Source organism: Pelobates fuscus, chromosome 13 (assembly GCF_036172605.1).
Source record: "Pelobates fuscus isolate aPelFus1 chromosome 13, aPelFus1.pri, whole genome shotgun sequence".
NCBI classification, from domain to species: domain Eukaryota; kingdom Metazoa; phylum Chordata; class Amphibia; order Anura; family Pelobatidae; genus Pelobates; species Pelobates fuscus.
The window spans coordinates 22704044-22813988 of record NC_086329.1 but is presented as its reverse complement, the minus strand read 5'-3'; the positions used below and the strand labels follow the sequence as shown (position 1 = coordinate 22813988).

The 109945-nt window shown below is 43.3% G+C and overlaps 1 protein-coding gene across 3 annotated transcripts; it reads left to right on the top strand.

Moving 5' to 3' along the window:
• The first annotated feature begins 12077 nt into the window (after positions 1-12077).
• On the top strand, positions 12078-97895 carry STON2 (stonin 2). Of its 3 annotated transcripts, XM_063440474.1 has the most exons (8): positions 12078-12441; positions 25382-25534; positions 61821-61952; positions 63425-63655; positions 65152-65349; positions 87189-89015; positions 92110-92312; positions 94867-97895. In XM_063440474.1, exons 3-8 carry the CDS (start codon positions 61877-61879, stop codon positions 94948-94950), a joined length of 2619 nt encoding a protein of 872 aa, XP_063296544.1. In that variant the 5' UTR covers positions 12078-12441; positions 25382-25534; positions 61821-61876; the 3' UTR covers positions 94951-97895. The 3 variants fall into 3 exon arrangements, with proteins under 3 accessions (XP_063296544.1, XP_063296543.1, XP_063296545.1); XM_063440473.1 differs by lacking the exon at positions 25382-25534; XM_063440475.1 differs by lacking the exons at positions 12078-12441; positions 25382-25534; positions 61821-61952; positions 63425-63655; positions 65152-65349 and adding an exon at positions 67609-67676.
• The last annotated feature ends 12050 nt before the right edge of the window (positions 97896-109945 follow it).

The window sequence follows — 109945 nt, the reverse complement described above, 5'->3', positions numbered from 1 at the left end:
AGTGCATGTGTGTGTCTGTGAGTGTATGTGTGTGCACGCGTTTATATATGCATACAAGTGGTTTTTTTTTGGGGGGGGGGGAGGGGGAGTTCCCACACTTTTTCCCCCAGGACTTGACCCCTGCCACCACCTACTCCCTTAATCCTATTCCATCGCATTTAATCCGTACTCTTCTCTTTCTCCACCTCTCACTAAAATTCTCAATCTCTCCCTCTCCTCTGGCATATTTCCATTACCCTTCAAACATGCAATGGTAAACCCAACTCTAAAAAAGCCCAAACTTGACCCCAACTCCAACCACTGCCTTTTGTGTCCAAGATCCTTGAAAGATTGTGTATGTGAGATTGACAGACTTCCTCGAATCAAACTCTCTGGTAGACCCGCTTCAGTCTGGTTTCCGCGCTCAGCACTCTGTGGAAATGGCTCTGACCAAAGTATCAAATTATTTACTCGCTGCAAAATCTCATAGTCACTACTCTATTCTAATTCTCCTTGACCTTTCCGCTGCTTTTGATACTGTTGATAATAAACAGCTTCTTCTCATCCTCCGTAATCTCGGCCTATGAGATGTTGCTCTCTCCTGGTGCTCCTCCTACTTCACCCAGTGCTATTTTAGTGTCTCTTTCTCTGGCTCTGCCTCTTCCTCCCAACCTCTCTCAGTTCAGTCCTTGGTCCCCTACTGTTCTCCATCTATACTGCCTCCCTTGGTAAACTCATCAGCTCTTTTGGCTTCCAATATCATTTCTATGCGGATGACACGCAAATCTATATGTCCTCCCCTGATCTCTGCCAGCCCCTCTTGACTAGTGTCTCTGACTGCCTCTCTGCTATTTCTAACTGGATGGCTGCCCACTTCCTAAAGCTCAACTTGTCCAAAACAGAACTTCTGGTCTTTCCTTCCTCAAGTGTTTCTACCCCCGTTTCTGTCTTCCTCCACGTTAATAGTGCTACCATTAACTCCACCACTCAGGCTCGCTGCCTAGGTCTACTCTTTGACTCCGACCTCTCCTTCACCCCTCATGTCCAGGTGATCACCAAATCCTGCTGCTTCCATCTTAAAAACTTACATGCATCTGCCCCTACTTAACGCCAGATGCTGCTAATGCCCCTACACTCTGCCGTAGACCTGCGTCTATCCTCTGTTCGTACTCCCTCCCCTGATGCTCGCCTTCAAGACTTCTCTAGGGCTGCACCGTTCCTGTGGAACTCCCTTCCCTTTGATGTTAGATGCTCCCTAGTCTCCACTCCTTCAAACAAATCATTAAAAAAAAAAATTCACAAAAGCATTTCAATTAAATTGTTAATGGCTCCAAAACTCCACACAAAGTCTTCATTGAATACTATTCTACCAATCTACTTCCCTAATACTTCCCTTACCTTTTGTGTCAGTTTACCCTACTCCCTCTAGCATGCAAGTTCATTGAGCAGGGCCCTCAACCCCTCTGTTTCTGTGCGTCAAACTTGTCTGGTTACAATTACATGCTTGTTAGTCCATTCATTGTAAAGCGCTAAAGAATTTGTTAGCGCTATATAAATATAATAAAAATACTAATAATATAACCATCTATGACCTCAATGGTCAAGGGTGTCTCCTTTTCTCCTAATGGCATTGTATGGTTTTAAACAAAATCCTTGTCAATATAGTTATTGGCTGCTCCTGAATCAATTAAAGCTTGTATGACAATTTATGTATTTTAGTTGATAGGAAGAAACAATTGGTTGTGAGGCAAGAAATACTAGCATCGGACGCTTTCCTCCAACAATGGCCAAACACACGACTCTATACGTTTCCTCCTTTCTCCCTCCTGGTTCGGACGTCTTTGATTCTCATATCTCTGTTCTTGGTACGCACAATCATGGTACCCATCTTTAATGAAAATGTCCATAGATCTTCCGAGATTGCTTCAAGGGTCCGCGGACCTGTCACTGGACCCTGATGGGAACCCGCACCCCCTTTTGGTTCAAGGGCTCCTCACACTTATAGCGTGACTCCTCTTTAAGGACCCTGGTTCTTCCCAAATGTTCCACAATCAACTCTTGATTTATTAACAGGAGCTTAGGCTCCAGGAACAAGACTTCCATGCCTGGATGGATACGTGGATGCCATATGTGCTTCTGTAAATTATCTTGTACATTTCGTTAGCTTCCTTTATGACCAAGGTTTGGCCTATCGCACGGTTAATGTATAACGATTGGCTATTTCCACAGGGCATCATGGTCTGGATGAATTCCCAGTGGGTAAACATCTGTGGGTTTGCTGTCTTCAACGAAGCATTGGGTTTTGTGGCCATTGCAACCTTGATACACTTCATTGTGGAATGTGAATCTTGTTCTTATTTCTCCCTCAGCCACACCTCCAGTGGTGACCGGGTTGTCGGCGACCAGAGTCCCTTATTTAGTTTTAAAATGCTCAAAAATGGTGTAACACTGAATAGAGGGACAGCATTAGAGGACTCCGGGCATTATAACCATTTCAATGAGATGGAATGGTTATAGCGCTTAAAATGTCCCTTTAACTTTAAGTTGGCTTTTTATCATGATTTGGTTAAATGTTTAATTATTACGCTCGGAATGATGTACATTGTAGTGAACTGAATAATATGTGATCCTCCTTTTTGTGAATAACATCTTTTATCTGAACATGTGTGTCTTGGCCTCTGTATACTCAGTAATTCCTCTGCCTTCCCTCTACTTTGCAGCTGTCTCCAGTTAAGATTTGCATCTCTATTAGAGCTAATCTAATCTATTGAATTGTTGATCGCAGTGAACCAATTTAAGATGTAGAACATACATTTAAGGAAAATAGAATGCAGCTTGAAAGAATTAAATTTTCATCGAAAATTCACGATGCAAATACATCAGAACATTATGGAGTGCATATTGAATAGAAATAAAAAGTATATAAAATTTTATAGTTTGTCTTAGTGCTCAGCTGTTTTGTTCAATTAAATGTGCCAGGGCACTCCTAGCACCATAACCACTACAGCAAAACGTTCCTTTATCTTCTCAACAGTTTTCAGTCCTCATAGTTTTTATTCTATGTATTTGTAACACATTGTTTGTTATTCTGTTAATATAAAATTCAATATATCATTTAATTGCACAAAACAGCTGAGCACCAAGACAAACTATGACCTTTTATATACTTTTTATTTCTATCCTCCAGCTCTGGGTTATTGTAAAATATGTGGTCGGCATGTTTTCATTAAATCTCCATCAGTGTACATCTGCGAGGCAGCAGGGATGCAGAATCCATCCCCTTTCTGGGTGCTACATTCCTGCTGCAAGCAAAACACAAGCATTTCTCAAGGAGAATGCATGGACTTTGTAAGAATAAACTATTTCAGAAATGGTTGAAATTAACTGTTTCCTAACTTGACAAACCCTTCTCTTACCTCTCAAAGTTGGAGGTTATGCCAATTTGAACTGAGTTGATGGGCCCTTGGGGGCATGCTAGTGATTTCACACCCATAATGGGCAGGCTCACCAACTAAAGGGTCGTGACAGCCTGTGATCAATACATGCCAGACTGACTGACAGTCTCCAGGCACACACCACATACGAGCGAGCACGTATAATGATGCTCTCATACTGTACTTGCTGGAGACAGCTCCCTGGTGCCCCTGAATGTGTGACGCCAAGGAACAAAATCAGGAAGGCAAGACAGGACCCTGAAATAGGGACTGTGATGCCAACATTAGGACTTTTGGGAGGCCTGCCTTCTAGACTGGCAGGACTACGATGCCATTGAATAAGATCCTTATTTTCACGACTAGTACCAGTCCTTTTTTTTGGTCCAATTTTTTGGTTCTGAGATGTAGGTCCCTCCACTGGTTAACAATGTCATTCTAAATTCTCGTGAATGTAACCTTTACCTGTACACAGTCGAGAGTGAGTCTTCTCACTGATAGATACACTCTTGACTGCATCTTTCGGTGCTTCTATCTCAGCATCATTAAATTCATATTTTGTTTACCCATTGATAATGGCAAACAGAAAGCCAGCATTACACTGTGTTCACAATGCATTGTGTGTATCTAGCATGGAGGCAAGGTGCTTTAAAACTGTGGTACCCAGTGACATCATTTAAGCCTTAGGTACAAAGAGTTTTGATTTTGCCAGGACAGTACCAAATTTTAGGGTATTTATTGTCCTTGCAAAAATGGATCTTGAAGACCGATCTTGCTGGGAACATCTTTGAAAAGGAAGGTCCATTCCAAACAGTGTACATACTTGTCACATTGCTTCCTGCATCAGCTTGTGCAGGGAGAGTGCATCTAATAAGGAGTTCACAATGTGCTTACAGGAAGCATGTCCAGGACAAATCCATACTGTTACTATGAATCCAAGACTCTTGGGAGGTATGGTGTTTTAATATAAAGTTGGTCATCTGAGACAGTGACAGGCAGTGATGTATGGGTTGTGTATTGCATATGTTTGTAAGATGTTTGGAGTGTTGTGTGCGTTGAATGGCTTACAGTTGTGGTGTGGGAGGCTCTTTATTTTGGCACTTTTGACAAAACTTATTATAAAGCCTTTTATGCCCTATTTCTCTTGCAGACCCCTGATAGGAAGGGGCACTAATCCTTAATGATCCCAGGTCTTCTGATTGGCGAAGCCTGTAGATTGCACCTCTATTGGATTTGAATCACTTGTAACTTACCCTCCACTTTGAGGCTTCTCAGGAAGTCTGAGCATTGTCATATTTACCTGTAGCATTGCCGATCACAAGTGAATTGTACAAGTGGTCTGCACTTCCTGAGGGTGCAGACCACTAACTCCCTCGCACTAGCAGCAGAGCACACTGAGCTTGTCTGATCTACCCAGTAGGCCCATTTAGGTCTGACGGCCTCACATAGCATAGGTTGCTGACCCTCTGATATTTTAATAAAACACTGTTTTCAGATGGAGTAACCCTTGCTGGCATGGTCCCCCTGTTAAAAAAAATAAATAAAACAAATTGTTTAATTTAAGAAGACAACCACTAGAAGTGGATTTAACCCTGCAAAGTCAATACTGCAGTTTCTAAAAAATAAAAAAAACTGCACTCTTTTATAACGCAAGGTTAAAAGGACAAGGCTACTGCACCCAGGCCATTTCAAAGAGCTGAAGTTGTCTATATCACTTTAATTCACTTTGAACACCCCCCCAACAAATCCATAATCGAGCACAGTTATTTACTAAACTGTGAATTGTTGGGAATGCAAGGTAAATTTCGAATGTTCGGACAAAATAGCTAAATGGGAAATATTCTCCAAGTGTCATGTATTTTATATTGATTCGGCTATTTTGGTCTAAAACTTAAATTTTAAATTGCATTTACTTTGAATTCATAACCATCCATAGTTTACTAAATAAAATAATTCTAACGAATTGAAATGGAAACACATGAGAAAATTCTCATAACTGAGTCAAAGTCACAGCTTGGGGCTCTTATAGAATACTATCCTGATTTCCATTATCTACAATTCAGAGTCCTGTGAATAAAAACAAGAATGTTACAGTAGTTACCAAATAATAATAATAATAATTATAATAATAAAAGAACACATGTAATGTAAGCAGTCAATCCAGATATGTGGTTTGCAGAGTAACTCCAAGCATTCCACTTTGGAGGAAACGGGAAATCATTAATTAAACTGTCTGATGATCGTCTAGGGCTAGGCCTTACAAGGTTAGCTGGACATGTTTTATTTATTTTCGTGAAAGAAAAAAATATAAAAAAAAACAAACCGTGGAACATATTTACAAATTATCAATACAAGATCATTTTGCTGTTTGACCTCAGAATATTTTTGACCACAAATCACTTTAATTGTGGTGCAGTGGTTTGTTTGTATAGCTTAGGATAAAATAACCACAATATTACTGTAGATGGTGACCTCCACCAGCTCTGCATTTGAAGGGAAATGTAGGGATTCGGGTACCCTCGAAAGGGAAGAGAAGCTATCAAATCAACTTTTTACACGTGGAATTGTGCTTTCAGAGATGGATTTAATATTTATCATATTCACGAAAACTGACATGTCTTTCATTTCTGTCAGAGTAAAGGTTTGGGTTTGTCTGAAACCCCACAATTGGAGAGGTTTTCTCCTGTACCTTGGGGGGGGGAGGGGGAGGAGGGAGAGGAGGGGAGGGGTTAGAGATGCTAAAAAAAAAAAACAGAACTTGCTAAATATGTGGTTTGCAAACTCAAACTTGCATGGTATATGTGTTTATTGAGCCACCCACTAGATGGCAGTATTTGCGTAAATTATATATCATCAAGCTGACTTCAGTGAATATAGTGCTGTCATTGATCTGAAATGTCCCACAATAATTTTAGTGTGTATATATATATGTGTGCGTGTGTTTGTGTTTTTCACAGACAAACTAATATGATAAAATGCAATAACATTTAGTCTTTCCCTATAAATATCATAACATAGATTTTTATTACATTTTATGGGAGACAGTTTGTGTCTATTAGTTTGTTATTGTCAATTTTCTACCTCGTGGCCACCCCCAACCCCCTTCCCTCTCCCTGCCTGCCCCAGACTCTCTGAAATATAATTAATATAGCCTGGTCCCAATATATTAATTTTTTTTTTTTAACTGTGTTATTTCATATTAAAGTCTTAAACATATTTCCTTTTCTGTTTTATGATAAGGGGAAAGAAAACACTTCCTTTTTATGCCAAGTACTTGCTAAAAAGTTCACATACCAAAGCATTATCTTCTGTGCCACATTTTGAATGATTCTAAGAAGTTTAAAGGGACACTCCAAGTTTACATATTTATGAAAACAGAATGGAGGCCAGTGGGATTGTAACAGTAATGTAATTATCATAACCGATGGGGTAGATGCAGTTTGGGTACTCAAGCTCAAAAACGTTTGCCATCATTGGACTAGGGTGTCCATTTAAAATAGTACTATCAAAATAGTGAGTTCAAAATATCAAGCATCATTATAACAATGATGAGAAATATAAAGCACAACCCAGGATATACACCATTTATAGAAACGCCGCTTTAGGGAAATTATATTTAGAATAAAAAACAGTATTTACGCTTTTGCAGTCCCTGCAAGTCTTTTGGGTGTGTTTTTGCATGGTGGTGTTAGGTGGTGTGAAGGAGGAGTAGGGGATGTATACTGACCTGGTGCTTTTGGCTCGTTCTTCTTCATCATCAATCTCTTTAGGTGTTTTTAAATCTTTCATGAGCCGCATCACTTACATTAACGCATGTGCAAGAATGTAAAACAAGGATCCAAGGAAGACCCAATTAGAGCATGGGATCCCGCATAGGTCTTCAAGAGCTTGCAATGAAGGATGTCAGTTTGCAAGTGATGACTGATAGTAAACATGTGCAATTCGTTTCGGTCCGAATATGAATTCGGACGAATTTCGGGCAATTCGGACATTCGGTACTTCCGAATGTCCGAATTGCTGAAGTTCCGAAGTGCTGAAGTGCCGAAGTTCCGAAGATGCCGAATTTCCGAAGTGTCGAACTGCTGAAGTGCCGAAGTTCCGAAGTGTCAAAGTGCCGAAGTGCCGAAGTTCCGAAGCACAGTATTGCCTAAGTACTAATATACTTACCCAGTGAAAGAAATAAAAAGGTTACATTGTATACAATTTTAAATAAAAAGTATACAAACATAGCCAGGATTCAGCTGTAAGCATTTGCAACACTTACAACAATCAAGTAACATACATTCATATAAAATGGAAGTTACTTGGCCAGTCAATGTAATGACAGGAATGAATAAGAAGATAACTCCCTAATTCCCACAGTATTAGGGAGCTATCTACTAAAAGGCTGAAAGACCTAAATTGGTCTTTCAGCCAAATTTACTAATACTAAGTAAAGATTACTTAGGATTAGTAAATTATGCCCCTACTCGCTATACCGTGAGTAGGGGCATGTCTATTAAAAAAAAAAAAGGTCCCACTTCCAGAGCCCCCACCCCTGAGCGGCGGGTGGGGGCCCTAAATTATAATAAGGAGGGGACCTAATGTCCTCCCTCCTGGCCCCCACCCCTGAGCGGTGGGTGGGGGCCCTAAATTATAATAAGGGGGGGACCTAATGTCCTCCCCACTGGCCCCCACCCCTGAGCAGCGGGTGGGGGCCCTAAATACTAAAAAGGGGGGACCTAATGTCCTCCCCCCTGGCCCCCACCCCTGAGCAGTGGGTGGGGTCCCTATATAGTAATAGGGGGGGACTTAATGTCCTCCCCCCTGGCCCCCACCCCTGAGCAGTGGGTGGAGGCCCTACAGTAAAATATGGGGTGGGGACCTAATGTCCTCCCCCCTGGCCCCCACCCCTGAGTGGCGGGTGGGGGCCCTAAATACTAATAAAGGGGGGACCTAATGTCCTCGCCCCTGGCCCCCACCCCTGAGTGGTGGGTGGGGGCTCTAAATAGTAAAAGGGGGGGACCTAATGTCCTCCCCCCTGGCCCCCACCCCTGAGCAGTGGGTGGGGGCCCTACAGTAAAATATGGGGTGGGGACCTAATGTCCTCCCCCCTGGCCCCCACCCCTGAGTGGCGGGTGGGGGCCCTAAATACTAATAAGGGGGGGACCTAATGTCCTCGCCCCTGGCCCCCACCCCTGAGTGGTGGGTGGGGGCTCTAAATAGTAAAAGGGGGGACCTAATGTCCTCCCCCTGGCCCGCACCCCTGAGCGGCGGGTGGGGGCCCTAAATCCTAAAGGGGGGAACCTAAGGTCCTCCCCCCTGGCCCCCACCCCTGAGCGGCGGGTGGGGGCCCTAAATACTAATAAAGGGGGGGGACCTAATGTCCTCCCCCCTGGCCCCCACCCCTGAGCAGCGGGTGGGGGCCCTAAATACTAAAAAGGGGGGACCTAATGTCCTCCCCCCTGGCCCCCACCCCTGAGCAGTGGGTGGGGTCCCTATATAGTAATAGGGGGGGACTTAATGTCCTCCCCCCTGGCCCCCACCCCTGAGCAGTGGGTGGAGGCCCTACAGTAAAATATGGGGTGGGGACCTAATGTCCTCCCCCCTGGCCCCCACCCCTGAGTGGCGGGTGGGGGCCCTAAATACTAATAAAGGGGGGACCTAATGTCCTCGCCCCTGGCCCCCACCCCTGAGTGGTGGGTGGGGGCTCTAAATAGTAAAAGGGGGGGACCTAATGTCCTCCCCCCTGGCCCCCACCCCTGAGCAGTGGGTGGGGGCCCTACAGTAAAATATGGGGTGGGGACCTAATGTCCTCCCCCCTGGCCCCCACCCCTGAGTGGCGGGTGGGGGCCCTAAATACTAATAAGGGGGGGACCTAATGTCCTCGCCCCTGGCCCCCACCCCTGAGTGGTGGGTGGGGGCTCTAAATAGTAAAAGGGGGGACCTAATGTCCTCCCCCTGGCCCGCACCCCTGAGCGGCGGGTGGGGGCCCTAAATCCTAAAGGGGGGAACCTAAGGTCCTCCCCCCTGGCCCCCACCCCTGAGCGGCGGGTGGGGGCCCTAAATACTAATAAAGGGGGGGGACCTAATGTCCTCCCCCCTGGCCCCCACCCCTGAGCAGTGGGTGGGGGCCCTATATACTAATAAAGGGGGGGGAACCTAATGTCCTCACCCTGGCCCCCACCCCTGAGCGGTGGGTGGGGCCCTAAATATCAATAGGGGGGTGACCTATTGTCCCCCCACCCCCCGCTCCCACCCCTGAGCGGCGGGTGGGGGCCCTAAAAAAAATTCCCGTCCTTCCCCCAGGTGACTTGGGGTCCCCAAACCCTTAGTCACCCCCTCCCCCCCCCCAAAAAAAATGATCCCCCTACCTACTCCCCTCACCCTAAAAATAATGAGGGGGGACCTTTAACCCCTTAAGGACACATGACGTGTGTGACACGTCATGATTCCCTTTTATTCCAGAAGTTTGGTCCTTAAGGGGTTAACTAAGAACCTGTAAAAAAAAAAATAATAACTTACCATTCAATGTTTTCTTTCTTCTAAAATTTTCTTTTTTCAGCCCCAAAAAAGGCCAAATAAAAAAACCATAATAACTGATGCAATAATAATAAAAAAATGAGTGCAAAAAAAAAATCCTTCTTCACCCATGGAGGGCTCTGCGCAGACTGAGGTCTGCAGGGCGGGGGAAGGCTTATAAAGCCTTGCCCCACCTTGCAATTAGGCTCAGAGCACTCTGATTGGTGGTTTTAAGCCATCCAATCAGAGTGCTCTGACAGGTAAATGAAGAGACTGACAGGTAAGTCTTTACATTTACCTGTCACAGCACTCTGATTGGTTGGTTTGAAATCCACCAATCAGAGTGCTCTATGTCATTTTACACAGCGTGGGAAAGTTCTTTGGAATTTTCCCACGCTGTGTAATTTGACTCATAACTCTCTGATTGGTTACTTAATCCACCAAATCCACCAGGCTGAAAGACCTAAATTTACTAATAATAATTAAAAATGACTTAGTATCCACCCATACCATGGGAATTAGGGAGTTATCTACTAAGCGGCTGCAATAGAAGTGCCTAAATTCCGAAGTTCTGAAATGCTGAAGTTCCGAAATGCTGAAGTTCCGAAATGCTGAAGTTCCGAAGTGTCGAAGTTGCCGAAGTTCTGAAGTGCTGAAGTTCGGAAGATGCCGAATTTCCGAAGTGTCGAACTGCCGAAGTGCCGAAGTTACGAAGTTGCCGAAGTTCCGAAGTGTTGAAGTGCCAAATTGCCGAAGTCCCGAATTGTGAAAATGCAGAATTTCGGAATGCCGAACCGAACCGAAAATTTTCCCCATGCACATGCCTAAGTGATGGTAAATAGTAGGATGTGAAGGCGGAAGCTGTTGAAAGCTTTTCGCTTTGCCACATTTTTCACAAATTTTTAAAGGAAAACTCCAGGGCCAGGAAAACAATCTGTTTTCCTGGCACTGGAGGTTCCTTCTCCCTCCCAGCCCCCAATCCCCGGTTAATGAAGGGGTGAAAACCCCTTCAGTCACTTACCTGAGGCAGCGACGATGTCCCTCGTCGCTGTCTCCTCCTCCGCGCCGCTCCTCCTACTGTCTCCGTCGGCCAGTGGGCGGGACTGATCCCAACCACCGGCCGAGGAGACCTAATGTGCATGCGCGGCAATGCCGCACATGCGCATTAGCACTCCCTATAGGAAAGCATTGAAAAAGATTTTCAATGCTTTCCTACGAGGAAATGAGCGACGCTGGAGGTCCTCACACAGCGTGAGGACGTCCAGCAACGCTCTAGCACAGATAATCTGTGCTATGTGTCAGGAAGTAACCGCTAGTGGCTGTCTAGTAGACAGCCACTAGAGGTGGAGTTAACCCTGCAAAGTAATTATTGCAGTTTATAGAAAACTGCAATAATTACACTTGCAGGGTTAGGAGTAGTGGGAGTTGGCACCCAGACCACTCCAATGAGCAGAAGTGGTCTGGGTGCCTGGAGTGTCCCTTTAACATTGCTTTAAATTATACTCCATAGAGTAGACCTGTGAGCTGCAGCGCCAGTCAGATTTCTATGAGACCATCTCAGTCAGGTTTCTGTGAGACCATCTAATAGAAATAGCCGAGTTTTACTTGGCCTCTAATTGCTGACAGAGCGGCAGCCACTGAAGGCATTTAAACCCTGCAGAATGGCAATGCATTACATTGCAGGGTTAAAGGAACACTAGGGGCACCCAAACCACCTAACCTCAATGCCTGATTGGTGCAGTGTGGTGTTTTACTGCACATGCGCACTAGCCCAACATATTAGATTGGCTAAAACCATCGATCTTGATGACCTCAGCCAAAGAGGCGCAGCTTCACTGAGGAGACCCGCGCTGCACAGAAGAAAATATAAGTAAACTGCCCTTTTTAACTCTGACAGCGCTAGCCCTCTCACCTAAACAGTGACTACGGTGTTACTATTTAGTGCTTTTTCTTTCTTTTCTTTTTTGCAACAGTGCAATTTAATAAATTATTAATACCTGGCTGGGCATCATGGGAATTGTAGTTCAGAAATCATCAAGCAGTGCCATACTTAGCAATCTCAGCTGTGTATTCCTTGTAAGAAACATCTGAAACATCTGCAATTATTTATTATTTCAACCTGTGTATCAAACCAAAATATGTCATGTGATTGTAAGCTTCTAGGCAACTCCTGCATCCTCTGTAATGTGTGTCTGCCATGGATGTTTTTGTTTCTGGTTATCAGTTCTGTTTCTGTCCTGTAGATCTGGGAAATACTGTGACATTATGAAGAATATCTGAACATTCTCTCATGGTGGCTGCCTGGTGCATTCAGACACTATCCAACTCAATGCAGCTCTGCTCTGCCTTTCCTCCAGGAGATCAGGGGTTAAAACACCAGCCCTCCTGTCCAGATGTTACCAAACGACCAATCAAGAGGAAGAGGCAGGGCCAGTGTGAATTTCTCCCAGGCTCTCTGCTCACAGCAGCTGTAGTAGGATCCGCAGCTCCATGACCAGTGCAGCCGGCAGAGTAACAGCACAGGAGGCAGGTGAGGTGCTCACTATGGAGGGGCAGCCAGTTATTGTACAGGAGGCAGGTAAGGTGCTCACTATGGAGGGGCAGCCAGTTACTGTACAGGAGGCAGGTAAGGTGCTCACTATGGAGGGGCAGCCAGTTACTGTGCAGGAGGCAGGTAAGGTGCTCACTATGGAGGGGCAGCCAGTTACTGTACAGGAGGCAGGTAAGGTGCTCACTATGGAGGGGCAGCCAGTTACTGTACAGGAGGCAGGTAAGGTGCTCACTATGGAGGGGCAGCCAGTTACTGTACAGGAGGCAGGTAAGGTGCTCACTATGGAGGGGCAGCCAGTTACTGTACAGGAGGCAGGTAAGGTGCTCACTATGGAGGGGCAGACAGTTACTGTGCAGGAGGCAGAGTAACAGCACAGGTGAGGGTGCTGTTACTATGGAGAGGCAGCCAGTTACTGTGCAGGAGGCAGGTAAGGTGCTCACTAGGGAGAGGCAGCCAGTTACTGTGCAGGAGGCAGGTTAAGTGCTCACTGTGGAGGGGCAGCCAGTTACTGTGCAGGAGGCAGGTAAGGTGCTCACTGTGGAGAGGCAGCCAGTTTCTGTGCAGGAGGCAGGTAAGGTGCTCACTGTGGAGGGGCAGCCAGTTACTGTGTAGGAGGCAGTTAAGATGCTAAGATGCTTGCTGTGGAGGGGCAGCCAGTTAATGTGCAGGAGGCAGGTAAGGTGCTCACTATGGAGGGGCAGCCAGTTACTGTGTAGGAGGCAGGTAAGATGCTTACTGTGGAGGGGCAGCCAGTTACTGTGCAGGGGGCAGGTAAGGTGCTCACTATGGAGGGGCAGCCAGTTACTGTGCAGGAGGCAGGTAAGGTGCTCACTAGGGAGAGGCAGCCAGTTACTGTGCAGGAGGCAGGTAAGGTGCTCACTGTGGAGGGGCAGCCAGTTACTGTGCAGGAGGCAGGTAAGGTGCTCACTGTGGAGAGGCAGCCAGTTACTGTACAGGAGGCAGGTAAGGTGCTCACTATGGAGGGGCAGCCAGTTACTGTGCAGGAGGCAGGTAAGGTGCTCACTATGGAGGGGCAGCCAGTTACTGTACAGGAGGCAGGTAAGGTGCTCACTATGGAGGGGCAGCCAGTTACTGTACAGGAGGCAGGTAAGGTGCTCACTATGGAGGGGCAGCCAGTTACTGTACAGGAGGCAGGTAAGGTGCTCACTATGGAGGGGCAGCCAGTTACTGTACAGGAGGCAGGTAAGGTGCTCACTATGGAGGGGCAGACAGTTACTGTGCAGGAGGCAGGTAAGGTGCTCACTATGGAGGGGCAGCCAGTTACTGTACAGGAGGCAGGTAAGGTGCTCACTATGGAGGGGCAGCCAGTTACTGTGCAGGAGGCAGGTAAGGTGCTCACTGTGGAGGGGCAGCCAGTTACTGTGCAGGAGGCAGGTAAGGTGCTCACTGTGGAGGGGCAGCCAGTTACTGTGCAGGAGGCAGGTAAGGTGCTCACTGTGGAGAGGCAGCCAGTTACTGTGCAGGAGGCAGGTAAGGTGCTCACTGTGGAGGGGCAGCCAGTTACTGTGCAGGAGGCAGGTAAGGTGCTCACTGTGGAGGGGCAGCCAGTTACTGTGTAGGAGGCAGTTAAGATGCTAAGATGCTTGCTGTGGAGGGGCAGCCAGTTAATGTGCAGGAGGCAGGTAAGGTGCTCACTATGGAGGGGCAGCCAGTTACTGTGTAGGAGGCAGGTAAGATGCTTACTGTGGAGGGGCAGCCAGTTACTGTGCAGGAGGCAGGTAAGGTGCTCACTGTGGAGGGGCAGCCAGTTACTGTGCAGGAGGCAGGTTAAGTGCTCACTGTGGAGGGGCAGCCAGTTACTGTGCAGGAGGCAGGTAAGGTGCTCACTATGGAGGGGCAGCCAGTTACTGTGCAGGAGGCAGGTAAGGTGCTCACTGTGGAGGGGCAGCCAGTTACTGTGCAGGAGGCAGGTTAAGTGCTCACTGTGGAGGGGCAGCCAGTTACTGTGTAGGAGGCAGGTAAGGTGCTCACTGTGGAGGGGCAGCCAGTTACTGTGCAGGAGGCAGGTAAGGTGCTCACTATGGAGGGGCAGCCAGTTACTGTGCAGGAGGCAGAGTAACAGCACAGGTGAGGATGCTGTTACTATGGAGAGGCAGCCAGTTACTGTGCAGGAGGCAGGTTAGGTGCTCACTATGGAGGGGCAGCCAGTTACTGTGCAGGAGGCAGAGTAACAGCACAGGTGAGGGTGCTGTTACTATGGAGAGGCAGCCAGTTACTGTGCTGGAGGCAGGTAAGGTGCTCACTGTGGAGGGGCAGCCAGTTACTGTGCGGGAGGCAGAGTAACAGCACAGGTGAGGGTGCTGTTACTATGGAGGGGCAGCCAGTTACTGTGGAGGAGGCAGGTAAGGTGCTCACTATGGAGGGGCAACCAGTTACTGTACAGGAGGCAGGTAAGGTGCTCACTATGGAGGGGCAGCCAGTTACTGTGCAGGAGGCAGAGTAACAGCACAGGTGAGGGTGCTGTTACTATGGAGAGGCAGCCAGTTACTGTGCAGGAGGCAGGTTAGGTGCTCACTGTGGAGGGGCAGCCAGTTACTGTGCAGGAGGCAAGTTAGGTGCTCACTATGGAGGGGCAGCCAGTTACTGTGCTGGAGGCAGGTAAGGTGCTCACTGTGGAGGGGCAGCCAGTTACTGTGCAGGAGGCAGAGTAACAGCACAGGTGAGGGTGCTGTTACTATGGAGGGGCAGCCAGTTACTGTGGAGGAGGCAGGTAAGGTGCTCACTATGGAAGGGCAGCCAGTTACTGTACAGGAGGCAGGTAAGGTGCTCACTATGGAGGGGCAGCCAGTTACTGTGCAGGAGGCAGAGTAACAGCACAGGTGAGGGTGCTGTTACTATGGAGAGGCAGCCAGTTACTGTGCAGGAGGCAGGTTAGGTGCTCACTGTGGAGGGGCAGCCAGTTACTGTGCAGGAGGCAGGTAAGGTGCTCACTAGGGAGAGGCAGCCAGTTACTGTGCAGGAGGCAGGTTAAGTGCTCACTGTGGAGGGGCAGCCAGTTACTGTGCAGGAGGCAGGTAAGGTGCTCACTGTGGAGGGGCAGCCAGTTACTGTGCAGGAGGCAGGTAAGGTGCTCACTGTGGAGGGGCAGCCAGTTACTGTGTAGGAGGCAGTTAAGATGCTAAGATGCTTGGGGCGGAGCCTGACTCCTAAGCAGACTAGACGCACATGCCGAGAGCTCCTGAGTCTGGAGCCCAGATTCAGGGTTTATTGCCCGACCACCTGATCTTACCGACAGCTTACCGCAAGATTCGTACCGGGGAGACGACACTGCACCGGGGGATACCCGATTCAAGGTATTCCGGTGCCGGACTGACCCGACCGAATTTAATGGCCTACACGGGTGGGAGCCGAGGAGAGACGGCCGCTCTCCCGGTTCTCTGGTGGACAAAGGAGCACTCCAAACTCCCTCCCCCCCCCCCTATGGACCGGTGGGGGTCATCCCGGTCCCCGAAGACCTGAACTGCCACAGTCTCGGATGCATCTGGGGGCCCCATAAAACTCCCAAGCAGAGAGGGATGGAGACACCAAAGATGGCGGATATCCCCAGCTCAACACGCGGCCTGAACCTGCTGAACCAAGCACTGGACAGACCGTTACACTAAGCGCCATAATAGGCAAAATATGGGCCATGCTGAGCTGCAATACAGGGCAAATAACAGCCACGCAGAAGCCGAACATGAACCCACGTGTGGGCACTAAGAAGAGACCTAGGGGGCTCCCTGAGGAAAGACAGAGATCCCGCACTCACCTGATTGCAGCAAAGCGACGAAAACTCCGGAGGCAATGCTATCAGAGGAGGAGGAGAACTACGGACGGACGTCGTGCACAAAGCCGCCGACGAGTGCCGTGCACCAACACACGAAAGCCAGTCCTATACCGCACGACTGAACCACTGCAGGGCCAACATCCTTGCCGCTTACAGCTGGACATCTCCTCACCAAGCGATGTTACCAGCCCTTGGAAAGCCACCACCATACTGGACAACTTTATATACACGGTGGGCATCGGCTAAACGGGGCTAATCCGAGTGGCGTGAAGTGTTGGGGGCCGGTACCTACAACCTACCCAATGCAGGACATTGCAATCGCTGGCAGACACCCAAGGCTCCGATGATCACCCTCACCCATATTAATATTAATATTAATATTCACATTTCTGTGTGGCCATACGCTCGCCTGGTTTAACCTGATATACATAAGTTAGTATGATGACCCATAGATAACGCATCCCTACCTGCACTATTTAAAATTGTATAAGCTGCCCCAAGTGGGAAACCCCCTGTAGGCAACACGATTTTATTTAAATGCGACTGAGCCAGTTCCTGCTGATAGCAGCCCACTGAAAATTAATGGGGGCATAGACCCACAAATGTACTTGAAGCAACAGGTAGTAGCCTGATACAGGGAAAGGGGAGTTTAACTCAGGGCCATAGGGCAATGACCTAACTTACATAAATCCTTCTTGCAACAACTAAACGAACTTGCTATCACAGTTAACTGTACTTGAATGCAGCCTAGCAGGGCTACCCCAATCTCACTATTGTCACTCTCTTAAAAATGTTTTCCAAGCCTGATGACCTAACCATGCCAAGCATACTCAATGTAATTTAACTGAAGGTTCCTACTGAGCAACTGTTCATTTATAAATATAAAAATGGTGCATGTATCATTGTTAACCCCACTGTTATGTATTCTTTGACAATGCAAGAGGACTGCCGTCGGGGTACCTCGCGCAAGTATGTTACCTTGTTATGCACTACAAAAATAAAGAATTAAAAAAAAAAAAGATGCTAAGATGCTTGCTGTGGAGGGGCAGCCCGTTAATGTGCAGGAGGCAGGTAAGGTGCTCACTATGGAGGGGCAGCCAGTTACTGTGTAGGAGGCAGGTAAGATGCTTACTGTGGAGGGGCAGCCAGTTACTGTGCAGGAGGCAGGTAAGGTGCTCACTATGGAGGGGCAGCCAGTTACTGTGCAGGAGGCAGAGTAACAGCACAGGTGAGGGTGCTGTTACTATGGAGAGGCAGCCAGTTACTGTGCAGGAGGCAGGTAAGGTGCTCACTGTGGAGGGGCAGCCAGTTACTGTGCAGGAGGCAGGTTAAGTGCTCACTGTGGAGGGGCAGCCAGTTACTGTGCAGGAGGCAGGTTAGGTGCTCACTGTGGAGGGGCAGCCAGTTACTGTGCAGGAGGCAGGTAAGGTCCTCACTGTGGAGGGGCAGCCAGTTACTGTGCAGGAGGCAGGTAAGGTGCTCACTGTGGAGAGGCAGCCAGTTACTGTGCAGGAGGCAGGTAAGGTGCTCACTAGGGAGAGGCAGCCAGTTACTGTGCAGGAGGCAGGTTAAGTGCTCACTGTGGAGGGGCAGCCAGTTACTGTGCAGGAGGCAGGTAAGGTGCTCACTGTGGAGAGGCAGCCAGTTACTGTGCAGGAGGCAAGTTAAGTGCTCACTGTGGAGGGGCAGCCAGTTACTGTGCAGGAGGCAGGTAAGGTCCTCACTGTGGAGGGGCAGCCAGTTACTGTGCAGGAGGCAGGTAAGGTGCTCACTGTGGAGAGGCAGCCAGTTACTGTGCAGGAGGCAGGTAAGGTGCTCACTGTGGAGGGGCAGCCAGTTACTGTGCAGGAGGCAGGTTAAGTGCTCACTGTGGAGGGGCAGCCAGTTACTGTGCAGGAGGCAGGTAAGGTGCTCACTGTGGAGGGGCAGCCAGTTACTGTACAGGAGGCAGGTAAGGTGCTCACTATGGAGGGGCAGCCAGTTACTGTGCAGGAGGCAGAGTAACAGCACAGGTGAGGATGCTGTTACTATGGAGAGGCAGCCAGTTACTGTGCAGGAGGCAGGTTAGGTGCTCACTATGGAGGGGCAGCCAGTTACTGTGCTGGAGGCAGGTAAGGTGCTCACTGTGGAGGGGCAGCCAGTTACTGTGCAGGAGGCAGGTAAGGTGCTCACTAGGGAGAGGCAGCCAGTTACTGTGCAGGAGGCAGGTTAAGTGCTCACTGTGGAGGGGCAGCCAGTTACTGTGCAGGAGGCAGGTAAGGTGCTCACTGTGGAGGGGCAGCCAGTTACTGTGCAGGAGGCAGGTTAAGTGCTCACTGTGGAGGGGCAGCCAGTTACTGTGCAGGAGGCAGGTAAGGTGCTCACTGTGGAGGGGCAGCCAGTTACTGTGCAGGAGGCAGGTAAGGTGCTCACTGTGGAGGGGCAGCCAGTTACTGTGTAGGAGGCAGTTAAGATGCTAAGATGCTTGCTGTGGAGGGGCAGCCAGTTAATGTGCAGGAGGCAGGTAAGGTGCTCACTATGGAGGGGCAGCCAGTTACTGTGTAGGAGGCAGGTAAGATGCTTACTGGGGAGGGGCAGCCAGTTACTGTGCAGGAGGCAGGTAAGGTGCTCACTATGGAGGGGCAGCCAGTTACTGTGCAGGAGGCAGAGTAACAGCACAGGTGAGGGTGCTGTTACTATGGAGAGGCAGCCAGTTACTGTGCAGGAGGCAGGTAAGGTGCTCACTGTGGAGGGGCAGCCAGTTACTGTGCAGGAGGCAGGTTTAGTGCTCACTGTGGAGGGGCAGCCAGTTACTGTGCAGGAGGCAGGTTAGGTGCTCACTGTGGAGGGGCAGCCAGTTACTGTGCAGGTGGCAGGTAAGGTCCTCACTGTGGAGGGGCAGCCAGTTACTGTGCAGGAGGCAGGTAAGGTGCTCACTGTGGAGAGGCAGCCAGTTACTGTGCAGGAGGCAGGTAAGGTGCTCACTAGGGAGAGGCAGCCAGTTACTGTGCAGGAGGCAGGTTAAGTGCTCACTGTGGAGGGGCAGCCAGTTACTGTGCAGGAGGCAGGTAAGGTGCTCACTGTGGAGAGGCAGCCAGTTACTGTGCAGGAGGCAGGTTAAGTGCTCACTGTGGAGGGGCAGCCAGTTACTGTGCAGGAGGCAGGTAAGGTCCTCACTGTGGAGGGGCAGCCAGTTACTGTGCAGGAGGCAGGTAAGGTGCTCACTGTGGAGAGGCAGCCAGTTACTGTGCAGGAGGCAGCTAAGGTGCTCACTGTGGTGGGGCAGCCAGTTACTGTGCAGGAGGCAGGTTAAGTGCTCACTGTGGAGGGGCAGCCAGTTACTGTGCAGGAGGCAGGTAAGGTGCTCACTGTGGAGGGGCAGCCAGTTACTGTACAGGAGGCAGGTAAGGTGCTCACTATGGAGGGGCAGCCAGTTACTGTGCAGGAGGCAGTGTAACAGCACAGGTGAGGATGCTGTTACTATGGAGAGGCAGCCAGTTACTGTGCAGGAGGCAGGTTAGGTGCTCACTATGGAGGGGCAGCCAGTTACTGTGCTGGAGGCAGGTAAGGTGCTCACTGTGGAGGGGCAGCCAGTTACTGTGGAGGAGGCAGGTAAGGTGCTCACTATGGAGGGGCAGCCAGTTACTGTACAGGAGGCAGGTAAGGTGCTCACTATGGAGGGGCAGCCAGTTACTGTGCAGGAGGCAGAGTAACAGCACAGGTGAGGGTGCTGTTACTATGGAGAGGCAGCCAGTTACTGTGCAGGAGGCAGGTTAGGTGCTCACTGTGGAGGGGCAGCCAGTTACTGTGCAGGAGGCAGGTAAGGTGCTCACTAGGGAGAGGCAGCCAGTTACTGTGCAGGAGGCAGGTTAAGTGCTCACTGTGGAGGGGCAGCCAGTTACTGTGCAGGAGGCAGGTAAGGTGCTCACTGTGGAGGGGCAGCCAGTTACTGTGCAGGAGGCAGGTTAAGTGCTCACTGTGGAGAGGTAGCCAGTTACTGTGCAGGAGGCAGGTAAGGTGCTCACTGTGGAGGGGCAGCCAGTTACTGTGCAGGAGGCAGGTAAGGTGCTCACTGTGGAGGGGCAGCCAGTTACTGTGTAGGAGGCAGTTAAGATGCTAAGATGCTTGCTGTGGAGGGGCAGCCAGTTAATGTGCAGGAGGCAGGTAAGGTGCTCACTATGGAGGGGCAGCCAGTTACTGTGCAGGAGGCAGAGTAACAGCACAGGTGAGGGTGCTGTTACTATGGAGAGGCAGCCAGTTACTGTGCAGGAGGCAGGTTAAGTGCTCACTGTGGAGGGGCAGCCAGTTACTGTGTAGGAGGCAGGTAAGGTGCTCACTGTGGAGGGGCAGCCAGTTACTGTGCAGGAGGCAGGTAAGGTGCTCACTATGGAGGGGCAGCCAGTTACTGTGCAGGAGGCAGGTTAGGTGCTCACTATGGAGGGGCAGCCAGTTACTGTGCTGGAGGCAGGTAAGGTGCTCACTGTGGAGGGGCAGCCAGTTACTGTGCAGGAGGCAGAGTAACAGCACAGGTGAGGGTGCTGTTACTATGGAGGGGCAGCCAGTTACTGTGGAGGAGGCAGGTAAGGTGCTCACTATGGAGGGGCAGCCAGTTACTGTACAGGAGGCAGGTAAGGTGCTCACTATGGAGGGGCAGCCAGTTACTGTGCAGGAGGCAGAGAAACAGCACAGGTGAGGGTGCTGTTACTATGGAGAGGCAGCCAGTTACTGTGCAGGAGGCAGGTTAGGTGCTCACTGTGGAGGGGCAGCCAGTTACTGTGCAGGAGGCAGGTTAGGTGCTCACTATGGAGGGGCAGCCAGTTACTGTGCTGGAGGCAGGTAAGGTGCTCACTGTGGAGGGGCAGCCAGTTACTGTGCAGGAGGCAGAGTAACAGCACAGGTGAGGGTGCTGTTACTATGGAGGGGAAGCCAGTTACTGTGGAGGAGGCAGGTAAGGTGCTCACTATGGAGGGGCAGCCAGTTACTGTACAGGAGGCAGGTAAGGTGCTCACTATGGAGGGGCAGCCAGTTACTGTGCAGGAGGCAGGTTAGGTGCTCACTGTGGAGGGGCAGCCAGTTACTGTGCAGGAGGCAGGTAAGGTGCTCACTAGGGAGAGGCAGCCAGTTACTGTGCAGGAGGCAGGTTAAATGCTCACTGTGGAGGGGCAGCCAGTTACTGTGCAGGAGGCAGGTAAGGTGCTCACTGTGGAGGGGCAGCCAGTTACTGTGCAGGAGGCAGGTAAGGTGCTCACTGTGGAGGGGCAGCCAGTTACTGTGTAGGAGGCAGTTAAGATGCTAAGATGCTTGCTGTGGAGGGGCAGCCAGTTAATGTGCAGGAGGCAGGTAAGGTGCTCACTATGGAGGGGCAGCCAGTTACTGTGTAGGAGGCAGGTAAGATGCTTACTGTGGAGGGGCAGCCAGTTACTGTGCAGGAGGCAGGTAAGGTGCTCACTATGGAGGGGCAGCCAGTTACTGTGCAGGAGGCAGAGTAACAGCACAGGTGAGGGTGCTGTTACTATGGAGAGGCAGCCAGTTACTGTGCAGGAGGCAGTTAAGGTGCTCACTGTGGAGGGGCAGCCAGTTACTGTGCAGGAGGCAGGTTAAGTGCTCACTGTGGAGGGGCAGCCAGTTACTGTGCAGGAGGCAGGTTAAGTGCTCACTGTGGAGGGGCAGCCAGTTACTGTGCAGGAGGCAGGTAAGGTCCTCACTGTGGAGGGGCAGCCAGTTACTGTGCAGGAGGCAGGTAAGGTGCTCACTGTGGAGAGGCAGCCAGTTACTGTGCAGGAGGCAGGTAAGGTGCTCACTAGGGAGAGGCAGCCAGTTACTGTGCAGGAGGCAGGTTAAGTGCTCACTGTGGAGGGGCAGCCAGTTACTGTGCAGGAGGCAGGTAAGGTGCTCACTGTGGAGGGGCAGCCAGTTACTATACAGGAGGCAGGTAAGGTGCTCACTATGGAGGGGCAGCCAGTTACTGTGCAGGAGGCAGAGTAACAGCACAGGTGAGGATGCTGTTACTCTGGAGAGGCAGCCAGTTACTGTGCAGGAGGCAGGTTAGGTGCTCACTATGGAGGGGCAGCCAGTTACTGTGCTGGAGGCAGGTAAGGTGCTTGCTGTGGAGGGGCAGCCAGTTACTGTGCAGGAGGCAGGTAAGGTGCTCACTGTGGAGGGGCAGCCAGTTACTGTGGAGGAGGCAGGTAAGGTGCTCACTATGGAGGGGCAGCCAGTTACTGTACAGGAGGCAGGTAAGGTGCTCACTATGGAGGGGCAGCCAGTTACTGTGCAGGAGGCAGGTTAAGTGCTAACTGTGGAGGGGCAGCCAGTTACTGTGCAGGAGGCAGGTAAGGTGCTCACTGTGGAGGGGCAGCCAGTTACTGTGTAGGAGGCAGTTAAGATGCTAAGATGCTTGCTGTGGAGGGGCAGCCAGTTAATGTGCTGGAGGCAGGTAAGGTGCTCACTGTGGAGGGGCAGCCAGTTACTGTGCAGGAGGCAGAGTAACAGCACAGGTGAGGGTGCTGTTACTATGGAGGGGCAGCCAGTTACTGTACAGGAGGCAGGTAAGGTGCTCACTATGGAGGGGCAGCCAGTTACTGTGCAGGAGGCAGGTTAGGTGCTCACTGTGGAGGGGCAGCCAGTTACTGTGCAGGAGGCAGGTAAGGTGCTCACTAGGGAGAGGCAGCCAGTTACTGTGCAGGAGGCAGGTTAAGTGCTCACTGTGGAGGGGCAGCCAGTTACTGTGCAGGAGGCAGGTAAGGTGCTCACTGTGGAGGGGCAGCCAGTTACTGTGCAGGAGGCAGGTAAGGTGCTCACTGTGGAGGGGCAGCCAGTTACTGTGTAGGAGGCAGTTAAGATGCTAAGATGCTTGCTGTGGAGGGGCAGCCAGTTAATGTGCAGGAGGCAGGTAAGGTGCTCACTATGGAGGGGCAGCCAGTTACTGTGTAGGAGGCAGGTAAGATGCTTACTGTGGAGGGGCAGCCAGTTACTGTGCAGGAGGCAGGTAAGGTGCTCACTATGGAGGGGCAGCCAGTTACTGTGCAGGAGGCAGAGTAACAGCACAGGTGAGGGTGCTGTTACTATGGAGAGGCAGCCAGTTACTGTGCAGGAGGCAGTTAAGGTGCTCACTGTGGAGGGGCAGCCAGTTACTGTGCAGGAGGCAGGTTAAGTGCTCACTGTGGAGGGGCAGCCAGTTACTGTGCAGGAGGCAGGTTAAGTGCTCACTGTGGAGGGGCAGCCAGTTACTGTGCAGGAGGCAGGTAAGGTCCTCACTGTGGAGGGGCAGCCAGTTACTGTGCAGGAGGCAGGTAAGGTGCTCACTGTGGAGAGGCAGCCAGTTACTGTGCAGGAGGCAGGTAAGGTGCTCACTAGGGAGAGGCAGCCAGTTACTGTGCAGGAGGCAGGTTAAGTGCTCACTGTGGAGGGGCAGCCAGTTACTGTGCAGGAGGCAGGTAAGGTGCTCACTGTGGAGGGGCAGCCAGTTACTATACAGGAGGCAGGTAAGGTGCTCACTATGGAGGGGCAGCCAGTTACTGTGCAGGAGGCAGAGTAACAGCACAGGTGAGGATGCTGTTACTCTGGAGAGGCAGCCAGTTACTGTGCAGGAGGCAGGTTAGGTGCTCACTATGGAGGGGCAGCCAGTTACTGTGCTGGAGGCAGGTAAGGTGCTTGCTGTGGAGGGGCAGCCAGTTACTGTGCAGGAGGCAGGTAAGGTGCTCACTGTGGAGGGGCAGCCAGTTACTGTGGAGGAGGCAGGTAAGGTGCTCACTATGGAGGGGCAGCCAGTTACTGTACAGGAGGCAGGTAAGGTGCTCACTATGGAGGGGCAGCCAGTTACTGTGCAGGAGGCAGGTTAAGTGCTCACTGTGGAGGGGCAGCCAGTTACTGTGCAGGAGGCAGGTAAGGTGCTCACTGTGGAGGGGCAGCCAGTTACTGTGTAGGAGGCAGTTAAGATGCTAAGATGCTTGCTGTGGAGGGGCAGCCAGTTAATGTGCAGGAGGCAGGTAAGGTGCTCACTATGGAGGGGCAGCCAGTTACTGTGCAGGAGGCAGAGTAACAGCACAGGTGAGGGTGCTGTTACTATGGAGAGGCAGCCAGTTACTGTGCAGGAGGCAGGTAAGGTGCTCACTGTGGAGAGGCAGCCAGTTACTGTGCAGGAGGCAGGTTAGGTGCTCACTAGGGAGAGGCAGCCAGTTACTGTGCAGGAGGCAGGTAAGGTGCTCACTGTGGAGGGGCAGCCAGTTACTGTGCAGGAGGCAGGTTAGGTGCTCACTGTGGAGGGGCAGCCAGTTACTGTGCAGGAGGCAGGTTAAGTGCTCACTGTGGAGGGGCAGCCAGTTACTGTGCAGGAGGCAGGTAAGGTGCTCACTGTGGAGGGGCAGCCAGTTACTGTGTAGGAGGCAGTTAAGATGCTAAGATGCTTGCTGTGGAGGGGCAGACAGTTAATGTGCAGGAGGCAGGTAAGGTGCTCACTGTGGAGGGGCAGCCAGTTACTGTACAGGAGGCAGGATAGGTGCTCACTATGGAGGGGCAGCCAGTTACTGTGCAGGAGGCAGGTTAGGTGCTCACTGTGGAGGGGCAGCCAGTTACTGTGCAGGAGGCAGAGTAACAGCACAGGTGAGGGTGCTGTTACTATGGAGAGGCAGCCAGTTACTGTGCAGGAGGCAGGTAAGGTGCTCACTGTGGAGGGGCAGCCAGTTACTGTGCAGGAGGCAGGTAAGGTGCTCACTATGGAGGGGCAGCCAGTTACTGTGCTGGAGGCAGGTAAGATGCTCACCCTGTGGATGGGGAACGACGGGATTAGAATTTTGTGTCCTTTTGATCTTTCTCAACAGTCCTCTTAGCTCCAGGCTGTAAATGCAGACACTTTCTGGTGTATACACATATATGACGGATTTTTAAACTTTGTTCCTGTCCATTTTATTGATTCTCATAAACGTTTTGTTTTTTTGAAACATATATTTATCTGCTGTCAGTCAAGTTGTGATATATTCCAGATATTTAAAAATGTATATTGTGTCACATTATCTCACATAATCTATTAGATACTAGATTATATTCTTGACATATACCACTCTCTTCCTGCTGATATATGTTTGTGTGAGTGTATATGCATGTGTTAATTTGTTATGTTATTATTAAACTTTCATATATTATTATTACTTTTAGAGCACAAACAAATTCTGCAGAGCTGTGCAATGAGTGGACTAACAGACAAGTATTTTTAACCAGACGAATTGGACGCACAGAAACAGAGGGTGTTGAGGGCCCTGCTCAAACAAGCTTTCATTTTAGAAGGAGAGGGGTAAAGTGACACAAGAGGTAAGGGTAGGATATATTTTATGCACAGGAAAATTTGGTTGCCAGATTAATTTTAAATAAAGGCTCTTTTAAAAAGAAAATATATATATATATATATATATATTGTATATAATGACGCAGTTGCAGGAGAGGAAACACGGTGGGTTACCAAGGTGCGGGGAGGGAAAGCTATTAGCAGTTTAATTGATATACTTTCCTGGAGAAGTGAGTTTTTACAGATTTTTTGACGGAATGTAGACGTAAAGAAGTAGGTAAGGGAGTTCCATAGGAACAGTGCAGCCCTGAATAAATCTTTAAGGTGCAAGTCAGATGTGTAAGTACGAACAGAGGATAGACGCAGGTCTTTAGCAGAGCGTATTTGGCAGGATAGGTAGATAGGAGCACCGTTATGTAGAGATTTGTAAGCAAGTACCAGAATTTAACGCTTATGTGCGTTATGTTTTTGAGATGGAAGCGTCAGGATTTGGCGATTGACTGGACATTAGGGGTGAACTAGAGGTTGGAGTCAAAGACAAGACCTAGGCAGCGAGCCAGCGAGGTAGAGCTGATGGTAGTGCCAATGACTTGGAGAACGACTGAGAGAAGAGTAGAAACACTTGAGAAAGACGACAAGATCTGTTTTGGACGGGTTAAGTTTAAGGAAGTGGGCAGCCAACTAGTTAGAAACAGCAGAGAGGGACGTAGCAAGGAACCTCATGTGGTCCAAGCAACGATTCTATGAAAAAGGAAACAAAGCGGACTCACTCCTGGCAAACTGCCTCAAAAAAAGGCAGGACAACAAGAAAATTTCGAAAATCCGAACCAGGTCCGGAGAAACAACAACAAACCCGGAAGCCATAGCCCAAGAGTTCCTCCAATACTACACCAACCTCTACAACCATGCCGCTACAACACCCACGGGAGACTCAGAGCAGTCAAAGACCATATCCTCCTTTCTGAGACCCCTCAACCTACCAGCTCTTTCCGACGTAGCGCAAGCCAAACTGGAAACGCCTATAGAGGCCGGAGAAATCGCCCTAGTCCTTAAGACACTAAAACCAAGGAAAAGCCCGGGACCGGACGGCTTTACTGCCATCTACTACAAGACATTCCAGGCCATACTGATACCGCACCTATGCAAAGCCTTTAACTCACTGCTACAAGGACACGAACTCCCCCCCGACATGCTAATGGCTGACATATGCCTCCTGCCTAAGCCCGGGAAAGATCACCTCGACCCGGGTCACTACCGCCCCATTTCGCTCCTCAACACAGACTTGAAGATCCTAACAAAGGCCCTGGCCAACCGCCTCAACCCACACCTCCCATCACTGATCCACCCGGATCAGGTCGGTCTTATCCCCAAAAGACAGGCAGCGGATAACACCAGGAGAACGTACGACACGATCTGGTACGCCAAACATCGAAACATTCCATCAGTCGTGCTATCCCTAGACGCCGAGAAGGCATTCGACCGCCTTCTCTGGTCATTCATGCACACAGTACTGGCCCACCTTAAATTCCCACCGGGATTCCTGAACATTATACGAGCAATATACCACCGACCTACCGGAAAACTCCTACTCCCCCATGTAGACACCCAAATCTTCAGCATCAACAACGGGACCAGACAGGGGTGCCCCCTCTCCCCGTTACTCTTCGCACTCTCTTTGGAACCTCTGCTCCAGGCCATCCGCACCCATCCCGCCATACAGGGGATACAGATCAGGCGAGAAACGTACACCGCGGCAGCCTACGCCGACGACGTTCTCCTAACACTGACGGACCCCATCCCCTCACTGCACGCCACGCTCACCCTCATCACTGAATACTCAACCATATCGGGATACAAAATCAATCTAAGCAAGTCAACACTGATGCCCATAGCAACGACTCCCCAGCAACTCCACTTGATCCGCCAATCCTTCCCTTTCAGCGTCACCACGACAGCCCTCACTTACCTAGGCACCAGGTTAGCCCCAACACTGGAGGACATATACGACCTCAACTACCCACCACTTCTCAAGACCGCCTACTCGGACCTGCAGCGCTGGGACAAGCTAGGGATATCGTGGCTAGGTAGAGTCGCTACCATCAAAATGAACCTCCTCCCACGATTTCTCTACCTCTTCCAGACGCTGCCCATCCCGATACATAAACCGGACTTTAAACGCCTGCAGGCGGCCATAGACAAATTCATATGGAAAGCTAAACGTCCCAGAATACGAAGAGCCACGATGTACGTTCCTCGACTAAGAGGAGGCCTAGGATTGCCCAACTTCCAACAATACTACAATGCAACCCAACTAGCCCACATCCAGCAGTGGCACGCCCCCCCCCCGGCACTAAGCGCTGGGTAGACCTGGAGCACGACATCCTGGGGTGGGACCAACCCTCCTCCTACATGTGGGTACCACGTATACATCGACCACTGCCACCACCTACCTCGCCGGCAGTCACTCACACATTAACCCTCTGGGACAAACTCAACCCAAAATACGACCTATCATCCTTCATTTCTCCAGTAACACCAATATATCGTAACAAACTTTTTCCCCCAGGCCTGACAGCGAAACACTTCTTAGCATTTGACCAACAGGATATCTCCAGATTACTCCACCTGTACCGCCAGGGGGCAATTTTCCAGTACACCGACCTTCCCCACGCGGAAACACTAACCACAACAGATCACTTCCGGTACATACAACTCCGCGATTTCGCGCAACAACCAATGATCAAACAAGCAGGCACCTCACCACCGACGACATTCGAAAAACAGTGCTTCGACGCACCCCTACACCCAGGGCAAATCTCAGCCCTCTATAACACACTGACGACCCACACCTCGCAGATCAACCTCACGTACATCACCGCCTGGGAACGCGACCTAGGACCGCCAGAAGAACCAAATGACTGGGCAGATATTTGGGAGGCAACTAACGCACTAACGGTCTGCATCACGCACAAAGAACAAGCATACAAGACTCTGCATCGGTGGTACCTGACGCCGTACAGACTCAACAAAATGGGCCAAAAACCTGACGACGGGTGCTGGAAACAATGCGGCGACACTGGCTCCTATCTCCACTGTTGGTGGACATGCCCAAAACTCAAACCACTCTGGGGAGAAGTTAGCAACCTCCTGGAAAAGGTACTAGAAAAGCCAATCACCGCACAACCTTGGACTATGCTCCTCAGTAAACCACTTGACTCACTAACAAGGAACGAAAACAAACTAATAGCCCGAATCAATCTAGCGGCGCGATGAGCGATAGCAGAACTGTGGGCCGACCCCAAAATCCCCACGATCTCAACCATCATTCGCAAAATTAAAGAAACCAGAGACCTGGACGAACTAACAGCACAGATCAACGACACATACAAAGCGTTCCACCGTATATGGGACCCATGGGACATGAACCAGACAAGCCTACACGCAAACCCAACAAAATAAAGTAAAAGACCCGAAGCTAGAAACCGCACCGAACCTCAGCCTACGAAGCAAGCACTCCGCACGCAGAACATCATCGCTCAACCGACGGACACGACCCCCCAAGGAGGGCCCTCCGGGCGGACAAACCCCCCTCTCCCCTTAGCCTCCCTCCCTCCCACCCCTCCTCCCTCATCCTCCTCTCCCGACCTGGGGCTCCGCCGGCGCGGGAAAGGGGCAACTCCCCCCCACCAAGCCACCCCATACAAGAGATAACGACAAGCGAACACCCATATTCCCCCCCACCCCCCCCGCCGCCCTGCATAAAGGTTCGTGAGGACCATTCCCCAGGCACAGACCCCACCCGAGATACTCAAACTACACCTACCACAACCAGGGGCACCTGGGGGACACAGGCCCCACAACCACAAAAAACACTACTAGAACGCCTGCCCCGCAAGGGCCAATAGACCACTGTACACCTGCACCGAAGGAGCAAGACCACGAGCTCCGAACACCCGAGCACACGGACACACGACAACATTGCATGGGTCAGACCCATCCACCAACAATAATGGGTGACAAGATGCAAATGGATAGGCAGGCGAACCTTCCCTCCCCCCTCCTCCCCGATCCCGGCTTCCCGCACGGTCGCTAGCACAGCAAAACATAATTCAGACCCTACAGGCACATAAAGCGGCAGCGGTGCCGGGGGGGGGAGGGGCAGGGAGAGGGCGGGGACCGAAAACCAAGAGAGTGGGATGGCGGAGGGGCACTCGATAGGAAATCCCTATTCCCTCCTTCTTCATTCTGTACCCTCACCCCAAACCTTAGACCTAGAGTCGCAGCAATGGTTACGTACAGAAGACATCTAGAAAACACAACACAGATGAAAACCAAAAATGTAAAACACTAAACAGACTCCAAAGCATGAATGTCGTAACCAACAAATGCAATGTAAAAAGTGTGTATTATGTAACAAGACTCTCTACCCCTTTTTGCCTTCTGTACCCCACCCCCCACAACCACAAAAATTGAAAACACTGAAAAATAAAGAATTCATAAAAAGAAACAGCAGAGAGACAGTCAGAGACATGAATCAAGAGGGACGGCGGTGGAACAGGAGAGGACAGATAGAACTGCATGTCATCCGCACAGAAGTGATATTGAAAGCCAAAGATGCTGATGAGTTTACCAAGGGAGTCAGTATAGATCGAGAACAGTAGTGGACAAAGGACTAGACATTAAGGAACACTAACAGAGAGGGCTTGCAGAGAAGAGGAAGAGCCAGAGAAAGAAGTTAGGGTCCAGTATGGGCTTTTTTTTTTTTAGAATCACATTTATGGTTGCATGCTTGAAGGGTGATGGAAATATGCCAGGGGGATTGAATATTTTGGTAAGGGGCAGAGCAAGAGAAGGAGACATAACAGGAATGAGATGTGAGGGAATAGTAACAAAGGAACAGGTGGTGGGGTGTGAGGACCGGAGCAGTGAAGAATCTTTTTCTGGTGTAGCGGTAGCGAGTGAGCATAGAACAGCAGAGGGAGTTTGGTTGAGGGGAAGTATTGGTAGGGGTAGGAGAGAGATTCGCAGAAATCTTCTTAGTGAAGGGAGATGCAAAGGTTGTAGCGTTCAAGTTAGTAGGCAGAGAAGCAGCAACAGTGTGAGGAAGAGAGTAGTTAAAAGTGTGAAAGAGGTGTTTTGGTTTTCAGGAGAACATGGTTATGAGGTTATTGAATTTGTTTTTGTGCAGAAGAAAGAGCCAAGCTGTACGACCTTAGCATAAATTTTATAGTGAAGAAATTCAGATGCAGAGTGAGACTTTATCCAGCAGTGTTTGGCCGTTATGGAGAATTTATGTGGGTATCGGGTCAGCTTGGTGTGCCAAGGATGTAATCTGGGGCACTTGCAACATTTAAATGTATGAGGTGCCATGATGATATCTGGTTGAGAGTGGAGTACATAAAGAAGGGTACGTGGAAGGAAAAAAAACGTGAACAGTGCCTGTGTACTTCGAGATGTCTTAATTTAAAGCGTTTCTGATGCAGATCCTGTACCTAAAAAAAAATATCTGAAAAGATAGCTCTGAAGTTAAGGTTAGGTTTGTGGGTGGGCTGTTTTTTATGATTTCTGCAGTCATTTGGAAAGGACTTTAAAGTGCTTTCCAGCATTATAATGAATTAATAAACTACTGATGTGAAATCAATTTATCACGACTGATGTCTAAAGGAACCGCTGCAATTTTATTTTATTTTTAATAAATCCACACTGGAAGAGCATTAATTCCTCATACTTCCAAATTGTGCTCTTAAGGCCTGCCAGATAGGATGTACAATTCAGTTGTGTATTTGCTACACACCAAATGCTACTGAATTGAACACCAACTTTGGGGCAAAAATAATGGATTTGGAAAATGTTCTATATCTGCTATAGTGGCTGCTTTTAGCCTAAATTTTTAATGTGTTCTTCAATCAACTATTTATTTATGTATATTGTTAATGTTATGCAGATACATATTTTGGCAACCCTAGCAGATAGGAGATCTGCTGAAAAGTAAAATCTTCTATAATTTAGTTTCCTAAAGCATCTGGAACAAAGGGTAAAAAATTAGGATGTAACCAACTGGGTCATAGGTTGCAATGTTTAAATGCAACTTCATTAATACACAATCAGTTCCTGTTATACTTTATTTGCAAGAGAGACAGGGTGTGAATGTATTTTGTTAATATTATATCTCAATATATTATCTCATAAAATATATTATTCATATGGAAAATTCAAATATACGTATATAATATAATTAGGTCCCTTACCATTGCCTTTTTGTTATGTAGGAGTACTAGTGCAAGAACGTATGCTTTGAAAATGGAGAGAAAGGAGGCGAACTTGAACCGCAAAAGTTTTATTTTGCAGTAGTAGATACAAAGGATAGCCTTCCCACAAAGGCTGATACGTTAAGGAATTTAGACCTGTCTGCAGAATGTACAGACTAATCTGGAAAATTAAACACATGTTGTTTTTAGACTTGAATAGATGATAGATTTGCCCTAAGCAGAGCCTGGGTACCATACACCATTGAAACGGCTACACTCAGAACTCACAGCACCAACCCCTGCAGGATTTGCCCCAAGCAGAGGCATCTCTGGATAATCATATCCCACCCTCCCCATGGTACTCATTACATTTAGCAATAGCTCAAATTACCTGGATTTCCTGACAAACAAACCAATCATGTCCACCAAGCCCTCCACATCTAAAATAGTTTAATTCACACAATGATTATCTTTTAACCCTCACAACCTCACCTACAATCTTTACAGTGCAATTCTCCATATCTTAAAAACGCAGCACCTATTCTACTAATAATGTTCTCCCTTCTATTTTTCACTTTCTCTCTCACTTCCCTCATTAATAAAATCTCTCTATCATTTTACTTAACTGTTCCTGCTGACACCATCTACATTGCTCCCTCTCTGCTTACATCATCTCTGTATTCATCACATGCAATTTGCTCATATTTATCCAGCCTTTCTCCACTAACCCCTCCTAAATACAAGTTCTCATCCCAAACATTTAAATCATACTCCCACCTTCTCTTTCTTTCCATCCAACTGCTCTTGGCAGCTGGTGATGTCTCTCCAAGCCCTCGTCTGTCCTCTACTAAGCCACCTGGTGCTAACACCAGAATCCACAACAATCTCAAATCCATTCCATGTAACTCGCACTATAATTCTTCCTTTAAAGTTGCCCTCATGAATGCACGCTCTGTGTGCAGCACTGTTTAAATCAACTTCCATCCATGACCTATTTATCGCACACTCCATAAACCTACTTGCACTAACCGAAACATGGCTCTCTCCCTCTGATACTGCTACCCCTGCCTCAGTATCCTTTGGTGGTCTTCACTTTACCCACAACCCAAGACAAGCTGAGAGTAAAGGTGGCGGTGTAGGATTTCTGCTTTCACCCCACTGTTCCTTTAAAACTCTGCCCACCCCCCCCACCCTTCCCTGTCTTTCCCATCATTTGAAATTCATTCCGTTCACCTTTTCAAACCCTTCTCTGCTAACATTGCCGTTATTTATCATCCCCCTGGTTCCCCTCTCCTCTTCCTTGACCACTTTGCTGCCTGGCTACCCTACTTCCTCTAATATTCCATCCCTAATTCTTGGGGACTTCAATATTCCCATTAACCCACCTTTGACCTCAGCAGCCTCTAAACTACTTTCAATTACTTCCTCCATCGGGCGATCGCAGTGGGCTAATTCTCCCACCCATGTAGCTGGCAATACCCTCAATCTCATTTTCTCTTATGCATGTACAGTGTCTAATATCTGCAACACTCCATTTCCTCTCTCTGATCACCACCTCTTATCGTTTGCTCTCGAATACCCCCTCACCCAACAACCTCATCCTAACCCCCCTCAACTCAGGAGGAACCTTAATTCTATTGACCTCCAGCAGCTGTCAGCTGATATTGATTCACAACTGCTATCCATCCATTCCCTTTCCTGTCCCTCAATGGCCATCTCCACATATAACACTACCCTCACCTCTGCCTTGGACAATGCAGCCCCGCTCCAAACAGGCACCTCGAGGAGGAAACGCGAAGGCATTGTAAATCAACACTCTACCTACAAAGTTGCTCCCGTTGTGCTGAACGCTCCTGGAGGAAGTCTTGCATCCAGTCAGACTTTCTCCATCATAGATTCATATTGTGTTCATACAGCGCAGCCCTTGCCTCTCTCATTAGTTCATGCTCTCGCAATCCCAGGCGTCTCTTTGACACCTTTAACTCTCTTCTTCGCCCTGCTGTAGCCACCCCTCAAACTAACCTTACAGCTGATCACTTTGCATGCTACTTTACCGACAAGATTGAACAGCTAAGGAAAGGATTTCCCCTACCTTGTCATTCTCTTTCTCACCCACACATAGATCATGCCTTTCCTACCCTCCAGACTTTCTCCCCGGCTACTGAACAAGAGGTGGCTCTCTCCTTGACCCTCTTCAATCTGGCTTCTGCCCTCTCCACTCTACTGAGACCGCTCTTATCAAAGTTACCAACAACCTAATCGCAGTTAAATCCAAAGGCCACTACTCCAAACTAATTCTTCTTGACCTCTCTGCTTCCTTTGACACCGTTGATTATGCTCTCCTGCTTCAAACTCTTCAATCGCTCTGTCTCTGTGACTCTGTCCTCTCATGGTTTTCCCTTTTATCTCTCCCAACGCTCATTCAGCATCTCCTTTTCTAATGACACATTCTCCCCTGATCCTGTCTCTGTTGGAGTCCCCCAAGGCGCTGTCCTTGGTCCCCTTCTATTTTCTCTTTATACTGCTTCTCTTGGCAAACTTATTACCTCTTATGGATTCCACTACCACCTTTACGCTGATGAAACCCAGATATATATCTCTTCTCCAGACCTCTCCCTTGCCGTCCTGCAACGTGTCAGTGCTTGCCTATCTTCCATCTCTGACTGGATGTCCTCCCGCTTTCTGAAACTCAATCTCTCTAAAACTGAACTCCTTGTCTTTCCTCCTCCTAATACTGATCCTCCCCTTTCGCTCTCCCTTCAAGTTAGTGGTATCCACTTAAGTCCATCTTTGCAAGCGCGCTGTCTTGGCTTCATACTTGACTCTGGCCTCACCTTTGAGCCTCACATCCAGCATGCTACCAAGTCCTGTAGATTCCATCTTAAAAACATAGCCCGCGGGGCGGAGTCTAACTGCCGAAGCGAGCGGACGCACCTAATAGAAGCTCCGAGCACAAAACGGGGAAACTGAACCCAAAATTACCCTCACCGACCCCTGCACAGCCGTGGGTACTTACCAAGATCCATGGGACGGAAAAATAAAAAAACACCGACTGACAAACCTGCTCCGGGGCTGACAATCGGAGACATGTGGAGGCGGGCATGCAGCACCAGCGGCTCCAATATGGCGGCTCTCCACGGAGGCTGCTCAGACTTCTCGGACGACTGCTCAGGGGAGGACTACCCCACAGCCCCAATCCCGATGCAGAAAGTGAAAATAAATAAAACTGGAGAGGATTCTGACCCGGTCACCACGGGGGTTTTAAAATCATTACTTGCTGATCTGCAGAAGAACATTCTGGCAGACGTCACAGCTCTCCGGGGTGAACTGCAAGGCCTGACAGGCCGCATAAACTCCCTAGAAGACTCCTCACAAAACCACCTAAGGGACATTTCCTCACTGCAAAAAGCCGCGCAGGACCTGCAACAACAGACCGCATTACACGAACGCCGCTTTGCGGCCCAAGAAGATGCCAGACGAAGAAATAACCTCAAAATTAGAGGGATTCCTGAGGAGGTACCAGAAGCTGAGCTGCCACAGGTACTCCGGCGCATACTAACAACCATACTACCACCCGGACAGGCCAAAGCTATCACCCCCACAGACCTCTTCCGCGTCCCCAAACCCGCCAGAGCCCCAGCTACAGCCACAAGAGACACAATAATCACCTTCCGGACTGGAAAGGACAAAATGGCGGTCCTGTCAGCTCTCCGGGATAAAACCCCCCTCCAGCTGGACAATATGGCACTTACATTTTTCGCCGACATATCCAACGGAACCCTAGCATGGCGCAGGTCCCTCCAACCTCTCACGTCCCTCCTCCAACGACAAAAAATAAGCTATAGATGGCGGCCTTCCCGAACACTCCTGGTACAACACGGAGCCAACACACATCGGATACAAGGCACCCAGGACACAGCGGATCTCTTACAGTCGCTAGGCCTACCACAAGATTCCCTCGCCCAAGACGGCACCCGCGAGCTCAACTCGCCCACCCATAATTGGGATCCAGCAAGAACCAGCCCGTTCCTCCCGCGAGGCTCCACGCCTGACACCTACGCCTCAATCACCACCTAACCAGGAACGATGGGCAGCAACCATTTGCCATAAGAGAACGTGAAGAGCATTCCTAGAACTGTTGCGAACTGTTTCTGGGACTCGCTCTATTTAACGTTGGTTTACTTTATTGTGTACTTTGCAATAAGGAAACTGAAATCTAATGTTTGGGAAAAACCTTCTGTGGTTTAAGTGATCTATATTGTATTTGTTTTAGGTTTGGATGTTTTGTATCACGTCACTAGTGGTACCTTACAATTATTGGGGGGCTGGGGGTGTGGGTAAGAAGTGACAATTTTTAAGTGTAGGGATTTCAATATCATCTTGTATTCCTACCTTTTTATTACTTTATAATTTCATTTCATATTTTTTTTTTTTTTTTTTTTTTTTTTAAAGACATGGTATTTCCACCTGAACAAAACATGTCATTGAGTAATCTATTTGAACATAACATGTCATTGCGTAATCTATTTCATGGACTTTCATTTCCCTTTTTATTTATTTCAAGTTTTAAATCGAATAATCAATATTTAAAATAGTTCCTGTTTCTTTGGCGACAGTCTTTAGTTCTAAATGGTCCTTTGTGCTTTGATAGAGTATAGAATTGCTCCTTAGTAAAAGGCAATGAGGTAGCAATTGATGTGCTCTTTTAAGCATCTTTTAATATAATGTCCTTTCATGGACAGAAGCTGTAGATTCTACAAGTGAACTTGGTCAATTGTCATGTTTGAGTGTGGATTAATTCTGTAGATTGTAGCAATTTTGTCTGAAATAGCTTAATTGAAAGAAAAAAAAAAAAAAAAAGTTAGTCTTAGTGTATGGAGAATAAATCCTTGTTCAGCCACTCCAGGATAAGAGGGGGGGGGGGGGGGGGGGTTCGGCTTTGGCAGGTCAAAGGTATAAATGACAAGCTCAATTTATCACTTGCACGACAGACCTCCTGCTGATATCAGATGTCTCTCGTGATCTTATAATGTGCCATTGAGATTTTTCAGATGCATTCTCTGATTTGAAATTGCTGACTGTATTGGTTAAAACCGTTTTGTCTTGCTCAATCAGCTCTTATTATCGTGAATGCCCTCTGCGAGCATGGTCTACCTACCCTTGATGCGGTTGGGGGGGTCAATACAACCTACGCTGTTGTGGGGTGTGTTAAAACATTGCAGTTTTATTTTATTTTACTTCATTAGAGTTAAACATATTTTGACGACATAACCAATTAGTCATGCATGATATACAACGAAAAATGTGCGAATTTCTATGCCGCTACGTAACTACTGCTAATCTTGAGATATGCTAATGTGGCGTCTGTTAATACTAAGGCTAAACGATAAATGTACTACAGGAGACAACCGCATAAACATACTTCTATATAGAAAAATGTGTGAGCATGCAAACCACTGGCATACTCCTTATCTAGGTTGATATATGTTAATATACGCTGTCGTGGTGTTTGCGAACACATTGCTGTTTCATTTTATTTTATCTTATTCGAGTTAAACATATTCTGACGACATACCTGTTTAGTCATACATGATATATAACAAAAAATGTGCGAATCTCTATGCCACTACGTAACTACTGTTAATCTTGAAATACGCTGTTGTGGCGTCTATTAATAACCTGTAACCATATGCACAACCAAAATAAAGAATTAAAAAAAAAAAAATAAAAAAAAAAAAACATAGCCCGCATCCGCCCTTTTCTTACGCAAGACGCTACCAAGGAGCTTGAACATGCTCTAGTAATTTATCGCATGGATTATTGTAACCCTTTCCTGATTGGGCTTCCCAATAGCCGTATTGCCCCTCTACAGTCTGTAATGAACACTGCCACCAGACTGATTTTACTCTCTAGTCGGCCCTCTCACACCTCACCCCTCTATCAGTCCCTACATTGGCTTCTTGTATCCTATATGAGTCAATTCAAAGTGCTAACCCATACCTATAAAGCACTGAACAATTCTAGCCCCTCATATCTCATCACAGATCCATAGGTATGCCCCTTCTCGGTCTCTCCGCTCTGCCCTTTACCTTCTCTTGTCCACTGCTCGCACCCGTACGGCCAACTCACACTTGCAGGACGTCTCGCAGGTGGCTCCCTTCCTATGGAATAGCCTGCCTACCGCCTTCAGACTCTCCCCTAGTCTTCAATCATTTATGAAGTGCCCTATACCTATTTCTTTAGGAAAGCTTATGGCCTCCCAGAGTAACCTCTACCTTACATACCTGTCTCTTGCTCTCTCCTAAAGGGCAGCACTCTCCTCTCCTCCAGCTCTGCTTCACTCCCACCTTATTTGATTGCTATTTCCTGCCCTAATGAGTTTTATACCCCACCTCCTATAGACTGTAAGCTCGTTTCAGCAGGATCCTCTACAACCTATTGTTTCTGTACGTTTTCTTGTAATTGTCCTATTTATAGTTACATCCCCCTCTCATAATATTGTAAAGCGCTACGGAATCTGTTGGTGCTATATAAGTGGCGATAATAATAATAATAATCATTTTGGTTCTACATTTTTGCTTGTTATGGATTTGTATATAACTCTATTGTAAAATTCAGGGGGTTTACTCAACCAATAATAATCTATAACTTTCTGCATACGTTGCGCCTTGCCTTCTGCATACACATCTTCTTGTAAATTCAATTGACCTGGTCCCTCCTCAGTTCTTATTTTTGTTTAAAGGACCACTATAGTGCCAGGAAAACATACTTGTTTTCCTGGCACTATAGTGCCCTGAGGGTGCCCCCACCCTCAGGGACCTCCTCCCGCCGGGCTCTGGGGAGAGTAAAGGGTTGAAACTTACCTTTATTCCAGCGCCGGGCGGGGAGCTCTCCTCCTCCTCTCCGCCTCCAATCCTCCCTTTCGGCTGAATGCACATTTACAATGCTTTCCTATAGACGCTTGCGTGCTCTCACTGTGATTTTCACAGTGAGAATCACGCAAGCGCCTCTAGCGGCTGTCAGTGAGACAGCCACTAGAGGATTTGGAGGCTGGATTAACCCTACTATAAACATAGCAGTTTCTCTGAAACTGCTATGTTTATAAAAAAAAAGGGTTAATCGTAGAGGGACCTGGCACCCAGACCACTTCATTAAGCTGAAGTGGTCTGGGTGCCTAGAGTGGTCCTTTAAGCTAGAAAAAAAAACTCTAAGCATTAGCATTGATAGAGATTATTGTAGAGGTTACAGTTATGTTTCAAAGACCCCATACCTGCCGTCTCATCTTTTGAATGTGAGCCAGCATCTGGCCCTCCTGGCTTATTACATTGTCCTCCATTTGATATTGTTGAATAAGCTTCTCAAATGATTTAATATTTTTGGATACATTTTAAAAAATAATAATTTTTTTCTAGATATTAAAATATCAACTAAATATATAAATATTTGTTATTAAAAAAACAAAAAACCTTTTCAAAATATTAAATTATTTACAAAGCTGATTCCAAAATATTAAATGAGCGTGTTATATAACAAAGGTTTGCAACTCCATTTAGTCATCAGAATATTTTTATACAACGTGAGCATGTATTGCAAACTCACACAAATCTGTTTCTGTACTGCTGGGAGCTGAGTGAGCCAGCCAAAAATATTCTCGCAGATTAGTTGCCCAGAGCATATATTCATGAACAATGTTTTGAGCTGGGCAATGAATAGGGAAATAATCCTTAGCACAGATCTCGGAACGATAAAAGATAATTTACTTGGCATACAATGCACACCTCCCATCATTTCAAATAGACAAATAGGGACACTTTAGTTGTAGGGGGCTGACGGGGTAGCCAGGGGTAAGGCTATTCTAAGAAAGTTTAGGTGACTTATTAAAAATGTATGCAACATAAATGTAATGTAGAACAATGCATTTTGTTTACACAGACTGGTTTCTAAATGCATTTTTTAAAGACACATTACTGTGAGTAGTATTGCCGTAAAGCTTTATTATACACATCAGACACACCAACAATATGGAGCTCCTAGAAAAGAGGGGCAGAGGGATTTAAGCCCAAAATAGGGACAGTTCCTCCTATAAAAGGAACACGTGAGGGGTATACAATCGGTGCTCGCAGCATAGAAATCATTTGGACAGCTAAATGAGGAAGTGAAATATACTCAAATGATGTCAGAAGCTAAGACAGGGCTCTAAAGCATTGAACATTTTAAATGTATAAATAAAAAGGCATACTTTAAAATAAGTGCAGGCAAAAAATATGTCCACCATAACATTTTCAGTAGACTGTAGTGGTTATGGTGCTTGTTGTCACTTTAAATTGCTTGCTATAAATTTGTCTGACTTGTATACCCACTGTATATTGTTGTTGTTTTTGTTTGTTTTTTATTCCTTCAACTTAGATCCATTAACCTAAATGGCTCACCCGTGTTGGCATCAGCATTTTACTTTGTATGATATCGTGTTTTTGCTGTTTAAGCATTGTGCAATGGTGGCAAAACAGAATCAGATTGCACAGCCGAGTCCGATGGAGCTGCATTTAACATTTAGGCCTGTTACATGGGATGAGTACATTTTATGTACAGGGACAAACATATACTATGAAACTCCTGTAATGTTTCCCTACAAACGTGCACACAGCTCTGATTCTCTGACGCATCTTAAAAACCCTTATGCAGCCCATCGAGTCTGGCTTTAATGATTCAATTATCACAGAATTAGATCCCAGTTCTCATTTGATTTACTGACCCATCTATACAATGATGCGCTCTCCTTTCAGTGTCTGTTCCGATTAATGTTTTAAATCAGGATTGTGGTCGTGCCGAGGATTAGTGCCCCAACTTGCCCGAGTACTGTGCCATCTTGTGCCAGTTTTTGGCTTGGCATTAGTGACTTTTTCCCGAGTTTTATTTACTCTGCAGTAACTAGCTGACATGTCAGAGGTCCCAGGCTGGGGTGTAAAAAGGCAGAGTGAGCTGTACAATGGGTGTGAGAGATGATTTAATCCCTCATCAATTCAGCTCATGTTGCATGGAAACAGAAGTGCTTCACTGGTTACATTGTGGCTGTTTATCATACAGTATGCAATAACTGGTGGGAACCATGCAGATAGGGAATCACTAGTTATTTTTGTCATTGCTGCCCATGTGTGTAATCTGAAGGGGTTACACTGGTTATACTGTGGCCATTAGCCGTTATGTCATTACCGGTGGGAACTGCACAGAAGCAAAGTACTGGGAATCAGGCTTAATTCTGGACCTGAAGTTGCAGAAGGATTGCTTTAATGCACCTAAATCCATAAACTCACAAAGCAATCAATACTGCGCTCGTAGATTCACAAACACACAGGGCAACTTAATAACGTGTTTATTTAATAACACGCAGAACAATGCGATCCTTATCAGAACCGTCTGGTAGCCTGCTGCTTCCCTTCTCAGAATGTTCGTTCATTCCCAGCTCACTCGTATCACACAACTGCACTGTGAGACCGCAGTTCTCCCCTTGGAACGTTTGGCAACCTCACTTGAAGGAGTTGTCACTAACACGTCACCGTTGCACAAAAAAAACAAAAAAAACTGATGGCTGATGTCAGCTATTTTTTCTCCAAATCTTCTGACACATTAAACAGCTTTCCAAATGTTTTTTTTTGTTTGTTTTTTTAAATCTACACATGGCCTCTTTTGACATTTTTTCAAAATGATAAATTAAAAATATTTCCTAATTTTCCCTAGAGCAGGGGTGCCCAGATGTTGTTATAGAACTACAACACCCTTAATGCTTTGCATGCCTTTAGAATGCCTTTACAGTGACAAAGCATCATGGAAGCGGTAGTTTTTAGTCCATCTGAGAATCTACCTTTTGGGCACCTCTGCCCTAGAGGAACAATGTAGGTACCATCATTACTGCAGCAGCTGTAACTTGGGGTGTTTTTTAAAAATAAATAAATGTAAAAAAAAAATTCACCCAAAGCGCTCTGCTGAAAAAGATTAGCCTAGCAATTATTATTGGCATCTTGTATTATGTATGTGACAGGCAAGAAGAGTCCCAGATTCTCACAGTTTGACAATAACTGTTTTGCCTGCGCATAGAAAAATCCTTGCACCATCACTACTACAGCAAGCTGCAGTGATTATGGTGCTTACAAATTGTGTCCTCTTTAAATTTTGTCTTTGAAATTAAAAGAATAAAAATTAAAATGCAATTATATTAAAATTATCAGTCAACTTTAACAGAGAACCTGAGCCCATTTTCCTTATTTAGTAGGCACTGGGGCGTAACTTAAGGGGAAACTATTGAGTAAAAATGTCAATACATTATGTTAAGTTAATGCATTAGAGAAAGCAAAAAAAGAGAGGGGGGGGGAAAAAGTAACTTTGAAAGTTTCCCTCAGTGTACTGTATTATGGATCTATCTACAAGTGTCCATGCGCAATTTGCGACTCAGCTGTCTTTCTGAGGAGGAGGGAGCTCAGCCTGTAAAGTGAAAATGTAGCGTGCAAAATACTTGGACAAAATGAAGAGAGCCAGTGGAAAAAAGTTTCATTCTGGCTGATTGACAGGAGCCGGAGGTAGTGCTATACCCCAGTTAGAAAATAGCAGAAGCACACCACAGACAGGGTTGTTGCACCATAACCACTGTGCGAGTAAAGTTGTGAATGCCAGAAGGCTCTGTAGGTATGCTAATTTGTAGCTAGGTGCCTTTTGTATTCGGTCTCAAAAATATTCTGCAGGGTTGTTCAACAGATCACCTTTCCGATGGGGTTGTTCCTATCATCCTTTGCAGAAAGGAAGGAGTTAATTAATGCCACAATGAAGTAGAGGCCCCAAAGCTCAGTAAACAATCCAATTAAAGCTGGCTTGAAAGTGGTTTTTGAGAGGCAGACAGCAGGATTGCTCAGAAGCTACAGACTCCATGGAAACAGAATTCAAAGTAGCTGCGTCTGGTTAAAGCATAGAACATTGGCAGTACCTGTATTATAGAGGAAGGTATGTGTCGGCACAAAGTGTATATTTTCACTGTGCATTACTGTGACTGCACTGTGCTTTCGGTCTTAAAATGTTGGGTATCATGATACAGATTAGAATAAAATGTGTGTATTTAACATCACCTTTCAGTGTAAAGAGAGACAAAACATACATGGGAGGGGGAATGCAGTAATTTAATTCAATTCATGAGTTGCCAAACTGTGGATAAATAAACTGCTGGAAATATTTCGCAAATATATGAATTCACGGACAAGGAGAGATTCCTGTCGCGTTCGTAAGTGAGACGAGAGGCATGGCTTTACATGTAATAAAGCATAGTGTGGTTATTTCTTAAACTGATCATTGCGAAGAATGGACTATGAAAATGTCAGTTTCCCACAGTTTAGTGAATAATCACGAGGTCGCCATTAACGAAACATGAATGACAGAAGCTCCACCAGTTTTGTCAACTTCAGACTTAGGCAAAAGATTAGTCAAGTAGTCAATACTTTGTCTTATATCATTCGACAGCGACGGACTTTTGATGAAATTCCGAGACTGTAAATATGAGGATTTTTTTCTAAACATTTTGTGATTTAAGCAAATTTGTGATTTTTACTAATATTGTCATAGATAACTTATGGCGTAACACTCATCCTCAAACATAACAGTTCTGTCAGCTCTAGGAGCTTATTATTTGCTTTTATTCTGATACCGTGCCCCTTAATTCCTTCTTAAGATCTTTACATCAGTTCCCCCCATTTGCTGGAGATGTGAAAGGGATGGGGATTCCATTCTGCACATCTGGTAGGATTGTCAGCTCATTAGACGATACTGGCAGATGGTCTAGGATACCCTAATTGAAATTTAGTAATGTCAACCCTTGTTTTAGTTTGAGAACGTCTTGCTTCATGGTACACCTCTTCCCATGTGGAAATAGAAGAAATCCATCCTGAGACTTTTATTGAACGCTCCAATATCTCTGGTGCCGGCCCTTAGGAAATGCCCACTGTCAGGTCCCCTGCAGGCACGCCGCTAGCGGCGGCTTCACTTACCAGCCGCTGTCTCAGTGACCGCAGGTCCCGCCGGCAGTATTTCTTATAATATGCGCCTGAGTCAGTCACCTGACTCGCTGCACATTGATGACGTCAGGGGTCAAAGTGGAAGGATCAAATACCTTCCACGTGTTATAATTAACTCTAATTGGAAACTAGCCCATCAGAATTACCCTAAGCATATTTAAACTTACCTCCTCCCTGCCTTGTTGCCCTGTTGTGGTCTTCTGATAGCCCAATAGCGCGTTTACTCTGTCTGATCGTTGGTTACCGAATTTTTGCTTTGTCTCTCCTTGACCTCGGCTTGTCTTATCGTTGTTCCGTATCTCTATACTCCTTTGAGTTTGGCTTGTACACTGACCTTTCTCCTTTTGCATAGCCCGGCCACTCTAAGGACCAGTATTGCAATTGTTCCTCTCGTGATCTGTCCGTTTGTCTGGTTCTGGAACTGTGACACCTACTAAACCGCAATGGTTTTCTTGGGTGGAAGACTTTAAAGATTCCGAAGACCTGATAGCATCACTCTAACAGTGCCAAGCTTCTCTGCACAGTGGTATCCGGAGAATAGAACTACCTCACATCCAGCATCTTAAACACGGACTGACTTACTTCTCACTGTGTTTAGACTCTTAGCTGTTTACACTGAAACAGTATTATATTCTAAGTACTTCTTTTAGATTCAGGGCTTGGTTATCTGGAATATTACTCCCTCTGGGATATTTCAAGCCCAGGGTCCATTGAATTATCTAATTATGTCTGGTTGTTCAATGGGGACCTTTTGAGATGGTGGTGGGCTGGTGCTTTAGGCAACTTTCACCTTTTTTTTTTTTTCCGTCTTTCATACTCTTCCCCCATTTTAGTTCTTGTCTATTTTCAGACTTTTGGGTGTTGATATGCCCTTATGGCCTTGCCTGAACTTACAAAATTTACTGCAAAACTAAACTCAGATCTGTTTTTGCAGCATTATGCAATTATTTCAATGTAATATATGCCAAACCTTTTCCGGTTCTATTACACTTTTTTTTTTTTATTATTATAAAACAACAAAAAATATTAATTGTAAAAAAGATTTAAAAAATAGAATAGAGCTTTTTTTAAAAACAGACCACTTAATAGAACATTGGGCTCCTGGGCAGCCCATGCGTGTGATCTTGCTTAGGAAAAATGAACTGTAATTAGCATAGCACAAGTACTTCATACCTTTACCCATGCAGCTTTGATGCAGTCTTTCTTGGTGGTTGTGTTGGTAAGTTGACCTCCTTCCAAGGCTAGCATCCATTAACCGGTATGTGCCAGTCTGACGTTTGAGTTTTCTGTAATGCTCTTTACTTGACATCATCATTTGCTTCCATTGCATCTGGTGGTGATGGTGGATATCTGGTTTCATAGCATCAATTTAGGTTCAGGAGAATGTGGTACTGTGTAAGCTAAAGTCTATCAAATGGTCTGATCTCATATAATTTTGGAGTTGGTTGAATTATAGTATCCAACATGATCAGTGGAACCTGTAGCAGGTGGTGCTTCTGTAAAGAAGGTGAAGGCTGCTATTGGTGGTGCTACTGTCTATGAGAATCATGATGTTGTCTGTGTAGATGCAGTAGCAAACCTTGACAAACCCATCACCTCTCTGTTCCCATGTTATTGCTGTTGGTAATGCAAGAGCAGAGCTGTCTGTAGCTAGATGTCAGGAATCTTACCTGAGGTGGGAGTCTGAAGTGCAGAGATGTTCGCTCACCCTTGTAGATAAATACAGTCCAAGGTGACCAGGTAAGAAGCCACCTGGACTGTAAATCTGTGCAAGGGGGCTGTGCAGGAAAGGTGCTCCAATACGCAGCACAGACAAGGTCACAAGCAGAAGGATAGTCAAGGTGTAGCCAAAGTCAGAGGATGCCAGAGGTCAGAATAAACAAGGCGTAGCCGGTAGCCGAAGTCAGAGTTTGCCAGAGATCAGGATAAATGATGAGTGGAGCCAAGATCAGAAGCCGGGGTCAATCTGGATAACAAGCTCAGGAGACTAGAAAGCAAGAACTACACACGTTAACCAGAATAAAAAAACGGCAATCTGCCTCAGGTGAAGCACAGGCAATAGCCATAGAAGAAGTCCAGCTCCCTAGTGCTGCAGACATAGCCAGGGTTATAAGGGCTAGAACTACTCAAAAGTACATGATATGCTGTGGCTCAGAGGCAGTATAGAAGGCGCAGGACAACAAAGGACCTAGCTTCAAATCCCCTGTTTGGCACTTGTGGGATGGCCATGCCTGGCCGTCTGGGTGGCACGGGGTTTACCCTGACACTAGACACAGTTAGTTTTTTTTTTTTTTTACTGGGACTGCTCATTGTTATGATACACCAGTTGCCAGTGTCTCTTCCACTGCTTGAAATCTGCTAGGCTCCAAGGTTAATATATATTTACATATTTGGTGCAGTAGAATGTTGGGACTGAGCATTCTATGGCAGGGTCTAGTTAAACTCCTAGGTTTATCTGTGTAATTTTCGTTTTAACATTGTGGTCGTTGACACTGACTCCAAGCAGAGGGCCAAATTATGCCTTTTTTTTTTCTTCAGGGATTGAATTTACAGCATAAAATGAAGACAAACCGCATGCAGATTTTTGATACTTTTGCCTTATACGACAGCAAAATGATGAATGCATGGTGTGCGCTGTTGATTACTGGGTGCTGGGCTGGATCTGTTTTATTGTGCAGGATGTAATATGGTGGTGGCAGGGTGCTGGACATATATCACAGGGTATTAGTACAAGCTGCTGAATTCTGCTAGCAACATTTTGAATGCGGTGCTGAATGGAAGATGCATGCTACTAGTTTTAGGGTGGTGATGCAGGGTGCTAGTTTTAGAGTAACTGATGATAACAGGGCATTAGAGGCAATCCAAAGAGCTATTATTTAAAGTAATATACAAAGATGTATTACAAACACTATAGTGCTCCTCTGCTGCCCCCACCACCCCCTATTAAAGGGTTACACTCACACTTATCTGATTCCAGTGCTGATATCCCCTGGAGCTAGATCGCGCTCCTCCTCCTCTGATGTCAGACAATGGGGAGAACCTAATGTGCATGGGCGGTGAGTACCGTGCGCTCATTAGGTCTTTCCCATAGGAAAATATTGACTCAGTGGGTTCTTAAGGGGTTTTGCTAGACTGCAAGAAAATGCAGTCTTAATGGGACACTCCAGACCCCTAAAGCACTTTAGCTTTCTGTAAAGCTGTATGTGTGAAGAGTGTGCCCTCTTTTTTATTTTGCATAAAGTGCAGATTTCAGTAGAAATTGTCACTTTAATAAATTAACCTGGTTACACCCACTTGGCTTTCAAGGAGACAACTGGGTATGTTACTTCTTAGTTTGATTGACTTAGTGGAGTTAAACTCAAGCGGCAGCAATTGCTCAGAGCACCTGGCTTGCAAAGACTTCGCATTGAGCTGCATTGGGAAATCTGCGATTGGACAGTCACACAAAGTTTGGGCGGGGTTAGAAAGGGAGGTCTTGCAAAGGCTGCAGACAAGAGAATTGCAGGCTTTGTTAGCTGTTTTTAGATTATACTGCAATGAAAAAATACATAATTATATACATGAATGTATATCTACTAAACAGTTATTTTGATTTATTTTGCATTTGGACAGTGGAGTGTCCCTTTAATCCTGCAATGTAAACAGTTTCTCTAAAGCTGCATTGTTTCACATTGCAGGGTTAATGAAACCGGGACCAATACATCTAATTTAAGTAGTCTGGATGCTTATAGTGTCCCTTTAAGTTACCGTACTTGTAAAAAGGAAGTCAGCATTTTGAGAGTTTGAGAGTTTGGTTTTGTTTCCGTCTGCATGTGAATTGTGTAGATAAAAACTAGCAAAAACAAGAAGGATGAAAAAGTGGTGAATTAAAACTCACAAGCCCGGTCTATTCTTTAGTTTCATTTCCCTTCAAGAGATTCCAAAGTCACTACTGATCCTGAGGTTATTCAAGAATTGGCATTGCATGGTAGGCTATTCTCCTATGTAAATATATATAATATTCTGCATCACTTGGCAATTATAGAAAATATATATTGAGATATATGCAGTGTCAATCTGTGTGACCAGCAATGCTCCCATTTCATAATATGTGTACTGTATACAACCAGCAAAGCCTCCGTATAATATTTATACAGCTACTGTGACTAGCAATGCACCATGTGATAAGTTTTATTTATAGACGCGTGAGAGAAATTAATTCTCCTATACAATATATATATATACACAGTAAACAACTTAGAGTTGTTTAAAAAAAATGTTTTGTTATATAGCTGCTGTGTGAACAGCAATGCTCCTATGTAATAAAATTCAGTTTTTGCTGTACATCAATGTTCCCGTGTAATAATATTCAGTAAGTTATTGCTGTACATTAATGCTCCTGTGTAATAATATTCAGTTATTGCGACTCCTGTGTAATAATATTTATAGAGTAAGTGTGTGATGGGAACCCTCTCGTATGATATTTATACTGTATTTATGGGTATAGCAATGCTCCTATGTAATAATATTCAGTTATTGCTGTACACCAATTCTCCCGTGTAATAATATTCAGTTATTGCTGTGTACAGCAATGCTCCTATGTAATAAAATTCAGTTATTGCTGTACACCAATGCTCCCGTGTAATGATATTCAGTTATTGCTGTGTACAGCAATGCTCCCGTGTAAAAATATTCAGTTATTGCTGTACAGTAATGCTCCTGTGTAATAATATTCAGTTATTGCTTTACAGTAATTCTCCCGTGTAATAATATTCAGTTATTGCTTTACAGCAATGCTCCTGTGTAATAATATTCAGTTATTGCTTTACAGTAATGCTCCTGAGTAATAATATTTATAGAGTGTGTGATGGGAATATGTATACTGTATGTATGGGTATAGCAATGCTCCTATGTAATAAAATTCAGTTATTGCTGTACACCAATGCTCCCATGTAATGATATTCAGTTATTGCTGTGTACAGCAATGCTCCCGTGTAAAAAGATTCAGTTATTGCTGTACAGTAATGCTCCTGTGTAATAATATTCAGTTATTGCTGTGTACAGCAATGCTCCCGTGTAATAATATTCAGTTATTGCTGTACAGTAATGCTCCTGTGTAATAATATTCAGTTATTGCTGCACAGTAATGCTCCTGTGTAATAATATGCAGTTATTGCTGTACAGCAATGCTCCTGTGTAATAATATTCAGTTATTGTGTACAGTAATGCTCCTGTGTAATGATATTCAGTTATTGCTGTACAGTAATGCTCCTGTGTAATAATATTCTGTTATTGCTGCACAGTAATGCTCCTGAGTAATAATATTTATAGAGTAAGTGTGTGATGGGAATATGTATACTGTAGTTATGGGTATAGCAATGCAATGTATAGCAATGCAATGTAGTATTTCAAGAGTAAATGTTTGCGAGAAACCCTCTCGTATAATATTTATACAGTAATTGTGGCCCGAGCAGTCTTTCCGTGTAATATTGTAATATTTTTATACCATGTTGAAATGAATCATCCTGGATGTAAAGAGACAGAACATCTTCTCAAACTTCCTGGATGCTGTTTGTTTGGAATATCCGCTTGTCCTTGGCTGCTCAGAGCTTGGCATATCAAAAGCAACTCCTCCGTGCTTCCTTTATCAACATTCCGAGATTAACCACTTAGATACTGCAATGACCAGTATGTAAGCCCTAAACAATGGCTACTTTTAATCTTGGGCTGATTGGCCGTTACATTGACTTTGCCAGATTTTTTTTTTTCTCTCTTTATTTTACTTTCCTTATGCTATATCGTAATGATTATACTGCCTTCCTTGCCACTTGCGTTTATTCATACTTATGATCTTTTCTTCCTTGTGTCGGATCTCCCTGTTCTGGTGTCTATTGGTTTCCTTTCTGTGGGGTTGAGTTTACTGATGGATTGTGGGTAAAGAGAGAATGAGAGTTTCCGGCTCTCATACCGTGACGTCAAACGCGCATGCTCAGTGCTGTCATTGTTGGCCTGAGAATCATTGAATATAATAAGTCTCTATGGAGGAATTGTAGGCGCATCGCAGCAAGCACTGCGCATGCGCCTCAGTTCCCCAATGCTGCTGTTTGAGGAACATTGGATTTGCCCGTCATCCTGGAGGAGGACCTTTAACCCCTTAAGGACACATGATATGTGTGACATGTCATGATTCCCTTTTATTCCAGAAGTTTGGTCCTTAAGGGATTAAAGTGGTCACGACAGGAGAGTAATTTTTTACTTGATATGCTTTCTTAGTAAGCTAAGTAGAAACAGATTACATACAGTTTATTTTTGGTGATAGATCTGCTTTAATTTCTGGTAGTTCGGAAGTAAGACCTGTAACTATATGCTCATTCCTAAAAAATTATTATGCACGGCAGATACATGTAAACAAAAACTCACTGAGATTAGATATTTAATAAGCTTGCGTCGCATGAAAATAATTTTTATATCAGTTGTAAAACTAGTTGGTTTTTTTTGTTGGTTTGTTCCAGTAATACCTCTTGAATTTATATAAAAAAAATAATTCTGTATATTTTAGGCTTCTGAATGTAACAATAAAGGTTTGATAAACATCACTGCTACTCAAAATGCCTTCACAAATGTTAAAGATCTAAGTCAATAAACATAAAAACTTACCACTGCTTATTTATTTACTTTTCATTTAAACACTGCATTTGAGGACTCTGCACTTTGCGTATACTGCAGTTTGGAGACTCAGCAAAAATGTCAGTGCAGGCTGGATAAATCATTACAACAAAATTTTTAGCATATCTTAAAGTAACTATTTCCTATCCTTCTTACCCAGTAGTTTTCAACCAGTGTGCCTCAATTTACTGACCGGTATGCTACGAACGTAACCCTATTCATTTTGTTTGAGTTGCTAACTGGGCTGTTGCTGGGCTGTTGCTAGAGACCAGCCAGGTCAGTGAGAATGTTATGGTAAGGAGAATATATTTCTGAGGAACAGGAAGAGACAAAATGCAATGTGAACGCCAAAATATCAGACATATTATGCCAGAAAATATGAGTGTTATTCTACTACACACACTACAGGTCACAGTTAATAATATTCTGAATAATATTTTGTCCCACAATTATCCCTACAAAAAAACATTACTGCCAAAAAAAAGCTAGCAAAAATGGGCCATAGGTGGCACTCTAGCGCCTAATTAAGTAACTTAAATAACAGTAAACATATGTAAGTAAAATATACAGTGTTTATCATTATCAACAATAGAACAACAAAAAATGAAAAGGGAAGGAAAGCTAGTATTACTTAAAAACAATGTATCTATCATCTGTGAGAAGGAGGTTCTGCTATAGAATTTGAGAGATTAGTAGAGAGGGTCCATATGTCCCCTAGAGATTTCTTCCATTATATGCAGGTTAGATATTATGACACATGAGAAAATGTGAAAAAGATTGCAAACAAAAACTTACCTTTGTCAAAGATTTATGCAACAGGGATAATGTATTCATTGATTTCCTCCATATATGGTGATACGGATATAAAGTTACCCGGAGATATGTTCAGGTGGAAACCAAATTGTAGTTTTATTTCTCGAGCAGCTTGGAGCAAAGTATATGCTATATGTTCTAACTCTAAGGTGCGAGGTGATCTGACATATCAGGCAGTGGGAAGAGGACCTCGGAGAAGAGTTGGAGAGGGAGATCTGGGAAGACATATGGGACACTGCTGCGACCATCTCCATATCGGTTCCATTACAGGAACATATATATAAAATATTACTCTACTGGCCTACAACACCAGTAAAATTATATAGAATAGGTAAAACATCCACATGTTGGAGGAGATGTGGAATTAAAGGGACGTAAGCACACATGTGGTGGCATATAATCAGGCACACATACTGGATACCCATAATAGTGTTGAACACATACTGAATATGGTGGACAGGATGACTTTTTAAGGAAAAGTTAAGCCTTAACCTTCCTAAAACAGTATTTTAACAATCTTTCGTGGTCCTATTTACTCTCTCGGCAAGCGAAGGGTTTCCAAAAAAAAAGGAACTAGAAGCTCTATAATAAAAATCACATTGGCAGTTAAACAAGCAAAAGCAACCTATCGGCTCAAAGAGGATCTGCCTAGAATGCGGGATTTAAAAATTTAGATTGAAGATAACAGAATAATGGACTGCCTCATGGCAACGGTCAGAGGGACCATTCAATCTTATCATCAACTTGGTCTGTCTGGGATGAATATGGAAATTTGAATTGATTTATTATAAGAGGTGAGAGTCCGTCATCGAACCGATCACCACGGCACCAACCCTCTTCCCTCTTTTTTTTCCGTCTTCATTTCCTTGTGACTCTCTTACTGTTTTATGTTTATTTCTAAAACATAGCATGGGAATCTGCTAGACTTACAGATCACACCTGAAGTAGATACCTATTACTGGTGGTCAAAATATACCTTTTTCTGATATACGGTGTTTCCCCAAAAATAAGACCGGGTGTTACATGAATTTTCCCCCCGAAAAACGCACTAGGGCTTATTTTCGGGGGAGGTCTTATTTTGGAGAAAAACGTGTGCTAGAAAGCAGGTCTGCGTTCGGGGGTATTCCCCCAAACATAGAGCAATTCACTACGGCATGGAATCCTGCTAATCTATGTTCAGGGAAACTTTCCCGAACATAGATTAGCTTGCTCGTTAATAGAATACCGCAAATCTATGTTCGAGGAAACTTCCCCGAACATAGATTAGTTTACTTGCGAATGGAATCTTGCGTATCTATGTTCGGGGAAAATTCCCCAAACATAGATTAGCGAACGACTAGGGCTGATATTGGGAGCATCCCCACTAAGCTATGTCTTATTTTCAGGGATGTCTTATTTTTAGGGAAACACGGTAAATGTGTATGTTAACTTTTCAGACAGAATGTTATCTTTTGAATGTTTCATTCTTTTTATGTTACAAAGTTTTCTACCTTTATATTTAAAAATGTGGGACACATTATTTTTTATATACTAATCTGATTACCTTCTTTTATCTATCCTTTCTTTAAAGAATTACAAAAACAAAACTTGACTGTCTCTGAATATTCCATTTAGTGAACAAAATGTATTTTCCTCCACCAATCCTCAGGGAAAAAACTGCCGAAGAAGTAACTAACCCACCAGATCTAAATATTAGCAATGTAGAAATTACGTTGGTTAACCTGCTGACTAAAGTATTGCAAGTATCGCTTCCTGCTACAAGAGACACTGTAGGCACCATATCTGCTTCATCTCATTGATGTGGTTTTAGTGTCTAGAGTTCCCTAGCACTGCCCTTCCATTCAGAATGAAACCGGTTTTAATAAGGAAGCTTTAGCCTGAGCAGCAATTGGTACGTTTGATTGAGAGTGTCAGCTGACTGCTCTCATCCAATCAGTAACTCCCTATTCACCGACTTTAGGTACATTCCTTTTCAAACCAATTTTATGAATGGGGATTCACTATTTAAAGGGAACCTATAGCTCCTAAAATTACAATTGTTATTTTGGTACTATAGGTTCCCTAATAGCAATGTGATCACTATCCATTGCCCTTTGCTCAGTTAAAGTTAAATAAAGATAACTCACCTTGTTTCCTGCGCCAATACACCTCCAGCTCTGCCTCCATCAATGTGGGCATCCACACTAATGTCTCTTGCGAAATTGTCCAATCCGATGGTTCTCATAGACATGCATAGGCTGCACTCCTCCAATCAAATGCTGTTATCAATTGCATTCAATTCCAGGACCCAGTTACACTTCGCTCTAGAGGAGGAAGCACCTCTAGTGGTTGTCAGGAAGACAGCCACTAGCGTTGTATTTAACTCTGCTGTCTACAAAACAGCAATGTTTTACAGTGCAGGGTTAAAATGACAGGGCCACTGCACCCAGACCAATTCATCGAGTGGTCATTTAAATGATAAACTGATAAATAAGAATGTACGGTTGTGGCAACTTGTCATTATTTTAATTTTTCACAGTTTCTGATTTAGAGAGATGTTTGCATTATTTATTGGCATTTACTTAATTAAAAAAAAAAAGGCAAGCATTCTATTTTGTTTTTATTCATTTCTGCTACTTTTGCATATATTTTTATGATACTCTAGATATTGATTAAAAGTTAACTTTTATTGTACTCTTTCATTAAGGGAACACATTTTTGGTAGACTTTTTCTTTTGTTTTTTCAACCATTGTTACTTATTAAAGGAAATGAATGTAGGCCCACTTTCAGGCCTCTCTGATGAGCTTATATTTTTGAATGTTTGACTACTCAAGATGAAGAGTACGGGTTTGTTGTCTAAGTGTAGATTGTGTGAAAGTACAAGGCTTATCCCTTACACAGAGCTCTTTAAATATTGGGTGGTCTTAGTGCAGATCAGAATTATTCAATATGTGCGAGATCTCTCAAGAGGAAGGGTGGTCGTGGGATGAGTATAATGTATTCGCTATTTGGAGCAGAGCATTGGGAAACCAGGAATGAACTTCAATCTACAGCATAAGAAAAATTATTGCGACAAAGGGTGTGGCGCTAAAATCCTAAATAAATCATTATGTAACTTGTTTAACTATGTATGTAGGACATGATACTTTATACGAAGCTTGTCATTACTCAGGAACCTGGCTATGTATATTAAAACCTGGCTATGTATATTATGAAACACACACTTTTTTAATATAAGTTAATATTTTTACGCAAAATCGCTTGATTTTTAGAACTTTGTATAAACTCTGACATACGTTGTAGAAAAAAAAAAATACAATCTCTGCAGGTGTAAAATATTTGCTTTTCCATACAGTAAACTGTCCACTTAACGTAAAACTTACCCCAAGGAGGAAATTTAGTTATGGTTACCTGGTACTCCATGGTACCTGTTATTATTATATTTATATAGCGCCAGCAAATTCCGTAGCGCTGTACAATGGGTGGACTAACAGACACGTAATTGTAACCAGACAAGTTGGACGCACAGGAACAGAGGGCTTGAGGGCCCTGCTCAATGAGCTTACCTGCTAGAGGGAGTGGGGTATAGTGACATGAAGTAGGTTGCTAGAAAAGTATTCACTGAGGGCTTAGTAGGTTATTTTTGACAATGGCAGGAGAGGAGTCATGGGGGAAGGGGAATGAAAACCTGCTACCCGTTACTGGTTCTGCTTTATAACACTGAAACAATAGGTTTTGCTAAACTAGGAATAGGGGAGTATTAACAAGGGGGTTGCAAAATGTGAGACAATGTATACCCAAGTAGAAAAAATATCTGTCTTTGAGAATTATCCCAGTTTGGGAATGGTGGCCTTTATTTGCTTGATTGACACAGTGTGGTGTAATTTCTAGTTCAGTGATTCTTTATGCCAGCTTCCTATAGGCAACTAATTCATGAGCAGAAACAGCCTAAATTGAAGGGCACACTGTATTGGTTATAATTCTAGGAGTACCCAGACCCTGTTTTACTGGTAGTAGGACAAACTCTTTTGTAATAGTTTGGCCTCCTGCCTGGGTTCTGCTAGGCTCCTGATATTCTGTGGGGGTGGATCTATGACATATGCTTTCTGCAGAGCTTTAGACACTCGATACGGATCCTCACAGTCATTGACATCTCTCTGCCAATCACTGAGCATGTGCATTAAAGTTTGCACAGAATTGATAGTTCCTGAGCAGGCTGATGTTGCCCCATGACATAGTTGGAGGTGGAGTTACAACTCCAGCAACAGAGGGGTTAATCTCCGTGTGAGTATTGTTTCATAGCAAAATGCTGCTCGTACAGACTCCAGGCACCATGACCACTTCAAAAGACTCAAGTGGTCGTGATGTATGGAATGACCCTTTAATATGTACGCCAACACCATCAGTTACTGTTTGTTTTATTAGAAGTCTGGGTATATTCAGGGGCATGAACTTTGTAATATATTTCACTTCATAATTATGTGCTAGGTGCTTGCAAAGAGAAAAATGTAATGAACATTAGAGATCAAGTGAGGTTATTCACCAAAGTGAGAATAAAACGTAGGTTCGAACTTAAGGTCAAAATAGGCAAAATGGAAATTAAGTCAGATATGCTTTAATTTCGGCTACTATGGCCAAAAGAGACTCTATAGGGTCAGGAATACAAAGCTGTATTCCTTACACTATAGTGCCCTCTGGTCCCCTGCTCCCTCGGGCCTCTCTCCCCCGGCATATAAATGGTTAAAACATCCTTTATTTACTCAACCGATTCCAGTGCCGATGTCTCTTGGTGTTGCACCTCCTCCAACGTCATTTGACTAAGGGACCTAATGCACATGTACGGCAAGCGCATTAGGCCCTCCCCCAAGGGGATTTTACTGATGCTGGGTTTCCTCATGCAGAGCGTGAGGACGTCCGGCGGCTGTTAGGCGACCTGGAGTCCAGTAACATCCAGGAAGTGCCTTTGGAGGCTGTCTCAGTGCTGTAATGCAGGCATTGCCGTTTCTCAAAAACTGCAATGTTTTACGTTGCAGGACTAAAAGGGAAAGGGGCACTGCACCCAGATCACTTTAATGAGATGGTCTGGGTGCCTACAGTGTCCCTTTAAATCTGAATTTCTACTTTAGTGAATAACTATGGTATCAGTAATTATTTAATGGGCACAGGTTGGATAGCTTAGATTAGAGTATCAGAGCAAATGCTGAGTATTATAGGGACTTTGGGTGGTATTGTCAGTGCAGTTACTCCAGTAATTTAGAGTATCGTTAAACAGGATTATATGAACACAATCTGGATATCAGCAGTTTATATTAATGGATACATTCTGTGTATAATCAGGAACACATATTGGATATCCATAATAGTTGTGATGGACACAGACTGGGTATTATGACGAACACATACGGAATATGGTGCACTGGACGACCACCGAAGAGATTCCTCCAACCAAATCGTGTTTTATGAAAATATTGTTTTTTGGTTGGAGTAATCTTTTAATAATCGTAGTGGGCACCGGCTGGAGAATATCAGAGCCACAGTCTGGATATCCATAATTACTATATTGGACATAAATAATAAACCGAACCAAAGCAGATCATTCGGATTATTGCAGTTTGTACCTTCTATATACCAAGAGATCACTTTTATTAAACTGCGCTCACAGAATGAAATAAAGTTGACTGATAAGAGTGAGCAGGATATTGTTTTTTTTCGCTCCTGCCTGCTTGGTATAAAGCAGGATTTTGACAGGTGTCTGAATGTGTCTCAGAAGGATTGTATCTCAAGGAAATGTTCTGCATTTAATTATAAGCTGGTTGATTCTGTATTTCTGCTTGCTTTTGTCAGATCACCTGGAGAACTGTAACTACCCAGTTTGATTTGGTTTTGTTGACCTACTGGGAACAAATATGAAAGTTTGTTTTACCACGATCCTGTTATTACTTTTTGTTTCTGCTCGTTTTTGAGGTTTCTACAAAGATTTCTGTTATTTTTGTTCTTTGTACGGTACAGGCTACCAGGGCTAGATTAAGAGCCCATTGGGTCTGGTGCTGAAAATTACGATAGGTCTAATTACGAAATCTTATAGACAGAACACACTAAAACAGTCATACCTCGCAAGCGTCATATCTGGTGCAGGTGGCATTGGTTTGTGGAAGCTTGCCCTATGCTAATCTCTCGCATTCATTTCTCAACCAAATCCATACCCCCTAACAGCAGCATCCGGTAAAGCTCAAAGAGGCGGATTTGCCCAGAAAGGGGGCAGGTCTGCCCGTAAAATCGGAAGGTCAGCCTGGCGTGAATGCAGAAAGTGCCCTGAGCTTGGCGCAAATGCTTTCTGGGGACTGTCCCCTAGCACTCACTTATTCACTCCGCTCTTAACCATCTTGCTAGCAGGCAGAAGCTCCTGGTATGCAGTCTGGTACCGAGAAAAGGTGGATAAAGAGAATGTAGCAAAAAAGGGACATTCGGCTGTATTAGAGAGACTTGCACAGTGTGCAAAGTCAGCTTTACTTTTTAAGCAGGGCTGCCCAACAGGTAGATCCCCAGATGTTGTAGAACTACAACTCCCATGATGCTTTGCATGCCTTTAGAATGCATTTATAATGACAAAGCATCATGGGAGTTGTAGCTCTGTTGGGTAGCCCTGTTTTAAAGGGACACTATAGGCACCCAGACCACTTCAGCTCACTGGAGTGACCTGGATGTAGTGTCCCTTTCCTTAGTCCTGCATTGTTAATTCTCGCAGTTTCTGCCGCTAGTGGAAGTCAATCAGACAGCCAGTAGAGGCACCTCCTGCTTGTTTAAGCAACTTTTGGCCTCCTAACTGACAATGGACATCCTCACGCACTGCATGAAAACATCCAGCTCAGTAAAATCCCCAAATTTGGAGGGCCTAATGCACTCATCGCAAATGCTCATTAGTGCTCCCCTCTACCCTGTGGGCTGACATCGGAGGAGGCAGAGCGCCAACACAGTGCCGAGGGAGATTGGCACTGGAATTGGTTAAGTACAGCAAGGGTTTATTAATCCTTACGCTGCTGGGGGCAGAGGGAAGTACAGTGCTAGGAATACACTTTGTATTCCTAGCACTAAAGTATCCCTTTAACTAATTTCATTGTCAGCCAGTCCAACAAATTTTTTTTTCCCTGTGCATCCCTCTTAAATTTCCATCTTTAATTCCTTCTGCACAAAGCAAGATGGGCATGGGCCTGGAGCTTAAATTCAATCAGCCTCTATGTTAATCTGGCCCTGCAGGTAACACAAGGCCTGGGTAGCAACACAGACGCCACAACTCTGTAATCAGGGAAACAAATACATAATATTTACTCAATGACTTAATTGGCTGAAATGTAGATCACAGTATCATGTTGTAAGAATCCCTATAAAAAAATTTGTGTTGTGGTAATGTGAGGTGACAGGGAATCCTAGCATGATAAACCAAATTACGGCTAATCTAGGTATTGTTCAAAGTAAAACTGTTGAATATTTAAACTACTTGGCTAAACTGACACAGGTGCTGTGTTGGTGTCTTTTTCTAGAGATAATGTTTCCGGTTTCCTAACATATTCAGTTAATTTATCACTTCTGAGATTTTTACTTAAATCAGTTCTTGAACACTTGTTGTAAGATAAAGGAAAACGAACTGATTTATTATACAGGTAGGGAGTTATGCTTTCTAAAACCATGGTGTGTTTGTGCAAAGTACAAAGGTTAAACTGACAGCAACGTGCTGCTGGGCGACTCCTTGATATATTATTTAATAATGACTAAAGGGACACTACAGTCACCAGAACAACTATAGCTTAAAGGGACACACCAGGCACCAAAACAACTTTGTCTGAATGAAGTTGTTATGGTGTCAAAAAGCCCCTAGAGGTACTTTTTGCAAGCTAGTTTAGTGAATAGGGAGTCATATAGACGTTTTCAAAGAAAAGGCAGTGTTTCTATTCAACAGCAGAATTCTATCCCATTAAAAAGGAACAATTGGTGCCAAAACGTGTGGGGGTGTTCCTTGTCTCGGCTCTTGTAGGCTGCATGTAAGTCATTACTTTTATCAGATTTGGTTTACTGTAGTTAAGCCTTAGTCACTCTTTTTTTGTACCAGTTGTTTTTGTTTTGTATAGCACCGGTTATTGGCTTTTATGTAATAAAGATTAGCTGTTACAATTGATTATATAGTTTGGAGTGCCTCCTTTGGTCTGCCTAGTAAACTCTAGTGGCAGTCACTCAAACGGCCACTACATGTGCTTCCTGGGTCACTTTGTAACACACTGACGTTCGGCGTCTCCACTTTCTGCATGGAGGTGCTGAGCATTCCTCATAGAGATAGATTGGTTAAATGCATCTTTATGAGGAGATGCTGAAAATGAGTTGCGCTGCGTTTTTCCGTGCATGCACAATAGCCTGCCAATGCTTTCCTATGGGAAAGCATTGGATTGGGTGAGTTTGTCAAATTTGATGATCAAAGCCAAGGAGGCGCGACGAGACACTGAAAATATGTGAGTTTTTTTAAATGTAAAGATATGGGGGGCGGAAACCTAAATGGCACTTTTAAAACATTTTTGTATTCCTGACACTGTAGTGTTCCTTTAACATATCACTTGTGATTGTTCCATGCTGGTGCAAGGTATTGCTGATAGACTGTCAAATACCACTGGTCTAGTACATATTTTAACATCCCGTAATTATGCCACTAGTGATCTCTGTTCTGTACATACAGGGAGTGTCTATGCAAGACATGTTGGATAAATGAATAGACCTGCCATTCTAGGCAAGACCTACTTTATATATTTGATTACAGTTACTACAGTTGATTACAGTTACTAATGTAGAGGTAGTGTTTGCTGTGCATTGTCTGTGCTGGATATAATTTCCACTTGCCACTAGCCATTGTCAAGTCAGATTTCAGCCCTGGTGAGTAGAAATCTCACCCCTGGTAAGTGTGCCATGGACCCTCCTGATTTGCAGTGACTAGTAACATTTAGGCCTGGCTAATAGTGTTGGTCTTCAAATTCAAACCTTTCCTTTAGTCTACTACGAGTGATTATTACAATGCAGGGTACACAGGATGTGTCTCTGGCAATATACAGGGACTAAAATCAGCTTATTACTGGGCAAGTATATCTGCATATTTTATAGTCTTGATGGTGCAAGTGCTAGATAATGTCTGGTGATCAGAGAGGCGTAACTCCCCTCCAGAACGTGACAGTTATGGAGGGGAAGATATAGAACAGTGGAACCCTGTTTTATATCTTCAGTCAAGTTTCTGTTTTTAATTTTTACATTTTAATTTTATTTATTTTTTTGGTTAGTGATGTCTGCTAAGCATGTAGCACCTCCACCTGTCCCAAATGTGCGGAAAATATTTGCTAAAACACATCCATAAGGATTCCAGATTTCTTAAATTTTGCAATTCAGTTTTACTTTATCAGAATTCACTATTTACTGGAAAAAAAAAATCATTATGAGGGTAAGAAAAGAACCATAATGTCTTGGTGTTATTCAAATGTTGATTAAAATGTGGTGATACAAATGTTTAGTGTTATCTGAGCTGTATATAATATCCGTTCATATTACGAATTTTTAGAACCGTGGTTAATTCATTTAATATAAAGATACTATCAATCTGACATTACTACTCCGAGACTTCGGGTAATCAAACACTCATGCTTTTAAATAACCAGTATAGAGAGCAAGAAAAGCAGTCTTTTTAGAGCTATAACTCGATATGTTTTATGTTTATACATATGTATGCATGGATATGTATTTATCGATGTTTCGGTCCTAATAAATGTTTTAAAACTATCTGAACATTCATTGAATAAATAGGACACATATTACTATACAAAATATCAATTTTTGTTTTCAGAACATGTCATACGCTAACTTTGATTCTTGCTTTTCAACCCTTGTCCATACCCAGTCAGACCCACCTTCACACTGCAATCTCTAAATGGGGTTTTGGCTCCTTATTTGAGTAAGCAGGAAAAGTCAGTATAGGTACCAAAGAAAATCTGCGGGGAGTGATGTAACTACCAAGGTTGTAGCTGCCACCAGGCCCGTCACTCCAGGGGGCCCGACCGCAGCTGCAACCCCTGCGACTATGGGCCACCATAACTTCTTTGGCTCAATCGGTGTGCCCCCAGGAGTGGGTGTGGGAAGCATAAGAATGAAGAATAAGAAACAAAATCATATGTGCCTGCTTTTTCCAGCATGCAGAGTGAGGCTAAAGCTGATGAAAGAACAAATTGTCTCAAAGTGATGCATCCCCTTTTAAAAGTTATACGATCAGCAAATGTTCAGGTGAACCTGTGTGTTGACTGCCTTATTTAATAGTTCTGAATAAGCCAAGGAATTATCCACTGCTGTGTTACTTTTTACAGACAAAACTACATCTCACACTATTCAGAATAGATTGTGACACAGTGTTGGGATTTAAAGGGACACACTAGGCACCCAAAAAAAGTCATATTTGAGGAACTGTGTGAATTAAACAAGGGGCCCTTAAGTATGCAGGGCATTGATCTTCTTAAATCCGTGTCTTACACATGTAATATTCATATAAATAATCCTGTAGGTACCCAATTGGGGACATGAGTCTACACACAAGCCTGTGAGAATGAGCCCCTGAGAATGACATCACTGCCTGGGACTATCGCCACCCACAAGTCTGAGTGGGTCTCCTTCAATGAAGAATTTAAATACCAAGGTATGGAGAAGGAGCATTGGGGCTACAAACCATGACCATCTAATTCACAAAATAAAAATTTGGGTAACGTTGACTTGTCATATAAAAAAAATAGATAAGTATCTAGATGTATATAAACAATATAAGAACAATGAGAGCACTCATTATATAAATAATTTTACCACATGTTATTGATTGAATATACCTGTAAAATATATTAAAATAGAAACCATTAAGTCGTACAGTTACAATAACTTATTCTTATTAAACTCTATACGGTCTCGCTCACATGGTTCTGAGCCACTTAAAAAGCTGGTTCATACTGTAAAGCATTTTAGAAAATGGAAAGCTGAAGTAGATATGCCTTCAGAGATGGTTAAAGTGCAGTACACAATGCCCAACTTGTCTTGGTGTTCCTTGTCGGCTTACAAAACTCCAGGATACCAGATGGGTGCATAGATAACAATATATTCACCTAAAAAACAAAATCTCAATGAAAGAAATATACAATATAAAAGTCCACCTCACTTGACGCGTTTCGGCAATAAGCCTTTTTCAAAAGTGTCTGTGTGCGTCCATTTCTGTCCCTTGGCTTTTAAATCAGATTTGGCGCCTTTCCTGGCCCGATTTCTCCCGCCCAAAATCGTTATCTACTGCTGTCCTCTTCCTGGTTGTGCGAATATGACGTCAAACGTGCGCTTGTTACAGCCACATATTGATTACATCAAGACGTCCTTGGAAGCATCTATAGGGATCTTCCGGGTTGTGCAATTATCATGTCGGGCGTGCGCTCGTTCCAGGCGCACATTGATGATGTTATGATGTCTATTATCCATAGACTTCTATTAAGCTCTTACCCATTTTTATTTTTTACACGTCTCGATGTAAGTGACTGGATTTATACTTGCACGTGCTCCGTGCACAGCCACTATAAGTTGGGACGTTAGTAGTCCAGCATAATAGTCATTTAGGGATCAAAGCAGGGGAAAAAAAGGGTTCATGTGTTATACACACTAACCCAAAATTCCTAATGAATTCGGGCTCCATCCACCATAATTCCAGAGTATTTTTTATATGCATATAATCAACTAGAATAAAGATATTTAAGAGAGAGAATCAATCAGTTAAAAACATAATTTGTCAAATAAGATTTTCCCTATCTAGTGTTTATAATATTATAGAAATTCCTTTTCCTCTATGTCTATTTTGTCTATTCGTACTAACAGTAATAAAAGTTACGTTTTAATTAGGGTACTCAATTTTCATTCTCTACAAATCTCTTCATGGTGGTTTTAACACTATGGGGTCAGGAATACATGTTTTGTGTTCCTGACTTTATAGTGTTCCTTTAATGTGTCCACTAAACAGTGTAATGTAGCTAAAGTTAAGATACAATCGATAGGAGGGAAAAATCTACAGTATTTGAATTTCAATGAACTACAAATAATTAGCTGTTTAATAAATCCCTCTGGCTGGTTCATCATGTCTTGCAGATGGGGAAAAGAAGGAAGCAGTGAAAAAGGCACCGGAGGTTTCCATAGCAGACCTCGAGGGAAGGTCACAGGTATGCGCTGGGGGTGAAGACTTGCCTCCGAAATTTCTGCTTGATGCCGTGTCCTTGGGAAGAGATCATGTAAACAATTCTCAAGAGCCTGGGAAAGATCTATTACCAACATGGGTTCAGTTTGAAGAAACCTCTCCTTCTGTTACTACGTCCAAAACCGGTAAATAGCTGGTCCATTCTTATTGGTGTGTATTTATTTTATGATGAACTGGTTGCTATATAGAAATAAACAAGTGTAACTCTACACAGAACAATCAATATATCACAAAGATATACAATATTCACAGCCTATTTTAAAGTATATTCCTGGCTAATCCATGGCAGTATTACAATAGGAGCGTGCAACATAGACTGGAGATCCCATGTGGTAGGTGGGGTAATTCTAGCTTTTATTTTCTGTCCTAAACAGCCAAGTGGGCAGAGCAAATCCTATTGTGAAAAGAAAATTACGGTAAGTATGATATGGCAACATTTTCCTTATCATGGCCCCCTTTCAGGGCCCAGTAAATGTCTCTCAATGGACTCACAGGGATTTTTTTTTCTGCAAATCGTCTAGAGTTGTTCTTGTTTTTTATTTTATTTGATGCACTTTTCTTTATTTTTTGTACCTTTTTGTTCAAAGAAAGGAGATATTACAGAAAAAAATATATATTTTTTTTAACATGCATTTTGTAAGAGGATGTAGTAGGGGGGTAGCTGTGGTCTTGCAGACCCCTAGCCACTTTGTGGTGATGATCACTTGATGAACCCACGAAACTGGGCATCTCCTGGTCTCTTATTGGACCATATGTATTTTTATAACTTGCCAGGGGATTAGGCATCTCCTGGGCCCTTAAAGGGGCCCATAATACATATTCGTTTTTTGAAAAAGGCCAGACTGTTCATGTCCTGGACTTTTACTGCCCACCGATTTATTTATTAGAAGGGGTTAATGCTTGAATCCTCTTTGATATATTTCTCCATCATGAATCCCATGGAGTGGAAAAAGAGGAGAACCCACTCTCCAGGCCTCTTCTAGTTTATTTGGGTTCCCCATGTGTTTTTTGTTTTGGTTTATTTATCTATTTATCTATTGATATGGCAAGACCCAGGCAACTCTGTAAGGGCTGGTTGTTGTGTTTTTTATTTTATTTTGGTTTTATCCTTTTTATCTTTTTACTGTTAGCTACAAACAGTAACACGGTGTTGTTGTTTGCGGTGTAATTGACAAGCTCGTGTCTGATATTCCCCTAGTGTCATGCTTTCTTAACATTTACACTAGGAAAATAGCTCCACGGTCTGAGCTAAATTACCCTCAGAAGCCAGCCTGCCAGCCATGATAATGAATATTATGGATCCGTAAACTGACTTCCGAACATACCAGAATTCAGACAGGGTGACGCCATTTACGCCTCTTAGAAAATGGAAGGGTAAATGTATGGGACGTTATACATTGCATGTACAGTATGAATATAACGTTTCACGTGTACAGCAGAACAAGAAATTAAACCTACAGCTACACCGCATATTTTGCCTATTTAGTGTACAGTTAAACTCTGCACCAAGTCTAAAGTTTAAATTTTAGAAGAAATATTTCACTATTGAATACTAAATGCTTTCCTAATAAAATTGTGTTTTTATTTTATAAAATGTATTTTTTTTTATTTTTTTTTTAAGCTTCCCTATTGAAAGATATATCATGTACTTCGCCGGCTCGGAGTGCCACCAGAAGACACGGCCTACCCTCACAGAGCAGCTCGGAGACTCAGTACGATGGTAGCAGCAGCCCAAGCATTAGCCCTTCGTACGCCGATCTGCAGACCATCCAAACAGATGAAGCCGTCAGCGAGGATGCTTCCGAAACTGGCTCGGCTGGTGAGTCTCTACCCATCTCCCTGAATCTGAGTTCAATTAATCCACAACAATCGTTTTTAAATACAAGGCCATGCGGGTGTGCCCACTTAGCTAGATGCATTGTTTTGTTCTTGTTCCTATAAATGTTATCCATCATTCTGTAATGCAGACCTATAGGCCTAGGTCCCTGCTTCGACAGCTTGTCTTTTTTTGCCTTATTCTAAAGAATGAACAGCACTAATGTGATGGTAACCATGGTCCATTAGTGACTATGGGATGTTCTAGGATACATGCAAAGCCGGGGGACCCTCTTCAGCTCCACGCCCTTTATATGCCAGGAACTCACGTTAGTGCTGTACCCTCGCGCATGCATGAAAGTACAAAACTGATGTCTATAGAGGATCTTGTTTTCCTCTGCTAGTGACGGCTTGGGAATTGACACAGCAACGGTAGCTTCATTTTTTTTATCAAGCAGAGGGGAAACACAAGATGACAAAGTTGTCCCTAATTTGTCTTGTGACCTTTTTTGACGGCGTTCGGATTCAGTGAACTTCCAGCACAGCCAATGTGAGTATTTCATGAAGATTTTAACTTTTGGAAATATTTAATTTGAGGGGAGGGGTGGGGGTGTCAGAGCTTCTTCTAAATGCACTCATAATCATTTCTAGGATACTGTTTTTTTTTATCATCTGGACTAGCTTTTAGAAGTAAATGTTTTTTTTTTTTTCTTTTTCATTTTAGAATCTTTCGAAACCTTTATTTTCACTTACTATTAGGCATGGAACTGTTCAATTATATTGTGGTGCAAGCAAGTTCCCAGAAAGAATGTTAAAGCATTTTACACCATGCGGGTGTGCCCACTTAGCTAGATGCATTGTTTTGTTCAATGCACGTTCTGGGCATGGATCTGTGACATAGCTCGATAAACGAAACTGAATGGAGATGGGTTTGTGTTTGTCTCCTGGGTTACAGTTCCACTCTCGCCAACAATGTGATCTGACAGGAGAACAAACAGCGGACTGAATACCGCTGGAATCTTGTGTTCAAACTTTGCTTACCCTATATTTATCTTTATTACTGGCATTTCTAAAGCGCCAACATACTCCACAGCGCTTAAGTGAAAAAGACAGTACAATGTACACAGACCAATACAAATGGTAATAAGTGCCCTGCCCGTTCCCTATCCAGATCCCACCTCATGCTAGTATTCTCAGTGAGGAGACGTGTAGAACTGTAACAAAACAGGTGGAGTCCGACTTTCTCTTAGACACAGATTCCCTCTCTGAGCTTTTTAATAATTTACTAATTATTTAAACACTCACACACAGGATTCTCCCTATTCTCCCCTATTTTCCTTCCTTAATACTATACACAAGGGCATCTTTCTCTGTCTCTATACTAACTTCACATCCATCTCCTATCGATATAAAACATACAGGGCATTATTTTACATGAACGCATGCCATTTTCTTTTCTATATGTATCTGCACACAGACCATACATCTTTATGCTTTACACAGGTCATTCGCCATTCTACCTATATGCTACATACAGTCTGTTTTTCCTTCTACCTATATGCTGCACTAATGCCATGCGTGTTAAAAGCACACTGTAGGCAATGTATCTGCTTCATCTCATTGAACTGATTATAGTGTTTTGAATTACCTGGTGCTTTGGCTAACAAGAAATCATTAGCCTGAGCAGCAGTAGGCAGCTGTGATTGGTTGAGAGTGTCAGCTGACTGCTTTTAGCTCCAATGGAATGAATGAATGGATGTGACTACAAGGAAGTGTGTGATTTCTGCCTTAGCCACACCTCCAGAAGGGGTCGGACTATGGGTGGCCAAGGACCCTTATTTAGTGTTAAACATCTCTAAACTGGTTTAACACTGAATGGAGGGACAGTGCCAGGGGACTCCAGGGACTATAACAAATTCAAAGAGATGAAATGGGTATAGCCTACAGTGTCCCTTTAAGTAATATAAGTTAGGGTGTGTTTGTATTCCTCTGTTTAAAGTGACAGTGAGACACTAGTCAGAGCCCAGCTGTAATTTTGTGTTTGTTGATTGAATATACAGCTGTGTTCACAAGCAGCTGGTTGGATAAGGAACAGGTGTGGAGGCAGGGTGCCTGTGTGAGACTGACTAACATCACCACTGCCTGAAAGAGAGAGAGAGACTCTCCGCATTCCAAGTCCACACAGAGGAGGAGGCAAATTAACTCTGGACAGTTTATTTAAGGGGGGTTGCGTACACACTGATCATGTGACTGTCCTGTAAAATCAACACTATCTTCACTTTCAAAGTGAGATCTCAGGACTAAGAGGGGACACCATGAGACTTTTGCAAGGTATTGTTTTTATTAAGTTTATATCACCTGCATATTCAACAGCATTGTACAGTAGGTAAAACTTAGAGAAATAGGACCACTCTGCCATGAAGGCTGTATAGCTCTCCAGACAACTGTAGCAGTCCCAGTTACACTTTACAGTGAATGTTCCAGTCTCTGGACACCTCTGATGACTGTCCCTTTTATAATCCCTAATGTCATGGGACCCTGTGAGCATGTTACTGTAACCAGGCTGGTATGCAGGTCGTGTTAACATTTTACCAGTATGCAGCATTTTATATACTCTCATTAGCAGAATTCTGCTATCACTACATTTTATAGCAAGTAAATTGTATGCGTTTAAATCTTTGTAAAATAAAGTATAACTGGTACAGGACTCAGCACAGTGGTTTAGAATCTATAATAGATAATGCCCACTTAAGTACTTCCTTGGCAGGTAGGAGAAAATTCTCTCTTAAAAATGGCTAAACTGAATGAACAATGAAACCGTGATTCCAGATCTATTTTTATCTTCTCGTTTGACCTTTTTCTGATACGCGGTTAACCTCCAGATCAGAAACCCGGTTAAGTTGTGTTACAATTATGGTAGCACTGCAGGCCTTGCATTATGTAAGGTCACAATTCAAACCACCGAACGCTGCTGGTCAACTGCATCCCTACTACGTCCGCCAAGGGTAGATTCTTCTTTGCTTGGGTGCTTTAAAAAAAAATAAAAAATACAGGCTGAATAACATTTATACTAACTTGCAGCCCAGATCTAATACAAATGTCCGCATTTACATTTACAGGGGACAACTTGGTCAGGTCTCTCATCGTATAGCCAATCAGTGTGGACCTGTTTTAGTACATTGCCGCTAGCATTCTAGGAATTAGATAACTGTCACATTCTGGAGCTAACACCGTGATATTCTGCGGCTGATGTGATTTAGAAAGAGTGATTCACATTGCTCATTGTGTTTATTTATTTGTTTGCCAATTTAGTTTTTGTAGCAAGCTCTTGTAGAAAGCTGGCATTAATGTGTGTATGAAAATCCCATACAGGCATTCGTGAGCTCCAACTCTCACTAGCATTTTAGAAGGAGATGTTGAATCTTCTTCACACTGGGCTATGGAAGAAAGAGTTAATACATTAAAAAAGTCTCATTGTTGGCAACAGGTTTATTGCCTACCCTTGTTCTAAAGGCATGCATTGCTTACTGAGCCAGAGTAGGCTGGATGTCTGATACAATGTGTTAGTAATATGTGGGAGGAGATAGATTGCACAGCCAGCAACCTCTAACCCCTCAGGTATGTCTACTGTGGTTGGGTGTGTCAAATTTCAAGCGGCAGGTTATTTTGTGACTTTAAAAAAAAAAATGTAAAAAAAAAAAAAAAAAAAAAAAATCTATATATATATATATAAATTTTTTTCAATCACTTCCTCCTATGTCTTTATTTTTTTTCTTTTCACTTTAATTCAATTTAGCATTTTACTTGTATGGCCTTCAATCCTAGGTTTGCTATACAGCGTTTTCTTCATGTCCCAGTGGAAGGAAAGGTTTGGTGGTGTAGGACATCTGACACTGGTTTTCTGTATAATATACACATTCTGCAATTTGCAGAATTATACCATTGCACACAGGAATGTTTTCTCTCGTTCACCATGACTCCTTGTTAGTCTACACCAGGGGTGCTCAAACGGTTGATTGACAAGCATCATGGTAGCTGTAGTTTTAAAACATCTGGGGATCTACCTTTTGGACACCCCCCCCCGGGCTACACTTGTAAATGTGCAGAACTTGCAGCAACCAGACTCTCCATATCTAAATGTATCTCTAAATAAATACTTTTCTCTTTAGCTTTACGTGCTTATTTCGTCCTGAAAAGAATATCACCTGACTACATCGTTCATACGCAGTGCATCGCGTATTAAAAAGTAGCGTCGCTTTTTTGCACGCTTGCTGTTAGAAGATTTTGTGCCTAATGTAAAATAGCAGTAATATATGGTGAAAGTATTTTTCTCCGAGAAGCAAGGCATTTATCAACCAAGATATGTGCAAACTCTTCGTCTTCAAAACGTAGATGCCACACTAAAAACAGTTAAGGAAAAATCATCAGCACTGTGCAGCAGACCTATAAACAGTAACAAATGAATAATAACATGTTTTGGCCAAAGTCAGCAAGTGCAAACTTAGGTTTGTCACATGTGAACTAGACGATGCGTAAGATTAACTGTGTTTTTTTTGTCTCTGAACCAGGAATTGCGAGGAACTAGCAGTGGTTTTAACAGTGGTTGCTAATTTTAAGTTCACTTGGGTTTACTTACTCAACAGGGAATTGTGGAAAATTGCGAGAGAATTTCTTATTTTACTCCAAAACATCGGGCAAAATTCTCCAACTTGGCGATTTCGGAATAAAATTGGCCGTTCTTTTCTCGGTTGATCGCAATTCCTGGTGTAGCAAATAACTCCACATTGTTGCCGCTTCCGTCATTTCACTCTGTCTGTATTCTTTTATTACTGAGTTTTGGTTAAAACGGTGTATCAGGATAGAGCAGAATTCAGAATATTGCTTTAGAATTAGAAAAAAAAAAATGTATTGTATTATGTAAAAAAAATGTATTTTTTAGACTTTTAAGACGATCTTCCTCTGACATTTATTTGTCCCTGGGAGCTCTGTCTGAAATAAATATTTATTTTTCTTCTATTCCTGTAAGTATTTAAATTTTTAATAGTACGTGTGATTTGTAATCTTTCCCTCTCCCTGATTGTCTACATTGCCCCTGCCCTTCCCACTCAGATGAAAGGGAGAGAGTCCTCCCAGTGACTGACAGGCCTGTGTTAATCTTGCTCCAGCATGCATACAGCATACCTTCTTGCATTGCAGCCCAGCACAGACTGAGCCTAGAATCAGCTGCACACAGGGTGAGTCAAGCCAGCTGTACACACCAAATACGCGCCTGTGTTCTACCTGCAGAATGCCCTAGAAATTTAACAATTCACTTACTTAATGAAGCAGGAGGATTTAAAGCAAGTGCAAGAAGGACAACAATTTTTTTTTGGTTTCGGGTCATAGGTTTCTTTTTGTCTACACTGCAGGGGGCAGTAACACACAGGGTCACTTTATTGGGTATCAGTGGAACAGTTTGTAGCATCTGAGTTTGGGAGATGCTGTATTCAGATCTATGGGGGCTGGGGGAGGCTGTTATGGAGAACTCCATTCAGACATATGGACTGTAACTTTTTCTGGTGATAGATCAATGGTATATGTGTAAACTGTCTATTTCCTGCTAAATATTCTCTGATTGGGGGGGATGGGGAAGGTTTTATTTGTGCAACATATGCTCCTTGTGGAGTACAGAGATAGCAAGAATCATAAGCCATCTGCCAACCTAAACTGTGCCTTCCTACACTCATCACGTGTGTGTGGGATACAGGCTCCTTTATCTGTGTATCCCCCACATGACACTATATATGGAAACGAGAGAGCTTGACTGTATTTGGCAGCACAAATCACTGTTTCCGCAGCAATTTAGATGGTAAGCTCCTCGTCCTAGCATTGCAGGAGTATTTCTGCAGCAGGTGCTATGTAATTCACTAGATAAACCAGAGTTTCTCGCGTACAATAAGCAAGAGTCAGCAGAGTGCTGTGTTTCAATTTTGATTGTTTTCTGATATTCTTTTTTTGTTTGTTTGGTTTTTCAAGATTCTAAAAATGTATTTCGCAGGAAAACGGGAAATCAAAGTAAACAGGAAGTGTATTCATTTTACAATTTGCTGGTAATGATTTAATTCAGAGTAAGCCAGGGCTATCACAGCAGATCAATGGTTACCTTATTGTGGTGTTAGGACCAGGCAGTCAAGGGGTTGCCAGAATGTTTAAATAGAGATAACGGAGATAAAGAGGGCTAATTTTTTAAATATAGATGTATTTCACTGTGATGATTGATGTGTGTGTGTATATATATATGTGTGTGTGTGTGTGTGTGTGTGTGTGTGTTTCTGGTACCAAATGATTCATTAACAGGAGGTACCTAGTAATCAGTAGGATATATATAAATGGGTTTGCTTAGCACACACGTGTATGTAATGGTATGTCTGGCACTCTGGGTCATTTAATAACTCCAGGAGTCGTACACAACGAGGGATACCTGGTGATCAGTAGGTTGGTGTATAAATGGTATCAGCAGTGACATTGTCTACATTCCATCACAATATAGAGAACTGTTTGGTTAATCCATATCCAGTAACATGTTTAACCAGGCAGTGCACCCACTGTAATCCAGTCTTTAGGGGATACAGTTCCTTGAAGTATATTAAAGTCCTGTAGATCAGATAAAAGGGATTATGCAGTCTTGGTGGAGACACGAGGTGCTTTGCAGTAAAACCTGTTCAACTGGTTTCTGGAGGCTGAACGTAAGAATGCCTAAACTGAGAATATCTGCAGATATGAGACCGCTTCCTGCTTGTGGTCTCTTTTTAATTTCATGGGTTTCAGCCATACAGTGGTCTGTCTGATGCCTGTCTCAAATAACCCAGTGATCTTTTTGTTAAGAATGTTGTTGTGATGCAGCCATGTCCTTAATTAATACCTTTGTAGCAGACACTTCGGCCCACCTCTTCCTTACTGTCATTCTGTCTCCTAAACAGTAATTTTGCAAACTTGTTATTTCATTAGTAACACCGTGACTTTCCATCACATTATTAGTAACTTTGCAGGTATGTACCTTCCTTTGTTAAACTTACAGTATATTTGTCATCCCATCCCCTATTAGCAGCTTTCAAGTAACTATATGTTTATTGGTAGCTTCAAAATCACTTCATACCTCCCAACATTTAAATGGACAGAGTGGGGGACTCTAAATTTAGGGGTGTGGGTGGGGAGAAATTGTAGGTGACTGACTAATAACAATTTATGCCACTACAATGTAGTTTAGAGCAAGAACAATGTATCTTATTTACACAGACTGATTTCTAAACACATTTATTATAGTTTAAAGACACATTACTGAGATTATTATTGCTGTGGAGCATGGGCAGAGAGGGTATGGGGGGTGGGGGGACGCGTCACCCAGGAAATCATGCGGGGGGGACAGGTAATGGATAATCCACCCCCCAGTTAAATTTGGCATATATCGTTTTGCAGAGGCAGCAGACAGTGGAGCAAAAGCAATTGAACTTACATTGCATGTTCTCTGCTCTGCCGCACTGCCGCCGCTATATGCACACTTCTCCTGCTTGCCTCCGAGGATGGCTACACCTGTTGAAGCTGAGCCTGGGTGTAGGTGGGTGTGACCTCTCTCCCTCCATGTAACCCCTGACCCGGCACAGCCACGGGGGCTAGCGGCACAGCCACGGGGGCTCTCTGGGAAGAGATTATAAGAGGACCCTGGTTCAGTGCATATTGACTGAATTGCACAGGAGACATGGCTATGGTCATACCGGGCAAGAGCATGGCTCGGGCCCAGCGGCGGGGGCTCCATCCCCGGGCAGTCCGACGCACCTGAGCTGATCGCATTGATTTTTGTTGCAGAAAACAGTAGAATCCTGTTATTAGGAAATCCAGCCAAAAACTTACTGTAGTTTACCTGTACCCATCATAGGATTATGTACTTATAACTGCCCTAGGCAGAACATTTGAGATTGCACTACAAATGTTCAGCATATGGATAATGGAACATGTGGCACTGTGTTGCATAGAGTTAAGCAGAGTATTTTAAGTCCCGCGTAGTGACAGTTAAATTTAGAGCCAGTTACTGAATGAACCTGTCCTGAGCCCAGTGGACATTGTGTAGATGCAGTCAACCATGTGAAAAGCAGCATTCTGGAATGTAGGATCAGAGCTTCAGCAGGACACATTTCTCTCTGGTTTTATACTGACTCAAATGAGAGGAACTCAAAAAAAAATTTTTTTTTAAAAATCATAGATAGATATCTAACCTTTTTGTTTGCACACACAAGGGTTTATCCACTGAACCCTCAGTGGCAAAATTTATACAAACCAAGAATATTTCAAGAAATCCTCCAACTTGGCTGTAGTCACAGCTTGAATACTGTAGCCTAAATGTGGACATTTTGGATTTCAATGCTACAATTTGGTACTTTAAAGTAGGTCACGAATTTAAAGTAATGTTAACGTGTAAACTAAATATTAGTATCATTTTTATGGGACCAGATTGTCTAACTATTTTCACAATTCCACCAGATATGTATTGAATCGCCCATTCCGTTGCTTGCATTAACATTTTCACAATAATCTTAAAATGTATCATTGATTAATAAGCATGTTTTTTAGTTCTGTAGAATTAGATATGGATGTTCCTTAAAGCACAGGTTTTGCCTGGTATAAATTCTACACTCTCTCTAGCCTCCCCTCTGCAGGTCACAACTAGCTAAACTAATCTGACAAGGCATGTGAAACTCTCATTTTGCTCAATTTCAGTGGGAACAGAATGGAGCACTATTGTTTTTCAATAGACACAAAAAAGAGGATTTTAAAACGAAAAAAAGAATTACAATAGACTCTCTCCTCCCATACCTGGGGCAGGTTTACACTCAAAAATGACTCACCTCCAGAACTTGAACAATTGTTCTTGGTAACTATCCCAAGTTGAATGTAATAAGCATCAAAACCTCTTCTTTGGGATGATATTGCATTCCAAACTGAAATGAGAAAAGGATGGACCTTACCTTGAGTACCATCTAGTAGATATGTACAATGACGCTTACAATTAAATGACTCAATAAAAATGCAGGATAGTCAGGATACAAAGGTAAAAGCGGTGATGCTTTATAAAAAATCACATCACACAAATAACGGGCATAGAGTATCTGGGGCGTCCGAACGTTGGTAGCTGCTAACTGTTATGTTTAAACCTTGCTGCTGCATGTTGTTGACACACAGGAACAAGGAAAGTTTTGCGATAATGGGATAGCCTGTGGGTGCGAAAAAAAACCCTTGCACTGTTGCCGCAGGGAAAATCTTTACTGCTGATTGGTCATGCGGAACAGGCTCGCCAATTTTGTCTCCAAAGAGCTGGTACTAAAGTGTATTTCTAAGAGTTCGAATCTTGTGCTACTGCATCGTTGACACATGAAATAGGGCTAGGAGGACACAGAACTCGATTTAACCAGGCACAAACATTCCGAGCTCCTAGAGGCATAGCAATAATTAGTAGGGGCATTTGGGTCCCAAAGAAGGACTACACCATCTAAAAATGGCTTTGCAAAGTTTGTCCATGATGGACTGGAATTTGATTTAAAAATTATTATAGTTGACTAGAAGGTTGTTGATTGGATGATGGGGTGATTAAATTGACATTACCATGTTACTGTGACTACTTAGTACTCTAGTTAGATGAATGTCAACAATCGGATATTTAATAGCTTTATTTCTAGAGGTTATTCTTCCCTAGATTAAGGCCTCTGACCCAGAATCATCTGTAATAACTAGTCTACTGCGCTGTACATTATACTCCCCTTAAGAGTACTGAGCTATGAACTTGCCATTAAAACATTAATTGAATAATTTATCAAGCTCTTCTATGATGTACACTGCATGTGGTCAGAACCTACATCATGAATTGAACCATCTTTTAAATATAAATTATGCATGTTAAATCAGCTTTTGTGCTATACATTGTAAAAATAGTATGTGGCTGGGCTAACGAGTTGTGCAAAGTCCAACAATCAGCCTGGCCCATCCCATGCAACTACTGATACATTTTTGTGGCTTGCAAGTGGCAAAGTCTGGAATTTTCTTCTTTTCTTTTTTTTTTTTTTCCCTGTTCTTGTCAAACCCGATAGAGATTGAGGAGATTCTAGATTCTCTATACACTAATTAGTTAGTTAGTTCCCTCTACATCGCTTTCCCAGGCCCCTCAAACTCCCTAAGAGGTTTCCAATTGTTTCCATAGCAACCTATTAGAGCATCGCAGGCCCTCCGTTGTGGCTTATTGTTTAATTTTCCCTGTTGCCCCTTTGTCTTTCTTTACTTTCTGCCTGAACTTTTAAGATGTTGTCCTTGGGTTGGACAGGGAAGGGGGGGGGGAGGAATAGCACAGAGTTTTAAGGAGTGAGAAAGGTTTACAGCCATCTCTTTGTGTAACCATCAGGCCCTTTTAAACACTTCTGGCTATAGAGAGGTCATATGCCTTGTTTCGTGTTTAACCCTCTCCCTGCCTCTCTGTTTGGTTACGTCACTTAGAACATTCGTGGCACGAAATGCAAGTCCTGAAAAGTTTGAATGATTCATTAAACCGCAGTAAAAACAAAACCTCCCAGTGTATGTGGAGACCTGCCTTGAGAAGGAGGCAGGAGGGGGGTGGGGGGGGGGAGTGTGAAATCATTTAAAAGTTTAATTTTGAACAAGGCCACGATCAGGCACAGCAAAACAATGTTTAACGTCTGGCTTCTATGTAAAATATTTCTGGCTGTGCAATTATTTCTTTCCGTGTGCCCTGCATTTACACTGTGAACTACAACTAGCAAACCTCACTGTAATTAGCAGAGCATAAAAAGTCTGTATGTTCCTAAAAGTGTAAAACGGTTAAGCCTATATTTTCCCCCCAGAAATTGTAATAGTATATTACATTTCGTTTCCTGTGTTTTGTGCTGAGGATATGTTACCCACCGTGCACCTGGGCCCCTCTTCCCTGTTGTCTGTATTTTAGTATTTTATTTATTTTCACCTTTTCCAGTCTCAAACATTACTTGCCAGGGATAATGGAGAAGTATGACTTCTAGGTGTCTTCATCTATGTTAAAACCGCTTGGAGTGACCATGACATTCACAGTAATACATTTCATGAAGATGTGTTCACTAGACATGGAATTATAGTAAAATGAAAACAAATTTAGGCTAAAATACCCAAGCTGTGCTATAACTGAGTTGGAGATTTTTTCTGATTTGGTTAAAGAGACACGATAGTCACCAGATAACAACTCCTGCTTATTGTATTTGTTCTGGTGAGTATAATAATTTCCTTCAGGCTTTTTTGCGGTAAACAAAGTGTTTTCAGAGAAAATGCAGTGTTTACATTACAGCTTAGTAATACCTTCACTGTCCACTCCTCAGATGGCTACTAGAGCTGCTTCCTGGGTCAGTGCTGCACAGTGTAACTAACATTCAGTGTCTCCTCCCTCTGCATGCAGACACTGAACTTTCCTCATAGAGATTAATTGATTCACTTCATCTCTATGAGGAGATGGTGATTGGCCAGGGCTGTGTTTGGCTTGTGCTGGCTCTGCACCTGATATGCCTCATTGACAGTCTCAGCCAATCCAATGCTTTCCTCTGTGAAAGTATTGTGATTGGCTCAGAATACCACTCCTGATGATGTCAGCCAAGCAGGGAGATCGGGGGCAGAGCCAGCAGAAGTTGACTGCAATAAAGGTAAGATTTTACAATATTTAGGGGGGGGGGGGGCAAGTAGGGGCCAGGGGGGCTAGATGGTGGTTTTAATACTATAGGTTCAGGAATACATGTTTGTGTTCCTGACCCTATAGTGTTCCTTTAAGGGACAAGCAATCGGTCTAGTCTGTAATAGAGGCTGTGCAGCCCTAGATATGAGCAGTTAATGCGCAGCCCTAGAGATGCACTGTTAATGAGTCTTGCCCATAGGCTGAATACCCTGAGGGGAATTAAAGGGTTACTCCAAGCACTAGAACCACTTCAGTGATTTCAAGTGGTCATGGTTCCTGGAGACTGCATGTTCAGTGTTTCTGTCTAAAACGCTGCACATATGGAGTTTAACCCATTTGCTGCCTGAGGTGCGTCATTGGTGAACTAGAGGTCCTGGCTGGCTAATGTTAATTCTGTGCACATTTCATTGCAAAAACTCTCATTCATTGACTTAGAGCCGTCTGGCGATGCTCTCAGCCAATGAATGGTAACCGCATCTGCTTCCAGTTTCTGCAGCTCTGCAAAAGCCAGAAGCACGTCATCAAACCAGCAGGGAGTCTCGGAGCATGGCAGGAATCCAGGGCAAAATGTTGCTAGACAGTTTGTCCCATTACCGGGGAACCAACCCCAGGTACTCCTCATACCATAACCACTACAGTGGACTGTACTAGCTGTGATGCTTGAAGTAACCATTTCATGCAATGCCCGTGTGTTTAAGGATGTGCTTGCTGAGGACAATTTCCTTGGCTCCCAGACGCACCATGGGACAAACTGTGGTTAGCAGGGTAGGAAACAGAAACTAGGACTGTCATCGAACCCACGATTGTTGGGAGGTTTCAGCTATGACTGCAGTTTTTCTTTTAGGGATGTGGAATTGTTAAGGGAACCCAAAGGGATCGTGTTTGTCTGAATGATGATATACCACAGAACTTTAACCCTCGTATTGCATGTTCTACAGGAACTTAGATAATTAGGAAGTAAGATTTCCTCATTCTTGACCTCACTAGTGGTCAATAAAGAGGATGAGCATTGCGTGTTGAAGAACCCTCTGGTTTTTGTCATACAAAATTGGGGAAAAATTTGGCTATGTGGTCTTTTATTTAGCAGGTCAATTATCACCCAACCCAAAATCGGACTGATTAGTAATAAAGCCCTGTACGTTTAAAAAACGATATATATATATTTTTTAAAATCTCACTAGCACCTGGTCATCATAGGGAGTTCAGGAGCAGAGGAGACATGTAGTGCAATAGTTTCCTTGCTATATTATATGATAGTTATCTTTTATATCGCGCCAACATATTATGCAGCGCATTACAGTTTTATGAGGATATAAGTGGCAAAAGATTGGCAATCTGACTATTAGATTGTAAGCTCTTTGTGTGACACTGTGTACTGACAGCTCGGTGCCAGAGCAGCATGTTTGTGTTAGGCTTGCCGGTTGTTTCCCCATCACAAACAGAGCACATTTATATTGTTAATTTGACTGCTAATACCGCGTTTCACTGAGAGTAGAACAAGGCTGTCAGTGTGTGTGCCCTCAGACCCTTCTCTGTGTGGGTTGGTAAACATTCTAATTTTCTTTGGGCACAAACTGTAACCTTGTGTCAGCATAAGGCCTATCATTTATGCCCTTTTCTTTTTCTCTCATGGGCTGATTATTTAAAAAGGGCAACAACACCCCCCTCCCCTAGTTTACACTTGGACGCTGCCTTTCTCCTGTGGAACATCTTTAAATCAGCATTTGAAGATTGCATCGATCTCCGGTACTGAAACAGTTACTGAGGAGGTCTACATACTCTGCACTCCTCCTGAACAGATATTAAGGTTCTGTATAAAGATGTAGATGTGCAATTTTCGATTAAAGTACTGTGTAAAAAAAAATATAGAGTTCTTTATATTATATTGGAGAACAATGTAATGATATGGAGAATACTATATAACGATAAGGAGTGATGTATAACAATGTGGGTGTACTGTATTTGTATAATCTGAACAAAGATGGGAAAGAACTTATGTAGTAATGGGGTACGGTATAAAGATCTGGGATACAGCTAATAGAGTAGTCTATAAAGATATGAGTGTGCTGTATTGGGGCCCAGTATAAAGAAATAGGTAGTGCTGTATGATGCTCTGTAAATAAATAAGAGTTCTGTAATAGTGTTGATAAAGAAATGGGGGTTGTCTGGTACTCCTTTAAGACATGGGGATACTGGTTATAGGGTGTGAGTTCTATTTTTTGGGTATTATGAGTGGTGTATTTAAAGAGACACTATAGCCACACACAAAAAAACAACAATAACTTTAGCTTAGTCACCAGAACAACTACAGCTTAATATTATTTGTTCTGGTGAGTATAGTCTGTCCCTGACGGCTTTTTATTGCAAACACTGCCTTTTCAGAGGAAAGGCATTGTTTACATTAAAGCCTAGGAACACCTCTAGTAGCTACTCCTCAGACGACTGTTAGAGGTGCTGGACAGTGTCTCCACACTCTGCATAGAGGCGTTGATCGCTCCCCCTAGAGATACATTGAATGAATTCACCTCTAGGAGGAGATGCTGATTGGTGCAGTCCGGCATTATGCAGCGCATGTGCAATAGCCTCCCAATGCTCTCCTATGGGAAAGCATTAGATTGACTGAAATAATCAAATCTGATGATGTCAGCCAAGGAGGCTAGACACCGGGAACATGAGCTAACAGAACTTTATGAACATGGTAAATGGTGAGGGTTAAAAAAGTTGTTTTATTTCTATTTTTTTCCTTTTTCATTCACTGAATGTATGAGCACAATGTTTTGTAGTCTACAGCAGCTGGTTAGCCAGTTGACCAGTGGCTTCCTTAGGAAATTAGAGTACAAGAATATATAATTCTGGTTGTGTATGACTGCGAGCATTTCACGTGCAAAGGAAAAGCTTCAATGGATTAGTAACAGGTGTATTTGTGAGCCAACAATGTGAATGAACAGTCTGGTATTTAACAGTGATGGAACAAGGTTTAGAAATGTGACATCAGCCAGGAGCATATTTCCACCTAATCAGTCGGGAGCTATTAACAGTTTAATTGATACGCTTTTCTAAAGAAGTGTGTTTTTAATGATTTTTTGAAGGAGTGGAGACTGGGTGAGCATCTGACGGAGGAGGGAAGCGAGTTCCACAGGAACGGTGCAGCCCTCGAGAAGTCTTGAAGGCGAGCATCAGAGGTGGGAGTACGGACAGAAGATAGACGTAAGTCTTCAGCAGATCGTAAGGGCTTAGGAGCAGCATTATGTAGAGATTTGAAAGCAAGAACCAGAATTTTAAATTGAGTCCTAAATCTTACAGGAAGCCAATGTAGGGACTGACAGAAGGGTGAGGCGTGGGAGGTGCGGGCGGACAGGAAGATGAGCCTCGCCGCCGCATTCATTATGGACTGTAACGGCGCAAGTTGGGAGCACGTAAGACCACTGAGAAGCGGATAACAGTAGTCAAGGCGAGAAAGGACAGTGGAATCGACAAGCACCTTAGTCGCATTTGGCGTTAAGTAGGGTCGGATGCGCGCAATGTTTTTGAAATGGAAACGACAAGAGTTGGTGATAGACTGAACATGAGGCTTGAAGGAGAGGTCGGAGTCAAAGAGAACACCTAGGCAGCGAGCCTGCGTGGTGGAGCTGATGCTAGCACCATTGACTTGGAGGGAGACAGACACAGGAGTAACAATACTTGAGGGAGGAAAGACCAGAATTTTAGTTTTGGTCAAGTTTAGTATAAGGAAGTGGGCAGCCATCCAGTTAGAAATAGCAGAGAGGCAGTCAGAGACACTAGTCAAGAGGGACGGGGAGAGGACAGGTAGATTTCCGTGTCATCTGCATTGAAATTATATTGGAAGCCAAAGGAGCTAATGAGTTTAGCAGCTCTTAGTCTGGGGGCAATCTAAAACAACAGCTTCCCATAAATCATCATCCTCATTAGCCTTAAGCACTTCCCTTTGCCTGCCTAGAAAACAGCGACTGAATAAATCTAGCTTTGAGAAACTGGAGTCTGATGGTCAGATAATTTGACAGAGACGATGAAAGATGATGGTCAGCTTGTCCGACCTTGGCCTTGTAACATCATTCTCTGCTTTCATGCAGCAGAAGGGATACCGTTCTTGTGGCCGTTGTTTTTTTTGTATGTTTTATTTTTTTTTTTAGAGAGCACTAGCTGATACTGCAATGTTGTACAGTATAACAGGGCGGCAAACATATTGCTTAACGGACAGTCCTTAACAATTTTACACTTTTCTGAAAATAATAACGCTGTGGAATGTGAGAATATGGAAGAGTGAGGTACGTAATTCCAGAGTATAGGTGCACCATGGCATAAATTCTCTGAGAGTGGGAGAAAGAGCTACTTTCTGTGTTACTTTTTAATTGTTCCCTATATGGTCCTGATTGAAAGCCGATGGTCAGGCAGGCAGACTGAAGAAGGAGATGATGATCAACAAGCGAGATCAATGACTTTTCCATGACAGATAAGTGATAGACAGGCATATTAGTATTAATACTTTATAAGATACTAATTTATTTTCAGATCAAATCAGACCAAAAGAGACAAACGCCAAATAGCTGGTAATTTGTCACTTGACTTTTGCAACAAACTTTGACTGGAGAATTGCTGGAGGCAGAAAGGCTTCATTATCTGAAATATTTTTTATTTTTCTACCAGCAACATTTTTAAAAGTGAATCGTACTTAAACTCCAGGATGCTTTATGTGATTCATGGCCGATATCTGACTGCGTTAAAGAGGTGGCGATAAGACCATGACTGCTAACTTGCAATCTTCAACTGTAATGGCTCTTGAGATATACCCTACTGATGATGTTTGACGTTTTCTTTCCCTCTATTCTGTCAAATGACTTACACTCAAGAACCATGGGTACTAGGTTGAATGTAATGTCCTGTTACCATTACTGTCATTGTTTATCACGTCATGCAAAAATAAAGAATTTATAAAAATAATAATAATAAATAGAGGTGGCGATAGTCACCCCTGGATCAGGGCTCTTTTAATAGTGGCACAGAAGTTACCGTAAGTTGGAGAGAAATTAGAGATAGCAGTCCTTATTTGGCAGTGTTGACTTCCTCCCATTGTTAAACGTTGCATAGCAGCTCAGTTGTTGCTAAGGATAGAAGTACCCACACTATTCAGATATATCAGGGAGAGCACAGCAAAGTCTTAACATTCTACACTGAACAGGCAGCTCCCCCCCCCCCCCCCCTCCCACCCCATAATAAATGTAAACCTTAACACCCCAATCAATTTCTTGTCATCATTAAAACATGATCCACAAATCCATTTACTGCTGGACCAAAAAAGGGTATTCTGGGTATTGATATGCAAATAAGCACAAAGGGTTAACCCTTTAAGGACACATGACGGAAATATTCCGCCATGATTCCCTTTTATTCCAGAAATTGTGTCATTAAGGGTTAAACATAGAGATATAAACAAATGCAACGTATATCTTGTTGGATTTCCAGGCATTTCCTTTAGTTTGAATAGCATACACTTCCGGTCTTGCATACAGAACAGAAAGCAATTAGTGTGAAGTGTTACAGACAGCTTGACACTTAGAGGCTAAATCCCCCTAAACAGATACATGCCAAGCACTGACAGACCGAGCTCATTATCTGTAGACTGACAAAATACTCCTTGCAGCAGAAGATAACTCGAGCATACACTGCTCTTCCTGTGTGTCAAGGAAATGGTGCGTTCCCAGCTACTGAGACTTATACGTATTCAGAATAGCTTGCTGTGTGCTGGGGGAATGTGCATCCTAACAGCCAGTTCGAGTCATTTCCTCCAAAAGGAATTCTATCATAAAGAGCGGGTACAAGTACCATTTAAAATAGCTGGATAAATGACTCGAATGATCAATTTCAGCCTTTTCCACTTTGCGGTACTGCTGCTGATCCGAAAGAAGGCAAAACTGTTCTTATTGTTTATAATGTGCCAGCGTAATCCACAGCCCAGTACATTGACGCTATTTCGAATGTCGATGCAGAAAGAACAAACGTAAACTCCAAATACGCAACCCGATTTTTAAATCTTCTTTATCAAGCTTTTATAATGAACAGTTTTATTCTTATAACACCATTGGCTAGGCTTTAATAAGATCTGTAAATAATGCTGACAAATTAGTAGTTAGTAATAATAAATACTATATTCTGTTGCTGGTCTAGATGAAATCTCCTTTACAGAAGTCTCATATGATGTTATTATAGACTGTAAGCTCGTTTGAGCAGGGTCCTCTTTAACCTTTCTTTCCTGTAAGTTTTCTTGTAATTGTCCTATTTATAGTTAAATCCCCCCTCTCATAATATTGTAAAGCACTATATATATATTATGGATTTGGCAGATGGAGGCCACTCAAGTTTCATGGAGTGCCATTATATATCCTTGCAACCTCCATCCATATAACCTGCACAGTAAGTAGGTCTGTGCATGCTTAGAAGACCGGAACTCCATTGCTCTATGGTGTATATTGAATATCATGATCACTGTGTTATCTCACCTGCAGTCACTGGCAAACAACTAAAGGCCATCATACATATTCTTTGTAGTCTGGGTGCCTGGCCAGCATCCGATACTGCAGTCCGGCCAGTCCTAGCGTGGAGAGCACAAGCCATCAGTCCGTACTAAAACCTACATAGTGCAAGATTTGCAAAGACCTCTTGCACAATTCCTACCTGCTGCTTTACTCCTGCTGAACTATGTATAAAAAGATCCCAACACACCGCTCACTATTTTACTTTTTGGAAGAATGGTTTGAGGCTGCAGACAAAAAAACCCGCTTGCCAGCCCTCACATGAAGTCTTTACTCAATAACTGCTGTTATAAATTGTAGTGATTATGGTGGTTGGGGTGTCCATCTAGGGCTGCAAAGCAAGCGGGGTATACATATTTTTGGCCACCTTTGATTTTTATTTCCATTAATCCCATGATGCCCTACATGGGATATGGTGATAACCTTATAAATAAAATGCTGCCCCTCGTAATGATGATATGGGTTTATATGAGCGGAGAATAATATTTGGCACGTGTTCATTATGGCTTGATAATAAAAGAACATTGTGAAATCTTTAGTGGCTGAGAGTTCTCATGTTCCCTTTTTCACACGCTATCCACGACCTTGCTAAAGCTCACTTGTCTCTTAACCTCATATAAAATGCCAAATATCTGTGCAAAATTCTGTGGATGGCAGGATCTCTCACTGCACTAGGTTAGTAGTTCCAAGGTAGCCATTAATGTAAAGAAAGGATGCATTTTGTTATTTTGACGGATGGCACAAGCTCAAGACATCAGAAATCTCCCCATGCCTTTTGTGGCTTATTTTACACATAATCTGTCGAGGAATGCTTCAGTCAGTTCTCCCTTTAAATCCTAGTCCCTCTGGAATCTCATTTCAGTCCCCTTTGGATTTATTGGGTTTAAATTTATAGAATAACCTTATTTCAGTATTTGAACATAGTTCTGGGGATTTATGCTGACTTTTGGATTATTTTTTTTTGTACAGTATGTAAATTCTTGATAATTACTGTGAACCCTCTACTATATATATCCTGAGAACAACAGAGTCTTGAGACCCAATAAAGTTTCCCAGGCATGATTGTGACTCTTCTCATTATATGTAGGCCAGTTTTAATCATATATAGGATGTAGTAAATATTTTTTGGATATTTGTATATATCAATCTAATTTTGGTTGCAGGAATGCAGGTGTCCTATCTGTTAGTGACATTGGAGGAGTGTGTAGAATACATTATGTTATGCCATATGTCGTTGTTACTTTCTTGTGATGCTGCAACCATGCCTTGTTTTTGTTTAAAAGAACACTATAGAGTATTCCTGACCCTATAGTGTTAAAACCACTGTCTAGCTCTCCTTGCCCCCCCCCTAAATATAGTAAAATCGTACATTTATTCCAGTCTGCTGATGCTTGCTCCGCCCCAATGCGCCTCCTTGTCTGACATTATCAGAAGTGATGATCTCAGCTAAGGAGGCGGGCTAAGGGTGGAGCCACCACAAGCCAAATACAGCCCTGGAAAATCAGCATCTCCAATCAGGAAAGCTCAGTTTCTCCATGCAGAGGGTGGAGACACTGAATGTCAGTCACACTGAGCAGCACTGCCCCAGGAAGCTCCTCTAGTAGCATCTGTGGAGTGGCCAGTGGAGGTATCCCTAAGCTGCAATGTAAACACTGTATTTTCTCTGGGGGAAAAAAAAGTGTTTACTGCAAAAAGCCTGCAGGGACTGACTGTATTAACCAGAACAAATACATTAAGCTATAGTTTATCTGGTGACTATAGTGTCCCTTTAAGGGTTTTGTTAACCTGTGCATCTATTTATAAAGCCACTGAGGGATTCAGGAAGAGGAAAGATTTATAGACAGGAGCAGCTGTCGCCACGTATGTCACCACTTGGCTGGACTGCTTTCCCCTAATTTATTTTTTTTCAGTAAACAAACACACAGCATCATGGGAGGAAAGGAGACGCAAGCCAAAAAAATCTGAAACCCTCACAAATACTGCACATTTTCCAGGTTCTCCACCCAGAGTATTATTCCATGAATCTATACATAGGGGATAAGTGTCTGACGTTTCTGAAGTTCAGCTTTCCCATATGAAGTAATTCAATTTATTTGTGTGTAATGTTCAGATTTGTAGTTGGCCTTTTACCCCCCCCCCCCCTCCCCCCTTCTGGTTATTTTAATGGGGACTTTTTTTGTCCACATTTTGTTTGGCATCCAAATGATGGTTGATCGGGGCAGTTAAAAGCTACAGGGTGATCAAGACCCCATTAATGTGAGTATTGACATCAGGTATGTCCGTAGTGATCTTACCCAGCAAGATAAATATAACTGTGTGTTACTGTAGCATTTTAACCCTTATGCAGCCAGCTTGATTTCAATAGAAAATCAACTTTCAATGACATTCAATGACCTTGAGGTACACTACTGACGTGCATCCTGAAGGGGGGAGTTGAAGCATTTTGCCAGCATACAAAGGCTCTGATCCTAAGTAAAATTCACATGAGTGATTCACAGAAACTCGCATGAGTGATTCTCAATGTATTCTCTTCTTTTCTAACAGTTCCAAAAGGTGTCTTTTTTTATATTTTTTTGCCCTTGGGACTATTTCCATGTATTGCGCAAACACAATGTAGACAATCCCAGACACTGTCTGTTCCCTTAAAGTAGACCCATTGTGACTTATTTAAAAGCAACGTAGCTGTGGGTCTGTATGAATACCATTTACTAAACCTCAGCATCTGCTTTGATGTGCAAGAGTCCCTTAGAACAAGATTTCCATGTAGTGGATAGAAATCCTTTTTTTTTATTTTTTTTTTAATTTGGATTGCAATTCAACTTGTTATTACTCACCTATTGGAGTGTATCTGAAAGGAAAGAGCTGTATCTGAAAGGAAGTTTCAGGTCCACAGATATACCTCCCTTGACCTTGAATCTGTCACCATCACCGATTCTTTCCTCTGCGTGCTATTATCTCAGCGTGCAATCCTAACTTGTGCCACAAAATTCTTCCTGCATTCGCTGGGAGAGGTCAAGCCTACTAGTGTACATGCATGAAGATTCTGGGAACATGCCTGGACTGAGAAACGATTAGCACAGGAAAATCATTTGGAGCGTTTACACAATACACACACTAAACCACTCCAGTACCAGTCGTGGGATTCCATCCATCAAAATGAGATTCTTCAGAAGTGCTAGATACTTTGTTAATCAGCACTGTATGTGAATTTTTCAATCTGGAAAATCGGGCATTGTTTCCTGGAGATGTGTAGGATTGCTGTTTTATCAAAAGACTTGGTAAATAACTGATGTGGGGAAAAAAAGTCATAGAATTTAGCAAAGAATGCCAGAGTTGGACAGCCTGGCTATTTTTCAGTCTTGTTGTTAATTCTGTTTAGTTTACAGTTTAGTGAATTAACCTCAGTACACTTATTTGTTTTGATTCAAACATTTGATAAACAAAAGTGTTAAAGTTTGCATTTCCTTTTCAAAAATGGTGAAGGGTGAATGTGCTGAGGATTTTTTGTTTTGTATATTGCACAATATGACATTTAACACAGATCATTCTGTTTCCATCTCACAGATAATTCCTCATGTTTCCAGGAAGATGAAGAGTTAGACATGGAGCCTGTCAACTGGCCAGCTGACACTTGCACAGTCAATGGCCACACAGATTCAGCTACGAGATCTAGGTTTCCCAGTTGGGTCACTTTTGAAGAGGAAACCGTTCCACCTTCTCCAAAAGGTTCTCCTCAGAAGCCACCTGAGACACCAAAGTCCCCTTTGACACCAGACACTAATTTTAATTCTCCTGGATCCCTGAAAAAGAGAGAGAGGCCTAAAAGTTCCCTGGTTGATCTTTCTAGAGGTCAGAGACTACATTTGTCTTCCTTGCACAGGCAACTTTCCTTAAATTGCACCCCCACTAAAGCTCCCAACCCATTTCTGGATGAAGCTTTAAAAGATGTCCAACCTTCTCCAATCAATCCATTTAGCTCCTTCTTTGAGGAAAGAGAGAGAGGCTCACAAACCTCTTCTGTGTCCAGTGGGCCAGATATAAGCCGAAGAGATTCCATCTCAATACTCACAGAAGAACTTGACACTGATCAATTTGAGGACTACAGAAAAAAAGCCCTGCAAGCTAGGGCTGTAGAGCACCTCAAGCAGATTAAACTTGAGGATCCAGATTCTCCAGGTACCACTTCACTGCCTGATGACCCACTGAAATTTGAGGAGCCTCTAGGCCCCTGTTTGGAATTTATTAAACCTCAGCCAAAAGATGGTTGGCCTATGATGTTGCGGATTCCAGAGAAGAAGAACATAATGTCTTCTAGACACTGGGGTCCAATCTATGTCAAACTAACAGAAACTGGTTTCATGCAACTATTTTATGAAAGGGGACTGGAAAAGCCTTTCCGAGAATTTAAACTTGAGGTAAACCATGATATATCGGATCCCAAACTCCAGAACTATGATGAAAATGGGAGGATTCATACCATTCGTATAGACAGAGTTTTATACAAAGAGAAACGGAAATACCAACCAATGCCTTTGGTTACTCACACAGGCGAGAGAGAGCAGGTAGTCAAGTTGGGGACAACAGACTATTCAGACTTCATTAGCATTATCTCTGCCATCCAAGATGTCCTTTTTCATCTGCCAGCCATAGTGGATCTGAGCACAGTGTACCAAAATTACATTGAAGAAGAGATCACATTAGATGTGAAGGATGAATTTCGTGGAATACTTGGCAAGGGTGATAATCGGCTTCTTCAGCACTCAGTCGTCACTTATATCCATGTTCTTAGCTTCATCTCAGGGATGACTGACTGTAGGTTGGGCTTTAATGATATTCTTGTCAAAGGGAACGAAGTTGTCTCAAGACAGGACATTATGCCAACCACAACTACCAAGTGGGTGAGACTTCATGAATGCCAGTTCCATGGATCAGTAGACGAAGAATTGTTCCACAGTTCTAGGATGGTGGTATTCACTCCACTGGATGCCTGCAAGTTTGAGCTTATGAGGTTTAGGACTGTGTTCTCGGAAAAAACTTTGCCTTTCACACTCAGGACAGTGGTTTGTGTCCAAGGGGCTGAGGTTGAGCTGCAGAGTTGGCTGGTTATGTCAACAGGGTTCTCTTCCAACAGAGATAATCTATCACAGGTCCCTTGTGAAAATGTCACCATTCGACACCCGGTTCCTGCAGAATGGGTGAATTATTTCCGTAGGGACAGCGTCTTGGGAGAGAGGTCTCTAAAAGCCAAGGTCAACAGGGAAGCAAGCTTTGGTTCTCCCAGTCTTTCTGGATCAGAACCCGCTATGAGGGTTACTTTAGGGACTGCAAAATATGAACATGCTTACAATGCCATCGTTTGGAGGATTAACAGACTGCCTGACAAGAACTCAGGTGAGACCATGATAATTTCTATAATATATGTATAAAAAAAGTAGGTAATGTTGACCCAAGATTGCTTACTCTTAAATGATGAGTACACAGTATGCCTGGTTTATAGATTGTGTTTTAAAGTGTTAAAAGAATGGATGTAGCCAGTGTACTAACGAAAAGGTTGCTAAAACGTGTGTAAGACATTTCCACACTGTTAATGATAACTATTGACAAACATTGTTCCTTTCTTCCATAATTCGTGTGCATCCACACAAGTCTTTCTGAAGATTCAAAAATAGTGGGGTTATGTATAAAGCACAGATCTAGGGGCAAAGTCCTAAAAGTGAAGCCGTTTGTAGAAACACAAGGTTGACTGCTATGGTAATTGCTGCAAGTTGAAATCTTTGCCCAAGAATTGTTAATTTTACAGAAGCCATTGTGATTTTGTGCAGAACATCAGAGTATGGCTGATCCATAGAATAGAACGTTTTTCAAAGCATCAGTAAATATATACAGTATTTAAAACTTGGTGCTATATTTCTCCATTTTCACATGACGCAGCACATGGATCGTGTGAGATGAGAACTCTCTATATTCACAGATGATCTCATTATACTGTATTAGGTATGTCTCTCTCTCTGTCTACTGATCTGTAGTTTGTGTCAGTCAAACTACCGGCAAATATCTGGTTTTAAAATATATTTAGCACTTTGTCTATAAAATTTTGTACTTTGCATGTATAACTTCGGACCGAACCAATTTTTTGGCAACATGAGCCTTTTTGATAAATAAAGACGGATTTTCATTCTTATACTAATGCTATTTGAGTGCGGTAACCTAAATAGGAGCACCATTAAGCTGGTAGGGTGCGAGCACCTGTTCTAATTTGTGTAAACCTACCTAAATCTTGTTTTAGGCCTTTGTTATCTGGATATATATATATATATATACACCAGCATGTATTCAACAATCCTTACAAAGAATTCTGGGATTGAGTTGTGAGCATTGTGATAGTTTATAATGTGTGTGCATATATATATATATAATGATAGTGTATCGGTGTAAGTTGTAACCTTCAATATAAAGAGACATTCCAAGCACACTAACTACCTAAGCTGCTGGTTTAGATTATAGTGTATAATGTCCCCTGTCCTTGTCACGAGCAGTGTCCCCAAATAAGCAAGAAATGGGAATCCTAGCAGGAGAAACTGAGATAGACGTATTACTGAGCCTAAGAGTGGCTGGGCTTAATAAACAGTGAAAGATAAAGTCAATAAACAAGGTCAGGAATACAGATAGACGGAAATCGATATAACAAGCCGGGTCAGATTTAACAGAGATAATCAAAATTCCTATAAACTAGCCAAGGTCAAAATCAAGAAATGCACAAGAGACTCAAATAACGCACTAATCGGGTACTAAGACAGAAACTACATAAGGGCACTGAACTAGGGACAAAACAGGATTGAATAGGGTTACCTAGGCTCTGATTGGTCTACATCGACTCTGCGATTCCAGAAATTGAGTAAATGAGGTCACCTGGGTGAAGCAAGCAGTTCTGAACAGGAAATTACGTTCCGTGAACGTTTGGCACTTAAGGATTCAGCATTCAAGCGTCCAGCGTCTAAAGTGGTATGTGGAAGCAGGCCGCATGAACAAACAGTGCATTCTACACACGCAATAGCTTGAATCGGCAGTGTCGATTAGGTAAGTATCTCCCTTCATTATGTTCATTATAACTGCAGCAATTTGCACAAGTGTTAAAGAGTTGCTTCAAACACCATGACCACTTCAGTAATTTGAAGTGCTTATGGTGCCTAGGTCTTCTATGTGCAGCATTGCGCTTGGACGGGTTGGAAAAGGATCTATGGAGAGCAGGACAATGCAATTTCCTTCTATCCAGCTGCCTTTAACCATAAGCTCCACCATCCCGCCTGTCACTCTTTGTAGTGTGGAACCCTGGTAGAAGATGAGCGTTTGGCAAATTAATTTTTGGTACGGGGGTCTGCTCACCCCCAAAATGCTGTTATCTAATATAAATATGTACCGGTATTCGCATATGATATATTTGAACACATGTTGCAAAGTGCAAAATGAAGGTGTTGGTTTTGTTTAATATATATATATATATAATTTTTTTTTTTTGGGGTGGTGGATTTATTTCACATTTTAAACCCATACATCTCCTACTTATATATAAAGCAAGCACGTTTTACCCTTATGTTTAACCATAACTAAAAAAAAGTTGGCCATAAACCTCTCATCTAGTCATAGGATATTCAAGCTGGAAGGAATTGAGGACGTTCCTTAACTATTCTGGTTGTATGGAGTCATATAGTCTGATTTACAAATCTGTCCATTAGCCCCCCACTAAATGAAGGTATTATAATCTTGTTTTACTAGTCTGTACCTTCGTATGGTGGCTGCATGGCATTCCAGGACATGTCAGGACATTGTGGCTGCTGATACTGCATTTTCTTATGCCATGGATGAAGCTTGGCAAGAATTGGCAGAACCACGCAGATAGTGATTTAATACATGCTCTGACTGCACCACTGTTACATCATAAATCTATATTGAGCATCTTAATCACTGAATCTCAAACCAGAAGATGCTCTCTGTACTTTGAAACAAATTAAAAGGCGTTAGGGCCCTGGGCAGGATTTCCAGCGAGGGCTGCTTTCTCTGCACACATACAAAGCTGGGGGAGTAGTGTTAAAAAAAATCTGCATAGACAACTACATGAAAAGCTTATTAGAATCGTTAATTCTAAGGTTGGATTCACAAAATTCTAAATGTGGCATCAAGATTACGTTAAAAAAAAAAAAATTATATTTTTATATATACACATTTGGACTTATATTATCTTATATATTAAAGTTAAATGAAAAAGCAATAAATTATTTGAAATAAAAGTCTAATTTCAAATGTGTTGTTATATTTTTTTTAAAAGTACTAACTTTTGGACCGATATGTGCAGCATGGCTATAATGCTGAACACGTATTAACCGTTTGGGTATGCCTTTAAATCTTAAAGGGTTTAACGGTCATGTTTTGTTTTGAAGTACACACAGCAGACTCTCCCCATACTGATCAGTGCTGTCTTATCTTGTAGGATGGGATCACCCCCACTGTTTCTACTGTCATCTTGAACTTGGCTCAGACCGAGAGGTCCCCCAGAGATTTGCTCGCTATGTGGAGGTTGAATTTGACATGCCAGCTGCCTCCGCATCCAAGGTTGCTGTGCGATCCATATCACTGGAAGACAAAACCGATGTCAAGAAATGGGTGAATTATTCTGCACATTATTACTACAAGGTAAGAACTAGGTGGCCAGGTCAGGAATTGGAGGGTCTGGGGGAAAGTCTTTAAATTAGGGAGATGAGGATGAGTCTTTAAAGAGACATTCTAAACACCATAATCTAGTTTTGTTTAGTTTGACAAATGAGCTCTCACAGCCCCAACTCACCAAAGAGATCTTAGAGTATCAGTGCTGCCAAAATTGGCCATGCTAATGTGAAAACAGGTAAGGGGCAGGCCTGTAGCTGTTGTGGGTGTCCAAGTTTTTGTCAAATCAATGTGAAGTCTGAAAGGATCTCTGAGTGTGTTTGATATAACTGGTGTTTGCACATGACACTAGGATCCATGAATTAACACGCTCTCTTCATAACTAACTTGGTCGTTTGTCAGATAAATAGTGCTTCTGTACCCATGGGGTCTGAAAGATAAACCCCCTCCCCTATGGAGCAAGTGTATGTTAGGAAATGCCCTGAATAATATTTATGCAATCATTACAAAATGATGCAGATGTTCTAATATAATTCATATACTTTTTAATTTTAAAGGAAACAAAAAAAAAACAGTAATTGTTCCTGTGTTGGGTGGTTGTTAAAGGGACACTCCAGGCACCCAGACCACTTCTGCCCATTGGAGTGGTCTGGGTGCCTACTCCCACTACCCTTAACCCTGCAACTGTAAATATTGCAGTTTTCATAAACTGCAATAATTACATTGCAGGGTTAACTCCTCCTCTACTAGACAGCCACTAGAGGACACTTCCGGGTTTATAGCACAGATTTTCTGTGCTATAGCGTCGCTGGACGTCCTCACGCTATGTGAGGACATCCAGCGTCGCTGAAATCCCCATAGGAAAGCATTGAAAGCATTTCTCCTCAGCCACGCATGCACAATAGGTCTCCCCCGCCAACGTCATCCGGAGCGTGGGCGGTCCCTGAACCAGGGACATCAGCGCTGGATAAAGGTAAGTCACTGAAGAGGTTTTAACCCCTTCAGCAACTTGGGATGGGGGGGGTGGGAGGGAGAGGGGACCTGCAGTGCCAGAAAAAAATGGATTGTTTTCCTGGCACTGGAGTGTCCCTTTAATGCATTTATGACAACGGGGACTAAATAGTAGATGATGATTCCATCTTTCATATTGCCCATAAATTACTCCTAATGGAGCAAGGAAACTAAAATACGAAATCGCCAAAAAATAACTTCTTGGATCTAATATTTCCAAAGGCCCATTTGAGAGATGTCTTAAGTAACAATGCTTGATGTTCAACTTGAACCAGTCCTGTGCGCAGCTCAGCTTTGAATTTCCTAGGGAGAGTAAACCTCGGTGCTCCGTACTGGATTATAATTATTTATATAGCGCCAACAAATTCCGCAGCACTGAACAGTGGGTGGACTAACAGACACGTATTTGTAACCAGACGAGTTGGGTGCACAGGAACGAGAGGGGGTTGAGGTACCTGCTCAAATGAGTTTACATTTTAGATATCAAACACTCGTTTATAAAGATGACGTTAAGAGCACATCTCTAGTCCATTATTAGATTTGTTTATGCTGATGGTGTCCATCAGATGTAATACAGATTGACTGCCCTGTTTGCAGTATGGTTGCATTAAATGCTTGATCACTGTGTGCTTGCAGCATGGTCTCACTCTGAGCTCACTGTGGTTTCATCACAAGTTTGACGTCTCTTGGCTTTCATCATGTTTACATTCAGATCTTCACCACACGTTCCTTCCAGCACAGTTTCACTCTGAGATAGGCCAGTCCTTGTATGTAGCAATGTTACATTGTAAGCCCTACCATTTTTGATTCTAGCAGCATTGTTGCATTCCAAGTTCAAGCGTATTGATTGCTAGCTTAGAGCGTAAACCTGTTGTTTTTAACCTTTGATAGGTACTCAAATTATGTACAAGCTGATAAGTTAGCAATCCATTCTACCATTGTAATGTTAGCAAAATAACCTATTCCACATTGTAAAATAAAAATATAACATTGATTCTGTTAACATTTCACCACTTCGAAATTGTTCCTCTTTTGCGAGGAGCTTTAGATACCACCTGAAATTAGGAATTTGAGCTCCCTCCAGTGGCCAATTTTATAGAATGAGGCTCATTTTACCATTGACTTCTTTAATACTATTTAACAGAAGCAAAAACCTAAAAGGTTATGGTGGGGAACAAATCGTGATTGAAAACCTCTTCCACCTAAAGTCTGTGGATAGTTAATACAATGTTAAACAAATATCTGCACACCAGTCAAGCCATCAGACATCAGACTTGCTTTTCCCACAGAAATCTTATCCTGGTACTGATAAGTGCTATTTACCTCCATCATTATCTGAGGAGACTACTACATTTCAAAATCTGCACCAGCTAATTTGGAATGAAGCCGGTGTAGCCTCAATAAATTCTTTGTCCAGGGGTAAAACAGAGGGTCTGCCACATCGCTCCATTTTTCTCACTTTCATAGGACTGTGATGTAACCTCATGGCTACCTATAAACTACAGACAATGCTGCCAAAGATTGTATTTTGCATTCTGACCGTATGTCCTCTTCTCTTCTCCAACACATCCAGGTGGAACTAGAACAGAAGAAGTCCTTGAACCAGGGCGTGGAAAGTGAAGATGTGGATAATCCATGTGAATGCACTGCCCAATAACATTAACTTTCTTCTTTTTCATATTGGGAGGATAACTTGCACAAATGTCACCCGGACCGCTAAAAGACAAGGGGAGACAAGGCTTCGTACCCCAGTGAGATGCTTACTTTTACAATATCTCACCAAGCTACTCCGCTTTTGGACAGTGGTACCGTGTGCCCACGTGGATGTGTTTGGTTTTCTGACGTTACGTAAGGAAGGCGCATTGAGATAAATTTGAGATAACCTTCTTTTAATTAAACTGGATGGTCATAGAGAATTTTTAAAATAATTTCGAAAGAATTGAAAGCATTTCCTAATTCTTCCTTGCATTTCTCGAAATGACCACTTTGGCCCAGAGGTCCATCTTTGGCCACCAGTTAGCTGCCACATGTGTGCTCACTGCTTCATCATGCTAACATGTCACAACCAATCAGGGAATGGTTATGATAAGGTATGCTGCTGCGCTAGGAAATTGGAACTTACGGAATTGTGTGTGACACATGTTGAAAGATTCCTAGCCCAGGTAGTGGCTGTACTTGGCTACCAACATATTCGAGGAAGTCGTACATTTCTATTCAAATTCCCAAGTATTTGCAACAAAGTTGCTGGTTTTAAGTACAGTATAATATTTTGATGTATGTGGTCCCTTTTGATTTTTACTTTTTTTTGTTAATTTCATTTTTACTAGATATTTTATTTATCTAAAATGTCAGCACTGCAAGAAAAAAACTTTACTACAAATAAACCTGTAAGTGCAATATTTTAGGGAATGTGCCAAACTGTGTACCAGGCGATTACTAGGGAGCTAGGCTGACTATTGGACTGTTGTAGGGATGTCACACCCTGAGTATTGGATTATTGTAGGATATTTGTCAGACTGGGTACCAGGTTCTTATAAAGGGTGTTCCCAGCAGGGATCTGGGTTATTATGGGCAAAGTTCCAGGATGACTGCCAGTTATTATATACTAAATTCATATATAAATGTTCCATGCTGGGTACAAGGTTCTAATAGCAGAATGTTTCAGAAAGTGTACCAGGTTACGTCTTCCAGGATGCTCACCGGGTTATTCTAGGCAGTGTACCAGGATTCTAACTGTGTCAATATAAGGGTTGGTCAAGGATGGTTACCAGATTATTATATAGGATGTTATGGGAGGGGGTCTGGGATGGTTACCTGGTTACTGTTGGTGATATTTTAGAATTAGTACTAGTTTTTCTAGAGGAATGTCAAGAATGGGTGCCAGATTAATATAAGGGATGTCCCATGGCAGTTGCTGGGTAATTTTTATTAGCCAATTGTTGGCTAGCTCAACGGTTATGCAAAGATCTCTCTGTTGTGATATTTTTTATTACGTAGGATCGATTTTGAAGAAATATCAGAACCTTATTAATGTGACTGGACATCGGCCTTCTTAAAAAGCACACTATGGCAATTTTTGTTCAATTACAGTCGGTTACAGAATTCTAATAGGAACTAAAAACACTCCTTACTATAGACTCAGTTTTAATTGTTTGAATGAACCAGGAGCAGAAATAAATCTAGCCTGTTAGAAAAAAAAAAATCTTTATTATTATTTATCTACACCAGTCATCATTAACGTCTATGGGAATGTTTTTGGATAAATCATTTGAAAGTCATTTTCTAAAAGATTGGAATCGTTTCTGCTGATTCAAACAAATTAAATCAAAGCCTATGTTGGCCAATTTTATGGCAGGCAAATGTGGTAGGTCTAAATAACTAAAAGGCCATCAGGCATGTGTGCACGTGACCCTCACCCATCACACTAGTCTGCTTGGTTCGGGTTTTCCTTGTGATTTTCTTTTTCTTTTGTACATTTGACGTTGCACTATCCCAATTGTGTTTTTATGTGTAATTTTTTATGGAATGTTTGGATATGATATATCATTTTTAACGTTATTGCAGAAGATTTGTTACCTCTTATCTACAGAGAAGGAAGAGAGTGTTTTCTTGCAATCTGATATTGATTAGCCCTCAAATTGAAAGCTGTGCTATAATTAGCAACATTGCGGATTTTCATTTTGTGCCACATGTTAGCACAGCTTTGATTGGTTGCTCTGAGAAGGAACTAGAAATTTATTAAAAGAACACTCTAGGCACCAGAACAATTGCAGCTTAATGTTCTTGGGCAAAGACCTAAACTTTCTCAAACAATCGGTAAGGCAGATATTTATTGTAATTTTGTTAAATACATAGAAGGCATTGGTAGTTGTTATCACTGTTTTCTAAAATTACGTAATCGCAGCTCCTGCCTTTGAGACCTACTGAAAAAAACAACAACAAAAAACAAGATGGCTTCTATCTTGCTTGATAATTGGGCGAATTATGTCCCTAAATCATGTAAAAAAGTGATTGCAATTTATCTCAAGGTTGGCTCTGACCTGCTAAAAAGTTTACAGCGCTCTCAAGAAGTAAGTTTACAGTGCTAGTCAAGTGCCACCATTTTTGGCTACAACTGGAAGTGCCTCCGATCATGCTGTTAAATTGATCAGATTGATATTAATTTAAGAGACAATGTAATGATGATATTTTGTAGTGTGGTCCTATAATTACCGACCCAGTGGATCCCAGTATGTTTTCAGTGTCTAATGTGGAATATTCACACAGGTGACTGTGCACTAAACAGATAGTTGTGGGGGGCAGTTAACTTGCAACATTTGGGCCAAAACATTTCAAGTTTTCATGCTTATCACTTAACTAATGAAATTAAGCAGCATAATCTTGCCTGCCTCATGGTTTTGCCCAGTTGCACTTCCCCATTAAGGTAAAAAAAAAAGGATTTATAAAATAATCTGCTATGTGATGCTATGCTCTGGAGAAAGATTTTCCATCAGACAGGGTTAAAATGTATTTTTATTGCATTTCACTAGAAAAAAAAATGTTACTACTGATTGCGCTACACTTTAAATGTCCAATGTCAAATAAAGAGGTAACATTGCGTCATTTCTTATCCTTGGGCTTGTGAGATAATACACGTTGGCAACAACTGTATATTATTAGTCTTTGTCAAAAATTAGACATTCTTACTAATTATTACCGTGACTAAATTAAAAGTAGATTAACAGGTAATGGGAAAGGTGGTCGATATAACATATACCATGCCTATCACTGTCGTTCCAGGTGTTATTCATTTTTGTAAATTTTTTTATTCTTTATTTTTGTTGTGCAGTTAATTACATGGTATCGATATATACGCCACACCAGCGTGTTGAAGGTGAACTTAGGTTCGGCAGTGGCAGGAGAGATTGCACATTTTTATATAGTAAAATAAGTTTGGTTAAACAGTAAAAACATTAGCATGGGGTGGGGTTAACCACGTTTAACATAGCTAAATTAACTTTGCTAGAGTAGTTGTAGTGTGGTACTCTGTTTTGCAATATAACAATATCTGGGCTTTGTGTGATGAATATACAGGTTACGCTACATATATATATATAAATACATATATATATATATATATATATATATATATATATATATATATATATATATATATATATGCTGTGCTGTAGTAAATAAAATAAAAAGACAAAGACCAGTAATAATTAACAATGCTAGGGCATGTCTACAGCATAAGACGATATCACTACACATTCTAAACGCTAAACATGTGTAAGGTGAGTGAAGTGGGTAGCAGATTATTCCTGATGGTTGGTATATCAAGAAGCACTGGCTGCCAGGATATAGTGAGTAGGGCTCCGTTCTACTTATGTGTTGGTTATGATACACAATGTAATGTACAGGATTGGCAGTGATTGCAAGGTATATGAATGCATGAATGAACAATAGCCTGTGTTAGTGAGTTAGGGTGTCATGCTGTACAGAGTAAGTGCTGAAAATACTTAAGTGTACCGCTGGGTGTATGACAGGGTAGTGGATGCAGGCAAGATTTTGGGAGCCTCTCAAGGGACCAATGTCCGCTATTATAGTGTCCATTGTTGGCCGTCAGCCCACTCCGCCTGGCGGCTCCGGGGGAGAGTCTCTTGCAGTGGCAATCTCGGTGCCGTATCGTTTCGGCCTCCGTGCTGGGTTTTGCTGAGTTGCTCGCTGGGGACTCATTGTGCATCTGGTGAGGACGCAGTGCGGAGTTAATCTTCCACCCATTGCTGCTGATTGCCCTGTGGTACAGACTCGGCTGAAGGTGAAGGTGTTATTCATTTTATGTTGTTTTTTTTTTTATAACTGTGGCGCTGTTGCCCTAAACTTACTAACACATAGTTTTTGGGGGGTATATGGAGGTTGTTTGAAATAGAATATATATATATATATAAATAGAAGGTTGCACTCACGGATTAAAAGTCCAAAGTTTAATAACAAGTAGTTAAAACATCCAAGATCAACGTTTCAGTCCTTTCAGACTTTCATCAGGATCATAAGGATCTTATGATCCTGATGAAAGTCTGAAAGGACTGAAACGTTGATCTTGGATGTTTTAACTACTTGTCATTAAATTTTGGACTTTTAATCCGTGAGTGCAACCTTCTATTTATATTTTTTGGATATTGAAGCTGTCTTTTGGTTGGCACCCGGCTATTAAGTGATATTGGAGCGTGTGTGCAGGAGCAAATACATTTTTATATATATATATATATATATATTTATATGTCAGAGTTGGGGGGAGGGGAGGGTTTTCACTATCGGTCAGATCTTGTTTCCTGGTGGTATGTACAATACATAGGCTACATCAGGGGTACCCAAATGGTAGATCCCCAGATGTTTCAAAAACTACAGCTTCCATGATGCTTTGTCATTGTAAAGGCATGCAAAGCATCATGGGAGTTGTGGTTCTATAACATCTGGGGAGGATCTACCTTTTTGGCACCTCTGAGCTAGATAATATATATATTAACTAATCACAGCAGGGATCTCCCTTGAATTAATGAATTGTTTTCTCTTTGGCATTAGATGGATTCCACGTAAACCCTGACAACATCTTTGCTAAATTAGTCTCTATTTTCATGCATGAATGTGAAACTCTGCACTTTTTATATGTAAGTACAGGTGAAGTCCCCTTGGAATTATAAGGAAGAGATCATTTAGTGACAATCATGCCAGCACGGGAGGTAGGTCCCTGAAAACAAAAACATCCGCTTTGCCCTTTGTAATAGAGATCATTTTCATGGCACCGTATCCCTGTTCAGCAGCTCGTCAGGCCAACACCTGCATTTATTCTGAGTGTTGAATTATACCACTTGGGTTATCTGAGTGATAGTGTTAATTTCAGATTGTTTCTGATATTTCTCTATCAACCTTTCCAAGAATCTATATCGGAACAAGTTCGCCAGTTATATCCATCTTGAAAACTTTCAGCTGAAAAATCCATTTAATTCCCATATTAACCCAGCCTGTGATTAAAAAACACTCTCCGTGTTATTACCAACACACTCCGGTCTGTATCTGTTCCTTTCCTTCTGTATCGTCTTCCAGTGATCTCCCTGGAGTCTATTCACTGAACAGTGTGTGGTGATGTGTTATCGATAGCGCTGGGACAATTAAAAGCAACATTGTGTATGAAAACAAAATCTTTGAGGCAGCAGAGTTGGATTTTTCTAGATTAAATCTGCTGTTAACTTGTGTTATCACAAGTATCACAACTTGTGTTATCACAGTTTGTTTCATTTGCTAATGTGATGAGAAGATTCAAATTCTGAGTCTTGCACCAGTCCTAAGGATTCCATGAAAAACGTAAAAAGTGAAGACCCAGGTTGGTGTCTGTTCAGAAACATTGCAGCAGGGGGAAATTGTCAAGAGCTTCGTAAGTAAAATGAATTAAAGAAATATCTGTAATTTGAAACTATGGACAGTTTTTTTTGCCCTATTCATTAGTATTTGTTTTTATGTAAAACATCTGCTATAAACCAGTCAACCAGATAAAACCTTAAATTATCGTGTATTTTGTGTTTTCCTGATAACTTCGAGATCTTTCCTAAACATGAGACGTTCTTCCTAGATGTTCCATTGTTTAGTGTAGGTCCATCTAGTACTTAATTCAGCCTGTCCAAATACCATTAGTTTTTCCCTTGTCCTTTTCAGCAATTTTTCAGATACCCACAGATTTCCCTCATCATGTGCAGATATGTGTAGTCCTCCCTTAGTCTCGTGCAGATTCCTTTAGGTCTGCTGCCTGTAGTCCTCTGCAGACTCTTTTAAGTCTTCCCCATTCTTATGCAGGTTCCTCTATAGAATTGACTGAAAAGTGGCAGTTAATATCTTATGTATATATAAAGGGTTTCTCCAATTATCATAACCACTACAGTTTAGTAATAGATTGCCCCTTACCTGGGTCCCGGCCTGGTGAACTGGTGATACGGGCACGCCAGTGACGCTGCCGCAGAGGGTTTAAACTCTGTATGCGCAGGGTTTCATTGCAAAGTTATGCACATACAGACTCCTAGTACTATGACCACTTCAAATCACCCTTTAAAAGCAAAATTTAGGAATGAGGAATAAACATGTAACTCTATGTACTCTATGTACAAAACTGTATTCCTAACGCTATAGTGTCCCTCTGCACCCCCGCCTTACATGATCATGAAAGAGTTAAAAACCCTTTCTTGCACTTATCTGATGGCTCGGTCTACTCCCCTAGCAAAGTTAGTCAAAAGGGGAACTTAATGTGCATGCTCCGCAAGCCCCACGCAGGCATTAGAGCTTCCCCCTAGGAAAGCACTGAATTATTGCTTTCCTATAAGGATGTCCTCATGCAAAGCGTGAGGATGTTCAACGTCGTTTCAGAGTTAAACTCCATGTGCTTCTCGAGTTTTCTCAAAAACTGCAGTGTTTTACATTGGATTAAGGGAACAGGGGCACTGCACCCAGATCACTTCAATGAGATGAAGTGGTATGGGTGCCTATAGTGTCCCTTTAAGTGGGACTAAGTTATGGTTATTGCACTAAAAATAATTATATGATAAATGATAGCGACAAGATAAGTTTCAGCCCAAGGTTGCTTTACGCATGTTTTTGAATACATTTGGAGACACCTAGGCTGAAGCATTGTGTTTTGTGGCATCCTTGACTGAATAAAAGAAGGGGTCTTTTTAAGTCTTTATTTTCAGTTTAGAGCATGATATGTACAGAGTGACGGAACTACCGCACGTGCAGCCGATGTGGCTGCACTGGGGCCTGCATACTAAGGGGGCCCATCGGTGGACCAGTGCACTTAGGGCCACCTGTTGCCTTTAACAGCGTGACAGGGCCCCCTTCATATCGGTAGCCTGGGAGGAAGTGGCCGGCTCTCACTTCCTCCCAGAAAGACGTAGAGCCGCGCATGAGAGAGGAGGAGAAGGCAGAGAGGAGGGGGGTGCTGACCGGGTGAGCCAGTCCCTAACTCTCAACAGACTCAGCCTGCAGACTGGACCCAAGGGATGCCATCCTCCTACAACCAAAATATAGGAAGCTGAAGGGTGGCTATGAAACTGTACATTTTGACCAGTGTGTGTATGTCTGTCAATGTGTGCATCTCTATGTTTGTCAGTGTGTATATCTGTGTATCTGCATGTGTTTCAGTGTGTGTCTGTGTATCACAGTGTGCATGGCAGTGCATGTCTCTATAGGAAAATGTAAGCACCTACACTACACAGAAACACACCTCTGCATTCAAACGTTAACACTACATAAAAACACAACCCTGTATTAAACACCAAAATTATATATAAACATACCCCTACATTCCGACTCTACACATAAATGCATCCTTGCATTCAAATGCCAACACTACATACAAACAAACGCTTACATTCACACAACAACATGCTTACATGCAAACACGGCTCAGTGCTAAATACAACCCTACAAGTGATGTAGAATTATTTAAAAATCTTTATTGCACCTGTATTGAATTATTGTACTAACTCCATTTTAATCTCACATAACCTCACATTATGACAAACCCTCCATTTTGTCTACATTACATGACAGAATTTCCTAACAGCATTTAGTATAATGAATAGAGACTGTATTTTCTAAAAAGACATAGCTGACTCCGGAATTATTGAATCTCCTGTAACATGCAACAAAGTATAACCAAGGCCAGAGCCAAGGCCATGAGAACACTTGACAGGTCTATAGTCGCCATTTGGGCAGTCGGAATCCAGGACAAACCACCCCCATAACCTAACCCAATAATACACAGACACTAAGTAGTATGGGGAAATTTGTCCACAGCTTTATTAACCAATAATTATAATAATAATAATAATAATAATGATAATAATAATAATAATAATATCGATAATAAATTAACAGGTAAACATGGGTCATTGCCCCCCATACTCCGCCCCCTCGCATCCTGTTCCTTCGGCTACCATACAAAAGGCAATGACCCCCATATAATAACACATATACATAATTATAACATACACCAACTTTATATCAAAGTGCCAACCACCATTAACCACGGCAGGGGTATACCCGGATACCCCTGCCCCACCAGGTTCTGAGCCACCTCCAGGACTCGAAACCTCTCAACCACCGATGACCACAATCTGTTTATTCCACCTCACGTTCATCCAGGGGAGCCTATTTCCTCTCCTTCAGCTCCCCGTCCCGCCGCTGTGAAAGAAACGGGTTAAATAAACACAAAACAAACAAAGGGAGGGTGGGTGGGACAAACTCGACCAGGTAGGAAGTTAGAATGACTCACCTAAAATGGCTGCTCATTTAAATAGCCAATCCCACTTACCCATAATTCCAACCCTCGCTTACTTCCTCCTAAGCCCGCCTCCTAACCCCTGTCAAGGCCTTTTTCCGCTTAGCTGCGCTCTAGCTACATGGGGCTACATGACAGGTCTATAGTCGCCATTTGGGCAGTCGGAATCCAGGACAAACCACCCCCATAACCTAACCCAATAATACACAGACACTAAGTAGTATGGGGAAATTTGTCCACAGCTTTATTAACCAATAATTATAATAATAATAATAATAATAATGATAATAATAATAATAATAATATCGATAATAAATTAACAGGTAAACATGGGTCATTGCCCCCCATACTCCGCCCCCTCGCATCCTGTTCCTTCGGCTACCATACAAAAGGCAATGACCCCCATATAATAACACATATACATAATTATAACATACACCAACTTTATATCAAAGTGCCACCGAAGCCTCCCGCTGACCTTTATATCAAAGTGCCACCGAAGCCTCCCGCTGACCTCTACCACCACGTGGCACCCGGGAACCCCTGGGGCTACGACTCCTCCCGTCTCTACCAGCATGCCGCCCCTGCTGCCCATACCGAGGGGCTGCCACACCTTCCCCTGCTGAGCTATCCGAGGGGGAGCAGTGCCGACCCGACCGCCCCCGAGCATCCCGGGACCCCAGAGATCTAACGGGCGAGGGACTGTCGCTACTACTCCTGGAACCCGGGCCCCCCCTGCGCCCCTCCACTACGGAAAGACCCGGCTCCCGGCCTACCCTACGCCCTTGCCTAGCTACCTCCGAAACTCCCTCCCCCACCCCCTTACCTCTGACCCCCTGCTTACCAGACCCCGATGGCCCCGAACTACCCACCACCCCTACGGGAGACCCTCTGTCCGACCTGGCCCCCTCCCGGGAACCCCTACCACCCTTAGAACTCACTCCTTTAGAGCCACATTTTCTCTTCGGGGCCCCAGGGCCCTCCCCCTTTCCCACTAAGGCCTGTGCACCCCCATCCGGCTTACTCCCGCCCCCCCCAGTGGCAGAGCTCCCCCGAACAACCTTCCCGCCAAGAGGGCCCCGACCTGAGCCCTCTGCACTTGCCTGATGCCTGCCAGGCCTGCCATGCGGTCTCCCGGATCCAGCCTCCTCATTGTCTCCGCTGTCCGATGGGGGGGAAGCCCTCCTGGGCCTCCCCTCCGTGGGTCCCGAAGCACCAGGGGGCCGCCCGGCCGCCTCCGACCTGCTAGCAGCCGCGCCCCCGTCCACGATATCCCTTTGCCGCCTAGTGCACATCCGAGGCTCCGTCCGCACGCGGGGAGGCAAGGCCTCGACCACGCGGCTCCCGGGCCTGCTGCCGGTCGCAACTGGAACTCCACTGCTACCGGGTACAACTTCACCGGGCCCCGCGCCCGGGCTTAGCCTCCTCGGGGGCCTCCGGGCCCGGACCGGTCTCCCGCCCTCGCCGTCCCGATCTGCCGCCTCCGCCAGGGCAGGGCCAAGCTGTGCCCGTAGCCAGTCCACACCCTGATGCCGTGCTGCCGACCTGATCCCTTCCAGCAAACGCTCCACGTCGTCCATTGTTCCTGCAGAGGAGACAAAAGAAATCCGACCAAGCAAAGTCCGCGCACACCGAGGCGAACACAAACTCGACCAGGTAGGAAGTTAGAATGACTCACCTAAAATGGCTGCTCATTTAAATAGCCAATCCCACTTACCCATAATTCCAACCCTCGCTTACTTCCTCCTAAGCCCGCCTCCTAACCCCTGTCAAGGCCTTTTTCCGCTTAGCTGCGCTCTAGCTACATGGGGCTACAGTACTAATGAAATGTTCTATTCATAAAAGAACCTTGCACCTGACCACAAGACTGACATCACTAACTACGTAAAATGACGCCCAAGCCCCCCTTTCCACCGAGTAAACCTCATGCTGGGAAAGATGGCGCTTGAGCCATCTGTCCACACCCGTGTCCAGAACAATACCACCTCCCGGTGGGAGGACACCTAGCTAGTCACTCAAATCCCTGAGCCAATTAATAATATTGATGGGTGGACACTGATATAGCCACTTAACATTTAATCCAATTAATGATGTTTATTTGTTATTATCTGATATTCAATGATGATGTCATTTTGCCTTTAAAAGGGTCTGCATACCCGTTTTCTAACCAGATGCCATTAAATTTTCTGAAGTGCTTTTAACCTGAACTCCATGTGTCAGTGTGAACTTACTTCTGCGTATACGCAATTTAATCATCTCAGATTTGGACAGGAACAGATAGACATTTAAACATATTTGTTTATTTCTAAATTAATCTACATCACAAGCATGGGGAAATGGTAGAGCCCCAGCAGTTAAAGCATTGTTGGAATTGTACAACAGATGGGGATTTACCTTTTGGCCACCCTTGCAATACGGTTGGCCCTAAAAAATTATTGTACCAGTGCCGTCTCTGTGTTAGTTCTGCCACTGAATGTACTTGACACAATTGGGGAGGGAGTTGGCCTAAAAATTGCTTTAGAAAAAAAACAAAACAGCCCAGCATTGACTTAAACAAGATTTGTGCTATGCATAATACAACACATTTAAATAGATAGCAAGATTGGCACCTGGAGGGATTCAGAACTGCAAGGAAAGACATACAATACTAGTCACAAAGCCTTTCATTCACAATGCAAATCAATTCTACAAGGCCAGAAACTAATATGTGAATGTTCAAATAACCTGTAAAAGGAGCACAGCTGGACATAACCCTTATGTTGTCCTCTATTGGTGGCCATGGATATTGCTAACATCAGGAATGCATTCGACTTCAGAATGTGTACATCATTTGACACACTTGCCCTATAAAAAGTGCATGGCACCGGCTCGGCAGCTATGCACGCACACAAGACTGACGGTATCCTTTTTGAATGCAGAGAACTGCTGGCAATGGGGCCCTGTGGACAGGGCACAATGGCTATAGAATGTGGAGTCTACACTCTAAAAAGGCTCTGACACGTGAGTTTATTTTCACTCATGTCACTAAATAACAAAGAAACAAATATAGTGTAATATTGCATTAAATGAAATAAAACACACTTATTTCATTTAATGCAATATTACACTATATTTGTTTCTTTGTTATTTTACATAAATCAACCCCAAATTAATATGAGGGGTAAGTGCTTTATGTTATGTTAGGCACTGCCCTCACTTTATGAATTGGGTTGGGGCACGTCTCCTAAACATAGAATTAAAAAAAAAAAAATTACGTTTTCTTCTGACCTCTCAAGATTACCAATGTGTCACATTGTTCAGGAAGCCTGTGAATTCTGAATCCTCTACCCCGTGTGAAACATATTATAAAGTCATAGCAGTTCATTTGCGTTCCTGGCTAATTAATTAATTTCATGCTAGGAGTACATAAATTCAACATATTGCTAGTCCACACTTTCAAGCTCGTCCAGACTGAATGCAGAATTTACAGGGATTCCTATACCCACAGCATTAAATGCGAATTGCGGACATTGGAAGCGATTTTCAAATTGCAGGTTTATATTGCTCATCTGGAAAAACTTCTTGGTTGGAGAGATTATTTTCTAGTATACCATGGTATACCACAGTTTTGCGAATATGCATACGCCTAGAATGGATAATGTTAAATGGACGCATGCAGGTTGCTGAAATGCATGTGTGAAGTGTGTGCTCTTTTTTTCCCCATTAACCTGGTTACACCCTCTGGCTATCAATCTGACAACCAGTCCTGTTACTTCCTGGTTTGGTTAGTTCAGTGGAGCTAAACTCAAGAGGTAGCAACTGCCCAGCGCACCTGCCTTACAAAGACTTCTCATTGAGCTGCATTGGGAAGTCTGTGATTGGACAGCCACAGAAAGTGTGGGCGGAGTTAGAAGGGGAGGGCTGCTGACAGGAGATATGCGACTTTTCCAAGCTGTTTTTATATATCTCCCCAATGGAAAAAATACATAATTAAATGTGATAATGCATAAACAGTGATTTAAAAAAAAATATTTAAGCAGTGGAGTGTCCCTATAAGTTCTGAATCTTTTTCTGATTGGCATATATAGTGTTAAGTGGCTTGTTTCCTTTAATATATATATAATACTCTCATGTATAGAGGTAGAAACTTTCCAACCCAAGTTTATGGGGTGAGGGATACTAAGGTGGACTCTTTATATCCCTCTCTGTCTGCGTCCTTTGGTAACTCACAATGAAAACAGTTGGGAAAAAAAAAAAAAACATGAAATCTTGACCAACTATATTTTTAGTCAATTTGGTCTGGACCTGAAGCTTTTTATTCCAATCTGAAGCCTTAAATTGATTATATCCTTGCACTATGGATAATTCAACTGTCCTGTAGTCCTTGGGCCTCTCCTGTAGTGTTCCTGCCAATGAATGATTGTACCACAAGTTTTTCTGCAGATTGCAGGAGTCGATGTACAATGTCTGTTTCACGCTAGGTCTGATGACTTTCTCGACATGAGTATGGAGTACTGATCTGGCACATCACCTGGAAGCCAATGCATCAAGCCCTTCACTACGTGGCCATAGAGAAAGATTGTCTAGCAATAGTGATGTCCCGAACTGTTCGCCGGGAACCGTTCGCAGGCGAACATAGCTTGTTCGTGGCAAACGCGGCGGGCGAACATATGCGATGGTCGGTACACCCCCTATTCGTCATCATTGAGTAAACTTTGACCCTGTACCTCACAGTTAGCAGACACATTCCAGCCAATCAGCAGCAGACCCTCCCTCCCAGACCCTCCCACCTCCATGACGAATAGGGGGCAGACCGACCATCGCATATGTTCACCCGCCGCGTTCGCCACGAACAAGCTATGTTCGCCGGCGAACGGTTCCTGTATGGCCAGGGGTTTATAGACCAAAACTTGTCTTAATGACCTTGTATCTTGAGGCAATGGGTGCATGTTGCAAGGGAGTTAGGCCCTGCAGTCACATAACATTTTTATTCCATGCTTGCCAGCCAAGCCCATGGTAACTGCTGATATGCCATCATCACAGCTGATGGACACAGGCTAACACAGGTCTGCACAGCCAGCGGCCCCCCAGATGTTTTGTACTACAATTCCCATGATTCTTTGAATTAAACAGATAGCCAACACCCATGATTTTTTTTTTAAATTAAACAGCCAGCGCCCATAAATAAACAGATAGCCGAGGAATCATGGCAGATAGTAGTTTAAAACTTCTAGAGTGCCGCAAGCTATGCAGATTAAGCAGAGTGCATTGTTTTATTACGTAATGTAATTAATGTACGCGGGCATCAAGGCCATAAACTCCTATTGATTTTGCCTCCTTAACCCCTTAAGGACCAAGCTTCTGGAATAAAAGGGAATCATGACATGTCACACATGTCATGTGTCCTTAAGGGGTTAAGGGGTTAAAGGAACACTATAGTCACCTAAATTACTTTAGCTAAATAAAGCAGTTTTAGTGTATAGATCATTCCCTTGCAATTTCACTGCTCAATTCACTGTCATTTAGGAGTTAAATCACTTTGTTTCTGTTTATGCAGCACTAGCCACACCTCCCCTGGCTATAATTGACAGAGCCTGCATGAAAAAAAAAACTGGTTTCCCTTTCAAACAGATGTAATTTACCTTAAATAATTGTATCTCAATCTCTAAATTGAACTTTAATCACATACAGGAGGCTCTTGCAGGGTCTAGCAAGCTATTAACATAGCAGGGGATAAGAAAATCTTAATTAAACAGAACTTGCAATAAAGAAAGCCTTCTCTTTACAGGAAGTGTTTATGGAAGGCTGTGCAAGTCACATGCAGGGAGGTGTGACTAGGGTTCATAAACAAATGAATTTAACTCCTAAATGGCAGAGGATTGAGCAGTGAGGCTGCAGGGGCATGTTCTATACACCAAAACTGCTTCATTAAGCTAAAGTTGTTCAGGTGACTATAGTGTCCCTTTAACCCCTTAAGGACACATGACATGTGTGACACGTCATGATTCCCTTTTATTCCAGAAGTTTGGTCCTTAAGGGGTTAAACCTTGTTACTCCAGGCTTCAAATGTGCAAAACATCCCATGAGTTTGCCCACCTTGACTCATCAACGTTATTTTGACCAAGTGCCGTTGATACAGGAAATGCATTAAAGGGATACTCTACTGTCCAAATACAAAATAAATAAAAATCACTGTTTAGTAGATATACCCCAAATTAAAACTTGTATGCATATAATTATGTATTTTTTTTATTGGGGATATATCTAATAGCCTGCAAAAACTGCAGATCTCTTGTCTGTAGCCTTTGTGCAACCTTCCTCTTCTTACCCCGCCCAGTCTTTCTGTGTCTTTCCAATCACAGAC

Coding starts and splice junctions, on each gene's coding strand:
- STON2 (XM_063440473.1), top strand. CDS start 61,877: ATGACATCACTGCCTGGGACTATCGCCACCCACAAGTCTGAGTGGGTC. Junction 65,350..87,188: donor TTCCGAAACTGGCTCGGCTG/GTGAGTCTCTAC, acceptor TCCATCTCACAG/ATAATTCCTCATGTTTCCAG. Junction 89,016..92,109: donor ACTGCCTGACAAGAACTCAG/GTGAGACCATGA, acceptor CTTATCTTGTAG/GATGGGATCACCCCCACTGT.